The 119,505-nt window shown below is 33.0% G+C and overlaps 8 protein-coding genes, 1 long non-coding RNA gene, 3 other non-coding genes and 3 pseudogenes across 15 annotated transcripts; 8 read left to right on the top strand and 7 right to left on the bottom strand.

The window, feature by feature from the left end:
- The first annotated feature begins 1,300 nt into the window (after positions 1 to 1,300).
- On the top strand, positions 1,301 to 5,754 carry LOC124845874 (disease resistance protein Roq1-like). Its single transcript, XM_088092709.1, has 5 exons — positions 1,301 to 2,000; positions 2,662 to 3,775; positions 3,870 to 4,142; positions 4,229 to 5,026; positions 5,111 to 5,754. The coding sequence occupies exons 1-5, from the start codon at positions 1,492 to 1,494 to the stop codon at positions 5,588 to 5,590; spliced, it is 3,174 nt and encodes a 1,057-aa protein (XP_087948835.1). The 5' UTR covers positions 1,301 to 1,491; the 3' UTR covers positions 5,591 to 5,754.
- Positions 5,755 to 7,796: 2,042 nt separating this feature from the next.
- Positions 7,797 to 9,320, top strand: LOC148197059 (callose synthase 12 pseudogene; annotated as a pseudogene).
- A 4,810-nt stretch (positions 9,321 to 14,130) lies between these two features.
- Positions 14,131 to 18,217, top strand: LOC124845879 (TMV resistance protein N-like). Its single transcript, XM_088092714.1, has 4 exons — positions 14,131 to 14,694; positions 15,134 to 16,250; positions 16,347 to 16,622; positions 16,717 to 18,217. The coding sequence occupies exons 1-4, from the start codon at positions 14,186 to 14,188 to the stop codon at positions 18,040 to 18,042; spliced, it is 3,228 nt and encodes a 1,075-aa protein (XP_087948840.1). The 5' UTR covers positions 14,131 to 14,185; the 3' UTR covers positions 18,043 to 18,217.
- Positions 18,218 to 30,556: 12,339 nt separating this feature from the next.
- On the top strand, positions 30,557 to 34,711 carry LOC148197058 (TMV resistance protein N-like). Of its 3 annotated transcripts, none has more exons than XM_088092712.1 (5): positions 30,557 to 31,132; positions 31,580 to 32,696; positions 32,794 to 33,066; positions 33,161 to 33,955; positions 34,040 to 34,711. In XM_088092712.1, the coding sequence occupies exons 1-5, from the start codon at positions 30,624 to 30,626 to the stop codon at positions 34,508 to 34,510; spliced, it is 3,165 nt and encodes a 1,054-aa protein (XP_087948838.1). In that variant the 5' UTR covers positions 30,557 to 30,623; the 3' UTR covers positions 34,511 to 34,711. The 3 variants fall into 3 exon arrangements, with proteins under 3 accessions (XP_087948838.1, XP_087948839.1, XP_087948837.1); XM_088092713.1 differs by having other exon boundaries at positions 31,580 to 32,727; positions 32,813 to 33,066; XM_088092711.1 differs by having other exon boundaries at positions 33,161 to 34,711.
- Positions 34,712 to 49,236: 14,525 nt separating this feature from the next.
- LOC124844420 (mannan endo-1,4-beta-mannosidase 2) lies at positions 49,237 to 53,246 on the bottom strand. Its single transcript, XM_047321360.2, has 5 exons — positions 52,325 to 53,246; positions 51,240 to 51,437; positions 50,752 to 50,874; positions 50,075 to 50,286; positions 49,237 to 49,871 (listed from the first exon to the last, which is right to left on the bottom strand). The coding sequence occupies exons 1-5, from the start codon at positions 52,712 to 52,714 to the stop codon at positions 49,484 to 49,486; spliced, it is 1,311 nt and encodes a 436-aa protein (XP_047177316.2). The 5' UTR covers positions 52,715 to 53,246; the 3' UTR covers positions 49,237 to 49,483.
- Positions 53,247 to 61,203: 7,957 nt separating this feature from the next.
- LOC148197057 (secreted RxLR effector protein 161 pseudogene) lies at positions 61,204 to 61,707 on the bottom strand (annotated as a pseudogene).
- A 4,287-nt stretch (positions 61,708 to 65,994) lies between these two features.
- LOC148197056 (transcription factor bHLH117-like) lies at positions 65,995 to 66,611 on the top strand (annotated as a pseudogene).
- Positions 66,612 to 73,274: 6,663 nt separating this feature from the next.
- On the bottom strand, positions 73,275 to 74,348 carry LOC124822060 (uncharacterized). Its single transcript, XM_047294022.2, has one exon. It carries the CDS (start codon positions 74,079 to 74,081, stop codon positions 73,569 to 73,571), a length of 513 nt encoding a protein of 170 aa, XP_047149978.1. The 5' UTR covers positions 74,082 to 74,348; the 3' UTR covers positions 73,275 to 73,568.
- Positions 74,349 to 79,007: 4,659 nt separating this feature from the next.
- Positions 79,008 to 84,727, top strand: LOC124822057 (putative serine/threonine-protein kinase At1g54610). Its single transcript, XM_088092710.1, has 8 exons — positions 79,008 to 80,285; positions 80,543 to 80,827; positions 80,991 to 81,308; positions 81,415 to 81,642; positions 82,303 to 82,400; positions 82,806 to 82,920; positions 83,344 to 83,799; positions 84,319 to 84,727. The coding sequence occupies exons 1-8, from the start codon at positions 79,866 to 79,868 to the stop codon at positions 84,493 to 84,495; spliced, it is 2,097 nt and encodes a 698-aa protein (XP_087948836.1). The 5' UTR covers positions 79,008 to 79,865; the 3' UTR covers positions 84,496 to 84,727.
- Positions 84,728 to 87,474: 2,747 nt separating this feature from the next.
- On the bottom strand, positions 87,475 to 89,984 carry LOC124822058 (putative L-type lectin-domain containing receptor kinase VII.2). Of its 2 annotated transcripts, XM_088093464.1 has the most exons (2): positions 89,230 to 89,984; positions 87,475 to 89,163 (listed from the first exon to the last, which is right to left on the bottom strand). In XM_088093464.1, the coding sequence occupies exons 1-2, from the start codon at positions 89,798 to 89,800 to the stop codon at positions 87,785 to 87,787; spliced, it is 1,950 nt and encodes a 649-aa protein (XP_087949590.1). In that variant the 5' UTR covers positions 89,801 to 89,984; the 3' UTR covers positions 87,475 to 87,784. The 2 variants fall into 2 exon arrangements, with proteins under 2 accessions (XP_087949590.1, XP_087949589.1); XM_088093463.1 differs by having other exon boundaries at positions 87,475 to 89,983.
- Positions 89,985 to 90,146: 162 nt separating this feature from the next.
- On the top strand, positions 90,147 to 90,217 carry TRNAG-GCC (transfer RNA glycine (anticodon GCC)). The gene has a single exon. It is a non-coding gene; the product is annotated as a tRNA-Gly (tRNA).
- A 68-nt stretch (positions 90,218 to 90,285) lies between these two features.
- On the bottom strand, positions 90,286 to 90,358 carry TRNAF-GAA (transfer RNA phenylalanine (anticodon GAA)). The gene has a single exon. It is a non-coding gene; the product is annotated as a tRNA-Phe (tRNA).
- A 4-nt stretch (positions 90,359 to 90,362) lies between these two features.
- On the bottom strand, positions 90,363 to 90,433 carry TRNAG-GCC (transfer RNA glycine (anticodon GCC)). The gene has a single exon. It is a non-coding gene; the product is annotated as a tRNA-Gly (tRNA).
- A 16,859-nt stretch (positions 90,434 to 107,292) lies between these two features.
- Positions 107,293 to 108,363, top strand: LOC124845848 (uncharacterized). The gene is made up of 3 exons (XM_047323035.2): positions 107,293 to 107,493; positions 107,578 to 107,806; positions 107,915 to 108,363. Exons 1-3 carry the CDS (start codon positions 107,293 to 107,295, stop codon positions 108,340 to 108,342), a joined length of 858 nt encoding a protein of 285 aa, XP_047178991.2. The 3' UTR covers positions 108,343 to 108,363.
- Positions 108,364 to 110,181: 1,818 nt separating this feature from the next.
- Positions 110,182 to 110,802, bottom strand: LOC148197055 (uncharacterized). The gene is made up of 2 exons (XR_015780193.1): positions 110,618 to 110,802; positions 110,182 to 110,542 (listed from the first exon to the last, which is right to left on the bottom strand). It is a non-coding gene; the product is annotated as an uncharacterized LOC148197055 (long non-coding RNA).
- Positions 110,803 to 119,505: the final 8,703 nt, after the last annotated feature.

Below are 119,505 nucleotides of genomic sequence, written 5' to 3'. Positions count from 1 at the left end.
ACGTCAGATTGTGCTCACTTTTCAGTTCGCCGCTGGAAGACTTGCAAAAGATTTTTCGATGCCAAAGTCAGTTGAGAACTAAGGCGTTTTTCTTAGACAGTAATGAATGTGCAGTGAATGTAACTTATCTACAACTCACCTGGATCTGTATTTATAGTTTTTGCTATGGGCTTGGGATTAGTGAAAAGTTAATCACGGCCCAATTCAGCCCAAATAGCTTTTAAACCCTACTTACCTTAAACTAGGATGATTAGTAACACGGTCGGCCGCCCTCACGGGTCTTGTCCTTGAGATCGGCCGATCCTGACGGGTCCTCGGTCCGGGCGGGCGGCTTCGGGTGAGTTCTGAGTATAGGCGCGCGGGTGTCCGCCCTGCCATACATAACCTTTCACAATAGTGTGATCACGGGGTATGTGGGCGGCCACCCTACAGTACATAACCCTTCACATCAAGTAGAAGTGTAGTTTCCTGGGTCTCATACGTTATACGTTAATATGGGCGACCGGTCCGTTTGGTAATCCGATGACATGGATGTCCTTCCGTACAGCGTCTCTCATACATTGATGTGAGCGACCGGTCCGTTTGGCAATCTAATAACGTGGATGTCCTTCTGTACATATTTTTAACTGAAGTCGTTACTCCTAAGTATAACTAACTCACGATTGATAATATTTTTGGAATTTGGTCATTAGTAATTTTAGTATAAAAGTACATCATTTTTATATATAAAAAAGAAAATAATAGCTTCAATTGGTCTAGAACAAATATTTATCTCTGATTAATTTAATATATTTAAATTAAAAATTATAATTAATTATCTTGAATAAGAAAATGAACAGAACTCGGAAACCTATTTTATTTATTTCCTTTAAAAATTTGATTAACCATTTTTTATAAATTCATTCAAAACTACATGAGAGACGAAGTTTGTTAAGTAAATGGATGTAAGTAGTTACTATTAGAAAGTCATCCATCAAATATGTGAGAATGATGTAAAACATAGATTGTTGAATAAAAATCTGAAATGATAAATGTTGGAAGTTGAGACTTTTCAACTCTCTTTCATCGTTCCCTCAACTTTTGTTTTGGTTGTAAATTTTGTAATATTTAAAAAATAAATTCCATAACTTTTATTATCCTCAGTGGAGTAAACACGGTAACGTAAGAAATAGCGCTTTCATATTAGCTTTTATTAAAGGTAATAAAAGTGAACCCATTTTGACTGATAAAAGGCATCGAAGAATGTCACTTAATGATTATAATAAGCACAATTATCGGAAAAGCTATGTGGGAGAAGCTACAACGAAAAAAGGCAAAATCACATATAGGAGCTTTTATATGATTTATATGATCTTCATAGAAAGAGACTGAAATAGAATTGGAGTTTAGCTTTGGAATTTCTCCCTTAAACACTTGGGTGGATTTATATTTCTTCAGTGTTTGTTTTTCACTTTCACAGTAATTCTCTCTCAACAACTTTGGCTTTCAGTAATGTCTTCTAACGCCATCGTCCAATACACCGCTTCTTCATCTCATCCAATTAACAGATACGATGTATTTGTGAGCTTCCGCGGTAAAGACACACGCAACAACTTCACTGGTTTTCTCTTTGAAGCTCTCCGTAGAAAAGGCATCCATGCCTTCAAAGATGATCAAGATCTCAAAAAAGGTGAATCCATAGCACCCGAGCTCCTCCATGCCATTCAAAGCTCTCGACTTTTCATTGTTGTCTTCTCAAAGAACTATGCTTCCTCCACCTGGTGCTTGCGTGAACTGGCAGAGATACGTAACTGCGTTCAAACTTCCCCAAGACCTGTTATACCTGTCTTTTATGACGTTGATCCTTCGGTGGTGCGCAAACAGAGTGACTGTTATGAGAATGCATTTGCAGAACACGAAAAGAGATTCAGAGAAGACAAAGCGAAGATGGAGGAAGCTGAGAGATGGAGAGAAACTCTCAGACAAGTGGCCAATCTCTCTGGTTGGGATATTCGAAATAAGTGAGTTATCCTCTCCCGTTTCAAGATTGATCACACTTATATATTTATTATGCAGTGAGTTATATAACCTTTTCTATGTCCTTTTGTTTTCTGAAATATTCATTATCCCTTTCTATACTAGAGTTCGGAGATGTTAGGAATTTAGGAAAAGTAGAAAACAGTGGTTGGTGTGTGTAAGTGGTATGAGTTTGGGAGGGGGGTTTAGCAATGTAAAGATAACTTATAGAAGGTAATGTATTAATTCTTGAGAAGTTTTGGTTGATAGAAGGTATCAATGGATTTGATGACAAATCTAGCTTTATTAATATGTCAGCTGAATGAGTTAAGCCGACAATACTACAGACTCACCCTCAATTACAAAAACCTCCATACTGATTTAAGTTTATCTAACGCATTCTGCATCTTTAAAGTTGTTTTGCTTGTAAACTAATTATAATACATTTTCATGGGTTCTAAGACTTTCTCCATGGTAGTCGTGATTTATCTTGTGCCATTATATAAAAACAAAGGTTTAAGAGGAAACATGGAAACTGACTCCAAATGACGAAAATGATAGTTTGAAAGTTAAAATCTTTTACGTTATATATTACTTTGTCCTATAAATGCATATATTCTTTTTGTTCTATTGGGTGATTTTCTTTCATTTCATTTAAAATTGCAGGCCACAATGTGTAGAAATTGAAAAAATTGTTCAAACCGTAACAAATATTTTGGGTCCCAAAATTTGTAGTCTTCCAAAGGACGAACTAGTTGGGATAGAGCATAGACTTGAAAAATTAGCAAATCTTGTATGTATTGAATCAGTTAATAATGTTGGAGTTGTTGGAATCAGTGGGATGGGTGGCATAGGAAAGACTACTCTTGCTCGAGCTTTATACGAAAGAATATATCATCAATATGATTTTCATTGTTTTATTGATGATGTAAGCAAAATATATCGAGATTCAAGTTCACTAGGTCTACAAAAGCAGTTAATTTCTCAGTCTCTAAATGAGAAAAATCTAGAGATTTCAAATTCTTTTGAGGGAACATATTTGATTTGGTCTAGGCTGCGCAATGTTAGGGCACTTGTAGTTCTGGACAACGTTGATGAAGTTGAACAACTAAGGATGTTTACAGGGAAGAGAGACACTTTGTTGCGTGAATGCTTAGGTGGAGGAAGCATAATCATCGTAGTTTCTAGGGATGAACATATATTGAGGACGCATGGAGTAAATGACATTTATCAAGTCCAACCGTTGAATGATGAAAATGCCATGCAGCTGTTTTGTAGGAATGCTTTCAAAGTTAATCATATTTTGAGTGATTATGAAAAGTTGGCACGTGATGTACTATCTTATACTGATGGCCATCCCTTGGCAATTGAAGTAATTGGGTCGTCTTTGTTTGGTCGAAATGTGTCACAATGGGAAAGTGCATTGGCCAGGCTAAAAGAAAAGAAAAGTAAAAATATTATGGATGTTTTGCGTCTAAGTTTTGATCAGCTGGATGAAGATCAGAAAGAAACATTTTTGGATATTGCATGTGTCCTAGGCAATCATGATGAGGAATATGTGAAGGAAGTTCTAAACTTTCGTGGATTTCATGCTGAATATAGTCTACAAGTTCTGCTCGACAAATCACTAATAATAAGTCGTGATGGGTTTATTCATATGCATTGCTTCTTGAAGGACTTGGCAGAGTATATTGTCAAAGAAGAATCACCTAAGGAACCCCTAAAGAGGAGTAGGTTGTGGGATTACCAAGATTTCCGCAAAGCTATGTCGAACAATGAGGTAAAATTAATAAATTCAATTATAATTTTATGTTGCCATTTTTTTAGAGTATGAAAATCTTTCGAAAAATATAACCATTTTATTCTGTGTGTAGACAACTGAAATTCTTGAAGTCGTAGCTGTTCGTGCACTATTGAATTTTAAAACTGTGAGGGTAGATGGTTTATCGAAAATTAGACACCTTAAGTATCTTAGACTTGAGAACGTGAACTGTTCAGGAAGTCTCAGTCATCTTTCAAGTGAACTAGGATATCTTGATTGGAACAATTATCCTTTTGAGTGTTTGCCTCAAAGTTTTCAGCCACACAAACTAGTTCAGTTGCTATTGAGAAGAAGCAGTATTCAACGACTATGGAGTGGTACAAAGGTGATGTATATTAAATTTATATTTCTAAGAAAAAAATTAAAGAAAATGATTATTAATTGGGCTCTTGTATTTGCTAATCGTTGTAGGTGCTACCTAATTTGAAGCATTTGGATCTCTCTTACTCAGAAAAATTAGTTGAGATGCCAGATGTTGCAGAGGCCCTAAATCTTGAAGGCATAGAACTTGAAGGATGCATACAGCTCCGAAAACTCAGTCCATCGATTGGTCTTTTGAGCAAGCTTACTATTTTGAATTTGAAAAACTGTAAAAACTTAGTAAGCTTACCCAATAGCATATTGGGCCTGAATTCTCTTGAATATCTGAGTGTCTATGGTTGTTCAAATCTGTTTAATAATGAGTTATTTGATGAAGCAAGTAACACAGAGCATTTGAAGAAGCTTTGTTCAGTTGAAGGTCCTATTCATTCCCACTCAATATTCCCTTTGATAAAAAAAGCACGAAGAGAGTCGGTTAGTTTTTTGGTACCCTCCTCTCCCACTCTCCCTTGCTTGCGTAAACTCGATCTAAGATTCTGTAACTTAGCTAAAATCCCTGATGCTATTGGAAAGTTAAGTTGCTTAGAAAAGTTAAATTTGGAGGGAAACAATTTTGTTACATTGCCTAACCTCAAGGATCTTTTCAGATTGTATTATTTAAACTTACAGCATTGCAAGCGATTGAAATACTTGCCTCACCTCCCTTCACGAACTCACTTGTCCTTAAATCCTTACTTGTATTCGATGAAATATTTTCAAAGCTTCTTTTATGATGTGCCAAACGAAGATGAACGTATGGCTGGATTAATGATGTTCAACTGCCCAGAAATAGTTGAGAGGGAACGGTGCACTAGCATGAGTGTTTCATGGATGCTACAAATTGTTCAGGTGTGCATGTTTCTTCCTTACACTTTCCTTCTTTTAATCTCTTTTGGTGTTGAAAAACAACTACTAACGCATAACATAACTCAGTCGTGGTACAAGTCGAAATGTCTTACATCCCTTTCATTCCTCACACATCTTGGAAGTATTATCCCTGGAAGAGAAATACCAATGTGGTTCAACAATCAGCTTTGGAGCAATAACAATTCAATAATCATAAACGTCACTCCTTTTGTGCATTACGATAATTGGGTTGGTGTTGTGTGCTGTGCAATACTCAGTTACGAAACAAGATTTCTTGCGGATTTGAGAAGGATGAATATGGACAACTCAAATTGTATGTGGCTATTTTATTACTCTCGTCAACAGTTCTACGAAGAAAATGAAAACATTTGGGGCAAACAGTGCGACAAAGCAGTCAAACTTGGCTATAACTTGAAATTGAGATTTAAAACAAGCCACGACAATGGACTATTACCTAAGTTTAAAGTGGAAAAATACGGGTATCGGTGGGTAAACGAGCAAGATCTACAGCTATCAACTTTAGCAATGAATTTGGCAGCTCCGTAGCGCCAGTTTTAAGCAATACCTTGAGAAGACAGAAAATTGTTATTGTAAAATTCAGTTGTTTTAAAAGTAAGGTGAGAGGAAATGCTCATTGTCTTTCCTTACAAGACACGCTCCATTTCATTTCTCATGTTTCATTTTTTTAGTTTGTCTTCACTTGAACTCAAGCTACTTAATGTTCTCCAAATTTTAAATGTGCTAAGTTAGTTTTAAATAAACCGCTTACTTCTACTATCGTATATATAACAGATAAATGAAAAATAGAGGAAGAAAAAGACTTTGTTATTTTTTATGGAATCCTTGTATTTCTCTTTTCTACTTTCTAGTCTTAAAATGCATTTCAGTTTTTTTTCCAGAAAGCTATTCTCTTGTGTTACAATATGCAGAGGAGTTACTAATTTTAAAGATTTCAATATCAACCGACATGCTTACCCTTATATTTAAATGACTAGATTAAAGATAGGCTGAATTGGATTTTCTAAAATACTTTTGCAAAAATTAGAATTATATTTTAATAAAACCAGTTCATTACAGAATTTGGTTTTGATTGTTGTCGTTTCGAAAATCAAATAAATATCAATCTTCTAAAGCGTTACAAAAATATACTTGTGACATAAATGGATATTTTAGGGTTAAGATAAGTCAGCTCTTCCAATAAATACAGTTAAGAAACATAAAAATAACAAAAGTGAAAATTTAAAATAATAAATGATAAACAGAACTAAAAAATATATAAAAAAATAGGTTAATTTTCAAGTTCTTCCATAATTGAATTTTTTATTGGTTATTATATAATTATTTTCATTTATTCTATAAGTCTCACTTAACTAAATAAGTCTCCCTTAATTCATTAAAACTCTTATTCATTCCAAACGTTTTTGAGTGAAATTTTAGTTATATTTTTCTGATTCCAAATGTCTATGATTAGAATAATAATCTATTCTTGTATTTTTATGTTAAGTAAATCAGTATACAAGTTTGAATTAAATAAACATGTGTAAATTACTTATTCCAAACATATATATACAATGTGAACCTATTAACATTTGATCCAAGAATACAAATTAAATGATCTATTTACATTACACATGTTCCAAACATGAAAATTTACTTTTTCACTTACACAAAAAAAATTATTAGAATTTAACAAAACGACAAGAATTATAATTAAAGATTAAGATTTGATCTATCAACAAGCATTATTAGACAAATGTAAAAGCAAAAGTTAGAACTGAAAAATAATAAATAAAAATGGGTCATCTTTTAGATTGAATTTTTTTACTTCAATACGTTGAAGCTTATATTTTCATGTGTCATGTAACATAAAGTATATAAAACATGAATAATAAAACTTTGTGAGTCAAATAATCTAAGATATCGACCAAGTTATTTGAACCATATTGTCTAACATGGATTTCTAAATAGATTAAGATTGTTTTAGGATTTTAACTGGTCGGTTTTCTATGAACACATGAAGGAAATTTTGTTTTTGAGATTCACCACAAATTCTATAGCCAAGTTTGTTCTTGCAGACTTTACTTCCTGCATTTGCTCAAATTTTTCAAATGATCATCTGATGACTTTCAGAATATATATATATATATATATATATATATATATATATATATATATATATTTTAAAAACTTTTTGAAACAACTTTTTTAGAATTTTCGAAATGAAATTTCATGAAAATAATGTTTAGAATCAAATTTTTAAAATTTAATTTTCAAAACACGTGGAATACATTCCAAAAAAAAATTCAAAATAAAATTTATTTAATCTCACATAATTTTTTAATTTAGTTCCTCTTTCAAATCAATTAAAATTTATTCTATAAAATTTTAAATAAATTTTCCTACAAATATATTATTTTCAATTTTTATTTGTTTTTACTCATCTTTATCTATATCTATATATAAAAGGATTTTTCTGGTTGGTGTTCACTTTTGTTTTTCAATTTTACTCTTTAAATAATTTTTTTTTAATTAAAATAATGAGACTCTTGGAGTTGCTTATGAACTCAGAAGGAAAAGAAGGATCCTCAGGCTGATGAAATTTTGTACCTAATGCAAAAAAAGGAGGCTCGTCGAGTTGCTTATGTTGATGAGAAAACCACTGAAAGGGATGAGAAGGAGTATTACTCTGTTCTTGTTAAGTATGGCCAACAGTTGCAGAATGAGGTGGAAATTTACCGAGTAAAGTTGCCTGGGCCCTTGAAGCTTCGGGGAAGGAAAGCCAGAAAATCAAAATCATGCCATAATCTTCACCCGTGGTGATGCAGTCCAGACTATTGATATGAATCAGGACAACTACTTTGAGGAAGCTCTTAAAATGCGAAATCTCTTGGAAGAATACAGGCATTACTATGGTATCCGAAGACCCACTATTTTGGGAGTTAGGGAACACATTTTTACGGGTTCTGTTTCTTCTCTTGCCTGGTTCATGTCAGCTCAGGAAACAAGTTTTGTCACCTTAGGGCAGAGGGTTTTGGCAAATCCTTTGAAGGTTAGAATGCATTATGGTCACCCAGATGTATTTGACAGATTTTGGTTCTTGACTCGAGGTGGTATCAGTAAAGCTTCCAGAGTGATCAACATAAGTGAGGACATCTTTGCTGGATTTAATTGTACTCTTCGTGGAGGGAATGTCACTCACCATGAATACATTCAGGTTGGAAAAGGAAGGGATGTTGGGTTGAATCAAGTATCAATGTTTGAAGCAAAGGTTGCTAGTGGAAATGGGGAGCAAATCCTAAGTAGAGATGTGTACAGATTGGGACATAGGCTGGATTTTTTCCGGATGCTGTCATTCTTCTACACTACTGTGGGGTTCTTCTTTAACACAATGATGGTGATTCTGACTGTATATGCATTTTTATGGGGTCGGCTATATCTTGCGCTTAGTGGTGTTGAGAATGCAATGGAAAGTAACAGCAATAACAATGAAGCACTTGGTACCATCTTGAATCAACAGTTCATCATCCAACTTGGACTTTTCACTGCCCTTCCCATGATTGTAGAAAATTCCCTTGAGCATGGGTTCCTTCAAGCCATATGGGATTTCTTGACAATGCAGCTCCAGCTTTCATCAGTTTTTTACACATTCTCAATGGGCACTCGTAGTCATTTCTTTGGTCGGACTGTACTGCATGGTGGGGCGAAATATCGAGCTACTGGTCGTGGTTTTGTTGTTGAGCACAAGAGATTTGCTGAAATCTATAGACTCTTTGCTCGTAGCCATTTTGTGAAAGCAATTGAGTTGGGGCTAATACTTGTAATTTATGCATCACATAGTCCTGTAGCTACTGACACTTTTGTTTATATAGCGTTGACGATCACTAGTTGGTTCTTAGTAGTGTCATGGATTATGGCGCCATTTGTGTTCAATCCTTCTGGCTTTGATTGGTTAAAAACTGTTTATGACTTTGATGATTTTATGAACTGGATTTGGTACAGTGGAAGTGTGTTTGCTAAAGCTGAACAGAGCTGGGAAAGGTGGTGGTATGAAGAACAGGATCATCTGAAGGTGACTGGCCTTTGGGGAAAGCTTTTGGAGATAATCTTAGACCTTCGATTCTTCTTTTTCCAATATGGAATTGTGTATCAGCTTGGCATTTCTGCTGGAAGTACCAGTATTGCTGTTTACTTGCTATCCTGGATTTATGTGCTTGTTATTATTGAAACAGAGAAGTGGGATACAGAAAGAGAGGAAACAACAAAAGTGAATGAATGAATAATATTGATCATTGCACCAGTAAAAAAACAGCTTTAGAACGCGTCTGATATGCCTCGGTTTTGGCACACCTGGTGTCTATACGTGATACCGCCTCAGTCCTTTGCAGAACCGGTGTCTAAAGGGTATACGACTTCGGTCTACAAGGAAACCGAGGCATATATAATTATTTTAAATTTTTTTAAAGATGTTTAGGCATCGGTTTGTGTAGAACCGCTTTAGTAGCTCGCATACTGCTTCGGTTTTCTATGAAACCGAGTTAATATCCTTTGCTTTATTTTTCGAAGCCATTTAACGTTCTGTCTTCCACTCTCGTTTATGAGAGTTTCTCTTCCACCAGCACCAGCCCTTCTTTCTCTTCCACCAGCACCAGCCCTTCTTTCTCTCCCGCTGCCATCCAACCCCTGCTCGCGCTTCCCCGCTACTGCTCCCTCACCGCCGCGGCCTCCCCGTTGCTGCCTCACCGTCGTCGATCCACTACAGATCCGCTCCAGATCTGCTTCGTCCAGATCCACCGCCAGCTTCGTCGATCCGCTCCAGATCCGCTCCGTCGTTCCGCCTCTTCGTCGCCACCACTTCGTTGCTCCGTCGTCGTCACCTCTCCTTCAACACTGCCGCTCCGTTTTCGCTGCCCAAAGCCATGGCTGCATCCCACCCCGCAACCCCAACCCATGACGCGATCTCAGATCTCATCTCCAGCACCGGACGCGATCTCAGATCTCACTCCACCCGATCCAGCCCCCTTCCGGTCCAGCCCTCTTCTGGTGCCAGTGGTGGTCACGGCAAACCGATTTGGGGGTTAGGGATTTCAATGGGGTTTTGATTGGATTTGGGGGTTAGGGATTTGAAGGGGTTTTGACTGGATTGGGGGTTAGGGATTTGAACAGGATTCATGTATTGCTGATTCGAAAACATTCATATGTGATGAAGATCACAAGAACAATCAATTTGCTTGTTCCCTATTTCCTGATTCAATTTTTATTTCAATTTTTGGTATCTGAATCTGCTTGTTTACTTCAAATTTTTGACTGTTCAATTTTTGGGTTTCTGCGTGAGAGTTCAGGAACAGAGGCTCAGAGGCTGGTGGAAAAAATTAAAAAACAAACACGTTACTGCCTCGGTTATTCAAAAACCGAGGCATAAATTCTATTTTTTTAACCCAGTTCACAACCGAGGCATAAAATCTACCCTTTTTTACCTCGCTGGTATATACACCGGTTGTAGAACCGGTGCCTATAACCAAAAGTAACCGGTGTCATATCCTGATAGTGTACTAGTGTTGCAACAGATAAAAGCAAAGCTTTATATACAAAGTTTAGTTACTGATAAAACAGTAACTGAAAGTAACAGTAAACGAATTTGAATATTGTTTGAATTACACCACAATACTCTTCCTTAATTCAAACTTCATTGAGAGAAACAACACCAATTCTTCTTTTCAGAAAATCAAATGTTTCACCAGCCAATGCTTTAGTAAACACGTCTGCCAACTGCTCCTGCTCCTTAGTTTTGCAATGTGAGAGCTCAATTCTCTCTTTATTCACCATGTCTCTCAAGAAGTGGTACTTCACTTCTATATGTTTGCTTCTCCCATGCTTTACGGGATTATTTGCCAGATTGATAGCAGAGGTATTGTCCATCATTAATTTCACAGCATTCTCTCTCGTAACCTTCAGTTCTGACAGTAATTCTTTAAGCCAAATACCTTGGCAAGCTCCATAGCATCCTGCTATATATTCAGCCTCGCAACTGGACAGTGCAACTATCTTTGAACACCACGAGATAGGTGCCTTGTTCAGGAAGAAGATGTATCCTGAAGTGCTCTTCCTTTCTACCATATCTCCTCCATAATCCGAGTCACAAAAACCTATCAACTCCAGCTCACGTTTCTTTCTTCCATAAGGAAATAAGATTCCAGTATTCAAAGTGCCCTTTATGTACCTGATTATGCGTTTTACAGCAAGTAAATGACTTCTCCTGGACTGATTCATGAATCTGTTCGTTACACCAACACAGAATGCTAGATGAGGTCTGCTATTGCACAAAAAATCTCAGTGATCCAATCATTTGTTTATACAACGTTTCATTTATCGTTTCCTCTGCATCATCATTCATCAACTTGACATTCACCTCCAACAGACTTTTCACAGCGTTGCACTGATTCATTTTAAATCTTTCAAGCAAATCTTTCACATACTTACGCTGATGCATAATCATCCCAGCCTCGGTATGCATGAATTCCATGCCAAGAAAGTAACTGAGTTTGCCGAGATCTGTCATCTCAAACTCAGTCTGCATCTTCTTCTTAAATTCTTCAATATCTTCTTCTTAAATTCTTTCGTTTTGTTCTTTGTCTGTGAAACTTATCAATCTCTTTTTAACAGAACAGGGTCAATAATGAATTTTTATTGTAGCATGCAGAGAAAAAATTATTTTCATCATTGCTTTTTATCTTAATTTTCTTATCAAGTGTCTATTTTTCATCATTTATCTATTTATAGAAGAAAAAAAGTCATAATATTTTTCTTATTTTTGTAAGTATAAAAGTTGCTGAATGTAGGATCTCCATAGATGAGCTGACTGACAGAAACAGTAGATGCTTGATCCTCTCTCAGTACTACTTACTAGGATGGCAGAGAAGTTTATTCAAATAATCTTGCAAACTTTCAATGACGTTTAACTCAAATTTAAAATAAAATTTCTACTCACGGTCAACAATAACTGGACAAGCAGTGTTCACAACATACATTTTATAGATACTTCAGAATTATAGTTAGTAATCATTCAATCCAACTCACTATCAAAATCAACAATCACATTCCGTTCGAACATATTCTGCATCTTCATACTAACATATTACAACTTCAACATTTAAAAGCTAAGCTAAAAAAAAATATACTTACCTTCAATGGAGGGTCTAATTCAAAAGGGGTTTTGATTGGTGGAGATTGTTCCGAGAAGTTGGGGTCTTTTAGAGTGATTGCTTGATTGTAGAAGGCAACGATTGGTCATGCTTGTTCAAGATGTTGGGATCATGAGGAGTGTTCTCTGCATTTGAACTTGGGATTTTAGAGATTGAAGTAGGTTTGTGCTTGTAAGAGAATGATCGGGGAAGAAAGTTTGTGAGAGATGTGAAGGAAATGATGCTAGAAGAAGGAGTTGTGAGAGTGCGAGAAAACTGTTGTTTGGGGTCAAGGGGCTGACCCGGCCCTAACCCAATATCATTCTCTTTCATAGGGCTTTTGAGGCCAAGGGCTTTGAAAAAGCCCCCTGAAACGTGGGCCAAGAAAATGGAGCTTATTTTAAAGAAGGGCTGGTCTTGGGGTTTCAAATTAAAATGACAGCTCTATATGTGGATAGAGGAGATTAATTTTTTGGAAAATGATACTTCAACAACAACTTTTGACAACATTTTGACACGGGACACGTGTCAAAAATTGGGTGGTCCACGTGGAAAAAAAAATTTAAAAATGAAAATGACGTGGAAAGAGAATTGGGGGAAGGGTTTGAAAGTGAAGAGGTTCATTTTCTCTCTTGAGAATTTGAATATGAGGCAAGGTGAGAGAGAACCAAAGCTTAGAGAGAGAAAGCGAACCTTAGAGTGAGTCCCACTCCCTCCCACCCAGCCAACTCGCCTCTTCCCAGAAACGTGTCGGTGCAAGCGTGGTCTGCCGGAGTTCCGCGTGACAAAGGGGTGTCCGTTCCGGTGACCAGCAGCATTGAAAGCTTTGATTGGAACTGCCACCGACAAAGACACGTTTTGAGCTGCCGTCGTTTATGTCTACTCACCTACCCAGTCATTATGGTTCGTCTTCCTTAAAGCGTCACAGTTCTTTGTCCGTCGGAGTGTCGCCATCGATGTTTACCAACCCACCCATCTTGCTTCGTGCCACCTACCGAAAGACGTTAGTGTTCATTAAAGTGTGGTCGGACTGTCTTTATTCATTAAACATTAAATGTTGGTTTAATTTTTTTAAGTTTGTTAGAAAATTGATGTGTTACTGTGTTTTTTAGGTATTTTTAAAAAATATCCAAAAAAAACACAACAACACATCATGTACATAGTGTGAAAAAACCGGTGAGAAATTGTTACGACTTTTTGTGCCTGATACCTATGAATTGACGGCCGATTTTTTTTATTGAAATAAAGTAAAAATATCCATTTCTAGGTAGAAGTAAAATTACTTGTACGTGCGACTTTAGTATTTTTGAATTAAATTAACATAAACAAAGCCGTGACACTACTTTTGTATATCCAATATCCATTTCTACGTATTACTGAACTAATATGTATGGAACACCATTTTCCAACTGTTGAATATCTAAAAAACACTCCCTCGACAATCTAAGAAACATAGATTGTTGAATAAAAATCTGAAATGATAAATGTTGGAAGTTGAGACTTTTCAACCCTCCATCATTCACGCAACTTTTGTTTTGGTTGTAAATGGTTATATTTAAAAATTAAATTCCATAACTTATATTATCTTTAGTGGAGTAAACACTGTAACGTAAGAAACAGCGCTTTCATATTAGCTTTTATTAAAGGTAATAAAAGTGAACCCATTTTTACTGATAAAAGGCATCGAAGAATGTGACTTAATGACTATAATAAGCACAATTATTGGAAAAGCTATGTGAGAGAAGCTTCAACGAAAAAAAAGTAAAATCACAGATAGGCTGTAAATGAATCATACTAAATATATATATATATATATATATATATATATATATATATATATATTTAATAGAGTTGGTGTCTCCCACGAAGACTTGGGTGGATTTATATTTCTTCAGTGTTTGCTTTCCATTTCCACAGTCATTCCAATAAGACTCTTCTCTCCCAACAACTTTGGCTTTCAGTAATGTCTTCCAACGCCATCGTCCAATACACCGCTTCTTCATCTCATGCAATTAACAGATACGATGTATTTGTGAGCTTCCGTGGTGAAGACACACGCAACAACTTCACTGGTTTTCTCTTTCAAGCTCTCCGTAGAAAAGCCATCCATGCCTTCAAAGATGATCAAGATCTCAAAAAAGGTGAATCCATAGCACCCGAGCTCCTCCATGCCATTCAAACCTCTCGACTTTTCATTGTTGTCTTCTCAAAGAACTATGCTTCCTCCACCTGGTGCTTGCGTGAACTGGCAGAGATACGTAACTGCGTTCAAACTTCCCCAAGACCTGTTATACCTGTCTTTTATGACGTTGATCCTTCGGTGGTGCGCAAACAAAGTGAATGTTACGAGAAAGCATTTGAAGAATACGAAAAGAGATTCAGAGAAGACAAAGCGAAGATGGAGGAAGCTGAGAGATGGAGAGAAGCTCTCACAGAAGTGGCCAATCTCTCTGGTTGGGATCTTCGAAATAAGTGAGTAATCCTCTTCCGTTTCAAGATTGATCACAATTATATATTTATTATGCAGAGAGTTATATAACCCTTTCTATGTCCTGTTGTTTTCTTAAATATTCATTATCTCTTTCTAGACTAGAGTTCAAAGATGTTGGAAATTTAGGAAAAGTAGAAAACAGTGGTTGCTGTGTGTTAGTGGTATGAGTTTGGGAGGAGGTTTAGCAATGTAAAGATAGCTTATAGAAGGTAATGTATTAATTCTTGAGAAGTTTTGGATGATAGAAGGTATCAATTGATTTGATGACAAATCTAGTTAAAATAAAGGTTTAGTAGAAAACATGCAAATGATAGTTTGAAAGTTAAAATCTTCTGCATTATATATTATTTTGTCCTATAAATGCATATACTCTTTTTTGTTCTATTGGGTGATTTTCCTTCGTTTCATTTAAAATTTCAGGCCACAATATGTACAAATTGAAGAAATTGTTCAAAACGTAATAAATACTTTGGGTCCCAAAATTTGTAGTCTTCCAAAGGATGAACTAGTTGGGATAGAGCATAGACTAGAAGAACTAGTTGGGATAGAGGGTAGACTTCAATCAGTTAATAATGTTCGAGTTGTTGGAATCAGTGGGATGGGTGGTATAGGAAAGACTACACTTGCTCGAGCTTTATACGAAAGAATCTATCATCAATATGATTTTCATTGTTTTATTGATGATGTAAGCAAAATATATCGAGATTCAAGTTCATTAGGAGTACAAAAGCAGGTACTTTCTCAGTCTCTAAATGAGAAAAATCTAGAGATTTCAAATTCTTCTGAGGGAACATGTTTGATATGGTCTAGGCTACACAATGTTAGGGCACTTGTAGTTCTGGACAATGTTGATGAAGTTGAACAACTAAGGATGTTTACAGGGAAGAGAGACATTTTGTTGCGTGAATGTTTATGTGAAGGGAGTATAATCATCGTAGTTTCTAGGGATGAACATATATTGAGGACTCATGGAGTAGATGACATTTATCAAGTCCAGCCGTTGAATAACGAAAATGCTATGCAGCTGTTTTGTAGAAATGCTTTCAAAGTTAATCATATTTTGAGTGATTATGAAAAGTTGGCATGGGATGTACTATCTTATGCTGAGGGCCATCCCTTGGCGATTGAAGTAATTGGGTCATCTTTGTTTGGTCGAAATGTGTCACAATGGGAAAGTGCATTGGCCAGGCTAAAAGAAAAGAAAAGTAAAAATATTATGGATGTTTTGCGTATAAGTTTTGATCAGCTGGATGAAGAAGACAAAGAAATATTTTTGGATATTGCATGTGCCCTATGCCATCATGATGAGGAATATGTGACGGAAGTTCTAAAGTTTCGTGGATTTCATCCTGAATATGGTCTACAAGTTCTGCTTGACAAATCACTAATATCGAAAAGGAGTGGGATTATTGATATGCATCGCTTGTTGAAGGACTTGGGCAGGTATATTGTCAAAGAAGAATCACCTGAGGAACCCCTAAAGAGGAGTAGGTTGTGCGATTACCAAGATTTCTGCAAAGCTATGTCAAACAATCAGGTAAAATTAATAGATTCATTTATAATTTTATGTTGCCATTTTTTTAGAGCATGAAAATCCTTGGAAAAATGTAACAATTTTATTCTTTGTGCGTAGACAACTGAAATTGTTGAAGCCATCATAGCTGTTAATTCACATGGGAGTTCTAAAACTGTGAGGGTAGATGGTCTATCAAAAATTAGACACCTTAAGTTTCTTAGACTTGGGAAAATGAACTGTTCAGGATGTCTCAGTCATCTTTCAAGTGAACTAGGATATCTTACTTGGTACAATTATCCTTTTGAGTGTTTGCCTCAAAGTTTTCAGCCACACAAACTAGTTGAGTTAATATTGAGAGGAAGCAGTATTCAACGAGTATGGAGTGACACAAAGGTGATGTATATTAAATTTATATTTCTAAGAAATAAATTAAAGAAAATCTAAGTTTCATTATTAAGTGGGTTCTTGTTTTTGCCAATCATTGTAGGTGCTACCTAATTTGAAGCGTTTGGATCTCTCTTACTCCAGAAAATTAGTTGAGATGCCAGATGTTGCAGAGGCCCTAAATCTTGAAGGGATAATTCTTGAAGAATGCATAGAGCTCCGAAAACTCAGTCCATCGATTGGTTTCCTGAGCAAGCTTACTATTTTGAGTTTGAGAAACTGTAAGAACTTAGTAAGCTTACCCAATAGCATATTGGGCCTGAATTCTCTTGAATATTTGGGTGTCTATGGTTGTTCAAAACTGTTTAAAAATGAGTTATTAGATGAAGCAAGGAACACAAAGCATTTGAAGAAGCGTTGTTTAGTTGAAGGTCCTATTCATTCCCACTCAAAATCCCATTTAATAAAAAAAATGCTTTTGTGGCCTTTAGGTTTGTTGTATTCCAGAGCACAAAGAGAGTCAGTTAGTTGTTTGTTACCTTCCTCTCCCACTCTCCCATGTTTGCGTGTACTCGATCTAAGATTCTGCAACTTAGTTAAAATCCCTGATGCCATTGGAAAGTTAAGTTGTTTAGAAAAGTTAAATTTGAAGGGAAACAATTTTGTTACATTGCCTAACCTCAAGGACCTTTTTAGACTGTATTATTTAAACTTACATAATTGCAGGCGATTGAAATACTTGCCTGACCTCCCTTCACGAACTCACTTGCCCTTAAATCTTTACTCGTATCCGATACAATATTTTGCATCCTTCCGCGATCGTATAATAGAGGACTATAAAGATATGACAGGATTAATGATGTTCAACTGCCCAAAAATAGTTGAGAGGGAACGGTGCACTAGCATGACTGTTTCATGGATGCTACAAATTCTTCAGGTGTGCATGTTTCTTCCTTACACTTTCCTTCTTTTAATCTCTTTTGGATTTGGAAAAAAACTACTAACGCATAACATAACTCAGTCGTGGTACAACTCAGAATGTTTCATCCCAAGTATTGGAAGTATTATCCCTGGAAGTGAAATACCAATGTGGTTCAACAATCAGGTTGTGAGCATGGACAATTCAATAATCATAGATGTCCCTCCTTTTGTGCATGACAATAATTGGGTTGGTGTCGTGTGCTGTGTATTATTCAGTGAAAATTTTTCAAGTAATACTGTGTACAACGCAGATCATATGTGGCTATTTTATTACTCTCGTCAACAATTCCGCCGTAAACAAGGCGGCAAACTTGATATACGTAACTTGAGATTGACATTTACATTAGAGGACGTGAAAATACTTTGTATAGATAGCTACCTGGACCTTGCTAATTTTGAAGTGAAAAAATACGGCTATCGATTGGTAAATAAGCAAGATCTGCAGTGATTCATGGTTGAGATTTGGCAGCAAGTTTTAAGCAATACCTTTAGAAGACAGAAAATTGTTATTGTAAAATTCAGTTGTTTTAAAAGTAAGGTGAGAGGAAATGCTCATTGTCTTTCCTTACAAGACAGTCCATTTCATTTCTCATATTTTATTTTTTTAGTTTCTCTTCACATCAACTCAAGCTCTACAAATTTTGAATGTTATTTTTTATGGAATCCTTGTATTTCTTTTTTCTACTTTCTAGTCTTACAATGCATTTCAGTTTTTGTTCCAGAAAGCTATTCCCCTGTGCTACAATATTATGAAGGGGAATTACTAATTTTAAAGATTTCAAGATCAACTCTTAGATTTAAATGATTAGGTTAAAGGAGGCTGAATTGAAATTTCTAAATATTTTCGCAAAACTTAGAATTATATTTTAATTAAACCAGTTCACTACAGGATTTGGTTTTGATTAGGGTTGGGCATAGTTAACTAAACTATAGTTAACTATATTTTTAATAAATCAAAAAAATTAAACTACTTATAATAATATTTAACTGTACTGTTTAAGAGTTCACTTTTGAAAAACTGAACTTATATCAATTAACTACTCACTCAACTGGATTTTGTATTCAAAAGTTAAGCCTATTATTAACTACGACAGTAAATAAAATATATAATGATAAACTCTTGAACCGTGAAATCAAAGAAAATTGAGAAGATGACAGTGTTCCAGTCAATATCTATGTTTCCTTAATTTTTGTTTAGATACAAAATAAGGAATATATACAATTTATTAAAAGGTAATTTTTATTTAAAATAATAATATAAAAACTTTAAAATAAAGTATAAAACAAAGTTTACAGTTATCTTACCTGTATTAGTTGACAAAAATATTGATTAATTAAATTATACATCAAAACATAATTAAATTATCTTAATTTAACTTTTATTTTAATTATATTAATTGATACTTTTTATTTTAATCTTAAAATAAAAATAATTAAGGATCATATTTATGAGATGAGCAACTTGGGTGAGATAACATGCTGTCAACTTTGACATTTGCTAGCTATTTTACTGATAACTTTTCCCACCGACCTCCAAATGATGTGATTCTTTTTTTATGAGAAACTAGACTCAAAAATCTTTCCAATGACTACTAATTTGTAATTTTTGGACATCTGAGTTGGTACAGTTTATTCTTTCAAGTTAGCGTTTCATATATTCTTGCCAACTCTAACCTTTGCTTGTTCTTTTGCTCATAACTTTCTTCACCGAACTCCAAATGAGTTGATTCTTGTTTTGTTGGAATCTAGACTCAAAGACCTTTCAAATTATGCCTTGGAAATCAAGTTTACACCTTTTTTGACACTGTAATCGATTACAAGGACACTCTAGACGATTACACGAACAAAATCCAAGATTTGTACAGAAACTTGTACTGGAGGAGTCAGCTGTGGTAACCTAGGTGACCATAGTCAAAATTTTTAATTTTTTGGCATAAATCCATTGGTTTTCACTTGATTTTAGTGTTTAAGTGTGAGTAGAGGCTGAAAAGTCATATTTGGGCACCCCATGATTGAGGAAAGGAACAATGTTTATGAGATGAACAACTTAGATGAAGTCTTGAAACTTCTGCACCCAAAAATACACTTGTAATCGTTTACAAATTCTTGGTAAACGATTACACGAACAAAATCCAAGATTTGTACATAAACTTGTACTGGAGGAGTCACAACCTAGGTGACCATAGTCAAAATTTTTAATTTTTTGACATAAATCCGATGGTTTTCACTTGATTTTAATGTTTAAGTGTGAGTAAAATCTGGAAAGTCATGTTTGGGCACCCATGATTGAGGAAAGGAACAATTTTAATGAGATGAACAACTTAGATGAAGTCTTGAAACTTCTGCACCAAAAAATACACCTGTAATCGTTTACAGATGCTTGGTAAACGATTACACGAACAAAATCCAGGATTTGTACAGAAACTTGTACTGGAGGAGTCAGATGTGGTAACCTAGGTGACCATAGTCAAAATTTTTAATTTTTTGGCATAAATCCATTGGTTTTCACTTGATTTTAGTGTTTAAGTGTGAGTAGAGGCTGGAAAGTCATGTTTGGGCACCCCATGATTGAGGAAAGGAACAATGTTTATGAGATGAACAACTTAGATGAAGTCTTGAAACTTCTGCACCCAAAAATACACTTGTAATCATTTACAAATATTTGGTAAACGATTACACGAACAAAATTCAGGATTTGTACAGAAACTTGTACCGGAGGAGTCAGTTGTGGTAACCTAGGTGACCATAGTCAAAATTTTTAATTTTTTGGCATAAATCCCATGGTTTTCACTTGATTTTGTTGTTAAGTGTGAGTATAGGGTGAGAAGTGATGTTTTGGCACCCCATGATGGAGGAAAGAAACAATGTTTATGAGATGAGCAACTTGGGTGAGATAAGATGTTGTCAACTTTGACCTTTGCTGGCTATTTTACTGATAACTTTTCCCACCGACCTCTAAATGATGTGATTCTTTTTTTATTAGAAACTAGACTCAAAAATCTTTCCAATGACTACTAATTTGTAATTTTTGGACATCTGAGTTGGTACAGTTTATTCTTTCAAGTTAGCGTTTCATATATTCTTGCCAACTCTGACCTTTGCTTGTTCTTTTGTTCATAACTTTCTCCACCGAACTCCAAATGAGTTGATTATTGTTTTGTTGGAATCTATACTCAAAGACCTTTCAAATTATGTCATGGTAATCAAGTTTAGGCCCTTTTTGTCATTGTAATCGATTACAAGGACCCTGTAAACGATTACCATAGTGTTTTTTCTGCAGATTAGCTCTGCACTTGTCCAACTTGGTCCCCTAAGTAAGAATGGCTTCTTCTCCACTTCTTGGGGTCACCTCCCATCACTTTCCACTCTCTACCAGCACTGAAACACCAACACCAAGTAAATACAAGTGGACTTGTGCCTAAAAGTAACAATTTTTGCCAATGATCACCCATGACACCACAGTTGACTACTTCAGTTCAACTTTCTATACAAAACAGTGATTTCTCTCGTGTAATCGTTTACCAGGCCACTGTAAACGATTACAACAGTGTTTTTTTTTGTAGATTAGCCATGCACTTCTCCAACTTGGTCCCTTCAGTAAGAACGGCTTCTTCCCCACTTCTTGGGGTCACCTCCCATCACCTACCACTCTCTACCACCAGTCAAACACCAACACCAAGTAAATACAAGTGGACTTGTGCTTTAAATTAACAGTTTTTGCCAATGATCACCTAGGACACCACAACTGACTACTTTAGTTCAACTTTCTGTACAAAATAGTGATTTCTCTCGTGTAATCGTTTACGAGGCCACTGTAAACGATTACGACAATGTTTTTTCTACAGATTAGCTCTGCACTTGTCCAACTTGGTCCCCTCAGTAAGAATGACTTCTTCCCCACTTCTTGGGGTCACCAAACATAACCTCCCAACCAGTAATGACCCTTAAATTCACTTGTATGGTTTTTTGGTCAACAAATTCCACAACTTATATTCATTTCTGAAACCATTGCCTACATTTTAAATACTTATTAATATTCTGCGTTCTTTTTTCAATATAACACCTTTATTCATTATAACACACATAACGTAAAAAGAATTAAATTCATGACACCCAAAGCGCCACCAGACTTCGAATCAGAAAAAAGATACAAGAATAGGGTTAGAACGACAGAGAAGATAGAGGTTAGATCGAGAAAGAAGATAAAAGGGATGAAAGAAGTGTAGAGGTGAGAGCGAAAAAACGAAAACCGCGAAACCAAAAATGTTAAACTTGTAAACTTTTCTTCCAATTTTGCTCTTAGTCTGATAACCTCTCTCTATTTTCTTTTTATTAAATTTGACCAATGCAAAGACGCCACCTGACGTTGTCAAATTGTTGGCAAAAATTCGTTGTCGACATATCATTTTCCTTTACGGTATTCTCACATATTTGATGGATGACTTTCAAGTATGTGAGTATTTACATCCATTAATTAAGAAACTTCGTATCACATGTAGTTTTGAATGAATTCATAAAAAATGGTTAGTTAAATTTTTAAAGGAAATAAATAAAATAGGTTTTCGAGTTCTGTTTATTTTTTTGTTTAAGATAATTAAATATAATTTCTAATTTAAATATATTAAATTAATCAAAGATAAATATTTGTTCTAGACCAATTGAATTATCAGTCGTGGGTAAGTTATGCTTACGATGGGTTAAAAAAATCGTGTTCCATATATATTATGTACATATTTTTCATTCTATGTACAATAGGAACTCCCTCTGAGTGTAACAAGGAGCTCCCTGCTCGTCAACATATATAGTATAGAAAGATAAGTTTCAATTTCTATTTGCAAAGACTGAGGGTTCAATTCACCAAGTATTTTTGGTATTCAAGCGATAATGGATTATCTTTCTTGACTTAAACATGCACTATAATCTTAACTAAGTAAATAAGCTAACAAAACTGAATTATGGCCACGAATATATCAGCACACACAACCAGAAGATCACCTGCCAAACCTAATTTTAAAAAACGTCAGAGTTGACTAATTACAATAACAAACATGATCATCAAAGTAAAGCAAAAGTTAATCTCCCCTATCCACAGAACAGGAAAAAAAATATATCACAGCCACCAACTCAACCAGATGAAAATTTGTAAACCCAAAAAAGTTCATCACAGTATTTCATTCTGTTCATTATGACTTCTCTATAATAAAATGGATCTATTTCTTAAAGGCAAAGTTAGAAGTCTTCGGAATATTCAAGAAATTTAATATCCTTGTTAAGAAGCAAAGTGAAAAACAGATGAAAATACTTAGAGGTGATCGTGGCAAGGAGTACACATATTGTGAGTTTGAAAAATTCTACGAAGATGAAGGCATAGAGCGACAACTTACAGTCGAATATAGTCCACAACAAAATGAAGTGTTAGAGAGAAAGAATCACACAGTTATGGAGATGGAAAGTTCAATGCTAAAAGAGAAAAGTATGTCTAACACTTTTTGGACTGAAGTAGTCTACACTACAATTCTAAAAAGATGTCCAACTAAGGCTTATATATCTCGATTAATCACCTCATAACTGTTGGGTCTATCGAGGAGGAGGTTCACCGGGGAGACACAAACACCAAGGACATCTGAGCCCAACCATATAAGGGATTGACATCACTCTCTACCCAAAATCTTAAGGCAATGGGTTAATGGGTCTTTCACCTTTATATACGGCTCTACTTTCTCATTTCTATCCAACGTCAGATTTTGACTCACACTTGGATTCCTAACAATCTCCCCCTCAAGGGTGAGTCCCTTCCTTATAGGTACACTCTCCCTCCAACGGAAGCATTCACAAACCAACCACGAGTCGCCCTTTCCAACCGTCGTTCATCTTAACGGAACTCGCTTTACCTGAATACCCTTTGTTAGGAAGACTTTCGATATAGGGATCATTATACTCATTCGAGCCGGTCATCAAGACAAATCATCGGCTCTGATACCATTGTTAGGAAAATCTCACCATACACAACTTTAGAAAAATATGAGAGTGTGTCTATCATGATATTTTCCTAATAATAACAATCATCATTATCATCAATAAAATCATTTATAACATTCACAATAACACAGTATTGTAAAAGGAAAATCCTTTTATATATAGGTATAGATAAAGAAGAGTAAAAACAAATAAAAATTAAAAATAATATATTTGTAGGAAATTTTATTTAAAAAGTTATTTAAAATTTTATAGAATAAATTTTAATTGATTTGAAAGAGGAGCTAAATTAAAAAATTATGTGAGATTAAATAAATCTTATTTTGAAAATTCTTTTTTGGAATGTATTCCACGTGTTTTGAAAATTCAATTTCAGAAATTTGATTCTAAACATTCTCTTCCGGAAATTTCAATTCGAAAATTAAAAAAAAGTTGTTTCGAAAAGTTTTTGAAGTATATATTCTGAAAGTCATAAGGTAAAATGATCATTTTAAAAATTTGTGGAGATACAAGTAAGCAAGAACAATCTTGGCTATAGAATTTGTGATGAATCTCAAGAAAAAAAAAATTCCTTCATGTTTTCATAGAAAACCGACCAGTTAAAATCCTAAAACAATCTTAACGTCTCTTTAGAAACCCATACTAGACAAGCATGAGTCACTGTAGATCTTGCTCAGTTACCCACCCATACCCGTATTTTTTCACTTCAAACTTAGCAAATTCGTGGTCCCTAAATGGCACTCTCAAGTCAGGTGTATTAAATTTGCCCCGAAATATCCATTGTTTACGGTCGAACTGTTGACGAGAGTAATAAAATAGCCACATATAATCTGAGTGGTGCACTGATAGATCCCTTCTCAAATGAATTCTTGTTCTGTAAAAATGTGTTGTTGGATTACCTGAAATACCTTCACTGAGTATTGCACAGCACACAACACCAGCCCAATTATTGTCATGCACAAAAGGAGAGGCATCTATGATTATTGAATTGTCCATGCTCACAAGCTCATTGTTGAACCACATTGGTATTTCACTTCCAAGGATGATACTTCCAAGACTTAGGAATGAAAGGGATGTAAAACGTTTCGACTTGTACCACGACTGAGTTATGTTATGCGTTAGAAGTTGTTTTTCAATACCAAAAGAGATTAAAAGAAGGAAAGTGTAAGGAAGAAACATGCCCACCTGAAGAATTTGTAGCATCCATGAAACACTCATGCTAGTGCACCGTTCCCTCTCAACTATTTCTGGGCAGTTGAACATCCTTAATCCTGTCGTGTCATCCTCCTCTATCCCAACTAGTTCTTCAAGTCTATGCTCTATCCCAACTAGTTCATCCTTTGGAAGACTAAAAATTTTGGGACCCAAAGTATTTATTACGTTTGAACAATTTCTTCAATTTGTACATATTGTGGCCTGAAATTTTAAATGAAATGAAGGAAAATCACCCAATAGAACAAAAAAGAGTATATGCATTTATAGAACAAAATAATATATAATGCAAAAGATTTTAACTTTCAAACTATCATTTGCATGTTTTCTACTAAACCCTTTGTTTTTACATAATGGCACAAGATAAATCATGACTACCATGGAGAAAGTCCTAGAACCCATCAAAATGTACTATAATTAGTCTACAAACAAAACAACTTTAAAGATGCAGAATGTGTTAGATAAACTTAAATCAGTACGGAGGTTTTTGTAATTTAGGTTGAGTAGTATTATCGTGTTGACTCATTCAGCTGACATATCAATAAAGGTAGATTTGTCATCAAATTGATACCTTCTATCATTCAAAACTTCTCGAGAATTAACACATTACTTTCTGTAAGCTATCCCTCCCAAACTCATACCACTAACACACAACAACCACTCTTTTTTACTTTTCCTAAAGGAAAATGTTTCTTCAACAACGCAAATTTGACAACAATTTCACAACGACATGTGTCGTTCTGTCATTTGTTGTTTTAAATGATTTTTTTAGAAAGTTTAATTTTGTTTTCGAGGGTGTTTTTGAAAAAAAAATGCTGAAACCTGTTGGCGCCTTTCACAAAGTGAAATTCATCCCTACGAAACTCTCTCACCAGTTTTTCGTTCTCCATTCAAAACTCTCGCTCCACCAAAGAAATGCTCTTTGTCCACCGCTGTGAAAATCGTTCTTGGGTCCACCGTTCTATCTAGACGAAGTCGTGTGTGTCGGTCCGCCATTGAAGTGCTGGGAGGAAGTCTCGCTTGGGTCCACCGTTGGTGTCATTTGTCGAAAAGTTTCATTTTTTCGCCGTTGTCCTTCGTCGGTTGGGTGCGGTGGTCACTTTGTTAGCAGCGATTTTCGTCTTTTATCCAAAGGTATTGTTTATTCGCACACTGTATCACGCTTCGTTCCTGTGGTTTTTTGGTTTGTCAATGGTTTCTTCCTTTCTTTGTACTCTGCATCGTGCAATGAATGTGGTTACCCATTTTCCCCTTCCAACTTGCAAACTCTTTCTATGAATATTTCACTTTACATGTCTTTAAAGTTTCTTTTAGGTTCAAGATCTTCACATGCATAGGCTAGCTCATAGACTTTCTCTTCAAATAATGTGTCATTAACAGCAAAAATGTAGAGTCTAGTTGTTCCCTTGAGTAGTTCATGACTTAACTTCTCTTCCCTCACTTTAATTTCTCCAAGTTCTTAGTGCATGTGCCTTATTATACAAATGTAGGTAAAATTATGAATTTATAAATATTACATTATCGTTGTCTTCATATTGTTTCTAAATTCCAAAATGTTCATTTCATGAGGACTTGGTTGCGTTTAGGAAGAAGTATATATGTGATTGGATCCTAGATGAGGACAACGTCCGAAGATTTCAAACGCTGCAACATTTTGGATTACTATAGCATTAGAAATGTGTTCTTGGTTTAGATTCTTATTTTATAGCAAATGAATAGACATTGTACATAATTATACTATTAAATTTTTTTACAGAATTGTACAAAATTATAGCAAATGAATACAACTAAACTATTCTTGATTAATTATTCTTCATATTCATTTTCTTTGTCTGTGTTTTTGGTTGAGTAAGTTTAATCATTAACTTGTTGGGTCAAAATTGATGTGTCCTTGTACTGATGAGGAGTTGGACTGAAACAATAGGTTTACTAAATTGGTTGTTTTTTATTACCTGGAAGTTCTATTTTTGGAAGACAATTGTTCCCAGTTATGTGCGTGTGTAATCGATTACGAGTAGCCTGTAATCGCTTACCAGTGGAAAATCACGAATTTGTACCGAAAGTGTAGCGCCACTCCCCTGCTGTGGAAGAAGAGCTCCCCATTGAGGGGTTGGACCTAATTTGGTGAAATTTATTGCAAGATCTTCACTTGGTTGGTTGATTTTTATGACCAAGGATGTGCGGATGTACTTAGTAGTGGTTGAAAGGACTTAGGGTATCGACAAAATTGGTTGCTTATGATTGCATCCAAGTGGTGTTGTGAGGAAGAGGAAGATAGGCAGTTATGTGCATGTGTAATCGATTACGAGTAGCTAGTAGAAGATCGAGCATTATGCGTGTGTAATTGATTACGAGTAGCTTTCTGTGCGCCATTTCTCCAAAGCTTTGTCATGTTTTTTCCTTGGAAGAGGGAGTTCCCTCATCATTCAATTGGGTTCTTTATTCCAATTTTTCATATGGATGAGTGAGTTTCATGGTCATGGGCGGTTTTTATTGCACCAATGGACACGTTAGGCCATTGAATTGTTGAAAAAAAAGGTCGTTTATGTGCTTTCATATAAGCTAGATGAGATCCATCACATTTTTAACATATATTCAATGGCCTAATGTGTTCATTGGTGCAGGGAACACATCCATTAACAGGGAACTCAGTCACCCATTCACAAGAAATGCAAAAAGTCACAAACAAGAGCAATAATCACCATGGGGAGTAGTGTTCATCTAATTGGAGAGTACAGTTGAATTTTTTGTACAAGTGACCCTTTTTCCTCTTGTAATCAATTACAAGACCCCTGTAATTGATTACTAGAAGAAAAAGGGTCATTTGTACAGAAACTTCAACTGTACTCCCCAACTAGATGAACATTACTCCCCAGGGTTATTTTTATGTCCTTATGGGTGATTTTTTCCAGTTTTTGCATGGATGTCTCATGTTGCTAATCATTTATGGTGTCAAATGCATCAAAACACAATTTACCCCACACAATTGTGGACAAAGTAGTTCATATAGGTGTTTAAACCAAGGTAGGTGAAGTCCATATAAGTGTTTGGCTTGTGCTAGTAGAATCACATCACACCTTAATTATACTACTATTTTACCTTGAATTATGGACATTTTATAAAGAAATAAAATAAATTATAATAATATAAGAAACATGAGACAATAACTTGAAAGTAAACTCGTTTGGGAAGCTTAGAAAAACGTTGTTTTTGGGAAATTAACTACATCTACTAAAGTGGTCTAAAAATTATGATTTAGTTATCATTTGAAAGATCTTTGAGTCTACATTCCAACAAAACAAGAATCAACTCATTTGGAGTTCGGTGAAGAAAGTTGAGCAAAACAACCAGCAAAGGTCAGAGGTGGTAGAAATATATAAAATGTTAACTTTAAGGAATTAACTGCACCTACTCAGACGTCCCAAAATTATAAATTAGTAGTCATTGGAAAGAATTTTTAGTCTACTTTCTAATAAAAAAAGAATCACATCATTTGGAGGTCTGTGGAAAAAGTTATGATTAAAATAGTCAGCAAAGGTCAAAGTTGACAGCATGTTATCTTATACGTATATCTTTCCCTCTGGTTGACAGATCTATTATTTATTGAAAATGTCTTTTAAAATTTGTGCATTGTAACAACATTAGATGACATATTTCTTAATTAATAAAATGAAAAATTTTCCTGAGACTCCGAGAAGGGGTGTTACAACAATGGTCATGCACCTCACCTCAGTTGGAGAAAACCACCTAAATGGACATTTTTTTTTAAGAAACAAATGACCTAACCTCATTATTGGTGCAGGGAGCACACCCAATAACATTGAAATCACTCACCCATCTCAAAAAATGAAAAATTCAACAAAAATAGAGCATGGGGAGTAGTGTTCATCTAGCTGGGGATTACAGTTGAAGTTTCTGTACAAATGACCCTTTTTCCTCTGGTAATCGATTACAAGACTCATGTAATCGATTACCAGAGGAAAAATGGTCATTTGTACAGAAACTTCAACTGTACTCCCCACCTGGATGAATAACACTCCCCAACTCTGTTTTTCTGACCTTTGCTACTTGTTTTGTTCTTAACTTTCTCTACCGAACTCCAAATGACTTGATTCTTGTTTTGTTGGAATATAGACTCAAAGAGCTTTCGAATGACTACTAACTCATAAATTTTAGACCACTGTACTAGGTGAAATTAATTTCCCCAAAATAACGTTTTTCTAAGCTTCATAAATGAGTTTCATTTCAAGGTATTGTTTCATGTTTGTTATTTTAGATGGCTGAGAGAGTTTAATGGTCATGAGTTGTTTAGTGCACCAATGTATGATGAACTGTTATGTATGTTTTCTAATACTGTTATGTACTTTTTTAATTTCAAAACTTGTGGTTTGATGAACTATTGTTACATTTTCCTATTAATGTATGTGGTTTTTAATATTGTTATAATTTTTCACTACTCAATACCCTTCATTATTCCTTTTTTATTTGTTTAATATTGAAGTATTTCAACTTGAAGTATTCCAATAATGATCCATCCAGAAAACCTTCAAAACATAGTCAAAAGGACTCCAAAATAACCCTAGGGAGTGCTTAAGTCAGGCTTGGGTAGTTCTTGTCAACTTTCAGTACAAAAGGGAAATTTTTCCCTGGTAAGCGATTACACGGTCCCAGTAATCGATTACAAGTGCATCTGTCCTATGTTAATGGTGCAGGACCTCACCTCTCAATGAAGGATGAACAAATTGCAGAAAAAAATATATTTTTGGTTACAAATAACCAACAAAACCCACCAAAATGATCAACAAAAGCCAAAAGTAAAAGCCCAACCCCAAAATACGAATACAGAAAAGGAAAAAAGTACATACCTTGTTTGAAGATCCTATGTCAGCGGACGAACCCATTGCACAAAAAAAGCTCAGAACTTCGACACAATCGACACCAAAGGAGACACTTTGAACAAACCAACGACGGAGATCAGTGAACGTAGATAGTCGAAATCACGAACTTGACAGAGAAAGAGAGACTTCGAATGGGGTCAGCGACGACGGAGATTGCTGAGCGTCGAGAGAGATTGTTAAACGTCGAGAGAGAAATGCACAAAATGGAGAGAGAGAATTTCAAATGGAACTCATGAAAACCCTAAAATTGAGAGAAGAGAGAAAGTGTTGAACGAAGAAGGGTGCTTTCGGAATAATGAAATCTGGAACCCTAATCCCTTTTTCAAATCAGATTTCTTAAAAAAAATTTTTCAAAATGGTCCAATACAACGCTGACACGTGTCGTTGTAAAAATGTTGTCAAATTTGCGTTGTTAACCTATCGTAATCCTAATGTAAAACATAGATTGTTGAATAAAAATCTGAAATGATAAATGTTGGAAGTTGAGACTTTTCAACTCTCCCTCAATATTCATACTAGCTTTTGTTAAAGAGTCATAAATGTGAACCTGACTAATAAAAGGCTATGTGAGAGAAGCTTCAAGGAAAAAAAGCAAAATCATAGATAGGCTGGAAATGAATCATACTAAATAGGATCCTGATATTTTAACAATAAATTTTAACAATTTTTTGATAATGGGCCACATGTCATTGCTTTATTGGTTTGTTTGAATTTGTTTTCAGAAAAATATTTGAAATCAACCCATCATAAATCACCGTATTGTCAAAAAAATTGTTAAAAAAAGAGTTGTTAAAAAAGAGTTGTTAAAAAAGACGTTTCCTACTAAATATATATACAAAAATAGAGTTGGAGTCTCCCACAAAGACTGGGTGGATTTATATGTCTTCAGTGTTTGCTTTCCACTTTCACAGTAATTCTCTCTCAACAACTTTACCTTTCAGTAATGTCTTCTAAGGCCATCGTCCAATACACCGCTTCTTCATCTCATGCAATTAACAGATACGATGTATTTGTGAGCTTCCGTGGTGAAGACACACGCAAGAACTTCACTGGTTTTCTCTTTCAAGCTCTCCGTAGAAAAGCCATCCATGCCTTCAAAGATGATCAAGATCTCAAAAAAGGTGAATCCATAGCACCCGAGCTCCTCCATGCCATTCAAACCTCTCGACTTTTCATTGTTGTCTTCTCAAAGAACTATGCTTCCTCCACCTGGTGCTTGCGTGAACTGGCAGAGATACGTAACTGCGTTCAAACTTCGCCAAGACCTGTTATTCCTGTCTTTTATGACGTTGATCCTTCGGTGGTGCGCAAACAAAGTGAATGTTATGAGAAAGCATTTGCAGAACACGAAAAGAGATTCAGAGAAGACAAAGCAAAGATGGAGGAAGCTGAGAGATGGAGAGAAGCTCTCACAGAAGTGGCCAATCTCTCTGGTTGGGATATTCGAAATAAGTTAGTAATCCTCTCTCGTTTCAAGATTGATCACAATTATATATTTATTATGCAGAGAGTTATATAACCCTTTCTATGTCCTGTTGTTTTCTGAAATATTCATTATCCCTTTCTATACTAGAGTTCAGAGATGTTAGGAATTTAGGAAAAGTAGAAAACAGTGGTTGATGTGTGTTAATGGTATGAGTTTGGGAGGAGGTTTAGCAATGTAAAGATAGCTTATAGAAGGTAATGTATTAATTCTTGAAAAGTTTTGGATGATAGAAGGTATCAATTTGATGACAAATCTAGCTTTATTGATATGTCAGCTGAATGAGTCAACCCGACAATGACTCACCCTAAAATGCATATACTCTTTTTTGCATTATATATTATTTTTCTCTATAAATGCATATACTCTTTTTTGTTCTATTGGGTGATTTTCCTTGATTGCATTTAAAATTTCAGGCCACAATATGTACAAATTGAAGAAATTGTTCAAAACGTAATAAATACTTTGGGTCCCAAAATTTGTAGTCTTCCAAAGGATGAACTAGTTGGGATAGAGCATAGACTAGAAGAACTAGTTGGGATAGAGGGTAGACTTCAATCAGTTAATAATGTTCGAGTTGTTGGAATCAGTGGGATGGGTGGTATAGGAAAGACTACACTTGCTCGAGCTTTATACGAAAGAATCTATCATCAATATGATTTTCATTGTTTTATTGATGATGTAAGCAAAATATATCGAGATTCAAGTTCATTAGGAGTACAAAAGCAGGTACTTTCTCAGTCTCTAAATGAGAAAAATCTAGAGATTTCAAATTCTTCTGAGGGAACATGTTTGATATGGTCTAGGCTGCACAATGTTAGGGCACTTGTAGTTCTGGACAATGTTGATGAAGTTGAACAACTAAGGATGTTTACAGGGAAGAGAGACATTTTGTTGCGTGAATGTTTAGTTGGAGGGAGTATAATCATCGTAGTTTCTAGGGATGAACATATATTGAGGACTCATGGAGTAGATGACATTTATCAAGTCCAGCCGTTGAATAACGAAAATGCTATGCAGCTGTTTTGTAGAAATGCTTTCAAAGTTAATGATATTTTGAGTGATTATGAAAAGTTGGCATGGGATGTACTATCTTATGCTGAGGGCCATCCCTTGGCAATTGAAGTAATTGGGTCATCTTTGTTTGGTCGAAATGTGTCACAATGGGAAAGTGCATTGGCAAGGCTAAAAGAAAAGAAAAGTAAAAATATTATGGATGTTTTGCGTATAAGTTTTGATCAGCTGGATGAAGAAGACAAAGAAATATTTTTGGATATTGCATGTGCCCTATGCCATTATGATGAGGAATATGTGAAGGAAGTTCTAAACTTTCGTGGATTTCATCCTGAATATGGTCTACAAGTTCTGCATGACAAATCACTAATATTAAAAGAGGATAGGTGTATTTATATGCACAACTTGTTGATGGACTTGGGTAGGTATATTGTCAAAGAAGAATCTCCTAAGGAACCCCTAAAGAGGAGTAGGTTGTGGGATTACCAAGATTTTGCCAAAGCTATGTCAAACAATCAGGTAAAATTAATTGATTCAATTATAATTTTATGTTGCCATTTTTTTAGAGTATGAAAATCCTTCGAAAAATATAAAAATTTTATTTCTTTGTACGTAGACAACTGAAATTCTTGAAGTCGTAGCTGTTAATTCATTTGCAAGTTCTAAAACTGTGAGGGTAGATGGTCTATCGAAAATTAGACAACTTAAGTTTCTTAGACTTGGGAACATGAACTGTTCAGGAAGTCTCAGTCATCTTTCAAGTGAACTAGGATATCTTATTTGGCACAATTATCCTTTTGAGTGTTTGCCTCAAAGTTTTCAGCCACACAAACTAGTTATGTTAAAATTGAGAGGAAGCAGTATTCAACGACTATGGAGTGGCACAAAGGTGATGTATATTAAATTTATATTTCTAAAAAAAAAATTAAAGAAAACCTAAGCGTCATTATTAATTTGGCTCTTGCTTTTGCTAATCGTTGTAGGTGCTACCTAATTTGAAGCTTTTGGATCTCTCTGACTCCGAAGAATTAGTTGAGATGCCCGATGTTGCAGAGGCCCTAAATCTTAAAGAAATAGTTCTTGAAGGATGCATACGGCTCCGAAAACTTAGTCCATCGATTGGTCTTCTGAGCAAGCTTACTATTTTGAATTTGAAAAACTGTGAAAACTTAGTAAGCTTACCTAATAGCATATTGGGCCTGAATTCTCTTGAATATCTGACTGTCTATGGTTGTTCAAATCTGTTTAATGAGTTATTAGATGAAGCAAGTAACACAGAGCATTTGAAGAAGCTTTGTTCAGTTAAAGGTCCTATTCATTCCCACTCAATATTCCCTTTAATAAAAAAAGCACGAAGAGAGTCAGTTAGTTGTCTGTTACCCTCCTCTCCTACTCTCCCTTGTTTGCGTGAACTCGATCTAAGATTCTGTAACTTAGTTAAAATCCCTGATGCCATTGGAAAGTTAAGTTGCTTAGAAAAGTTAAATTTGAAGGGAAACAATTTTGTTACATTGCCTAACCTCAAGGACCTTTTCAGACTGTATTATTTAAACTTACAGCACTGCAAGCGATTGAAATACTTGCCTGACCTCCCTTCACGAACTCACTTGCCCTTAAATCTTTACTCGTATCCGATGCAATATTTTGAAGGCTTCATCTATAAGGTGCCAAACGAAGATGAATGTATGGCTGGATTAATGATGTTCAACTGCCCAGAAATAGTTGAGAGGGAACGGTGCACTAGCATGACTTTTTCATGGATGCTACAAATGGTTCAGGTGTGCATGTTTCTTCCTTACACTTTCCTTCTTTTAATCTCTTTTGGTGTTGAAAAACAACTACTAACGCATAACAAAACTCAGTCATGGTACAACTCGGAATGTCTTACATCCCTTCCATCCCTCAAAAGTCTTGGAAGTATTATCCCTGGAAGTGAAATACCAATGTGGTTCAACAATGAGCTTGTGAGCATGGACAATTCAATAATCATAGATGTCTCTCCTTTTGTGTATGACAATAATTGGGTTGGTGTTGTGTGCTGTGCAATACTCAGTGAAGATCTTTACAGAACAAGAATTCTTGAGGATTCGAGAAGGGATCTATATGTGGAGCACTCAGATCATATGTGCCTATTTTATTACTCTCGTCAACAGTTCTGCCATGAACAAGGCATATTTCGGGGCAAACTTAATACACATGACTTGAGTTTGACATTTAGATTATATGACGTGGTAGTACTTTGTGCAAACATGAAGGATAGGGACGTGGGATTTTATGATTTTGAAGTGAAAAAATACGGGTATCGGTGGGTTAAAAAGCAGGATCTACAGTGACTCATGGTTGAAATTTGGCAGCAAGTTTTACGCAATACCTTTAGAAGACACAAAATTTTATGAGTTGAAGACACATGAACTCAAACTACTTAATGTTCTACAAATTTTGAATGTGCAAAGTTAACATTAAATAAACTGCTTACTTCTACTATCGTATATATATGTTGAGAATCATTATTGATTCTTTTACTGTTATATGAACCGAAGTCCATTTCTTCTTTAAGTTTTAGTTTCTGTTCTTTTTCCCTAACTGTTTTCTGTTTACAAGAGCTCTATAAATAGAGCTCTCCTTTTACGTCTTCATATATATGAAAATACAGTGATTACAAACAATAATAAGAGAAGAAAGAAAGGATTAGTTTTACTTACTTGTTACTTCATTCTCTCCATTTTTCTCTCCTGCATCCTAGCCGTTTGACGCCACCGGACCACCGTGCTGCCATCGTCTTCTTCGGTCTCCTGGGAAGAAACCTCTGGAACCTCTGATCTCTCTCTTCCCTTCGCACAGAGTTATCTGCCACGTCCACGCTTTGCTTTTTCCTGATGGCTTTAATCACGTTGCGGGCCAAGAGCTGTTGGGCCATTCCACTATTCACAATTGATTGGGCCACGGTTTAATATGGTATCAGAGCTACTCTGCTTCCGCTACCCCCACTGATTTTCTTGAAATTTTCTGGGTTTGTTCTTTCAGTCTTTAACTTCCATGGAACTAGCAGATTTCAACAACCCTTCCAGTCCTTATTACTTACACCCGGGAGAGAACCCAGGTCTAACCCTCATCACTCAAACTTTAAGTGAAAATAACTATTCATCCTGGAGCAGAAGCATGAGAAGAGCTTTGCTGTCCAAGAACAAGATTAAATTCATTGATGGGTCAATAAAGAAACCCCAAAAGGATGACATCCTATATGATGCATGGGAAAGGTGCAACATGATGATATTGTCTTGGGTAACAAAAACTCTTTCACCACAAATAGCCGAGAGTGTCATATATGTGGAAGATGCAAAAGAATTATGGGATGAGCTAAAAGAAAGATTTTCCAAGGGTGATCATTTCAAAATTTCAGACTTACTCCAAGACATACATTCCATTAGACAGGGAGAAAGAGGAGTGAGTCAATTTTTTACTGACTTAAAGATTCTTTGGGAAGAATTGGAGTTCTTGAGACCCATACCCACCTGTACTTGCAAGATTCCTTGCAGTTGTGATCTTTCAAGAACCTTCTTGAAATACAGAGAGATGGAGCACGTGATATGCTTTCTAAAGGGATTGAATGAATCCTACAATACAGTGAGGACACAGATCCTGTTAATGGATCCCCTCCCAAACATCAATCGGGTATTTTCCCTCATTATACAGCAAGAGAGACAGGAAAAGCATGGGTCTGCCGATGCTAAAGTTTTGGCCAGCACTGCTGACAAAAACAGTCAATGGAAAGGACAAGGAAGGGGCTATGGGTCCCGTGGTCAAGGAAGAGGAAGAGGAAAAAATCCCAATTATGGCAAACAGTGTTCCTATTGCAACAAAATGAATCACACTGTGGATGAGTGCTACTCTAAACATGGGTATCCACCTTGGTACAAGAAAGGAGAAGGGAGTCAAGACAGAAAAAATGAATGGAGCTCTGCCCATGCTTGCCAGAATACCACTGAATCCGAAGGAGCTCAGAAAACACAGATTACAAATAAGGACAACATATTTGGCTCTATTACTGCAGAACAGATGCAGAAACTACTCAGAATGATAGACAAAGAAGATGAGTCCACTCACAAAGTTAATCAAATTCAGAGGAACGATATTGCAAACAAGCAAGGTAACTCTTCCTGGATAATTGATACTGGTGCCACAGACCATGTGACACATGATAAAATGAATTTTATGACATACCATGAAATTAAACCTATTTCTATAAGATTGCCTAACAATACTACTCTCATTGCTAGACATGCTGGTACTGTGAAATTCTCTGAGGACCTCATCATTTTTAATGTTTTACATATTCCTGAGTTCTATTTCAATTTGATCTCAGTTCAAAGTCTTATTAAAGACTTGAATTGTAGTCTAACTTTCTCATCTAAGACTTGCCAGATAAAGGAGAACCACACTTCGAAGATGATTGGATATGCTAATTCTTGGAGAGGGCTCTATTATCTGCAGGGTTTCCCTAAACTGGATCAGGAAAATATTTCCAGGAATGTTCTTTCTTTCAATAAAACTGATGTAAACCTATGGCACTATAGGCTAGGCCATCCAGGGGACAGGGTCATGAAACAAATATGCGAGAACTTTCCCTATGTTAGTTTAGGCTATAATACTGTTTGTGATACCTGTCACTATGCTAAACAAAGAAAACTGTCATTTCAAAAGAGTACTTCTACTACTGCTGAATGCTTTGATATTGTGCACTGTGATATATGGGGTCCTTTTAACACTATCTCTGTTCATGGGCATAAATATTTTCTCACTATTGTTGATGATTACAGTAGACACACTTGGATTTTTTTGATGAATAATAAGGGTCAAACTAGAGATTTATTGCAAAGCTTTGTCATTAAAATTAAAAACCAATTCAACAAAGGGATTAAGACCATTAGGTCTGATAATGGTCCTGAATTTAAATGTGTGGATTTCTACAAACTACATGGTATTAACCATCAAAGAAGTTGTGTTGAGACTCCTGAGCAAAACTCTGTTGTTGAAAGGAAACACCAACACATTTTAAACGTTACCCGTGGCCTGCTTTTTCAGTCTAATGTACCCAATGCATACTGGTCCTATGCGGTCAGTCATGCAGTTTATCTTGTAAATAGGCTACCTACTCCCACTCTTAATAACAAAACCCCCCATGATCTGCTTTATAATTCACCTCCTACTTATTTAAACCTCAAAATTTTTGGATGTTTGTGTTTTGCTTCCACTCTTGAACAAAACAGAGGTAAACTTGACCCAAGAGCTCGAAAGGCCATTTTCCTGGGCTACAAAACTGGTGTGAAAGGTTACCTTGTGCTTGACATAAGCACCAAGGAACTACTTATAAGCAGGAACGTTATCTTCCATGAAGATGTTTTTCCTTACAAATATGTACAGGACAACAATCCAAATGCAGATAGTGGAAGGGACAGAGTTGATTCACTCACTGATTTTTTTAAAGACCACATCTACACTGGTGATGGCATGCATAATGGAGCAGCTGACCAGGAAGCAACACAATCAATCACTGCTGATGCAGACAGCAGTGACAATGCAGGAGACAGTCAGGAAATGCAAGCGTACAGAAGGTCTAACAGGCCTAGAAAGACCCCTGACTACCTAAAGGATTACATCCACCAGGTCAATCAATCCCTATCTGTGAAAAATAGCCTTAAAACCCCTTACCCGATATCTAATCTGTTGTGCTGTGATAATCTTTCAGAACAGCATCAAAAGTACACCATGGCTGTCACTGGATGCAAGGAACCTAGGTCTTACAGTGAGGCAAAAGGAATAAATGAGTGGGTAGAGGCCATGCAACGAGAGATCAAAGCTCTGCAGGATAATAACACATGGGTTCTAACAGAGCTACCCCCAGAAAAGACTGCTATTGGATGTAAGTGGGTGTATAAGACGAAATATAAAGCGGATGGTAGCATTGAGAGATTCAAGGCTCGCTTAGTGGCAAAGGGCTACACACAACAGGAGGGAATTGATTATCTTGACACTTTTTCTCCTGTTGCAAAACTCACCACGGTTAGACTACTCATTGCTCTAGCTGCCTCAAACAATTGGTTTCTACATCAACTAGATGTGGATAATGCTTTCCTCCATGGAGATCTTAATGAGGAAGTGTACATGGAGCCGCCTCCAGGTTTGACTAACTACAATAAAGGGCAGGTTTGCAAACTAACAAAGTCTCTGTATGGCTTGAAGCAAGCCAGCAGGCAGTGGTTTGAAAAACTGTCTTCCTTTCTAATATCTGTTAACTACACTCAGTCTAAATCAGATCACTCCTTATTCACTAAAACAACCCCTACAGGTTTCACTGCTCTACTTGTGTATGTAGATGACATTGTTTTGACAGGAAATTCTATGATGGAAATCGACTCCATAAAGGAACTCCTAAACAAGAAATTCCGCATAAAGAATCTTGGAGAACTCAAGTATTTTTTAGGATTGGAAGTGGCTAGATCAAAGAAAGGCATTCATTTGTGCCAAAGGAAGTATGCTTTGGACATACTGGAAGAGACAGGAATGTTGGGATGCAAGCCCTCCTCCACTCCTTTCTTAAGTGATACAACTTCATTATACAAAATGGACAGCTACCTGGATGATCCAGGCCCCTATAAAAGATTAATAGGGAAGTTACTCTATCTCACAAATACTAGACCTGACTTATGCTTTTCTGTTAATTTGCTTAGTCAGTTCATGCAATCACCCACTGACTACCATTATCGTGCTATTCAGCACATTCTTAGGTACATTAAATCTAAGCCTTCTGAAGGGCTATTTTTTGCTGCTGACTCTCCTATGCAACTGAAAGGCTTCAGTGACTCTGACTGGGCTACTTGCCCTAATACCAGAAGATCCACTACAGGGTTCTGCATTTTCCTAGGATCCTCTCTCATTTCATGGAAATCTAAGAAGCAGAAGACTGTTTCCAGATCTTCCACAGAAGCTGAATACAGGGCACTTGCAGCCACTGTATGTGAAATACAGTGGCTTTGCTACCTCTTACAGGACCTCAAAATTGAAGTATCAGGGATCCCTGCCTTATACTGCGACAACAAATCCGCAAGACACATAGCTCACAACCAGAGCTTTCACGAACGCACCAAGCATATTGAGCTTGACTGCCATGTTGTTCGTGAGAAAATCCAGGAACGTCTTCTCACCCTTCTTCCAGTGAGATCCGATGAGCAGCTTGCTGATGTCTTCACCAAATTCCCTCACCGCGTCAAGTTCAAGTCTATTATTCCCAAACTTGGACTTGTGACCATACACCGTCCAGTTTGAGGGGAGGCTGTTGAGAATCATTATTGATTCTTTTACTGTTATATGAACCGAAGTCCATTTCTTCTTTAAGTTTTAGTTTCTGTTCTTTTTCCCTAACTGTTTTCTGTTTACAAGAGCTCTATAAATAGAGCTCTCCTTTTACGTCTTCATATATATGAAAATACAGTGATTACAAACAATAATAAGAGAAGAAAGAAAGGATTAGTTTTACTTACTTGTTACTTCATTCTCTCCATTTTTCTCTCCTGCATCCTAGCCGTTTGACGCCACCGGACCACCGTGCTGCCATCGTCTTCTTCGGTCTCCTGGGAAGAAACCTCTGGAACCTCTGATCTCTCTCTTCCCTTCGCACAGAGTTATCTGCCACGTCCACGCTTTGCTTTTTCCCTGATGGCTTTAATCACGTTGCGGGCCAAGAGCTGTTGGGCCATTCCACTATTCACAATTGATTGGGCCACGGTTTAATAATATATAACAGAGAAATGAAAAATAGAGGAAGAAAAAGTCTTTGTTATTTTTATGGAGTCCTTGTATTTCTTTTTTCTACTTTCTAGTTTTACAATGCATTTCAATTTTTGTTCCAGAAAGCTATTTCCCTGTGCTACAATATGCAGGGGAGTTACTGATTTTAAACATTTCAAGATCAACCAACATGCTACCCTTATATTTAAATGACTACGTTAAAGAGAGGCTGAATTGAAATTTCTAAATATTTTCGTAAAACATAGAATTATATTTTAATTAAACCAGTCCACTACTGGATTTGGTTTTGATTGTTCTCGTTTCGAAAATCAAATAAATATCAATCTTCTTAAGTATTACAAAAATACACTTCTGACATAAACGGATATTTTAGGATTAAGCTAGCTGAGCTTGTCTTCAAATAAATACAATTAAGAAACATAAAATAGCAAAAATGGATTTTTAAAATAATAAATGATAAAAAGAAATAAAACAAATATAAAAAATAGGTTTATTCTCAAATTCTTCTATAATTGAATTTTTTATTGATTATATATGATTATTTTCATTTATTCTATAAATAGAGACCTCAAATTAAACAAATAAGTTTCATTTAATTAATTAAGGCTCTTATTCATTCTAAACATTTTAATTAATTAAGACTCTCATGAAGTTGAAGTTATGTCGAATGTTTTCCACATTTCCAGTTTTAAAATAAATATTGACTTCAATTAAATAACCCTAAATAATAATGTGTTTAAAGAAAAGGTTAAATATCCATAAATGATATAAAGGTGTACCAATATGTTATTTATTGACACTTTTAAAAATAAACCTTTAAGATATATAAAATAAAAATAATTTATCTATCTAAAATAAATATTAAGGATTATAAATTAGGAATTGAAATTTTAGAAAAATGAAAATTAAAAAAGAAAATATATAGAGTAGAATCAAAATTCATAAACACTATACAATTATTTAATTTTTACATGAAAGACTAACAAAATAGATTATAAGGACTAAAATCAAAAGTCATTAGTTTTGCAAAGACCAAAAGTGTTACCAATGTGAATCATTGTTGCTTTGAAGTAATTTTGATGATGATACAAAGAAGACTTGAAGACTTGAAGAACCTTTTGTAAATGTTAAAAATATTCAATGTAGAAACAATTTGTATAGGAATCATTTTACTTTTGTAAGTACTCAGACTAAAACCCCACAAAAATGGTATTTTTAGAAGTGGTGATAGTCTAAAAGTAGTGAGACTCGATAATTTTAATATTAAACGGTTTTATTATAAATATTTTGATTATAAACGAGTTTCATTATTTTAAAACGTACCATCTTTCTAGAAAAGTTCTCTACCTTTTCTCTAAGGCCGTGTTCGCATGAACATATTTTACTGTTAATGTGGATTTGCGAGCAATGAATCTAAACCACAGAGTTGTTCATTTTTGTGGATTTGCGACGAGGAGATTTGCTGGATACCTCCTTTTTGTATCACGCTGTGATGAGAAGATCTGCGATGAATTGAAGGCAAGTGGCTTTTTTACCCTTAACACATGATAATACCAGCTGAGAACATGCAACCAATTCGATTTTGTAACTGGATAATCGATTCCAGGAATGGTTAATAAATATTAATACAGAAGCTATTTGCGTGAAGCAGGAAAAGGCGTTGAAGATGGAGAAGCAAAGCGTGAAGGGTTGCGTATTCGGTTCCAGAAGTTGAGATGTGGAAGGTGTATTCGGTCATGGGGTGTGCGTATTCGGATACGTTGCAGAGTAAGAAGAAAGCTGGGTGTTGTATTCGATTCCGCTTGCTTGTATTCGGTTCCAAGCGTTGGTTCAGCGGGTGTATTCGGTTCCAGGCGCTGCTTTATTCGGTTCCAACACGCTTCGAAGCAGGGTGGGTGGTGGCTTCTGATGGTGGAATGATTTCAACTCTGCCATTCTGTACTTCACTGTGGAAGAGCTGCTCCGGGATTTTATCGGAGGAGAGTTCATCTAAGTGGTGCAGGTTAAGGGAGAGAGCATCATTCGGGTTGGGTTCTGCAAGGGCTTCGGCTTCGGGCCATGAGAGGATGGGTGGGTGGGGGAGAGAGTGGAGAGTAAGGTTTGGGTTTGGAGTTAGAATGGGAGGGTTGCGGCGGCTGAGAGAGAGGGCGAGGGTGAGAGACAGGAAGAGAAGGCCATTTGTGGTTTTCTTTTTACTTTTTAAAATTTATTTTAATATATAATTACAGTACATATACAATTTTTTTACTTTTTATTTTAATAATTACAGTACATATATTATTTTTTTACTTTTTAAAAATTTATTTTAATAATTAATTTTTTTTTCCTTTTATAAATATTTTTACAATTAAATATAACATCAACAATTATCATTTTATATTGCAACGATACTTCACTGAAGCAAGGTCATCATGAACTATTACAAATATATTTGTATGTTATTATGTTGGCACTTTTTTTAGGTCATGTAATATTATAATTTCGTTTAATTATATGTTTGTTTAAAATTAATCAATCTCACTTCCGTAACAAATAAATTGATACTACTTGGTAGTAAATTATATTACAAACAAATACTACATTTAAAAATAAATTCATTTTACCACATTATAATTTTTATAATTTTTAAAAATTAATTTTAAAAATTATTTATAATTTTGGTCTCTTTATAAACATTTTTACAATTAAATATAACATTAATAAATAACATTTTATATTACTTTAATAACTAGGGATATTTTGGTAATCTTCAATTTCTACCAATTAAACTAATTTTTTAAATCAGTCACATCAATCAAATCCTACACTAATTCTCACAAATTTTAATTCCAAATCCACTCTCAATTACTCACCAATCCACTCAAAAAAACAACAAAAAAATTACCCTCAAATCCACTCAAATTCATTCAAATCATCTCCCCCAAATCACTACAAAAGAACAAAGCCTAAGAGTTCTAACTCCTAAGTCATTTATTTGACGATCAGGAGGTACCTAATCGACCACGATAACGAGGTCTACGTTTCTACCTGATTAGTTTCTTCAATAGAGCAAGTAAGTTTCGACTCATTTTTCTCCCTTTCGTTCATAAATCTGTTTTAGAGTAATATTGTTCTGTTGCATGTGTAATCATGCATCTCCTACATGTTCTTGATTCATCTAGAGTTCTAAGAACTCTGTCCGTTTCCAATTTGGTGTTTCGTAGGTTCGTCTAGGTATTTCTTGCGGTTCAAGTAATTGGCAGAGCGTTTTTAGAGTTTGACAATTGGTTTAGAGGTAAGTGAAGCTAGATAATTACTTTTAATTTAAGTATGTGGTGTAAGTTTGATAGTATATGAGCATCAAACTATTTGAATGAAAATCTTGATTGATGTTAGTGATAATTGAGTTAATTGGATAATATTGATGTTTTGTATAATGATGGGTGTTGTATAACATGTTGAATTTGTGATATGCATGTTGGTGATGTTGAATTTGATGTTGATAAAGTGAATTATGTTGATTGAATTGTTGGAAGAGAAAGGGTTAGTCTTGGTTGTAAGTTAATTGGGCTAAAATGGAGGTTTAAGGTGTTGTAATAATGTTAGATTATTGCAAAATAAAACGTTGGACTGCAACGGTCAAATTATTTATGGCTTTTATTGTCTTTTATTAATTTTATTCTTCCCTAGCTCTATAAATAGAGAGCTCTTCCCTCATTCCAAAACACATCCCAAGTCAGTCTTCTCTCCTTCTCCTTTCTTATTTTCCTCTTCTAAAATTATTCTGGGTTTATTTTATACTCTTTTTTAGAGATCCTTGCTAGTTCTGAGATCCTCAGAGATATTCTGGGAAGTTCCTGTAGTATCCTGGGGGACTTGCACAATACACCGCGGATAATTCCTTAAAGACAGTGAATCTACACGCCTCAGGAAATACTGCTCGTGATTTTGTCAGCTTTTATACAACAATCTTAAGGACTTATGGCTGACATCAACAACTCAATCCCAGAGGATCAAAACTTTGTTTTCAGAACTCAGACAATGTTTGCGAAATCCATAACTTCCAGAGGCTGCCAAGGTGCTTGCAGCAACGATGGCTTCTGATCGCATTTGTAAGAACCGCGGATGAGGACAAAGAAGATGAGGTACTTGAGTAAATTTTCGTATACTTTACCTACAAAGGGAAAAGCACAACCAGGTATTTTCTCGTTTACCAATTTTAAAAAATATTTTTAAAATTGTGGGGGTGTAGGTAATTTTACTTAATTACTCGAAAAAATAAATTTTGGCTTTTCACTTAATGATATTGATAGTATTCTAAATTTGAAAATGGTGATTGTGTCATTATATGTTTGTATGTGGATGACATGCTAAATTTTGGTACACACAATGAGATTGTCGCTAGAACTAAATTGTTTCTAGGATCAAACTTTGACATGAAAGACATGGGTGAAGCCAATGTGTTTTTAGGTATTAGAATCATAAGGAAGGAAGATAGTATATTACTATCCCAAGAACAATATATTGAGAAACTTCTTAAGAAGTTTAAGTTTTATGACCTAAAACCAGTGAGTACCCCTTATTATGCTAATTTTAGATTAATGACAAAGAGAGGAGAATCATTATCTCAATCTCAGTATGCCTAGATAATTGGGAGCTTAGTACACTTGATGAGTTTTTCTAGACCTGATATTGCTTATGCAGTAGGTAGATTGAGTATGTACACTCAATGTCCAAATTAAAAACATTGGGATGCACTTTCCAGGCTTATGAGATACTTAAGAGGTTCAATGGATTATGCCATTGAATATAGTGGTTTTCCCGCTGTACTAGAAGGGTGTAGTGATGCTAACTGGATATCTGATTCAGATGAGACAAAATCTACTAGTGGTTATATATTCACACTTGGGGACGGTGCGATTACATGGAGATCAGCCAGACAAAAAATTATTGCAAGATCGACAATGGAATTTGAGTTTGTCGCTCTTGAGATGACTGATAGTGAGGCTGAGTGGTTGAAAAACTTCTTGGCAAACATTCCACTAGGAATGAAACCAACCCATCGGTGTCAATACACTGTGATTGCCAATCAGCAATAACTATAGCTAAAAACAAAAATTACAATGGAAAGAATGGACATATTCAATTGAGACACAATTTTGTGAAGCAGCTGCTAAAGAGTGAAACTATTTCCAGTGATTATGTGAAGTCAGAACAGAATCTAGCAGATCCTCTGACAAAACTCATGGAAAGACAAATGATATTAGAAACATCGAGGGGAATGAGACTTAAGCCACTTGCAAACAAACAAGTGATGGTAACCCAACCTTTGTGATTGGAGATCCCATGAATAAGTTTCATATGGGTAAAAACAAGTCACTTGTTAGTTCTGATAGCTCTAAATTGATTTTAATCAATTATGTCCATTCCTATGATGTGTGTGAAAGTGCTAGAGACTGCATTATTGAGAGGCTAAACTTTGTTATTAAAATTCTACGTGGTGAAAGAATTTTAGCTTAAACAAAGTTTCTAATGATTTTCATATCCCTTATGGGTGGTGTATGATTTGCAGCATACACCTTATGAAATCACCTATATGAGTGTCGAGTGTGGCCGCTTGCATGAGATCTTGGCATGATCTCTAGAGCACTCATGAATATCGGACACGCGCATGACCTATTAAGCGCAACACAACGATAACAGCAAGGATTGTGGGGGTGTATTGTGATTGAGAAACCTCTAACACACGTCAAGTGTCTTTGGTTCGTATAGCTTGCTATACCAACTACACTGTGTGTTAAGTATCTCAATCTAAGACTGGTTCATATAGCTTGTTATACCAGCTCTGATGCATTACATCCTATGAGACCCAGAATAAAAGTTTCTTATCTTTTCTTTCAACTTCTTTTGCAATAAGTGGGGAATTGTTGTAATAAGGCTATATTATTGCAAAAGAATATCTTGCAACGTTAGTAAAACATTGATGGCAACGTTCCTTTTTAGAACGTTGGTATTTTATTAATTGGCAAAGCAAAAAAGTTAACCAACGTTCATATATTTAAGTGCTGCAACGGTCAAATTATTTATGGCTTTTATTGTCTTTTATTAATTTTACTCTTTCCTAACTCTATAAATAGAGAGCTCTTCCCCCATTCCAAAACACATCCCAAGTCAATCTTCTCTCTTTCTCCTTTCTTCTTTTCCTCTTCTAAAATTATTCTAGGTTTATTTTATACTCTTTTTTAGAGATCCTTGCCAGTTCTGAGATCCTCAGAGATATTCTGAGAAGTTCTTGTTGTATCCTAGGGGACTTGCACAATACACCGCGGATAAGTCCTTAAGGACAGTGAATCTACACGCCTCAGGAAATACTGCTCGTGATTTTGTCAGCCTTTATACAACATAAGGTAGTGAAATGATGAGGAATGGTTGGTGAATTGATTTGATGAAGTTTGGGTTGCTTATGGATTGGTTTGAGTCATGTTCAACACTTTGTTTGGTAGAAATTTCAGTTAGGAGTGAGTGGTGATGATTGTGTAGAGTTCAACTTGATTGAGAACTCAAACTAAGGAAGTGAACTAGTGAAAACTTGAGTTAGAGGTTATGGGCTCAAATGGTCAGTTTGGAGAGTTTTGGTAAGTCATTTGGGATTTGTTAGAGCCCCTAAGTTACTTGAAATTGTACCACAAGTGGTAGAATTCAATTTGAGTCTCTAAGTTGAGCTTTTGTGAGTTTTTTATTGAGATATTGTAGCTACTTGTTTAGATTGATGTTAGAAGGGTTTAAACACACTTAGTTAAGTTTAATTTAGTATATAAAACAATCTAGGAGAGTTAGAAGTTGGGAAAAATAGTTGGAGTTGGTAAGTTTGGTATAGGTTGCGTAATTCTGCATAATTGGTGCTACAAATTATGCAGACTCGCTGAGCGAGTGGATTCGCTCAGCGAGTGGTTTTAGAATGGGTTTTCTATCTGAGGACTTTCGCTCAGCGAGTGGTTGTAGAATGGGTTTTCTGTCTGAGGACTTTCGCTAAGCGAGTGGATTCGCTCAACGAGTGGTTGTGGAATGAGTTTTCTATCTGAGGACTATCGCTCAACGAGTGGATTCGCTCAACGAGTGGTTGTAGAATGGGTTTTCTGTCTAAGGACTTTCGCTCAGCGAGTGGATTCGCTCAACGAGTGGATTCGCTCAACGAGTGGATTCGCTCAGTAAGTGGATTCGCTCAGCGACTGGTCCAGGTATTTAGTTAGTCTTTATTTCTTTTGTTCATGATTGGTTTCTACTACTTGTTGTGGAGTATGAATTGAATCGTAATATGAATTGAAATACATAATGTTTGATTCTTGAGGTTATGTATGTATTGAAAGTATGGTTTATGGACGTAATTCCATGATCCTCACGGAGAGGTTACATGGTGGTGCCCTGTGTTGTGATTTAAAGTGAAAGTATGTGGTTTCAAAGTAAGCTCCAAAGTGAATGCTCTTGGTAAGGTTCAAGTACGTTTAGAATGAATGCAGGAGCTCAGTCTTGGGGGTTATCCTGAAACTCGAATGGTCTTTCATTCTCACGTAAAGAGGATTGATCCATGTCGTGAGGAGTAGCAGGATGTCTTAGTCTTGGAGGCTTTCAGTATGCTCCAAGGCCCAGAACAGACTAACCTCGTGAGTGTAGTAGAGTGAAACCTATTGGCAATGGTTTTGCAAAGCAGTAGAAGCCAGCACGAGTGCACAACCCGCCACAGCTCGACAATCATTCTAAGTTCGGACAGTCCATTCATAATAAGTGTCCTATATAAAGTGTTTGATGATTGTGTAGTGATATGTTTGTTGTATGTAACATGTTTTAAATGAGTGTGTGTGTATATATCGTTCCTCAATTGTAAACTAGTTTACCCTTGCTTTTCTGTTGTCTGTCTTTGTATGTTGTTTCTCTTTTGCGATGATCACCTAATGGTGTGAGCTTAGGGATTCACCTTTTCAGTTGTTCTAGCTAGAGGTGACGGAGTAGTAGATGAGTTGTTAGATAGATCTACAAAAGTATATCTCTTCTTTGAAGAAGGTTTGTTTTACCTAGTTGTTCTTTTAGCATCCATGTAACGTTTTATTTTGGTAGTTTTATACTATTAAAAGTGGATGTTACACTTAGAAGGTTTCTTAATTTAGTGATTTATTTTGGGAATAATCGATTATCATAGGGGATAATCGATTATCGTAAGCTAAAATAAAAAAGGGTTGTTTGCGCAAATAATCGATTATTACAAGGGATAATTGATTATCATTGCTTGGTTTAATATTGTCCATGGCGCGCAAATAATCAATTATCACTCAGAATAATCGATTATCACTTTTTCGAAAACCCCATAACGGTCACAAATAATCGATTATCACTTATGATAATCGATTATCACTTTTTAGTTTCTGACCCTACACGAACCTGAGCTTATAAATAGAGTTCTCCACAACTCTTAGAGAGTAACTTTTTATTTGAGAATATTAGAGTTGTGTGCCTAAGGAAAACTCTGTGAGTGAAAAGATAACTAAACCATTTAAGAATACATAAAAAGTTTGAGGAAGTTCTCAAGTGTTAGTGTGCTCAAATCAAGTCTTTTGAATAGGAGAATCTTGCGCTTAGTAGATCTAAGGTCGAAACGGTTCTCTTCAAGTTGATTGAGCATGTTCTTTTGCTCGCGTGTCGAAGGAAGGTGTCTCTGTCTTTTATCATTTGTATTAATCTGTTTGTAATACTGAAACGAAATTTTAGTGAAAAAGGTTAATCACTGTTTATAGTGATTAACTACTAGACGTAGAATCTTTTAATTCGAACGAAGATAAAATCATTTGTATTTATTTTCTTTAACTCTGTAACTTTAACATTTAAACTGTTCAATTAAAGTTCCTTAAAAAAATCATAATTTATAAAAGAACCAATTCACCCCTTCCTTCTTGATTTTTGACCGTTACACGTTCTTCCAAACCTTTCCGCTGTGCCATACCAATCACAACAAAAACAATTCTGAATAAAATAATACTCATATCCTCTTTGATTTTTAAATGAAAATTAATTTATTTTATGTTTTTTTTTTTTAAATGAAAGTCACTTATGTTATGTTTTCAATAACTTATACTCACTTTTTTTATTTAAAAATATCTTCACTAAAAATTAAATAAAAATATGGAAATTTAAATTTTCCACAAAAATTAGACAATTTTTCAAAGAAAAAAAAATCTTAAATAAAATAAGAAAAAAGAGGATTTGATGATAGAACTCAAAAGTTAAAAAAAAATTGCCTCACATCCTAAAACACTTGATGGTTGATTTTGTTGATGATGTTACAAGCTTTGAAAAAAGTGTTTATAGAGTAATATCTAATCTATGTGTTACCACACTATATATACGCTACTAACCAACTACACCATTGGTGATGAAAACAGAACCATATTCTACAGAACTAGTTTTAAACCACAAAACAACCCATATTTCTCCCCTTTTCAAATCAAGGGCTTTTATTTCCACACTTTTTGCTAACAAAATTGTTTGAAACTCTTGTCCTTATGTGCCCACTCCTTCACCTTCGCCAATCTGCATGATTGTTCAATGAACAATGAAGGAATTGGTGTCTTTTCCCAAGGGATGATTCCAAAATCATCACTAAACTCCTGCATTCCTCCAACCAAGAATTGCCAAACCAGACATCCACCTCCAGACCTGTTTTTCTTTGCAGATTTGTACGATATGTCTAAAATTGTTTTGTACATTGTTTTCCTCTCCGACATTGTAAAATTTATGTCTGACAATCCAAATTCAGAGAACACAACGGGCTTGTTCAGTACCTTATCACCATCTTCAATGTGAGAAAGCATCCACTTGGACACAAATTTCATGTAGTCTTCAAATACCTGTTCATGAAACCTATCCATAGGTTTTTTGAAAAGTTAATACTAAACATTAAGCTAATCAAAATCATCATAAGATGTCTTGGGATTCAAGTTTCAAACAAATTATTGCTGAGATAGTTGAGTTCTTTGATTCTTTAAGAGTTCAGTTCCTTCATTAACAGGCAAAGAAAATACAAAATCATTGACATAGGCATGTAGTAGTTACACAATGCTTACCAGTGATCAGGATAGATATGAACAGAGGTGAAATCAATGTTTGAGATTAAAGAGTTCCTTATAAAATCAGATCCAAGTCGAGATGCCCAGTCCTCAGGGTTCACCGTCAATCTTTTTGGATCATTAGGACCGTAAAAACCTTCGAGTCCAACCGTCACGAGATGGCGCTTGTCGATGAGTTTGACAAAAGCTGACATTTCCTCTATCCAATCCTGCAGTTCTATGACAAGTAAGTAAATTGTATACAACTAACTATTCTCAGATATACCTACATAACAACTGGTGAAATGAACCTCTATTGTTTTCTTTCCCCTCTAAACTCAGCAGAAAGAATGGTATTTATCTATCCTGAACTTAAATGCCACAAGAAAAGTAAAATCTTAGTTACAATTACATGCTTAAATTGAAATGTTTCAACTCCTAAGCTCCTTTCTTGCATGTATTATACAAAAGGGGTTCAAAAAGAACGAATATCAGAAAGAACATAACAAATAATGGCTGAAATTCAGAGTGCACCGTAAAACATAGATCATCAGAGATCATAATATTTTATAAACAGAGATTTCAAGGAAAGAATAGATAAATTTGAATCAGTCAAACTTAAACTTTAAAGGTGTTAATATTTCAGCAATGCTATTCACATAAACACTTAATAAAAGCACTGGTGTAGTACTTACTTGGAGAGTGTCACCAGAAGGATCAGTCATGCACCGAGGTTCATTAATCAATTCCCAACCAAAAATGGCAGGGTCATTTCTATATTCAATTCCAGTTATAGTATTCTTCCTTGTCAGAATTGTCTGCAGAAATATTGAAAAGAAACAATTAATTTGTCTGAGGCCAGTCTCAGGCTGCAAACCTGCAGCTTAATTTAGATGCCCAGCAGCAAAAGGAAAAGAAATGTACAGGCTAAGACCAAGTTTGACCAGCAAAGACTAATATGCCGTCTACTTTTCTACCCTCTTCAATCCTTCAAGTGCAAATCATAACAATTTTGGGCTAATAATACAATTATTCATGCACAAGACTCAAAAGTTTGGGGTGCTAACTTCATGCACCATAGATATGTATCAGTATGAAATATTGATGCTAAAGCAGTGCCACTCCAAACACGAAGAAACTGGGGGAGGTGGGGCAGAACAATAAAAGGATAGAAATATCATACCTTGATATAATTCTTGAAATAACTGCGAATTGATGGATCAAAGAAGAAGGAATCGTTAGATGAGCTTAGCCCTACTCCTTCTTGCCATGCCCATTTAACATATTGAGTCTTCCCACCATATGCATGCAAGTTATTTACTAAGCTAAGGAGCAGCCTAATTCCATGTTTCCTTGCTTCTGCTATAACATAGTCCAAGGCCTGTTACCCAACCAGAGTTCAAAATGGTATTCATTCATCATATAAACAACTTGCTTGGTTCATGGACCAAAAGTATCAGAAAAAACACAGAATACAGCACTTTTTTTTTTCACTTCTATCAGACATGACTTATAAATGACTATATTAAAAAGCATGTATAAAAAGTTCTCGAAATGTAAGTTTATATAAAACTTTAAATTCTGATATGTTAATCATAAACTGGTTTCAGCCAAAACCACGCCATTTTTGGAGATTTTCCACACGTGACAGATTGATCAAGGATAGTGTAAGGAGGAAGTGAAATAACAAGCATCTGGCACACTTCACTTTCTCATGGGCCAAATCATAGAAGCATACAATCGAGCAACACAAACACAATTTGCATCCTACCGCATATGAGATTGTCACTTTCCAGGAACAATGTTAACCATTGTCACAATCACAGTATTCAGCTATGCTCCAACAACGATGTCACAGATCATGTCACAATTCAAAAGTCCCTTCAATAAATTCAGCGTTTGGTCCCGGTCCTAAATGAAGCTCAGCAATTACACGGACAAATCATGAGCACCGATCATTGTACACACAGTTAGAAAGCTAGTTTTGGAAGACCCCAACCACAAGTGCTCAATTTTAGGGAGAAAAAAGAAAGTGAGCGAGAAGACAATACATAAAACAAAAAGAAAAATCAAAGCAAAAGAAAACCAAAATATTCAAAGCGTCACCGTTAGACCCTCATCGAAATCTACTTATGTCAGCATACATAGACAAGCACAGAAAACAAAACATAAAGAACCGACGCCAAGACATAAAAAACTGGGTGGAACAATAGACTATGAATAATAACACAAACAAAAGCACAAAATCCACAATCTACAAAACACTACCTTGAAAGTTTGCTCATTGAACACACCAGGAGAACTCTGAAGAGCATTGTAGTCACCATCATTGAAGGCCCAAGTTCTACACACAGTAAGCCCCATCTTGGCCCCAGCCTTCAGCATTTCACGCACCCTTGGCCTGGAATACTCATCTACAGATTGCACCATTAACCAGTAAGAGTTCCATCCGTTAATGTAGAAAGCCTTCCCATCTACCATAAACTGAGTTCCATTTCTCTCCACAAAAGCCAATTCCACTTCCTCCTCAAAGCCAAACTTCACGTCCCCAAAAGACATGTATATGAACAACACGATCGATGCAAACCCCACAACAGGGTAAAACAAACCATTTCCACCCACCATGATTCTGTATCTCTTGCACACCTTCTGCAACATAGAACCAGAGAAATTCAACAAATTTGGGAGATCCTCGGATACCCCTTGGGATTCTTATTCAAAGGGACACTTTGTTTGCGACACAAGATGAAGGTTGCAGAATTCACAACTTCAGACCCAGATGTGAATGTGAATGTTTGACACCCGAAATGATCAGAATGAACAGATCTCTATCTTTCTCTCCGAGGTCTGTGAGTGAACCCGAAAGGCCTTAACTTTAAGAAATTAAGTGCTAGAAGACTCCAACTTTCACAAGGTTGCAGGTTGCTGAAAGAAGGGGTTTTATTTTATAGCTATGCGTGAAATGGAGATGCTTGTGCTTCACCCATGGGGAAGGAAGTAAAAGAACATACTGAAAATGACTCACATGTCTGTGTTCTTCAGTCAGAACAGTCAAAAAAATATGAGAAGGTGATTAATTAGGTTGAAGGAGGAAAATTGATGAAGAAGGTGATTGTGTGGTGAAATGTTTGTATCAGTGTATTCAGTTGTTTGGATTTAGATCTGAGGATTGTGAACCTTCCTTCAGTTCTAATACTTTAAGCAGAGTATCTTTCAATTTTTCAAGAACTGTGGGCCACTTTGTTGTATTTGAGTTTCACATGGTCAGCAATACAAAACAAGAACAAAATAAAAATTATTTTATTCCATCTTTTCAATCTTTATTTTTTAATTTTTTAATTTTTACTTTCAAAAGAAAATGTGAATTAATTACTATACTTATAAAAATACATAACAGTGATTCTCTTATTTGTATACTTGCATTGTTTTTATTTTATTTTTAATAGTATTTTAAAGTTATAAATTATATAAAATTTAATTTTATATAATCAAACCTTGTTATTACCGTATATGTAACTTTAATACCAAGTACAAAAGATAATATATTTATTTTTTGTTTTTATATAATAAATAAAATATAAAATAAATATACATACTTTATTAAACAAAGTTATAAAACCATATAATAAAAAACATGGAAATTTATTTTTATAAGAAAATTTTATTGATTAGTTTTGAACCTATAACTTTTTTATTATTTATTCTGAATGTTCAAATTATTTTTATATTTTTTAAATATTGGTAAAAAACAAATCATCCCATAATTTCTCTCATTTTTTTACAAGTTTTATTATTAAGTTAATCTTACATCTATCCAAAAGTCATCTTACTTCCTTCGTATTAGAATCAAAAGTAAAAGATGAAGATATGAAGATAAGATATTAATACACAATTCTTTTCAACAAATGTATTGTACCAGTGTGTTGTTAAAAATATTTACAGCAAATGTAAATACTCTATTAACCAATTATAGATTATTAATTACAATAAATTTAAAATATATAGTGTTTGTAATTCTACCAGTGAGTAAAATATTGTATACTGCCATCATATAATTTATTTTATTTTATAATTATGTGTTTTTAAAACAATTCAAGAATATATATTATATAATTTATCAACACAAAAAGATAACAATATTTTAAAAACCCAACATTACGAATATATAATTTTATACGTTATCAATACTTTGAAGATTAATAATGTTATATTTTTTTTATTTTATTGCAAATGCAATCATTTATAATCTTTAAAATAATATTATTATATTAAAGTATTAAAAATAATCAAATATTTAATTTGTTTGAGATGGTAAATATTATAAAAAGAAAAAATCACCTCATATTTCCAAAATAAAACTAAAGAAGTGATTATTTAATAAAAATAATACTTAAATATTATTATTTTTAAGACTAACCTTAAACAAAAAATATCCACCTTAATTTAACATAATACATAATATTATTATTAGTAGTAGTATTGTATAATAAAAACCATTAGGACCACTCACATATACCACTGTACTTATTCTAATTTACACACCATTGCACTTGTAAGAAAATATGTTCATTATAATTTCTACCTAAACGTACCGAAAATAGACATGTTGACATGACAACATTGTAGAATTACATTATTCTTTTATTGAATGTGAAAAACTAAGTTACTAAATAAATAATCTATGACCAAAAGAACAAAAGACAGTTTACAAATAGAAAAGAATATTAGAAGAGAGAAAAATAGAAGAAAACTTAAAAGTAAAAAAAGCAATATAGCAAAGAAAAGCACAATCACAGACAGTATTCTTTAATGTTGCACGGTACAGAGATTCTTTGTGAAGTCATGTTTATTCGCGAGACCTAGTTTCCATGCATGTTTTGTTTGCAGATGTCGGCAAATTCCACGTGTAAGCATTTCGTGCATGGAAAATTTTGACAGCTACCACTTTCTTTATTTTATTATGCTACCTCACTTAATACCATAACAGGTATGCAAAATTTCATTTTTATCATAAACAATTATTACCCCACAAAGATAATTAGTATTTAATTCATGGGATGTTTGTGGTTAGATACTTTTATACATAAACTATGTGCATTATTATATCTTCTGGTATGCTATGATTGAGTGATTGTCCTTACACCTTAAAATCATAGCTATCTTTTTGTGTTTCAAATTTTCTCCAATGATGAACACCCTTTTTAATTTTTTTCTTTTGATGATCAACATCAATGGTTCTATTTTAGAAGTGGTTAGGCTTAGCTGGTGCATGGTTTGTGATATCTAATCATGGTTTTGCTGGTAGGAAAATTGTAGCCAATTTGTATTAGTTTTTTAGATGTATTTGTGGTTGAAACTACTTTCATTTGGTAGAAACATTAATAAAAGATTATAGAATTAATTAACTTAAAACAATTATTATAAAATGTTTACTATTTTAATTTATGTATTATTAGATGTCAAATCTTTGGAATAGAATACATTTTAGGGTTCCATTTAAAAAACTTTGAACTTATGAAAATATATAATCAATATTACTTTTACTTTCTAATGAATAGCCTATAATTCTCAATCAACACTTTGGAAGAAAGTTAATTGATTAATCTACTAAAATCCAACCAAACCAATTGCAAAAATCAGGTATGGTCCCCCCTTCATTTTCTTTATTCATTTGGAATTCATTTCTTACAAACTACAAACTACCATGTAACAAGAGAGGATAAATCTAATAACTTCATGAATTGTCTTTAAAAAGAAAAACCTCAAATTTACTCATCTAGATTCTAGTACTGACAAAAATATAATTTAGTGTAATAAAAAAATTATATAAAATATGAGACTATTTTTTTTATTATCATTCTTTTCTTTTCTTTTTCTTAATAATTAATTAGTATTTATATTTGTGTTAATATATAGAGTTAAATATATTTTTGATTTCTTAACTTTTAGTGAAAATTAGAATTAGTTCGTTTTTGAAACTTTGAATTAATTTAATCTTTTATCCTTAGAATGATGTGAATTTAGTTTTTTTAATCAAATTTTATTAGGTTTATTTGAGGTTTCAAATGTGTTTCTCAATAAGATTGAATATAAGATGTGACAAATAAATTAAACAAATCAAATACTATCATGAAATGCATTTGAAACGTCAAATGAATTTAACAAAATTTGGTTAAAATGACTAAATTCTCATATTTCTAAAGTTGACCGGACTAAATTAAGGGAAAGTTTCAAAGAAGAATTAAGGGAAAAAAAACATATATTTAACCTTAATATATATAATTATGATTCAACTATTATAATAACCAAATCAAGTTGATGTAATAATTTTTCTTTTTGTTATTATTATTACTTTATTCTTTTAATTAATAGAACAACAAATTTATAAAACAATAAATATGTGAATGGACTTTAACTCATCATTTTAATATCAATTTAAAGAGTATAACTCAACCTCACAAAATCAATTTTATAAGATTAAGTTAGACTCACTTCTTAATCATTTCTCTCACTTCTTCTCCTCAAGATTTAGAGAAAAAAACCTAAATTTTTCGCAACCACCTTTAGTAAATTATTGGATTTTTCAAGGTAGTCAAGAGATTTTTGTACATTATTCATCTTTAGAAACTTTCACTAGATTAAGTCATTTTCTTTTTCTTTTTTTTTTTCAATTTTCATTTTCTTTTTCAATAAACACATGACTTAAAAATGTAGGAAAAAGAATAAGGAATTTATGATTAGAACTTGATTTTGTAAGGTTGATTATTTGGATTTGAAGTTTTGAGTTGATTAAAGAGTGCTTGAAAGTGTTTTGCTTCGTGTTATTCTTTCCTTTTAACACAAGAAAAATACAATAAAAGGGAATCTAGCCTTGTCATAAATAAGGTTATACTAAATAACGTTATAATTTTCTCTAATTTTAAAATAAACACTCACTTTTTTTGTATTTTTAATATAACAATTACATAGTTAAAAAAAAATTCTTAAAGATAAATATAATTTACTTAAAACATAAGATAAATCTATTCAAAGATGAAAACAAAATACTAGTATCATTTTATTAAAAGTACAAAGGAAGTTTATGTTTACTTTAAAATTAAAAGGTGTTCTTTAGCATAACGTTAAAGGAAAGTAACAATTTTCTCTATTTTCAAACATTTTTTTTCTCTTATTATCAAGTCCATTAAAAATAAAGTAAAGATGAGATCGTGTATGATAATAAAAGTAAAACATCAAAAAAGAGGACTAAAACTAAAAGGAAATATAACTATTGAAAAGAAAAAAAATTGGAATAATTCTATTAAAAGTGGTCCAACAGGTTTCTATAGAGATTAATTATCAATAAAGTTGATAAATAATAGATATAAATACTAAAGTATATGTTAACAATTTTGTAATCATAAGTCCAACATAAGCTAAGATGCAGGCATGGCAGAAAGTTAGACGATAATGTCAGAATCAGAACTCAGAAGTGTCTTATATGGGAAGCCACCATTGTTGTTCTCACTTCTCAACATCTCTCACTAATTTACTTCATTTTCTTCAAAGTTGGGGACCAACCATGTGTCAAAACTTATATATGATTATTCATTACCAGCATAGTACTTATCAAGTCTTTTTCAACCACAGAATCAGACCTCATCGTACTTACCTTATGCACAATTAATGATTTATCTTTTCCAACAATATACTCAAAAAAACAACCATCATTAATCTTATCTGCTATGTATATTAAGCTAATCATATTCCTTATATGCAATGCTACATAATTACACTTTCAAATAAAGCTTTATATGATGCTGAGCTTTAATCACCATCTGCATAATTATAACTGTTTTTTATTACTGTCTCGTGTGAGAATTTAAGTTATGTCTTTTGTTAGACTTTGATTCATGCATCATTTTCCTTAGTCATGGCTATTATACTTTAATTTCCTTTTTTTATTATAAAAGTTAACATTTTAAATTTAGTTAAAATATACATTATAACTTAGGTTTAAAATATGCTTTTCATTCTTAAACTATTATGAAATACAGGGATTAAATACTTTATAAGTCAGTTTATGAATAAAACACAGCTTTTTTATAATAATTTAAAGATAAAAACGTATTTAATCATTATAATTTATAAATTTACTGAAATATCCGTCTCTCATTTTTTATCTTAATTTATTTTTGGTTCTATCTAATCTTTTGAAACATACACACTTCCTTCTCCTTAAAGCAGTGTCAACTCCTTTTTCTTTTTACTATTAACTATATTTTCTTACTCTGTTTTCTTAATCTTTTTATATAAGTAAACACCTTAATATCTATAATTATAAATAAGATAATATCCATATAAGCATAAACAAACTTTATATCTGTCCTGACCCGTAAAAGGAAAAATAAGTTTTAAAGTTTAAAAACTTTTATTATTTAATAAGAAATTACGTATAAATAGAAATGTAAACGTCAAATACGCCTAGAAATTATTATAATTCGTATATTGGGGAAATAACATAGTTAGAATGAACAAGGAAATTCTTATAATTGAGGGATATAAGAATTACAATAAATAAATGTTAGCATATTCTGCTAACTAACTCTAATTTGTTGGTAAGATTATTGTTTTAAGCTACCCAACAATAGTTTTGTACTTAACTAACATATACTATATAGTACGTGAATATTACATTGATCCTAATAAATTGTATATTCTAATTTTTTTTTTACATCAGTGATTAATTGTTTTATTTTTTTATCTACTTTCAAAGTGATATATATATTTTTCGTTTATAATTGTTAATACCATTATAACGAGTTAAGCTCTATGAGATAGTCTATGTAATTTAATGATTTTAAGATTTTATAATTTTATAATTTTATGATTTTATGATTTTATGATTTTATGATTTTATGATTTTATGATTTTATGATTTTATGATTTTATGATTTTATGATTTTATGATTTTATGATTTTATGATTTTATGATTTTATGATTTTATGATTTTATGATTTTATGATTTTATGATTTTATGATTTTATGATTTTATGATTTTATGATTTTATAATTTTATAATATTATAATTTTATAAATTTTATAATTTTATAATTTAATATGTTTATAATTTTATAATTTTATAAGTTTATAATTTTATAATTTTATAATTTTGTAATTTTATAATTTTATAATTACATGCAGTTAACAGAAAAATTTATGATTTTCAATGGAAATTTTTTTTTGAAGCAAGTGAATGTTTGAAGGCCAAAACTGAGAAATCCATATTAGGATGTGTCACAACCGAGATGTTAGTGCTTAATGCCTTGTGACTTTCAACAGAGTTGAGGACGTTGACCGTGACTGTATGGATAGACACCGTTCGAGATACGCTAAACAAGGGTTGAGGTGCCCAGTCGAGGCTCAAATGAGAGGCAAGCAATTGGAGCCTGACAAAGTTGAACATATGCGGTCCAATTGACCGATTTGGAGAGAAATCAAGGTTTGCTCGGACTATACCCAGTAGGTATTGGGTAGTCGTGTTAACAGTTTGATCCACAACTGACTTTTCGAAAAACATTTCATGAATTTTCTCCTCTTGGGTGTTATATTGTTTCTATAGCCAAATGATCCAACGAATTTGGTTAGAGCAGCATTAGCTCCAATACTTCTTAAGGCAACCATATTTCTTGCAATGACATCCTTTATTGTGCTTTTCTATAACCTGAGCTTCACTTTCCTTGGAATTTCGTTGTTCTTGCAGACTTTTAACAATTTTTGGTCTGAAAGAATTTGTGTTTCTTTCCAATGTTATTCCAACTGCCTCTTATCTAGCAGCCTCATTATCCATATTATTATTATGACAATTTATACACTTGCAACCATCACAATAGATCCCAGCTGCAAAGCACATAATTTTTGCAGTTACATTGTTTCTATTTCTTTGATGTTGTGTCCTTTAATTCCACATTAAAGCGAGGTTGTGATATAGGAGACTCAGACTTCACCATTGGCAACACCTTAACTGGCAGTTTCTGTAAGCAATTCTTTAATTTTCAATTGAATGAAAAACACAGGATCTTGAATTTTCATGATACTCACTATTCTCTCATACATAGTAGAAAAGAACTTACCTGGATCCATTGTATAGTTCCTTCATGTCAAATGTTCTCCCTTCTCTTACTCCTCTTTAATGCTTTCTTGATGATATATAAATTGTCAAGGATGTTTTTCTCTGTCAAAGTCACTGTTTCTTTTCTTTTCAGAGAACGTAACTTGTTTTTCTCTCTTTTCAGAAACTGAACCTGTCAACAGTTGTAAAACATTTTTCCTCTTTTATGATATTTAATCAACTTTAATAAAATACCAAAATTCCCTTTATTGAAGTGAGCAGAGAGGGATTAATTTTAATAACTCTAAAATAATCCCTATAACTTTAATACTTTATATTCTAATAATCATCACATTAGAATCTGTACATCAAAGTTATACTTTAAATTACATGAACCAATCTTAAATTAATATAATTTAACATTCACCCAATTGGTTCATGTGATGACTTGAAGATCTAAATCTAAACTTTAAGTGCGCACCATTCATTAGAATTATCAAGTCATCATTCTTATATAAATTGAAATGATCGGATCATGGCGGGCAAAAGTCATAAACGACAAGATTCCTTCCATGTATCACATAATCAAAACAACTCAACATAACTTTAATCAATCTTATAACTTTCATGTCTCTAAAAGAGATATAACATGTTACCACAATCAATAATACATGTATATAACTTAATGTGGATAACAATAGAATAAAGAGAAACATAACTTTAATTGAATTCACAAGTGTCATGACAGTACAAGCATATAACTATACATATCCATATAGATAGATAACATCATCATGTTAATATTGACTTATCCATAATGCTCATACTTTCAACATGGCCAATAAAAGTTTTGGGCGGTAGTCCTTTAGTTGACGGATCTGCTATCATCAAATTCGTACCAATATGCTCAATTAACACTCTATGTTTTTGCACTTCTTCTTTGACCGACAAGTATTTCAAATTCATGTGTTTAGCACCCTTTGAGTACTTGTCATTTTTAAGAAGAAGACGGTTGCAGAATTATCACAATAAATCCTTATCGGCCTAGCAATACTGTCAATAATACCAAGTCTCGATACAAAGTTCCGCAACCACAAAGCATGCCACAAATTCAGCCTCCATGGTGGAAGTAGCAATGACTGATTGTTTTTCATTTTTCCAAGAAATTGCTCCTCCAGCTAATAGATAAACATACCCAAATGTGGATTTTCTTGAATCCACACATCCAACATAGTCTGAATCCAAGTAGCCAATCACTTCAAGATGATCTGACTTTCTATTGGTGAGCATGTATTCTTTGGTACCTTGTAAGTACCTAAGAACTTTCTTTGCAGCTTTCCAGTGATCCATTCCGGGATTACTTTGATATCGACCTAACATTTCAACAGCAAAACTGATATTTGGCCGAGTACAAGTTTGAGCATGCATCAAACTCCCAACCACTAACGCATAAGGAATGGACTCCATGGCCTTTCGTTCCAAATCATTCTTGGGACATTGCATTTGACTAAACTTATCCCCTTTTAGAATTGGAACTACTCCAAGAGAGCATTTTTCCATTTTGAATCTCTCTAACACTTTGTTAATATAGCCTTTTTTAGACAAACTTAACAATCCTTGTGATCTATCACGGAATATTTATATTCCTATACATAAGATGCCTCATTCATATCTTTCATTTCAAAGTTGCTAGAGAGAAACTTCTTTACATCATGTAACATACCAACATCATTAGCAGCAAGAAGAATGTCGTCAACATACAGAACCAATATAACAAACTTACTCCCACTGATCTTTATATATATACACCGGTCAACGGTGTTCTCTACAAAACCATATGAAATTATGGTATCATTAAATTTTAGATACCATTGTCGGGAAGCTTGTTTCAGTCCATATATTGATTTCTTTAATTTACACACCAAATTTTCTTTTCCTGTTATTGTGAAACCTTCTGGTTGGTCCATATAAACTTCCTCTTCTAAGTCACCATTCAGAAAAGCGGTGTTTACATCCATTTGGTGAAGTTCTAAATCATAACGAGCCACCAAAGCCAAAACAATTCTCAAAGAGTCCTTCTTAGAAATAGGAGAGAAGGTCTCTTTGTAGTCAATGCCATCTTTTTGAGTGAAACCTTTGGCAACTAATCTAGCTTTATACCTTTCAATATTGTCTTTTGAGTCATGTTTAGTCTTAAAGACCCATTTACAACCGACTCTTTTTGAACCCTTAGGCAATTGAACTAGATCCCATACTTTATTGTCATCCATTGATTTCAATTCTTCTTTCATAGCATTCAACCAATTCTCTGAATTATTACTTTCCATGGCTTGTTTGAAAGAGACTGGATCCTCATCAATGCTTAAGTCACATTCATGTTCAATAGAGTAAACCACATAATCATTCGAAATAGCAGGTCTTTTCTGCCTTACAAACCTTCTTAATGCTGCTTCTTGTGGTTCCTCTATCAATTGCTCATTTATGACTTGCTCATTGTCAATTGGCTCAATATTTATATGTTCATTTTGTGGGATTGGAACATTAATTTGTTGTCTCTGCTTGTTGTGTGACTGTGATACAACAAGAGGGATAACAACAAGAGGGATAACAACTTCAGAAGAGATATTAGATGTAGAAACATTATCAATATGCTCTTGAATGTCCACTATTCATGATTCCTCACTCCCACTAAATTGACCATTTTCAATTAACCGAGCATTTCCATACTCAACTATTCTTGTACTATGGTTAAGACAATAAAATCTATATCCCTTTGATTTTTCAGGATAACCGATGAAGTAACCACTAATGGTTCTTGCATCAAGCTTCTTTTCATGTTGATTGTATAACCTTATATCTACCGGACAACCCCAAACATGAAGATGTCTTAAACTGGGTTTCCTTCTAGTCCATAGTTCATAAGGAGTTTTAGAAACTGCTTTGCTAGGAACCCTGTTAAGCAGATATACAACAGTCTTTAATGAATACATCCACAAAGATAAAGGAATATTATTATGACTTAACATACTCCTAACCATATCCATAAGAGTACGATTCCGCCTTTCTGCTACACCATTTTGTTGTGGTGTATCGGGCATTGTGTATTGTGCACATATACCCCGACTTTCAAGAAACTTTGCAAATGGACCTGGACATTGTCCACTCTCATAAGTTTTACCATAATATTCACCACCTCTATCATATTTCACCACTTTTACTTTTCTATCTAATTGCCTTTCCACCTCATTTATGAACACCTCAAGGACATTCACTGATTGAGATTTTTCATGCAATAGATATATATATAACAATAACGTGAGAAGTCATCAATAAAGGAGATAAAATATTTTTCACCACTCCAAGATCTAATGTCAAAAGGACCACAAATATCAGTGTGTATTAACTCAAGAAGTTGACTGCTTCTTGTGGCAGGATATTTTGATATGTGTTTTGTTTGTTTACCCTTAATACAATCAATACATACATCTCAGTCATCAAAATCCAATGAGGTAAAATTTCATTTTTCACTAACCTCAACATCCTTTCTTTGGATATGTGACCCAATCTTTTATGCCATAAGAAAGTAGAACATTCTTTTCTTGCACCACAATTTCTATCAACAACATGTTCAACATTAAATAGGGATTCAGAAAAATTAACATCAAGATTTAAATGATATAAATCATCCAATAATGTACCAGAACCATAATAGTACGAAAGTTTATACAAATGAAAAATACCATTTTCAATCTTAAAGTTAAAACCTAAATAATCCAACTTTGCAACAAAAGTTAAATTCCTAGCACAACCAGGAACATAGAGACACTTTTCAAGATTCAGACAATAACCAGTGTCTAGAATCAATCTGTACGTCTCAATTCCTTCTATTCGTGCCTTCATTCTATTCTCCATATATAAATACTTTTCAGTTCCTTTTATGGGCTGGATTGAAAGGAATCCCTACATAATATTAGAAACATGAGTGGTAGCTCCAGAATCCAACCACCAGGTATTATTAGGCACTTCAATAATATTTGTTTCAAAACTTACAGAAACATAAAAAGTACCTTTCTTTTTGAACCAAGATTTTCTTTTCGGACAATCTTTCTTGAAGTGACCTACTTTCTTACAAAAGAAACATTTCTGGTCCTTCTGGATATTACCCTTATTCACTTTCATTGGGGCTTTGTCCTTCTTGTTCTTTTTTCCTGATTTGACTTTACTGAAGCTAGCACCTTCATGAGTTGTGAGATGGATAGAATGATCTTTCATTTTCTTCAATCTCCCTTCCTCTTATACCAACATGGCTTCGATTTCTTGAAAGTTCCATTTATCCTTAAGAGTGTTATAGTTCACTTGGAACTGGCCAAATTTAGGAGGAAGAGAGTTCATGGTAAACTGTACTAGAAAAGACTCATTCACCTCCATTCCCATTGACTTCAATCTTGCTGCTATATTAGCCATTCCAGTTACATGTTCATGTATGGGTTGTAACCAGTCAAACTTTTTGGTAGTCAGCTCACTCATAAGAGTTCCCACAATAGACTTGTCAGTTATGTCTGATTGTGAGTACTCCTTGATCATTTTCATGAATTCCTTTGCGTTTTCCGTTTTAGGCATAGAAGGCTTTACATTTTCTGCCATAGACATGCGCATCAAGTTTAGTGACAGCCTGTTAGACCTATGCCAAGCCTCATAAAGAGACTTTTCATCACTTGTACTGGTCTCTATAATGGCTGCGGGCATTTCATCCATCATAATTGCCATATCCAAGTCTAACACACCCAGTTGGAACTGAATTTGTTCTGACCAATCATCATAATTGAGCCCATTAAACTTGACCACATTGTTGCTCAAACCTGATAAATTCATGTAAGCTGGAAATAATACACAAGCTCATACGTTAATCCTTTGATAAAATTAATGGATTCAAACAAATTACTACACTAATCATACATTCAAGTTCACCTTTGGGTGACACTTAAATTGATAGGTAATCATTTAAGTCATTCATTTAAGTTCACCTTTGAGTGATTCTTAAACTGACAAATTTCATATATACTTTAATAAACAATCAATCATACTTAAGTCTATATGTATGTTATCTTTGGATATACAAACATATTTACTAAGTACATGAAATGTCACACTTTAATGTCATCAATTCTAAACAATGGTAATCCATAATATCCTTATATCAATGAATAATTACTATATATATATATATATATATATATATATATATATATATATATTCATAATTTAATATCCTTTATATTATGAATAATTTTCACAATAACATGAACAATTTAAAAGAACAGCAGAATTGCTAAAACTTTTAATTTTGATTAAAATTATAACTGACCCGAAATTCAACTTAATTCAATTTTCTTCATCCAAGATTAATAAACAATTACATATAATTCATAAAACAAAAATTATACCATGGATGTTACTTTTCAAATTAAAAGCATTTGAAACCTTCAAACTTTTAATTCACATTTAATTTCCATTCAATGCACAACAATGTTAAAAATTAACATAAGCACAACAGTAAAATACTTATTGTGAGAACAGTGCCGCAACAATAAAGTTGCTTCCTAAATGGAATTCCACTGCAACAATAAAGTTGCTTCCAAAATGGAATTACGCGGCTGAAGATGTGCAACAATAAAGTTGCTTTAATGCAACAATGAATAAAAAAAAGGTTTAATGTCTCAGGAGATCCCTATTTTCGTCCCGAATTTGAAATAGGACCCTTTCTTTTTTGGCGTTTCAATTGGGTCCTTATTTTTGTAAAATTGAATTAAATAGAACCTTTCCGTTAAATTGATGAAACGGCGTTAAATGTTGTATCATCTGGTATGCTGACTGTCATTTTTAACACCCATGTCATTAGCAACGTGGTGGAATTATATTATTTTAAATTTTGAATTAAAAAATTAAATTAAATTAGGGAAAATTCAATTAGGCCAAAAATGGCAGCTCCGCTTTCTCCGCCTTTCTCCGCCTCCCGCAGCTCCGCTCCCCGGAGCAGCCCCAGCAGAAACGACAGGGTTTGGAGTCCCCGGTGATCCTGCACAGCAACGTGGACGCAGACAGGAGATGAGTGAGAAAACCCAGTGCCTGCAGAAACTGATGTCGTGGGACAAGAAAATGAACCAAGGCACGCTCCTGGAGGAAGGTTTCTTCGGGCGCAGTTCCGCTTACTACAATCGATGCCCTCCCATTCATCTTCTTCCTCGCCTTCCTTCCGCCAAAACTCAGCAGTATTTGTAGATCTGGAGAAACTGAATCGCTCCCAGCTACTGCAGGTCCTGGTTAACTCACCCGTGGCACATACCATGCTATATTCTCAAGGTTTTTGTATCTTCTCTTTCAACAATTTTCTCTCCTCAAAAGAATTATCAGATGGGAGGCACCACCACCATAACCACGTTTCCCCCAAATCTATTTTCAATTAAGCTTAGATTCTGCCTTCATTTCTGCACGTTTCCCCCAAATCTATTGCCAACTTTGCCCTAATTGAAGTTTTTAACTTAACTTTTTAATTTAAAATTTAAAATAATATAATTCCACCACGTTGCTAATGACACGTGTGTTAAAAATAACACAGTCAGCATACCAGATAATACAACATTTAACGCCGTTTCATCAATTTAACGGAAAGGTCCTATTTAATTCAATTTTACAAAAATAAGGACCCAATTGAAACGCCAAAAAAGAAAGGGTCCTATTTCAAATTCGGGACGAAAATAGGGATCTCCTGAGACATTAAACCTAAAAAAAAATTGCGGCTTGGAAATTTACGTTACAGTGAATTGAAACAATCATGCAACAGTAAAAAAAATTTTGCTTTACTATGGCGTGCGCAACAATCAAAATTTAAAACTTTCGGCTTTGAGATTCACATTACAGTGAATCTAATTTTCTTTCATGCCAATTAAAATAATTAAACATCTGAAAATTAAAATTCCTAATTTTTACAATTCAAAAAATTAGGGTTTCACAAAAATTGAAAAAATTACCATTAATGGAGAATCATAAAATTCAGAACCACTTGTAAGCAATTCTTTAATTTTCAATTGAATTAAAAACACAGGATCTTGAATTTTCATGATACTCACTATTCTCTCATACACACTAGAAAAGAACTTACCTGGATCCATTGTATAGTTCCTTCCTGTCAAATCTTCTCCCTTCTCTTACTCCTCTTTAATGCTTTCTTGATGATATAGAAATTGTCAAGGATGTTTTTCTCTATCAAAGTCACAGTTTCTTTTCTTTTTAGAGAACGTAACTTGTCTTTCTCTCTTTTCAGAAACTTAACCTGTCAACAGTCGTAAAACATTTTTCATCTTTTATGATATTTAATCAACTTTAATAAAATACCAAAATGCCCTTTATTGAAGTGAGAAGAGAGGGATTAATTTTAATAACTCTAAAATAATCCCTATAACTTTAGTACTTTATTGAGGATGCGATGAGAGCGACATAAGTGAATGTGACGGTAGTGACGAAGGAGGCAGTTTCAGGTGCGGATGATCTCTGTAAACGACGGTGAAATCCAATTGCTTGGCCAATTTTTGAAAAACTGAATCCGACGACGTTTCGCTCGGTTCCATCTTTTTCTGAATAGTGATCAACAACTGATCTCGCCAAACAGCGCTGTAGTTGACCATGTTCAAAATTCGACATTAAATTAACGTCGTATATTGACGAAATTCGACGACGTCGAATTTTTTTAATTCGACGTCAATTTAACATCTCCCGATATGACGTCGTTCTCGAATTTGACGTGAAAGGCCAAAAATATTCGACGATGTACGTTGTTTTTGTACTAGTGCATGCAACTAGGTGATTATATTCCACTGTATCGCTCATCTGGTTTGTTATGCCTATAGGGTGATACCGCTTGGCCCATGGTGGGTGCCAAAATGTTTCAGTTTTGCAGGGTTGAGGATGTGTCTCCTTGTCCACCTGTCTTGTACTCCTATGCTTTGATCACCAGAATAGTCTGCAAAAGCCTTTGAGTTGTTCGGTCCGTCAAGGAGTTACTTTGAAGAAACATTTTGACGCTCAAATCAGTGATTTTCCTTAATGATTCTGTAACAAAGTTGGGTTGTCAGAAGTAATTATCTGACCTCTTTTCTCAAACATATATTTATAAATCTTATAATGGGCTTACAATTAGACTGACCCATTAATTACCAATAAATTACTTTCATTATTCTTATTAATTTCTAATTAATGACTATTTTTCTTATTAATTACCTATTAATAATAGTTATTATTTAGATTAATTATCAATTAATTATTATTCCTGACTAGTCGATCATTTTGTTTAGCGTCGTCAAAATGGGTTGAAACCCGTGAGCCAGCCCTGCTCACCACGGTTTTGAGCCGGGTTGGGTTGGAAAAAAATGTAAAAATTTTAATGCGAGCCAATTTTGACCCGGCTCACACGTGTTGAACCCGTGGTGGGTTGGGTTGGCTCACCAACCCACCTATTTTTTTAATTAAATCAAATTAATTAAATTAATTATTCAAATCCTATTTTTTTAATTGAAATCAAATTAATTATTCAAAATGCACAACCTTTACTTAGCAATAGAGCCTTTCGCGTTGCTGTCTTTCCAAAAGTTTCCCTCTGCAAATAAAACCCTAAGATTATAGATTGGATATTCAAATCCTATTTTTTTAATTGAAATCAAATTAATTATTCAAAATGCACAACCTTTACTTAGCAATAGAGCCTTTCGCGTTGCTGTCTTTCCAAAAGTTTCCCTCTGCAAATAAAACCCTAAGATTATAGATTGGATAATATGATAGATGGAGATAAAGAAGAAAATGCTTCAACAGAAAATATTACTGTGGATTTATCCATTCAGGACTCCAATTTAATAAATGGATAATATTATAGATTGGATAATTAAGAAATATATCATTTGTTTTATCTTATTTTTAGACCTATCTACAAGCATGACAGTTTTATCTTGTGCTATATATTTTTGTTAACGACTATATGTAGTTTCTTGGTTAAACAGTTGTGTGTGTCTTATTAAACTAAATTGGCAAAATTTTATGCTTGATAGCTTAGAATATATATAACAATATATTTCTTTTGTTTCATTTTCTTTTATATCAATTGGTCCAATCATTACTGTTTCAATTTGATCAATCAAAATAACATGTTATAAGAATCTCAGAAGAAGAGAGTGAAAAAAAAGTTAATTAAGTGAGTCAATGAGCCAACCCATTTAACCCACAAACCCGTGGTGGGTCGAGTCGGGTTCGAATTTTTTCGGCTCGCTAATAAATGAGTCGGGTTGGGTTGGCTCACTAAGTGACCAACCCGTGGTGGATCGGGTCAGGTCGGATTACCCGTTTTGACAACTCCAATGTTGTTGGATGATCGACCGTCTGGTCCTTGACTGACCAGATAGTCATACAGTAAAATAGAATTTTTTAAAACTGCCATGCGTATATAATGACATTTAAAAACATCGCAATATAAAAAAAAAATAGTCGCCACAACTTACACAATTTTTTCTAGTAATTAAAGAACTTAGAAAATCTATTTTTGGTAGAACTTGTGAGAAGATTCACAAGTTGGAACTTCAATAAGACATACAGGTGAAAAAGGAGAAAGCTTTCATCCTAAATTAACCATGACATAAAAGGCATACTCCCTCCAAAACCATTAAAAAGAAGAATGTTTAGACAGATCTTTAGATGAAGAAGATAAACTATTGTTCATATAAAAAATATATATATCATATTGAGAAAAAAACAAAGATTAATAAGGAAGAAGACACAACAACACCAACCTAAGGACTTAAAAGAAAAGAAAGAAAAATTAAATAATTTGTTGTCAAGATAAAAAAAAACATGATCAATTTACGCCAGAGTATAATAAGATCAAATCGAAAAAAGATGAAGGAAGACTTTCAAGAAGCACATGAAGAAAATTGTCATGACTATATGGAAAGACCTTGACTCATCTAAATAAAAAGAAGAAGCTCCACTCGACTATCCAATATTTGAACTATCATTAGTCATATCAAATAAGAATATAAATTTCAAGTAATTATAGTAAGTGATGAAAACATATAATGAACTTCTGTCAAACTGTTTTATCAAAATCTTATAAAGTTTCGGAAATGAATTTAAAAGTTATTACTTAAGAAATTTATTATTTGAAAAACAAAAATCTACATTCTTAAAAAAATTGAAAATCATGAGTTGAGAACCAATAAAGGAAAAACTAAACAAAGAATCTGACAGTTTGAAATACAACTTCAATATTCTCAATACATATATTGAAACACAAATTCATAATTTAGACTTTTTTTTTTCTTCTTAATCATCTTATCACCCCTTTTCTTTATTGGCTAACATAATGAGCTCAAGGCTCAACTTCTTGGCACATGACTTGTATTGAGCATAGAGTGCACTAGGGTTTGAGCCAAGGCTGCAACCCTTTATGACCTTCTCTTTGACTTCACTTGTTATGGTGCCATTGCTTCAAAATATTTGTTTTTATTTAACTCACATCATGTGACAAAAAAAGTGTAGCCATTGCTCTTTGGGTAGCTATCACTTCTATCTCTCCAATTTGGTTTGGTTTAGACTGACATATGTTGACTTTTGATCATTGATTGCGGGTCTTTAGGGCAATGTAAAACAACTTCTAAGAAACCCTAGTCCAACCCCATAGAAAATTCATGAATTAGAGAAATCACTATTGCACACCTATGGATCCCAAGCCACCAAAAGCTACAAGTCTGCCATATTAAATACAAAATTTTACAACTTGTATTGTTTATTGGTTATTAGGTTGACTTATTAGTATACTTTCATTTTCAACCTTACATTAGGCTTATTTTTCAAACTCTAGCCATATTTGTATATAATATGTTTAAATCTAAATAAGTTTCTCCACAAATATTTATTGAAAAAAAATTAAAAATAGATTTAATTTATCTCGTAAACTAAATCAACTTATATACTTCTTTTTTTTTTTAAACTCTTTTATTTAATTTCTCCTCCCAAAGCAAGTTTAATAACTTTTATGTGGATGTCTTTTTCTTTAATACGTAAATATTGAAAAGTTTATTCATATAGAATTTATTATCAATGAATCAGAAATACAAACGTGATTTCTAACTAATGCGTTACGCATACAATGCTATTTACACATTAATTTTACATGGGTTTTGAATTTTTCCTAAAAGAATGTTATAACATAACAATTGTATGCAAAAAAAAAAGTAAATTTTATCGATCTAACTGTCAATTATAATTTCATATCATCATGATTATTCATATTAAATATTAAATATTTATAAAATGATCAAATTATTTATATTTTAAAAAAAGTATACATTTTATTTTGATTTATACAAGTGAAGCATTATAAAATTTTAGATTAATATGAAATTATATATATAATATTTATTTAGTGTTTCAATATCCTATGATTTATACATTTGACATGCTTTGATGTTAAGTTTCGTAATTAATGGAGCCAAAAAAAAAAACATAGACAAGGGAGTGTCGGTAAGGGTGAAATACATGCTTAATTTTAGGTGCTAATGTATATTGTAATGATAACAGTGATTGGGCCATGAAGCAAGAAACAAGTAGCATGAAGCAAGGAATACACTTGCTACTGCTTATTTTTATATCATTCATTCTGCACAAATAAAGGAGACAAGTTCCACTCTTTAAACAAAACCTAATATATTTTTTCTTTCCACAGGATACTTGTCTCCTTTTTACATTATTTTATTTATTTATAATTAATCAACATGTAATATAACACTTCTTATAAAAAAAATAATTACTTTCTTTATGTCTCTAAAAGGATTTTCAGAAAACAGTTAGTATCTTTTATAATTAGGTTACTGTCAAACACGCAGGTCAACCTTTAAAAAAAAAACACAAACACATACAATGAATCCGGTGTTGTTAGAACTGTAGCAAGGTACACTTTCATAGGATTATCAATTTTTAAATTGAAAAAGAAAATTTGGAGTCCAATTGGAGCAAATGATTCTTTCTTGCTTGCAAAACAAGTAGCAAGAAAAGATAATCTGCAGAAAAAGTGTTGTTGGTAGGTTACACATTTGCAAGAAAACACCAAATTCCAAATTCCAAATTCCAAATTCCAAATTCCAAATTCCAAATTCCAAATTCCAAATTCCAAATTTCAAATTCAAATATTCTTGTTTTACTTTCACATGAACTCTAAAACGTCCCCTTTTAAGCTAGCTTCTCCTTCTCCATGATGTTTGCCACCATTTGGAGAAAAGAATCTGGTGGGAGATATCTTACAAAACAACTTCACTGACCCTAAGCTAAGATCACTCAAATAAACTCTGTCAACAATTTAGAATGATAAATTTTCAGAATTTAGATGCCAAATATGTTGTTTACACAGACATCTCATCACAGGTTCAACAACGATTCCATCCACAAAATCTTCTCCGTAAAAAATATTTCTTTTCATATGTTGATTGATACTGGCTTTGACTAGTTGGTAACATGTTTGGTGAAATCATAGAAAGAAGTGAGGTAAGATGGGTGGCTGTTTGTTATCACCAGATAATTTGACAAGGGTTCAATGATTAACTTTTCTATTCTAAGTAAAGATGTTTCAACCAAAACGTGACTTCCAACAGAAGTTGTTTCTGATTAATTCGTAGTTTACTAGACACAACATGGTTTTTTGTTGGGCAAGCATGAAAACTAAGGAACACCCTTGTCTTTTCAATAGGTGTTGTGCTAACTTAAAAGCACCAAAACACTCTAATCAAATTCTCAACAAAGTCTTATTCACTCCACTCCCTAATTTGACTTCAACAAACATATCAAACAAACACTTCAGATACATTCATCCCTCTCCCATTTGGGTTCTAAGTTTCAAACTTTATTCTAAAGTTGGTTGAGAACTCAAGAAACCCCAATGATCTCTATTATGAGTCACCTAATATAAAGGGTGACTTCTATTTATTGAGTATGCTCTCGAGAATACAACTATCTTCAATCAGATTGTCTATGATCCCTCAAACACGAAAGGCTTGGATGCTTGCTCAAACAGATTTATCAAAATCAGAAGAAAGTGAACAAAATGAGCTAAATTGAGTTTGAGCATAACAACTTCATTGTAACAATTACATATCTATAGATTCAGCAAAAACAGATCAGCTTGTAAGTGGTAGCAAAAATTAATGAATTAGCTAGAACATACACTGGGATTTACCCTGACATCATCGGAAGCTAAGCATCTACACATCCTAATAAGTAACATTTTCACTGTTTCACCTTTCACCTTCCTACTCTCAACCCACAAAAAAAAAACAGATTAAGACACTTTACCAAAAAAACCAACCACTTCACCACCAAATTCCAACCATTCACGATTCACCAACAACCCCCTCTTGAGTCCCATTCCTTCTAACAAGAGCAAAGTACCCCAAAACAGCACAAACCGCCGCCACAAAATTCCCTTCCTTCAACAAAATCCTCACCACAACCCCGAAAATCTCCCCCGTGATCTTCCTTCCCTCCACCACCAGGGTCCTTCTAGGCTTCCCAAAGAAGGCCAACAGCACCACCACCGTGATCCACGTCACCAGCACAGCGGGAACCATAACCATCAGAGCCGCCACCATGGAGAGGAGCCCAAAGACGGTGCCGAGAAGCACGGAGGCGTAGAGCGCCGGCCAGGCGGAGGTGGAGGACTGAACTTGAAGATTGTACCAAGAAAGCGTGGATTGGAGGAAGTTCCATGAAGAAGCCAAAAGGGTTCCATAGACAAAGAGAAAAAGACATGCCCAGGTTCTCCTTTTGCTCATGATGTTGAGAAGGAAGGTGTACGAGGAAGATGGGTGCATAGGTGAAGATGTGGGTTCCTCTTCTTGCGCCATTCACCGCCTACAAATCAAACAACCTCAATTTTGACCTTTCTACTCTAAGCACTCACCGTGTCCCACCTCGCTCTCTGCCCTCGGATTTCACTATTCCTTAAAATTATGTTTCTTCCTTCGCTCTTATATTATCCTATTTCTTTCTCCCACATCGTTAATAATTTACTCTCCTCTATGAATATAATTGAAATTTTCGAACTAATTTTGCAAACAATAATCACGATAATAAATAATGATACTGATAAAGAAAATATCTACAACTGTTCTGGGCTTGGCTTATCACAAATTTGTAATGGGGTGATAGATACTTCAGAAATTAACAGAGAATCTCTGAATGATTTACATTCTCTCTCATTCAAAACACAAGATCAAGACCACATTTTCAAAGGGATTACTCAAAACCTTCCATTAAATCCATTATCATATAAAAAGAATGAGATTTATTTATTATTAATTATATTTATTTTTTAATAAATTGTTGTAGTAAAATGTTAGGCAATATTATATTGTTTAAGGGATAATATTCCATCAAAAGTTTGTGGTATTAAAAATATTCTAATAGTATGATCATGATATAAAAGGTAACACATTAAATTGTCCTTCAAAATATATCAAAGAGTTTGCGAAATATGAAAGGAAAATTTATTTTTGACAGGTGGATTTCTTATAAACTTAACTGCCAACTTTTAATTCAAATATAAAATTTATTAAAAATATGTTAAATAATTCACAGTTTGTTTATTTAATTAATGATCATGTAACCTTGAAACAATTCATTAAACATAGTTGTTTGTGGTTTTTAAAGATATTTATGAGTTATGTTGAATTGGGTTGGGTAAGATTTAGACAAGTCAATACCTTAATTTATTAAAGAAATTACTAAGTTTGGTATATACTTATACTTTGATTTGGATTACTATTTATGTCTGATACATATTTGTGTCAAATATTTTAAAATTCTTTATCAATACTTATCAGCGAAGTATTTAATTTATAAAGCAATAAAATTTTCATAATGATAATAATTTATAATTTTTTATATTGACAACTTGATATATATGATTTTAATTTGGATTCACACAATAATAATCATATATTTATCAATATGCATATATCATGTATCGTATTTTATTATTTAAAAAAAAGTATCGATGTATGGGATACATATAGTATCCATGCATCATATTTTGCATTTGTTATTTTAAATCCAATTTTATTTAATTTGTTCTTGAGCGAATTAGATTTAATTGAGTTAATTAGCTTAGTATTTTATCTTATTGATATAGTATAATTTTCAATTTTCAACCAATTAAACTAATTCAAGACATGAAAAAATAAAATCATGACACAAATATAAAAATGACTCTCGGGTTAGTTCTCAAATCACTCATATTAAATTTGTCATTTAATCCGTAAAAAATTTAGTTAGTTTGGATTGAGTTAGGTTGTAACTGATTCAATCATAAACGAAACAAAATCTCAATATAATTGAATTGAGTTGAATTGAATTGAATTAGGTTAGATTGGATTATTAAGTAATCTAAACCAATATATTCATGTGTAACATCAAAGACTTTGTATAAATTCCATGAAACCTATAAATATATACTACATTCTAGTTTCCTTTATAATTACTTCGTGTTTTAATCTTAATTGAGATGAGATATTTATATTTGAATTCTTATAAAAAAATTGTTAGATCTATTTAATATGATAAAATTGGTTGTATTTTTATGTTGAAGAATAATTGAGCATTAAAACTTGGATGACAAGGATTTGGTTGTTTGGAATTGGTTTTTATGGATGATAATGTATGTATGCATGTTTTTGTTGTGAAATGTGATGTTAGTTTCAATGATTTAAATAAAGTTTATTTTGCTATATACAGGAAAACATTCATAATAATATTTTAATTCATAAAAAATAAAGTTGAGAAATGATGTGGTGCTTCTATTTTTAGATTCATTCTGTGGTTCGGTATTAGAGACTATAATCTTTCTTGCCATGAATACAAAATCATTTTTAAATATGATACTAAGGTTGCTAAGATGGAAGGTTCACCATTTGGTGTGTTTTCATTTGTTATACTAAATTGAATCTTGAATGATTATATTGATTTTGAAGTTTTTATCAATGTATTACATTAGTGTAGAAGTAATTTTACATTGATGATTAGTTTGAACAATTATTAGTACATGTTGTACATATGATTTTTATATATGAAGTAACATGTGTTGATAATAAGTATTTTTTTTCTTCAAATGACAAGCAAATTCATTCTTTTGAGTTTTTCTTTCTTTTTTTGTTTTCTCTTTATCTCAATTTCTATTGTGATGTTCATTAAGAGTGACAAATCAAAATTCTTTCTCCTCCACTTTTTATAATTCTTCATTTCATCATATATTTAAAAAGTTAAATGATTCACATATTTTACCATGGAAACAATTTCTTATGATGCATAAAATTTTGTGCTTTATTGCAAATCTTTTTATTTTTGTGTGATTTCTCATGGAAGATCATAAAACATAAAGTGAAAATCCAACTTATTGTAGTTGGAAACAAGTTCAAATCCTAATGTCATGACTTAAATTAATTCTTTTTTCATGAATTTGTCCCCACTAATTAGTTGTATTAATTCAAATTAAATTTGAGAGAAACTTCATGAGTAATTTTAGCATTAGATGTGTGCAAAATTATGACAATTATGAACATAATTACATACCATGATGCTTGAACAAAAAATAATGTGTGAATTTCTCATCCAATTTACCTATTTATAAGGCAATTTTTCAAGTAATCATTACATGTGTACATTAAATGTAATATTATTCCTTCTTATCTCCTTATCTTCAATAATAACATTTAGATCCTAACAATATTCTCTTTACATATGAGTTAATTTTATATTGGGACTTTCTTATAATGAATAGTATTATTTTATCACAACATGACACACTTATATGAACCTCCTTAGTGAAACTAAGGGGAATGCCAAAAAGATTCAACACCAATGAATCATAAACACTTCATATAAGAAATTTAAAACACTATTTTCAACCCAAAACTTTAAAATAATAAATATATGTGTTTTTTTTATATACTACTCTTTAAACTCATTTATTTTGAATATAGGACCAAACTAATACTTGTAATGGTAAACTTAAAGTATACTATATCGCTGTATTATAAATTAACATGTTGATGTTCTCAGTCTTTTTCATCTATTTAAATTTCCTTTTAAAAGTCCAAACTCAATGCATTTGTATCTCTTTCTAATTTTTAACAATATTAAATTTACGAGGAATATTAGTGTATAACTCATTTTGCTTTGATAATTAATTTAAGAAATTTGTTAGTACAACTTTCAATTTTATTAAAGTTAATTTTATTAAAATAAAGGAGTTTTACATAAGAATCAACATGTAATGATATAAAAACTTAAAACAAATTTAAAGATGGAGTATTTGATGTTTTTGATCGCATAATTGATTGTAAATAAAATAAAATTTAGGGTCTTAATTATTTTATTTTATCTTGTTTTTTTAGTTATATTTTGATCTTATAGTGCATTGCAGGTAATCATTAATCCATTATTTGAATTCGTCTAAATTAATGTTTAAAAGGTCTTTTAATATGTAGAGATGTTTTTTTTTTCTCTTTTAGGTTTGGAAGAAAAAAACATTTTAATCAATTAAAAATATTTTGATCAATTATTATTTTTTATTAATTAAAAACATATTATACAATTAAAATACTTTAAAACTAAATTCATGTAATTACCTGGGTTTTAATGATTAAAAATAAAAATTTAATTACTTAAACTTTACAATGAAGTTGTTTTAATAAATTAAAATAATTTTTAATTGATTAAAATTATTTAAAATTCAAACTTCATTCGATTTTAACATATTAAAATCTTGTTTTAATATACTAAAATTCTAAAGTATTGGCTTGTAACTTTGTTTTAGTGAATTAAAATAATTTTAGTTTATTAAAACCATAAATATAAAAAACACGCATATATCTATGAATAATTAATAAAATATAACTACTTCAAATTTGGTCAATGACCACTTAAATGAAAAGTGATTACTCCAAACCTCCATGGCTTAACAATTTGACTCATATTAACAGTCACATTCACTATAAATTCAATATCTACATAAAATTTCAACTTCAACTGAAATAAAATGATTTATCAGTGTCACTTCCAAGTTATAAGAATTCTAGTGTAGAAAAAGTCTGAAATTACATAAAAGTCTCAAATACTTAGAAAACCTTCAAAATACTAAAATATCATAAAAATCAAAGATTAATCTTGTTGTAACATCATTTCCTCATTTCATAAAACTTGTGAGAATTTAAAGTATACATAATTCTATAAAATACTGGGAAATGGTTTGTGAAAGAGAATTGAACTTGCTCTATCAAAGATTTTTGATGGATGAAAAATGACAACAGATTTATTATTTTTTTACTCATGTTAGGTGATAAAAATAATAATAACTAGTTCCAAAAAGTTAGAGAAACATTAAAAAGTGTTTAAATAAAAATATTTTTACAGAATATATAATTAAATAGCTAAAGTGATAATTTATATTTTAAAAAATCTAGAATTTTAACATTTATTCACCTTTTTCTTAAAATTATATTAAACTAAAACCTGTTATTCAATTAATCTTTTTTTATCTTAATTTGTAAGGTATTTTTAGGAACTATTTGTAACGTTTGTTTACTGTAGGAAGTTCTTAAATCGATTCTTAAACTCTTGACTAAGAAATACCAAATTGATACTGATGAAGGAGGAATGCCTTTAATTTTAAAAAATCCAAGGACACTATTACCCTGCACTATGAAAAAAAGGGGGAAAGTAATAAAAAATTGGAGAGAATTAAAAACGCGTTTAATGCAGAGCATTGATATTCCAAACAGAACTCAACGACCAAAACAGAGGTTTTGAACACAAAACTAACACCAATGGTATTTTTGACAGAAGAAACGTGGTGGAGGGAGAGAAAGTCACAACACTGTATGGAATCATGCATCACTAGAGAATATAGATAGATAGGGAGAGAGAGAGAGAGAGAGAGAGAGAGAGAGAGAGAGAGAGAGAGAGGGAAAGGGAAAGTGTGTGTGTGTGTGTGAGAAAGAGAGAAAGTGGAGTCTTTTGACTGAGCCTAGCCGGCAAAAGCCGTCTAAGGTTGTTGTCTGGTTGATGATAATGTTCTTTTTAATGTCTGAATACGCGTTGAACTTTCAGACATACCCCCCACCACACTTTTTTCTTGTTAAGCCTCTGATCCATTTTTACCCTTAATCCCAATCCAAAGGTCCACCTTGTCTTTTTCCTTCATTAATTGATTCCATTGTTTGTAAATCATAATACTCTGAGTGTTATAACCTTCATTCATCTCAGACTTTTTTTTATTGCTTAGATTTCTTCTTTTATTATTGAACAATGATTACTTTATGACAGTTAGTGATTGTTGTTGGAGGGTTATGAATTGTGGGTTTGATTCAAGCTCAGAGCTTTTGAATTGGGTGGGGGTGGAATATTTCAGTGGTGTATTTTTGGTATCTGATTTTGAATTGGGTTTGCGTCGATGAAGGAAAGTTTTCGTCTTTACTTTTGAATAGCGAGAAAAGAAGGTACTGTGTAGTGGGTGACTTAATTTTTATGAGTTTTGGTGGAGTTGTTGGAAGAAGTGGTGCTGGTGGATGGCGATCCTACTTTTTGAAGGATAATAATTTTGTGAAGTTGATGTGATATCGTTGTGCTTCAACATGGGTTGCTTATGCTCTAAGAGTGCAGCTGTAGAGGACAGCAAGGTAGGAGTCACTAAGAAATTGCAATCGTATAGCACAAGGCCTTCAGAGTTGAATGTTTTGCGGTTGAATTCGACTAGGAGGGTTGATGAAGGTGGGGCTAAAGATGTGATAACAGACAGTGGTCATGTAAAAGGTTCATTGATTGACAAGAAGGCCAATGGTTCAGGGCAGTTGTATGTTGATCATGATGGGAAGAAGAAAACAGAGAAGCCTGAAGTGACTGTTGTGGATCATATTGGCCCTGGAAGAATTCCAAAGGCTATAGAAGGAGAGCAAGTTGCAGCTGGATGGCCAGCATGGCTTTCTTCTGTTGCTGGTGAAGCTATTAAGGGATGGATACCTCGGAGAGCGAATAATTTTGAGAAGTTGGACAAAGTAAGTGGTCTTGTCTGTTGTCTGTGTTTACATTATGATTAAACTGTTCTGTAATTCTTACTGTCTTCTGTCTTAAGATGCTGCATCAATCTGTTTGTTAATGGTTTGGAGTTCAAGATGGGGTTAATTTCATATTTTTTGTTGTAATGAAAAAAGAATGACTGGTAGACTGGTTTGATTTTGTTGTTGTTTGTTCTTGAGTATAAACTTCTTATATTGGTGAAGGAATAATATGATGATGGGATTCTATTATGCAGATTGGACAAGGAACTTATAGTACTGTTTATAAGGCAAGGGATGTGATTAACCGCAAGTTTGTTGCATTGAAAAAAGTACGCTTTGACAATCTTGATCCTGAGAGTGTGAAGTTTATGGCAAGGGAAATCCATGTTCTGCGTAGGCTTGACCATCCAAACATTATAAAATTGGAGGGCTTGGTAACGTCTCATATGTCTCGCAGCTTGTACCTTGTTTTTGAGTATATGGAGCACGATCTTACAGGACTTGCATCAAATCCTGAAATCAAGTTCTCTGAAGCACAGGTAATAATCGTTTGTTTTCATTTACTCAACGTATTTTTAAAAAGTTCAGATTTTTTTGCATGTACATGTCTGGTATAAGACTACAAGTATAGAAAAGTAGCTATGTATGTAACATGTTTTTTGTTTAAAAACTCCTAAAACAACAATATTCTTTATATGTCAGCTAAAATGCTACATGCAGCAACTTCTTAGTGGATTGGATCATTGTCATAGTCATGGTGTGCTCCACCGTGACATAAAGGGCTCAAATCTTCTCATTGACAATAATGGAATCTTAAAAATAGCTGATTTTGGTTTGGCAAGTTTTTTTGACCCCCACCACAGTGTTCCATTGACAAGCCGAGTAGTAACTCTATGGTATAGACCACCAGAACTTTTACTTGGAGCAAATCATTATGGGGTTGCAGTGGATTTGTGGAGCACTGGTTGCATACTGGGTGAACTATATACTGGAAGGCCCATTTTGCCAGGAAAAACAGAGGTATGAGTATATATATATATATATATATATATATATATATATATAAGTGCAGTTTCCATCATTTTTCTTGTATTGTTGTTATTCTAGGATCTTTATTTCTTTGTAGGTTGAGCAATTGCATCGAATTTTTAAACTTTGCGGCTCACCATCTGATGAGTATTGGCTTAAATTGCGGCTGTCACATTCAACAGTATTCCGGCCACCACACCATTATAGACGATGTGTTGCTGAGACATTTAAGGACTACCCATCTACTGCTGTAAAGCTTATAGAGACCCTGCTTTCAGTAGAGCCGGCACAACGAGGAACTGCAGCAGCTGCTCTGAAAAGTGAGGTAAGCTGGTTTTTATCTCCAGCAAGCAGTTATAGCATTCAAGGAAAATTTGTATCGTTGTTTAATGAAGCTCTTCGTGTTGCTTGCTTCTATGACATCACTTAGATGCACACAAAAGTGTGATTAATGCTTCTCATTCGGACTTACAGATCAAAGTTTATCTAATCGCATATCTCGTAAATCTCTCTTGTGATTCATTCTCATTTAGATTCTGATATATATGTGGAAGAATATGTGATCAGACAAATAGGAATTTCCTGACATTGGAAATATCCAAATTGCAAACGTTTGATATATCAGTGATGTGTCAACGCTCAATACTAGTTCTTAGTTTTAAATATTTTTGTCCATTATCACCTGCTAAAATGAGTTAAATTTAATGTTGTACTTCTTTTACTCTTTAACATTCATGCTACTGTAGATTTGTTCCTTTTCTTTTTCCTTTTCCTTTATGTGCCTTGAAGAGAATCTTCTCACCATTCAATACAGGGGAATCAGGAAGTCAGATTCAAATAGACAAATCAAGATATATTTTTGTTACTGTACTGCTATGTTATGAAGTTGTAAAAATAATCCAAATTCTTGCACAACTCTGTCCAACATATTTTATGAACCTTTTCTTTTTCTTTCTAACCTGCTTGATTCTCCATTTTTTGGCAGTTCTTTACATCAGAGCCTGTGCCTTGTGATCCATCAAGTTTACCAAAATATGCTCCCAGCAAGGAAATTGATGCTAAGTTACGAGATGAAGCCAGAAGGTACTGTATAGGTTAACTGTGTTTATTTTGAGGCCAAAACAATTATATGTAATTTTAGTAATTAACATTGTGATGGAGGCTTCAGTCTCTGGTATGGAAATTTTTGCTTGGAATGTAAATTATATATGGCTTAATCTGAATAATTTCAGTGTGAATCAAATTGGTCTCTTTTGAATGTTGACATCTCTGCCATGAAAATAATCAATAATGGGGGTTTCTTGTGTACTTCCAGGAAAATAATTTTTCATATTATTGGTGATTGAAGCCTTGAACACATAGTTACGTTTACCTTTATTTGTTTCATCACAACTGTTAGCCGTGCTTTCTGCATGACTTGATTCATACATTTGCACTATTGCTTATAAATGATAAGTAATATGTATTCATTTTTGTTTACTGTCTTAGGCAAGGAGCTGGTGGAGGTAGGGACCAAAAAGTTGCCTTGGGAGTTAGACAAGAAAAAGGGCATAGGACTAGTGTCACAGTAAAAGACAATGCCGACCCAGCTGTATCAGTACAGGTACTCTGAAAAGTTTTAAATTTTATTGTATGACTTGCCTCTATGATATTATGAGAATGTGTCAGGACACCAAAACCTTTTTTGGGTTTTTGCAAGTTTGCAACTTGCACTGACATTTTAGTCTTACTGTAACCTCTGTTTATTTATGAGGCTAAGATGAGAATACTTGGGTTTGAATCAGGCTGGGGTATAAGTGAATTTCTAGTTCTAAAACTAAAAGAAAAGATTTGTGAGCTTGGTGCCTATTGGTTATTTCATAAATAACTTTTTATTGAACAGTATAAAAGCCTTAATATACTGAAACCAAATCTTATATACTAAATTTCTAAGTATTCTTGTGCTCTTCTCACATGTTACCTCCACTGTCCTATTCTCTTTTTAACTTTTCTTCCACTAGGCTTATCTTACTGTTGTCTGATGCAGCAAGGACGTTATTCCAGTTCAAAGAACCGAAGTGAATTATACAACCCTCATAGGGGAGCAGTGTCTGGGATTCTTGTTTTCCCTCACAAACAGTCAGAAGATGTTAAAGCAATGGAAAATAGTTTCTCTGGGCATATATATAAGAAGCCATCACATTCAGGCCCATTGGTTCCTGGTTCTGTTTGGGCCAAAGGTGCAAAGGAAGTTGATGATGTACCTCCTACTTCAATCAGAGGGAATCTATCAAAACTATCTGGGCTAGTGGCATCTAGGACATTGCTGCCAGAAGATCAGCAGGACAAACCAGTTCACTTGCACCACAGAAAACCAAGTGAAGTAAGAAAATCAATGGAGTCAACTACTGGATCAGAGTCCAGAAGAAGACAGGAACAAAAACGGATTGTTGATCACAATCAAATCGAAAGCAGAAGGGTCCCCACCGAAAAATCAACCCCGGTTAGTTATTATTGTTATATATTTTTTTCACTTTGGTAATTATTAAATATTTGGTAGTGGAAATCTTCACTTGATTTGGATTCTCTCATGTTACATGATCATTCTATTGGAGGTAGATAAACACAAGTTTCATTACATAAGGACTATAGTGTTCCTCTTGATGTGTTATAAAGTGTAATCGTTATATTCAAATCAGCATTCAGTAAACTGTTTGATAATAACCTTAGGAGAATCACACCACAAAAACTAGCTGTATTAGCTGCAGAGCTTAAGACTGAAGTTCCATACTTTTCAAACGGATTCTAACATTGTCACACTATTATTCTATAAAATTTTGGTCTTCTTTTTATGAAATGCTCCAGTTGCCATGTTCCCTAGTAGTTGAATGTAACACTCACAGATGATAGGCCACTAATTATAGTAAATGGAGTCCAAGTACTGTGGCAACAATGAATGAATATTTGACCACTATTGCAACAGTGTTTTTAGTTGAAAATTGATGTGGGGACACTGTTTCAGGGTGGGAGGGAGTCGATGGGAAACAACAAGATATACCTCTCAGGACCATTAATGGTGTCATCAAGCAACATGGATCAGATGCTGAAAGAGCATGATCGAAAGATCCAAGAGTTTTCAAGACGAGCAAGAATTGATAAGTCAAGAGGTGAGAAAGTTCGTGCACAGCGGAAGTGGTGACATTACTTTAGTATTTCTGTTTGTTCAACCAACCACTTACATATTTTTATGACAACATTTATTTATCACAAGTCTGAGGAGAGGAAGAAAGTGCATTCAATTTACTGTAGTATATATATAATTAAATATAATATCATGTAAATTGCAGGCTTCATAAGAAGAGATTAGCCTTTCTTCAACTCTTCATGCTTCACCCTTAGATAATATTTATATAAGCAATTCATTTTATTCAGTTCTTTCCAACCTTTGTGCCACATTTCTTTTCTTAACTATTAAGAAAATCCCATGAAATTGAGAGGAATAATGATTACAGATTGAATTAAATTTAATTGTTAAGATGTGAACTTTAAGTTTAATTCAATCTTATAAAATCAACTTGTAAGATTGCATCCATCAAACATCTTGTATAAGAAATGTTGGGAATGTACTCTTTAACTACATTCTTTCATGCCATAAAGAAACATATGTTTTTTATTGATTGAAATTTCCTAGAATAGAAAAGTGAGATTCACTTTTTATTGAATAGTTATTTTCATTGATTTTGTAGCTTTCAATAAATTTCTCCATGAAAAAAGTATAAAAAAGAGTGTGTTGGAAAGAGTGTCTCTATCTTTTTTTCAAAAATAATTTAGCAAGTCACAGTCGGATAACATTACTATGGTTGAAGCTTCCACATGAGAAACACTGTCTTAAGTTCCTGAAAGTCAATGGGGTGTGAAATTTGGTTGAGCCATGAAAGCTCATCAAGGTCACTGTCCTTCAGCAACTTCAAGAATCTCTACCTAAGAGATATGTTTATGAGCTTTTGAAAAGTAAACATGATTGATGGTTGTCAGATTCAATCTAGTTGTGGAGGTATATATGCCCTTCAATCCCCTTTATTCCAGTTGGGTGAAGCAACTATCCCATGTGATGCAGCCTAGCTTCAACAAACTCCCCAATATTGCATTATTGCATTATTTTATATATTTTTTTATTTTGTGCTTAATTTTTTAATTAAGAAAATATTTAAGTTTTAAAAAAACAATAAAAAAAACAGTTAAACTTAAATAAACGATCAATTAAAAGATAATATTGATAAAATAATTATCTTAATTTAAAATATTATTTAAAAATAAAAAAAAAAATGTGGGAAGAATCCATAACATATAAGTGATATACATTTGTCATTAATTTTGTAGACCACAAGATTAGCTGGTTAATAATAATGTACAACTCTAAAGAGAAACAATGGAACAATTTGTTGAACTTTGATATTCTAGGACGTTTAAGATTCAGTTTATTTTTATCTTTTTTAAAAATTTAATTATTGTTAAATTAATATATATCCATTACTATATTTTCATTTTTTATTTCTTTTTAATTTTTAATACAAATTAGTGGTTGATTAATGTCTTTGTATTTTATATCTTTTGAAAAATTTGAAGTTACAATTTAAATTATTCGATAATTATTTTTATTTTCTATATACATTGATATTTGATATTTAAAAATTTAATTTATTTATTTTTCCAAAAGAAAATCAGTCTGAATTAGTTTATAGTTTTTATTATATTCTTTATTTTTTATCTTTCTATAAAGAATTAGTCGTTATTTAAATGTTTTGTTTATTTTATCTCTTAGGAAAGAAAACAATTTTGTTTGAATTTGTTGGTGAAGATATTGAATCAATAAAATCAAAAGAAAGAAAGAAAATTACATGGAGTCGGTGTGAGAGTGTTTTCAGCCAGTAGACTTTTAGTAAGTATTATCTATATATGTTATAGTGGTGTTGCAAGGATGAAACATCGTATTCACGAAATAAAGGAAGATTTCATTGCTTGTACATCTGTTTCAGATTATATTAAATTAAACAGATGCTTTTGAAGTTGTTAGAAAATAAAGAAAAAAAAATCAAAGAAGCAAATAGTCAAAACTGTTTATAAGAATGATTATCAAGATAGAAAAAAAATTAAAAGAAACATTGGACTTGTTTGCTAATAAGAAAAAAAATTAAGAGAAATATTGGACTTGTTTGCTAATAAGAAGGGAAAACAAGGAGTTATAAGAAAAAACTACGAATCAAATGTTTAAATATAAATAGTTATTGATTTTTCACATTGGCAAATGTATATGATAAGTTTTACCATTTAATTTGATAAAGAGCTCCTTGTTCATTTAAAAATTTAAATATTTAATTACTCGTTTTATATGGTTGTAAAATTTTAAATTAATTCTTATTTAATTTTTGATTCAATTAAATTTTAATTTTTAAAAAATTATTAATTATGTTATTTTTAAATTGTTTTTAATAAAATTAACATATTATGTGTCAATTTGTAATTTTTATAATTATTATTTTTTTTTTATTTTTCGTGTCAAGTCTTCACATATGACATTATTATCAATGTCACATGACAATATAAATGTGAGTATGTTATACTTAATTTCATCTATATATATATTTATGCTTGATTTAATATTGTATTTTTATTTTATAACATAAACAATGTTGTTTTACTTTTAATTGAAACTAAATTTATTATTTTATAACATGAAGTTAGAGTATCTTATTTTAAAATGGTTGAGAATATTATGCTAGTTTTGATAAATCCAAGATTGAGATTGTATGTGTGGTGTTTGGATAGATGACTAAAGGGAGATCGGTTGCCAACATTTTGGTGAATAGTTAAAGTGGAACAATGTTATTAAAATCTATTGATAATAGTAATGTGATCAAGTGAAACAAATGTTTGAACTAATAACTGACTTTAAGTATGAGATGATGTGGAAGTTAATAGATTTACTATGAACAAAATTAAGCATGATCAAATTCATGTATTTTTAACTTCATTTATTTAATAACAAAGGGCAAGATGTATAAAATGTTATGGTTCAGTTTTGCACACATAATTGGATACCTCAATGTTTTTCTTCTATTGATTCTTAAGGCATTTGGGTTGGATGATAGATTTTGCACAAGGAATCCGCAAGGCTATCTTTTTGCATCAGAAGAAAAACTCTGAGCTACATTATACTTTCTGATACGATCTCTTTGTAAATGAAAAAGATTTTACAACCCAAAATATTAAAAAAAAATCACATTGGAATCTATTATTATATAGTAAACAAGTACTTTGAATAGAACAAAATTTTAAAGCATATACAGAATGCCATTTTCATATACAAACAATTCAACCGGTGTGTAACAATAGCCAAGACTGTCATTGGGGACACACTTAGCAAATTTGCAATGATGCATTTTGCAGTTGTTTCAATGAACCAATACTGAAATGATTTTCTAGGCTATTTATCTGCCCTCAGTGTCACACACAGTTGAGTAAGAGAAGTGGGAGGCAAAAATATCCTGAATTGTGGGGTGAATGCTGTTACCAAAGCTCCCAACATATTCAGCTGCTGAATTTATTTTCTCAACCAAGCTTCCATCTAAATCCTCTCCCTCAAGCACTTTCACAACCTGTCTCATACTTGGCCTAACATGAGGATCAGGATGAGTGCACAACAAACCAAGATGAATAACCCTCTTAACCTCATCAATCTTACATTCACATTCACTTCTCCCTTTTAATCTTTCATCAAGACCACAACACTCTTCTCCTCTCTCCATTAGCCCCATCAACCAAACAACCAAGGTTGGCTTGTTTTCCTCATTTGGCCTTCTCCCACACACCACCTCTAAAACCAACACTCCAAAGCTGAACACATCACTCTGAGTTGAGGCTCTCCCTGTATGAACAAGTTCTGGTGCCATGAAACCAACAGTTCCAATCACTTGTGATGTGTGACCTATCTGCTCATGATGATGCATTGTGGCAAGTCCAAAATCCCCCAATCTTCCATTCATATCCTTATCAAGCAACACATTGCTTGACTTGATGTCTCTGTGCAACACCTTAACCTCCCAACCATCATGCAAATACAATATACCATGAGCTACATCCTTCAGCACCTTCACTCTCTCCTCCCAACCAAAAACTGTGTTCTCATCACCATCAAATATTCTTTTATCTAAACTTCCATTTTCCATATAGTCATAGATTAAAATCAAGCTCCCTTTCTCCTTCTTACACCAACCTCTCAATGGAACCACATTCCTATGCTTCAACCTGCCTAAACTTGAAATCTCAGACAAAAACTCTCTCATTCCATGCTTACTGTCATAAGGAATTCTTTTGACTGCAACTTGCACTCCTTGGAGAAGCCCTTTATACACTTTTCCATTCCCTCCAAACCCAATTACATTTTGGTCTGAAAATCCTTTAGTTGCAGCATAAATGTCCTCATATCTTACACGGTGTGGCCAATACTCTAGTTCCCAGTCTTCAATGTCTTCTTCCTCCTCCTTTCTTTTGCTCCTTTTTCTTCTGAGAAAAAACACAAACATTACAACTGCACTACCGATGACAAACAAAACACCTATAGTGATCCCCACAACAAAACCTTTTGACCTAAGAATAGATTCTCTGGGAAGCACAAATGAAGGCAGATTTGTAGTAACTAAAGCATCACCGATAGAAACATTTGAGTTACTGAAGCTCCAAGCCAAAATCTTATGACTCTCTACTAGCTGCCCTGTTGCCCCACAAAATCCAACATACATTTCATCCAAAAGCACTTCAGAGAGATCCACAAGTTCACTAATCAAAGGCTTCTTGGGTCTCTTTTGGCCTGCAAGAGCCATCGTAACATTAACTCTGGAATCTAAATAGTCAATCCACACTTGATAGTTCTCACCATTATTAAGCTTCAAATCCTCAAACCTGTCACCATCGTTCCCACCCCAAAATCCAGCAGCATGGGAAGCAAAAGAAACAAGAGAGTTTACGTCCACCCCCACATGATTTTCATCGATGTCATCGAACTCTTGGTTGTCAAACACATCAAACTCAATGCCAAAGACATGGTTGTTGGGATCACCATTGTTGGTTAAGTTGAAGAGGCCCAGATGCTGAGCAGAACTCACCCCAATGGTGCCCGCAGAAGGTGTGAATATGAAGACAAAGCCATGGCCAGGGAGAAGGCCTTTGAACGGAGCAATGGAGAAAATGAAGGAGGTTGAGAAAGGTAAAGGGGTTGAAGAATTGGAAGATTTGGTGGGGATCTTAAAAGGGTAGAAAGCACGGCCCACAGAGAAGGTGGAGCTATTGGTAAGGGTGAGAATGGAAGATTGAATAGTGGCGTTGCCATAGATAAGAGTGTTGGTGGAGTTGAAGTTGGTGTTGTAGATGAACTCTGTGGATGAAACTGAGGTTAGAAAGATAAGGTTTGTGGTGAGAAGAAGGGAAGAGATGAGAAGGTTTGACATGGAAGATGGTAGAGATCTTTTGACAAGATTTTGTTTCTAAGAACAAATATGAAAGTGATCAAAGGAAGGGTAACCTTAACATATTAAAAAATGTTTTTTACTTATCCATTTGATTCTTTGGTGTTTCTTCACCTCCAAAGAAGAATGTTTCAGTTTGCAGACATGTGTTCCTTCCAAGAAATTATCAAAATGGTCCAAAAAATCTGCTGCCATTTACGACGAAGGTCAAAGTTGACAAATTTTTTGATAATTTGATCAATTTAGCTGCACTGCACAAGATATTTTAGCCGATTGAAAATTATAGGTAAGATTATGTAAAACAATTCGGAAATAATGTCTTAAAGAAGCACCAGTGGTCTAGTGGTAGAATAGTACCCTGCCACGGTACAGACCCGGGTTCGATTCCCGGCTGGTGCAAGCTTTTTTTGACAGAGAATTGATGGATTTGCAGTAAAATTAGGAAAAGGTTGTGAGAAAAAGAGTTTTGCGGTGAACGTGGATCGAACACGTGACCTTCAGATCTTCAGTCTGACGCTCTCCCAACTGAGCTATCCCCGCAACTTGCACCAGCCGGGAATCGAACCCGGGTCTGTACCGTGGCAGGGTACTATTCTACCACTAGACCACTGGTGCTGTTGGATGTTCAATTTGATTTTGGCTCAATGTTATAATACAAACTATCAAAGTGGAAAAAGCACATTCCGAAATAATCATGTAACCAAGACAGCTTTTTTTACCTTGCCCCTCCAAACAGGGTATATAAAAACGGAAAATTGACCATTTTTTGTTCAGCGATGGTATACCAAACACAAGGGTTAGAAATCGTTCATATTTCTAGGAGTATCTTTTAAGAAATATGTTTTACACCATCAACATATTATAATAATAATAATATATTTTTTCTTTTAATTAACTTCTAATATCTAAAAAGGGGAACAAAACTTATTTTAATCTTACATAGTATGCTTTTTACGAAAATGAAGAAAGAAAAGAGGAGGAAAAACAAGAAAAGAAAAATACTGAACTTGCTTTCTTGGATGTTGCTACTGGTAATACGCTAAAACCAGATCATGCATCACCACATGGATGAGTCGTCATTGTGATTTATGAGACTTAAAAAGTTTATCCTCAAACTGATTAGTTTATTAAAGGCTTTAATACATGTTAGATGAATATTGTGTGGGAAACAGCACAGACAGGTTGGACTATGGAGTTCTTCCAACTCCAACAAATACAATAACGTAATACAAAGTATAATTATTAATTAATAATAATACTTAACATTAGATATGACGGGTTAGACAAATCGATGAAAAGCGTAGAGTAGAATGAGATTTTGAATTCGCTGATTCACGTAAGTTTGTTTTCTATCATTTGTAGCTTGTGTGGATCTGAAACGGGACGAAGTGGATTGATCCACATTATTTGTCTTTCATCTATTTATTTTATGATCATTTCAAAAAATTGCTGTGATGACTTAGCCCATTTTAATTGGCTTGTCCATGCTAAACTAAGCACTCTAAAGAAGAATAGTGAAACTTGGAAGCTTGTGTCATTATTGTATGAGAAATCTATTATTGGTTGTATGTAAGCTTTTGCTATCAAATTTGGTCATGATGGTATTATGGATAGTCTAAAAAATCGTCTTGCGACCAAAGGTTACACGAATTTTTGGGTTGGATTAAGGTAATACTTTTTCTCCAATTAAAAATGTTAGAAATGAAGTGTCTTGTTTCTCAACACCAAGAGAGAGTGAATTGGTGAATAATAAAAACAAATGTTTTTTCAATCTTTTCGCAAACCTAGAATGATCTTTAACCTTTCTTGTAATCTAAGTAAGACGTGTATGTAGTGAAAGTAAAAGAGATAAGGAGAAAAATACAAACAAAAGATTTATATTAGTTTGACCTCAATGCCTACATCCAATTTCCCTTCCAATCAACCTTAGATTGAAGGATTTTTCACTATAATGATTTGAGTTTTACACCAAAGCTTTTATAGAGAGTCTCTCAAATGTAAAAACCTCTCTCACTCAACAATCAAATATAGAAATATAACATCTGCACAAAGAACCACACGTCTTCGCTGCAGAACCCTTTGAGAACACCTATCAAAGTACCAAAAGCAAAAGCTCCTCACTCTTCTTCCTGGCCGCACAGAAAACAAAGTCTAATTAGGCAAGAATACACCTCACTCGTGCAATATTTGATCAGCAATGTAAATCCAAATTTGTTCTTCAAGAAACCTTCAAGATGTATCAAACTCTATGAATCTTGTTTCTTGGAGCGTTTCAACACCTTTAACACTTTTCTCAAATCAAAGATATCATATATGAAAGTTTTGAATGATCAATCTGTTACAAAGTTATGTGTAATGCATCAATTTATAGTTTTCCTCATGACAGATGTAAAACAATCGATTACGTTAATAATGTAATCGGTTACATTAGTAGCAGATATAACAGTATTACAACTAACACATTTCCAATTGAATGCACAATTAATGTAATCGATTTGCAATAAATGCTAATCAAACATATTTAAAAATATGACCGTTATTGTATATATGACTAAGCTTGAAAACAATTTTCAAATTATAACAGACTTAATTGATTACATAACCAGTGTAATCGATTAAGCTTTTCACTTAAACAGATTTTGAAAACTTTTTTTCTTCAAAAACTCATCACAGCACATTTCAACAATATGTTTGCAAAGATACGAGTTTTAATCGATTTTACACTTAATGTAATCGATTTAAAACTTGTTTTTTTGCCACAGTTTAAAAACATAAACTATCTTATGAACTTAATTGATTACAACATCACTATAATCGATTATTTCATACAAAGTTGCTTTGTGCTTGTGGTTTTAACACACAAAAATAGTATGCATATAGAGATATAAGTACAATTATGATCATAGAAGTATGCAAACTAATCAACATATGTATTCATCAAGAAACATTTTCATAGCAACATGTGTATCACCATCATTCTGGTCTATGTTGATGATATACTTTTATCTGGAAATAACTTGTCTGAAATTACTATTGTCAAAAATCACCTGCATCGCAAATTTCACATCAAAAACCTTGGTGATCTTAAATACTTTTTGGGATTCGAAATGGCTAGATCTCAAGCAAGTTTGTGTATAAATCAGAGAAAGTATTGTCTTGAATTGATTTCTGAAGCTGGAATGTTAGGATGCAAACCTGCTCCCACACCAGCCGATCCCTCCGTTAAGCTTCACGCTGATGAAGGACTCCCTCTCAAAGATCCTTCTTCTTACCGTCGCCTCATTGGAAGACTACTCTATCTCACTCACACACGGCCTGACATTGCTTTTGCCGTTCAACAACTTAGTCAGTTTGTTTCTACTCCTCGTCAACCTCATATGCAACAAGCCATGAGGATTATTAGATATTTAAAGAATGCTCCTGGTTCTGGTCTTTTATATGTTGCTGATAATCCCTTCCGCATTCATGCATACTCTGATTCTGATTGGGCCACTTGTGCAACCACTCGCAGATCCGTCTCTGGTTTTTGTGTTTTTCTTGGTACTGCTCTTATTTCCTGGAAATCAAAGAAACAAACCACCGTTTCTAGATTTTCTTCTGAAGCCGAATACAGGTCCTTAGCCTCTTTAACTTGTGAATTGCAATGGCTACAATATCTTTTAGCAGATCTGCATATATCGTGTCCAACTCCTTACTCTGTTTACTATGACAATACTTCTGCCATCCACATTGCTAAGAATCCCACTTTTCATGAAAGAACAAAACACATAGACATAGACTGCCACGTTACCATACAAAAACTCCAAGACGATCTTATCAAGCTTCTTCACGTTTCTTCTAACAATCAACTTGCAGATATTTTCACCAAGTCTCTTTACTCTTCTACCTTTAATACTATTACTTCCAAGCTAAACCTGCATAATATCCATGTTCAGCTTGAGGGAGGGTGATAGAGATCTTCTTCTGATTGTTAATCGAACGGTGTTCTACGTTTTTCTACCGTTCGGTCTCTGTAACATATATAGTTTTCTTTACTGTTTCATTTTTAATTATTATTCTATTTTTCCCTTTTTGTATAAAGCTTCCGCTGTACTCATTACAATTCTATCAATAACATTCATTCACTGTCTCTGTTCCTTTTCTCTGGATCTTTCGTTTTCTTTCTTCTCGAATATACTTACAGTTTTTTCAATCTTTTTGCAAACCTAGAATGATCTTTAACTTTTTTTGTAATCTAAGTAAGACGTGTATGTAGTGAAAGTAAAAGAGATAAGGAGAAAAATACAAACAGAGCCTTTATTTCTTTCATTATAAATAAAGTACTTTATACGTATTTTATACACAAGGAAGATTAATCTCATATATAATTTTTTACTAATTCAATAATAACTAAGATTGATGTAACATGTGTCTTACAAAGCAATTTTGAACTAATAACAAGACATATACATCGATTCTCTAAGACAACAAATGTAATATATTCAAAATTGATCTAAGGGGTATATCAATTTCGATCATAACTATTAAAATATTTCTCAAATTGATTTAATAACAAATGTAAAAATTATTTCACTTATTAGATGATGACATTTATATATCTAGTGTGAAATTGATGTAAGTACTAATAAATGGATTGTGTTAAATGTCATTTTGGTAGAAGTGAAATCATGTTTAAATAAGAATCTATCTTTATTTACCTCAGCGTGCTCTTTAGGAAACAATCCAAAAGTTAGGAAAACTAGAGAAGTTTTAACATATTCTCATATATTTAATTGACAAATAAAATATATCACCACAAACTTATATTATTAGAGATTAATTTATTCAACTAAAACCTTTTTTAGTGAGAACAAACCTCCTATATGCAAACCATAAAAAAAAGGAAAAACTTGAAATATAATAAAAAAACCTTATTAAAAAAATTGATTAAGTTCAATTATTATAAAATTTATTGTCTTCCAAACTAGGCCCTCTAAAGAAATAAAAGAAAGAGAAATAATCTCAAAATTTTAAAGAAAATAACAGAAAATTAAAAAAAGAAAGAAATTAAAATTCTAATTTATATAGTAAAAGTAATTTCTACTTTTATTTTTGTAAAGTCTTTTATTTTTTACAACAGTAACAAATATAATTAAAGAGATATAATAAGGTTATTCCAACCCTAATACATGAATATAAGAAAAGAGAGAAAAAAAAAAAGAAAAAAACCCATGGATCAACTTCCTCATGCACCTTCCCCTACAACATCAAACAAAACCTAAAACCTAAAGAGATGTTGTTAACCTACAACTCCTTAAACAAATATAAAACATAAATTAAGATAATATCAAAATGTTAGTGAAAACCAAAAAAGTTAATAGATAGAGCACCATATTATGTTTTGTTTGTTTTAAATAGACAATATGTATGAAATAAGACATAAATACCAGTTTGAATAAAAAAAAAATTGTTACTGAATACGTATTTGTAATGAAGAATCATGCTCTAATATGAATTAACATAAAAATCTCATCTGCATCAATTATTACATTTCTAAAAATAACATTATTTCTAAACCTAACATTATTTCTATAAGTTCAAATACTCAGACATCAACAGACATAGTCAAACTTGATTACAAGAACATTTTTTTCAATATATTCTAGTAAAAAGGATTTTTTTCAATATATTCATAGTATTATATAGATTTAAAGTGTTCTCACTTAATCAAATCTCGACTATAATAGAAAAGCATAAGGAGTTTTCTCACTTAATCAAATCTCGACTATAATAAAGATAATGGAACAAAATTGCTTCTATTTGTTTTTTCTTTTTCGAATCTCAAACTTATTCTATACTCTCAAATTTTGAATTTTTTATTTATAGAAGATAAGAAGTGAGTTATAGACAAATGTTTCATTTTCCTATAATGATTTAATTTACACTTTACGTCTTCTTACGAGCAACTTCTTCAAGTTCTGAATTTTTAATTTGTAAAAGATAACGAATTATAGACAAATGTTTCACTTTCCTATGATGGTTTTAATTTACATTTTGCATCTTTTAACCAACCACTAATTTTAACAAAAAGTTCCATAACATTTGATGAATTCTAACTTTGGGACAACCTAATCTAACTAATTACTTTTGTTCATTTATATATATATATATATTTTAAAAAATATTAGACTTGAGAATAGAATATAAAAATTAAAATAAGTTATAAATTTAAATATAGAAATCAAATTTATATTTAAATTTAAATTTTATTTACCTTTTATTAAAGATAAATTTGTATTTTACTGAAGCACAGTAAAATTTAAATATAATATGGGTTGCTTTCTCTCCCATGATAGCTTTGTAGTTATCTTGTTTTAATTGGTGAAGTATTAGCCAAGTTGGCTGAGGGTGTTATGGTATGGTATAAAGTAATTTAGTTTGAGACTACTTTTTCACTTTATTAGTTCTTTGATCTTTACTTTATAATAAAATAAACATATGATCTTATCTCTTTAATTCTTACATCTACCTAACATGGAACCTTCTTCAAGATATGCTGTGATTTGCAGCACACAGGACACACCTGTTCAAAATTATATATGATGTTAGCAATTTATTTTACAATTCATAAAAAAATTGATGATTTTCTTTTATTTTCATAAATTCTTGATGACCCCCAAATAGAAAATAAAGAAGAAGCAGAGTTTGATATGTTTGTTTTCTTTCATCATTTATAAATAATAGCTTGTATGCAGGACAAATTATATTTATCTAGTAAATTTATTCTTTATTTTCTTGTTATATGTGTTTTTTTCTTCTAAAAGTGTTATTTAATTAAATAAGGTTTAATTAGTTTTTTTTTCAGTTTTGGTTGAAAATTTTTAAGTAAGTTAATTTTTTATTTTTCTTTTCAATTAAATTCTAATTTTTGAAAATTTAATTAATTTAACACTGAATCATCATTATTAAAGATACATCACATGTGTGAGTTTCTGGTTTCTTTAATTTTTCTAGTTAGAAATAAAAATCATTACCAATATTTAATTCAGTTTTTATATTTATTGTTTTAATTTTTTATTTTCATATGAAATAATATTATTCTCTCGAAATTAAAACTAATTTTCTATACATACATAAATATTATTATGATATTTTAATTTTTTAGTTATATATATATATATATATTAAAATGATACCAATATTTTATTCATATCAATATTTTATTTTTTAAGTCTTTAATAAATTAACTAATTTCTTTAATTAATTAAATTAAAATGATTACATATTAAATTAATTTATTGCTATAATAATAATAATAAGAAAGTTAGACAAATATATATTTATTTTATGTTTTATTTTATTTCAAGGCAATACTTTGTTATCTATCATATATAGAACTATTATATTATTAATTTATATTTTTTATAAAATTAAAATTAATTAATTTAAATAAAATCCTGTTAGAGTTACTTTAAAAATAATTTTATAAATATTTAATAAAAAAAGTTTATTTTAATAAAAATATCAATATAATATTTATATAAATAATGTATAATAATAGTGTATATTGTATGATATTGTTTATGAAAATTAATTATGACGCTTAAAACTGTGTCTTTGAAAAACTAAAGTTAGGGTGAATTGTGATTTTCATTTCTAATGTTTTTTGTAATATATAAAATTTTAATATATTCACTTTGATTTTATTTCTAATTACGATTTGTTTTTATTTTAAAATAAGACATCTTATAATTGTTTACTTTATGTAACAAACTTGTATACATAGATGTAAACAACTGTATGAAATTTTAAATAGTTATAACATAAGTACATGTTAACAATAGCAACTTGCTGGAAAATTTGAAGTTGCTCTTTTTCTTCTATTCTAAATGGACCTAGTCAGATCTGACATCATTTCATGACCATAAGTTATATTATTTTGTAGGTCTATATCAAGATTTCCTATCAAAGCTTGGAAAACGGATTATTAAGGTGAATTTGTTTCAATAATGTTTGAGTTTGAATTTCTAACGACAATAATCTTTGACTAAATTATATTTAATTTTTGAGAAAAATAGAAGTAGTTTCATATTCATTTTTAAGATATGGATGGACCAAGTATATGAACAATAAAAGAGAAAAAAAAAAAGCAATTATACTTATAAATATGTCTTGTTCCAATTAGAACGATACAAAGAGAAGGATGGATGATTATAAGAAATATTATAATTTTATTTGATTCAAGAAAAATTACAAATACTCTTGTAATATGTTTATATAATTATAAAAATAAAGAAGGGATGACGAAAGCAATTTTACATATGTAATATTTTATATATTTAACTCTTGTTTCTTTGTGCGTCTTTTCCATTACTTTGTTGCACTTTTTCCATTCATTTTCGGAGTTTTGTAACAGAGTATGTCACTCAAGTATCAACGCAGTTAAAAATTATTATCATAATCATTGAGAAAAAAATTTCTCTAACTTGTATGAGATAACCGTAGGAGAGAATGAACTTTTAAGGTTTTTTTTTCTAATTATTAATTGATAAATGTCTCTTTACAACTCAGTTGCTCCAATTTTACCTAGTCACCACCATAAAAATAATATTAAAAACAAAATAATAGAAAATTCCTTTTGCCGAGCATACACCAACTACACAAAATAGTTTTGGATAATCATTCCATCGCAAATCACACTCTGCAAAACTTTTAAAATTAGGTTTAATCCTTTACTACATCCCTATTTATGTACGAATTTCTCAATTGGGTCCTCGTTTTTTAAAGTGTATCAAAATGGTCCCTAATTTTGAAAATTGATATCAATTGAGTCCTTTCCGTTAAGTTGGCTGGACGGCGTTAAAAAAATTGATGAGTGGGATGTTGAGATGACGAACGAGCGCTCGTCCACCAGCGAACGAACGCTCGTCCATCAGCGAACGAACGCTCGTCGACCACCGAACGAACGGTCGTCCAGTGTGGAACGAACGGTTGTCCAGCAGTAAGAGGTCGACGAGCGTTCGTTCTCTGGTGGACGAGCGTTCGTTCGCTGCTGGACGAGCGTTCGTTCGCTGGTGGACGAGCGCTCGTTTGTCATCTCAGCATCCACTCATCAATTTTTTTAACGCCGTCCAGCCAACTTAACGGAAAGGACTCAATTGATATCAATTTTCAAAATTAGGGACCATTTTGATACACTTTAAAAAACGAGGATCCAATTGAGAAATTCGTACATAAGGGATGTAGTAAAGGATTAAACCTTAAAATTATTATCGTAAAGAAGTAATAAATTTATTAAAAGTAATGTTTGTTCTTATACTATACAATATATACATTTAGAAGTAAAGTACACAAATTATTATACACGAAAACTTATTTTTGTATAATATCAGGGACACTCAAATTTCTAAACTATATATTAAATCTATGAACGAAGTAAATCATACTCTTTGCTCTATTTGAAAAACTTATAACCACCTGGATTACTTGCTTTTGATTAACCATAGTAATAGCTTTAGCACAACATAAAATTGAGTGAACTAATCTAAGCTTCATGATTAACTCTAATATATTTTTAAATAAACCTCTTATTCATTGATCCATTGAATAAGCTCAAAAAGTTTCTGTCTCCAAAACTGCCTTTTAAAATTATTATAGGGTCAGACAGACAAAGTAGATTTGCTCCCACGGCAATAATTTAATTAATGTTTACATATTTTCATAATAATAAGATTCTTTAAAATATTTTAAGTTATAAATTGATTTTCAAACATCTTAAATTAATTATAAATTGAATTTTACTATTTGCAACTTAACTCAAAAGTTAACCATCTTAAAGTTCAACTAAACTTAACTTTGCATCCAAACTTGATTGATCCTCTATCTCAACTTGAATCAGTATGAAATTATTTAAAACTTGGATTGATTTCGACTTGACATCAGTCTAACTTAACTCGGTCAAACACCAATCTAACTTAACTCAATCAACGTGTGCTTGACTTGACTCAATCAAAGGATGATTCAACTTAACTCAACCAAAGGTGGGTTGCCTCAAGACTCAATCTTACGCAGGCCCAACTAGACTCAACCAACATCGACCTAAGCGACTTGATCTTATGTGGTCTAACTCTACTCAATGTAACATGGCCATAACAATATTCAACCTTACGTGAGTTTGACTTGACTAGGCTCGAGGTTCGCTTGACTCGACTTAATTTGAGGTGGGCACAACATGACATGAATAAGGTGGACCAATTTGACTTAGCATGAGGTAAATCTGACTCAATTCGGTCGAGGTAGACTCGACTTGACCCCAAGGTGGACTTGAATTAATTGGACTTAGTCTAAGGTGGAATAAACTTGAATCAGCCTAAAGTGGGCTTGACCCAAGGTGAGCTCGTTAGACTCAGTCTGAGGTAGGCTCGACTATACTCAGTCAAAGGTGACTTTGACCAAACTTGTTTGTGGTGTGCTCAACTTAGTTCAACCAAAAGTGGGCTTGAGTCGACTCAACCATAGGTAGGCCTAACTATATACAACTTAATGTGGATTTGCTATGGCTTGGTCAGACATAAGTCTAACTTGATTTGACTTGACTCAATTTGACATAGATGATACATTAATTTTTACCTTTTAGTTGTGGTAAATTTTGTTAATAAAATCAAGCCCTCTATAACTTTTATCATATTTTAATCATCAAGTTTATCTTCTTTTTGTTTTTTATTATGTTTGAGTTCTTTTATGCTTTTTTAAACTCAAATATCCATTTAAGTGTGTGAAATAAGTGAATATGAAACAATTCTAGTGGAGGAAAACAAACTAGACTCCAAGAAAGCATGAATGAAAGGGAAAGAATGAATTTGAGGAAAATACCTATGTCAGGTGTCACAAGAATCACACACATTACTGCAACTTTAGAGAACAAACCTAACTATTGGGTTGTAGGACAACGGATGCCATTAGGGGTGGCAAAATTGGTTGGTCGGACTGGCCATCTCGTCAGCCTATGGAGAAAAAGGTGGGTTAGGCCAAGTTTTCTACTTGTCAGCCCATATTAATTCGAATCATTTGGCCTATCGGTCCATTGGGTTGCAGTCATAGGCTGGCTCGTAGCCCATTAACATAAGTAAAACAAGTTGTCCCGTGGCTCGTATCAATATTTTATTTTTTTGCCTAAACTTTATTATTAGTTAACATGAATAATGAAAGTAACAGTAGATAGAAAGAATAATAGAATTTTATGTCTTAGCTCTATTGAGATGCATATAATGCGTCCCTAATGTGGGTTTTTAAATTTGATTAATAGCCAGTTCTTTAAAATTTAGGTTATGTCCTTTAAACTTAAGCATTAATTTGTGTTGAAGTGATTGAAAGCATGGTAGCTCTTGAAACCAAAATTCTTAAGAGTTCATTTTCACCCATGAATATGTGATTTCTATCTCCATATATTATTATAGTGTAGTCTTCTTTAAATCAAGTTAAGAAAAAAAAACACAATTTTTTGTTAAAGAAAAAAGGCGAACTAGATGGTCTGGCCCATTACCTTGTCCGCTTGTCATAGGATGAAACAAGTTATTTCTTGCTCGTGCAATGTAAACAAACTTGCTTGCCTTGGACCATTTTCAACATGTAAAAAATGGGTTAAGCCAAAACGGATCAGCCTGACCTATTTTGTCACTCCTAGATGCCATTGTGTCATCGAACAATAACATGATTTTCTAGACAACACATGTTGATTTAAAGGGAGTAGTGAGAGGTGACTCAAGGTGATAACATATGTCTTAGCCATGACCCAAACACATTCAAGAAGAACTAGTGTTATCTATGCAAAGAGAAATAAAGTTCTTTCTCTAGGGCCATCATGAAGTGATTCTAGACCTTGTATTAAGGGTCAAGTAGTATAGGATTTCTTTTTAGGCCTTGTACTAAGGGCCATGTAGTGATTGGTCTGTAAACCTAGCTTGATGGAGGATGTCCCAATGTGGGGCATGATGGCCACATGAAAAACTCTTAGTGAAGAATTTTCTTACAAAGGTAATGATCATGTATCATTTTTCTAATGGAGAAACTTTTGCTAAAGTGGCTTGCCACATGCTACTCTAACAATGAAGAGTTTTAGGGTTTCTTATCTACTTTGGAGACACCTTCCTCTATAAATAGAGGTGTCTCCTCCCTTGTAAAATGACTTGGAGATCTCACAATGTTATGCTACCAAAATATTTGAACAACCATATCTTATCCTAAGTCAAGGCTAGAGCATCCCATGAGGTCCCTCTAGTCACCATTCTCTAGAGTTGGTCCAACCTCTCTAACACCACCATAAACCACCTTCTTCCACCATAAACACTCACCAAAACCGTGAGGTTCACCATCATATTCATAGCTTTCGCGTCACTTCCATCTCCATAGCTTCATCTTCTTGCTTTGACCCAACCTAGCTTGAGGAGTTTGCTATCATTTGGTATCAAGAACTTTGGTTCTACAAGATCTAAGTTTCTTAGTCCTTTACCTATCTTCGTGTTTTTGTTGTTGTTTATATTATGTTCCTTATTGTCTTCCATTTTTCATATCCATATACGTTGTTTTTATGGTTCTACTTTGTTCTTCATCGTAACCATTTGATTTTTACCACTAGTTTTCCATATACATGTGTTGTTGTGTGCTTTTATATTTTGTTGAATCTTTCTTCACATATATGGTTATGTTTTGATGTTGTTTTTGGCCATTTTTATTTTTAAATCCATCCATGTTGTCTAGAGTCATGTGTAATCATTTTTGTGTCAATTTTTCCTAGTTTGAGCATTGCAAAAGTCACAAAAAAATATATTCAACTTGAATTTTGAAATCTCTCTATGTACATCCATTTGAGTGCTTTTATTTTGCATATTTGAGTTCATGCTTGTCATTAGACCATTGACAAGTTCTTTGTGTTCATTTGAGTTTCATGCTATGTTTTGATTATAGTAGGTTTTTCTTCATTTTGTGACTATTGAATTTTTTAGTTTTCGAAAGAGGTTATTAGATCTAATTTGTTATGCTTATGTGTGGTTAAAAGTGAAAAGTAAAAATGAAAACGGAAAAGTAAAAGTAAAAGTAAAAAGTAAAAGTAAAAATATAAGCAAAAGTCAAAAGTAAAAGTGAAAAGTAAAAGTAAAAAGAAAAAGTTGCTTTGAGATGACATATTACCTCTGACCACATTGCATCATTATCTCGCATGAAGACAGGAAATAATCATTTCTCTACTTTAGTTTTTTTTTTTTGTTTTTATGATATATTATAGTGTCTTTCTTTAGGTAATTCTTTTGTGTGCCTAACATTTATTCTTGAGCTTTATTTTCTTATTTGTCTTGTTCAATACTCTTTGTTTTATCTCACCATAACTCCTTTTGAAGAGCTTTTGTTCATTTTGGTAAGTGTTTATGGTGGAATGAAGGTGTTGGTGGAGTTCTCTCGAGAGGTTGGGTCAACTCTAAAGAATGGTGGCTAGATGAACCTTGTGGGATGCTCTAACTTTGTCTTGGGACAAGATATGGTTGCTTATATTTTGACAGCATAACATTCTAAATTCTTCAAGTGTTTTTACAAGGGAGGAGACACCTCTATTTATAGACGAAGGTGTCTCCAAAGTATACCAAAGCCTTAAAAACTCTCCACTCTTAGAGTGTCATGTAACAATCTACTTTAGTAAAAGTTTTTCCACTTAGAAAATGACACATGATCACTACCTTTGTAAGAAAACTCTTCACTAAGAGCTTGTCATGTGACCATATGCTCCACGGTGGGATACCACCCATCAAGCTAGGTTTATAAATTATACACTACATAGCCCTTAATACAAGGCCTAAAAAGAAATCCTATATTACTTGACCTTAATACAAGGTCTAGAATGATTTCATGATGGTCCTAGAGAAGAAGCTTTGCTTCTCTTTGCATAAATGACTCTAGCTCTTCTTGAATCTTCTTGGCTAAAGCATATGTCGTCATACCCTCCCTCTTCAAAAGACTTTGTCCTTAAATCCTCAAGTTGTCATACGAACATTCTTCCTCCTTTTGAAGATGTTTGGCTTTCTTCCCCCGAGCTCAAATAGTCTTCTTGCATGGATGAATCTAGCTCATCTTGAATGTGTTTGGGTCATGGGTAGGACATATGTCATCAAATATTTCAAGATGAACCTAGCTCATCTTGAAAATGATTTATCCTTAAATCTTCATGTTTCTTCATGACAATACATTTTTCTTATTATTGGTCAACTTGTGTATTATTCCTCCAGGATCAAAGATCCATATGTAGTAGTTATCAAACAAAAATTCAAGAAATTTTTGTATCATAAACAAAATATATCTAAATGAAAAATTAGAAGAAAGCCTTGTGTTAATTTTGAAAGAATTTGTTTTAGAACTTTCAAGACCCACTTCATAAAAGTTTTTCTGTCTATTTTGAGTTAATTATACCCTAAAAGGTAACATCAACTCAAAGTGTGGTTGTGAAAAATCTAATGAGGAGTATAAAATAATGAAATAAAGAAGTGAATTTGAAAATTTCTCCTTAATATAAGTTGGATGTAAGAAAGATGAATTAATGGTAAATTGAAAAAAGTTCAAAGATTTGAAAACTCTCTTTGTCCTATAAGTTTTAATTAATATTGCATGGATAAAAGGTGGTTGTAGTAACATTTCCTCCTTGAACAAGATTTCTTTTTCCTCTCTTTCTTTTATCTCAATATCTTATTTTTCTCTATTATCTTTCTCTTTCCTTTCTCTTTTCTTTCTCTCTTCATTATTTCTTCTTTCCTCTTCCTTGTTCTCTTTTCTTTCTTGGTCCTCTTTCTCTCTTTGTTCATTCTCATTGTCTTTCTTTCTCTTTCTTTTATATTCCTCTCTCTTAGCTTCTACCTCTTTTTATTTCTTTTCTAACTCTCTTAATTGTTCATCCCTTCTTCTTTTAATCTCTCTTTTCCTCTTGCACTCAAGAGCTTCTTCACTTCTTCTTCAAACCCATCTTCTCTACAATATAACTCATTTACATTGTTAATAAATGTTTTTCTTCTTGTAATGAGTTCTCTCATCTCACATATTAACTCTTGGTTTCTATCAAATGAGGGATGAACAAATTTTGTTCTCATGCAGGCTCTCATTTTTTTCAAAAGAATTTTGGAAAACAAATTTCACAAAGAATCTATCATTCTTAACATTTTTTAAATTATGTAGTGGACACACAAAACTTGTATTTCAAAAGGAAATTGCTTAAGAAACTTAAGGAGACAAAAGGATCTCAAGTCCACTTACAGGAAAGGGAGATTAATAACAAATGATTACTTAACAACCAAGCTTTTCCTAGCTTAGTTTTACCTCAAGTCTTCTCGCAACAAACTTCTCAAATGGAATTAGGTTTGATACATAAGTGGACATGCTAAATTATAAGTAGTTAAAGAAAACACTTAAACTAGACTATGCGACCTAATGGTAAAGTTAGAAGACACTTTGGAACCTTCAAACCTCTACCAACTAGAAATCTTTTCAAATACAGTTTATAAGTTCTTTTTAAGAGATGAGGTTGAGCATCAAAGACTACCCCAAGACACCTAATAAGGCCATGAGTTACAAGTCCAAAAACAATACAATTTTAGAACTAAAAAATGTATAATACAAACAAATGGCTTGTTCCTTTCCAAAACCAAATCCTAGAGATAGAAATCCAAGGAAAGGACAAATAAAGGCCAAAATGAACAAAAGTTCTTCAAAAAGAGTTATGGTGAGGCAAAACATAGAGTATTGAATAAGACAATCAATAAAATAAAGCTCAAGAACAAAGGTTAGGACACAAAAAAGTTACCTAAAGAAAGACACTAGAATAGATCACAAAAATGAAAATAACTAAAGTAGAAAAATGGTTGCTTCCTGTCTTCACTAGTAGAGAGTTAATGATGCACTATGATGAAAGGTAATGTCTTCACTAGTAGAGAGTTAATGATGCACTGTGGTGAAAGGTAATATGTCATGTCAAAGCAAAACAACTTTTGCTTTTTACTTTTATTTTTTCTTTTGACTTTTGCTTTTGCTTTTGACTTTTGCTTTAACTTTTACTTTTCCTTTTTTACTTTTACTTTTCACTTTTTACCACACACAAAGATCACAAATCATATTTGACAATCCCTTTTGGAAACTCAAAAATTCACAAGTCAAAAAATGGGAGAAAAATCTACTGAGTATGAAACTTAAACAACACAAGAGAGACTTAACTCTAAAATATTTGAGTAACCATATCTTGTCTCAAGTCAAGGCCAGAACATTTCATGAGGTTTCTCTAGTCACACTTCTTTAGAGTTGGCCTAACATATCAAGAAATTCATCAAACACCTCCATTCCATAGTAAACATTCAACAAAATCGTGAGTATAATTCTCAAAACTATGAGACAATTTCATCTCCATAACTTCATCTTTTTGTTTTGAGTCAACATAACTTTGAAGATGACGTTAGCACAAGAATAATGTCAGATAATGATTTTAGTACTATGGATATAATACTCTATATCATTTTAAATTAAAGTTCATTAATTGCATAAATAAGTCGTCAAAATTTTTTTGCTAATGTTTTAAAAATAATAATACATTTGAAACGTACTTGACGGACAGTTTTCCAACTTTACATTTTGGAAAGTATTTTAAAAACATATTATAAAGTATATAAAATAAAGATATATTAGTTGTAGATAACAATAACCTAGACCCGTAAGCTGAAATCCCACTATTCATAACGGACAAATAAAGAACAAATAATCAATCACACTAAATGCTATTTAATCTGAGAGAATGTAAAGGCAAAAAACAAATTGAGAAAAGTAAATATAATAAATATAAAAATGATTCATGTACATGAAAAATGTTAATCAGCACTTTATATATACTTACCGGTGACAAGTTTACAGAATAGATTATATGATGAGAAGAAAGGGATAAGAAGAAAACAAGATGTAATCATGTATCTATATCATTGTTCTAATAAATAATACAATATATAATAGAAAAATAAATAAAATATTATTTTATAAGGTTCACATACACCAAAAACATGACTGAAAAATGATACAAGTATCATCCAAATGACACCAACAAAATATAAAGTTATTAATACACATTGATCATATGCCTTTTTCAGTTCACGTTTTGACAGATAAGATAAAGTAATTAATGAACACACAGATGATCAAAAGTGAATTATATTTGCAAGACCAGAATGTTCCATGTTTTCAGTTAAGTCAGTCACTCCGATGGTTGGAAGAACATGAATTAAGGATGGAATAATATGCTGCATCAATTTCCAACATTCACAATGGATAAGACCATGTACAACTTTGTACCGTACCATATACTGAATAATTAAGTAATTAATGAATAGATTAATTAATTAATCAAGAGTTAATTATTATTAAAGTGCTCACACACTGTCCCATCTCATTGTATATAACAAAGATAACTTCACTTCAAATGCATACTCATGGCCAAAGAATTCTTCACTGGTTCGGCAACTGGCCGGAGCTCCGACGAAGTGAGTTTAGCTGACATAGTTTTTGAGAGTTGGGATTCATTCGATTCCAATAAAGACGGAGATGTTGATGAAAACAACAACAACGAAAACGATGATTCTTCGTCAGAAAAGTGTAAAGCCTTTTGGGAGGAAAAAGATCAGCTTCTTAAGGTACATACAGTTTTCTTGTTAACGATGAATCCTTCATGTATACTTTAACATAATATTAATGATGAAACTTTCTTTGCAAAAAAGGGAATTTTGTGCAGGACTAGTTCATGTGAGAAAAAGGTTAGGGAAGCGACGAAGGAGATCATGAGAGAAATGGATAATTCTGAGATGGTGTGTAGTTGTCGGCGGCAAGTGGTGGCTAAGAATTGCAGGAACTGCATGCTGAAAGAGCTATGTCATCGATTGTTGAACCTTGGCTACAACTGCGCCATTTGCAAGTCTAAATGGAGGAGTTCATCGGAAATCATATCAGGTATATAAATATTGTAAAATTTGCATCTATATATAAAATGTTCTTATATCCATTTGATGTGAAACTTTTAATATTATGTAACTGAGGAAGTGGTGTTGATTTTGGAAGGGGAGCACTCATATTTGGAAGTGAGAGAGGATTTATCAAAGAGCAAAAGAGAAGTAAAAGTGGTGATAGAAATGAGCTTTAGAGGTGAATTCGAGATGGCATGCGCGAGTGAAGAATACAAGGAATTGATTAAGCGATTGCCAGAAGTGTTTGTAGGGAAAGCAGAGAGGTTAAGAGCATTGGTGAAGATCATGTGCTCAGCTGCTAAAAGGTGCATGAAGGAGAAGAAAATGCACATTGGGCCATGGAGGAAACACAAGTACATGGAAGCTAAGTGGTTTGGCACGTGCGAAAGCTCCACAATGGAACCACTGCTCGTAATGAACTCTGCTACTCGCCAACCAAAACCTAAGGCTTCAATGCTCACTTTTGATTTACTATTGGATAATATTCAAGGGTTGCACTGTACTACAGTTGAAGTAGTATGAATTTTATTATGGTTTTATTTATTTTGGAATTTATAATTCTTAATCTTGAAAGAGGTATTTAAGAAACTCACTTATGTAACGCTAATATCTGCTACCACCATAAAAAATCATCACCGATCACCACCAACAACCACAAACTCTCATCACCACCGCCGTTAACCACCACAAATATATTACTAAGAAACAATAAACACTCACGCTCCTTATAACTATTATCACACCAATCACCAACACAAATACACCATGACAAATTACAATAACAACGCTCAAACACTTCCGCTCCATATAACTATTACCATAGGGATAATTTTGGTATTTTAACACATATAGAAAATATGGGGTGTAAGAAGTAATTGTTGAGTTGAAAGAGTCACCAACAAAAAAAATTTAGAAAATGGATGAACACAGTAATAAAAATAAAACTCAAGTAATCATGAAAGTGTCATTTCTTTCCACATTCCATAATTTTCATATACACCCTGTAGGGAAGGTTTAAAGACCAAATTGTCTCTCTTATCATCATTATCACTCTTGTATGTGATGTATCATGAATGTATTTAAAGGAAGGAAATGTTTTATATTGTACTATTCAAAAAAAGGAAAAAAAAATTACAAAAAAAAAAAATATTTTTAAATTGTGTAATTTAAAATTTATTTTTTAAAAATAAAATGAGAATTTTTATAGTTATGGAATGCCAAAAAATGAGGATAAAAAAGAAATCCCCTCCTAAAAAATATCAAATGTTGTGCCCAAATCACTACAAAAATATATAATTTTTCTAGGGATTATATTTAGTTGTCGGCGGTTTTAACCCCTGGAAAATTCGTTTCCCGCGGTTTCATTAAGCTCTGGTAAAAGCAGCGCCACTAAACATTACCGGCGGTTTTCTACGAAACCGCCGCAATTTCCAGAGGTTTTTGAAAAATCGCCGAAAATAACTGGGGTTTTGTAGAAACCGCCGAGAATAGCCACGGTTTCTTATAACCGCCCCTATTTCTAAGGATTTCCTCTAAAATCGCAGGAAATGTAATGATAGCTCAAAATTTTATTTTTATTTACAAATATATATTTTTTTCCAAATCTTTGCATCAAAGCAGTCACCCTTATAATCTAACAAAGTTTGAAATAAATACAAAAATAAAAATCGTTTTATAATCTAACAAAGTTTAAAACAAATACAAAAATAAAACATTTAGGAGATCTGGGACACCTTTTTAGATTGTCTTTCCACTTTCCACTAAGATGCAAAGTACAAAAACAACCCCTCTGCTTTATAATACAATTTCTTCCCCAAACCATCTCATAATTTTGTGTTCAAGTACATTTCATGTTTGGTTTTGAAAGACTCTCTTGCTAGTATGAGAGATTCATCAAATAAATGATATGTTAATATTAGTTAATGGGATTCACGTAGTTGATAGAACCCACCGAAATTACTATAAATTTTCAGGCCATATACATATTTATGAAAGTACCATACCCAGTAACCATTGCTACCAACAGTTTATATGTAATGTTTAAATAAACTTTAGTTACACTAAGAACTGAAAGACTGATTTTAAATACTTCTGATTAAAAACTTGCAGCTGGAGAAGTAAGAAAAAGACAAGAATGAGAATGGAGACTCATTACTACATGTGTTTGATAACCAACTTAACACATCACTGCATTCATTACCAGGGTCACTCTATCCTGATATTTTCTCCACTCCTACTGCTGCTAATCTTCTGATTCTGATACAGACTGATTCAACTTCATTCAAACATATTAGAAGAGGTGAGTTAATTCCTCAAGTATAAATATAAATAAAACAGATATAAAATGTTAAAAATATAAAATATCCAAAAATAGATGAAACTCATTCATTAGAAACAACCATATTAATATTTAGAAATAGCCATAATAAAACCAGGACTATATTTAAGAGAGACTAACAAGGAAAGTGATTCAAAAGATGAAATATACATGGAGACTAGCCCAGGGACTGATGAGGATGATCCTTCCCTTGTTTGGCAGCTTTATGAAAGCACAAAAGATACTAGCATATCAATACATACACAACTAAAAGGATGGCAGGTGATATTTGCATCCTCAAAACTTCATACCATATCAAGCCAAACATAACTAATTGTTCATACATGTCTAATTTTCTTCATCTTCATTATATTCATCGTTTGGCACACTTCCTTGATCAGATACCTACAATATTACATAATAGTTAGTTGGTTATATATTTAAAAATAAAATCATACGAATAAATTTAGTAATTATTACCGATGGTTGAAATCCAGCAAACTTTGAAGGCAGTTGACCTTGATAATTTTGCAACATAAATGCTATCATTTCTTTCATTTCATTGACTTGTGATGTCAATGAAGATACCTATAACAGATGAAATTATTTAAAAAGGAAAATGATACCTAACAAGTTAATCATAAAAGGAACAAACCAAGTAATTGATAAAATATTCATTAACCTGAGTTTGTAATTCATCATTAGAAGGGACAGCTGAAGATGATCCACCATGAGAACGAGCTTTGACTCCAAAGACTTTAGATGGGCAAGGACCCAAACCTAGACAAATTCCAAACATCATTTTTTTAAGTGTTTGGTAGCCATCTTGCATTGGTCATCTTGCAAAGGTTTAATAATTAGGTGCTCTTTTACTTCTTCACGACTTTGTCATTTCTTAAAATTACATTTTGGACATGGACATATTATCTTTCCCCTAACTCCACTATTAGTGAGTGCAAAGTCCAAGAAGGTATTCAATCCTCTGATATATTGACTTGTATTTCGAGGCATGTCTATCCATGATTTGTCCATTAAAATGATCTCTGTTCGTGCCAAGAGGATTGAAAGGTTAAAATAAGTGATGATATTCAACGAAACACTACATAAGATGAATTTACTAAACTTTGAGAACTAATCCACTTAGATCAAGGGATTTATTTCAGGAGCTAATTTCACAATTAGCTACTTTATTAGGATTGTTTCTGTTTCACTTTTTATCTACATAAATCATATTGTGTACATAAATCATATTATAGGAAGTTGGAATGAGATAGCCTCTTCATAGAATAATGAGTTAGTTTGCTTAATAAATTTAAATATAAATGAATAAAAAATTATTATTATTATACAATGCAAATATAAAAACCAGGACATCCTAGAAGGCACAAAATGCCACTGTGAACGATCAAGCACATAAAAGTCAAGACAATAAGCAAATATAAGAGGCATAAAATCATATTTCCCCATTAAAAATGTATCATAGTATCCAAACACTATTTAATCTAATAACCAACGTTTCTGTAATGGGGTGGAGATAACTTAAAATAAGTTTGAGGCAACCAAAAAGCCAAGAATCAATAATTCAAAAATTACAAGACATATCATAAGAACAAAATAAGGGAAGTTAAAAATTTAAAAACACAACGTGAGAGGTTTGAAACTGAAAAAACATATTCACACCAGTTCTCATGTTCTTGATTCTTAACATGAAAATACAGATTCCTGAATGTATTGAAAAGCCTTTCTAGGATAAAATGAAGTTATGGTATTAACTGGACACAATATGAATGGAAACAACTCTGAACATTGGGTGCACTAAGAAAGGCTTGTTCTGGATTTTGTTTCTAAGGAGTTGTGTTAAATATAAGCTAATACTATTTTCCCTTTTCCTTAAACAGGTATGCTTCTTTCTAGTTTACCTTTAGAGAAGAAATGACCTTGGAAGTTTTCTTAATGATTCTCTCTGTCTTTGTTTTATATGTTTTGCACAATGATTTCTTAGGTTAGTATCAAATTTAAGTTTAATATAAAATTTTAGAGAACAAGCTCAAATGTGATAATTGTTTTCATGAAGAGTACTTAAGCTATCGTTTCCACACTCACATGTGTATTTATTCTGTGTTGTTTCACATGTGGTCCTAAAATGTGAACAAGAACTTGGTGGATTATGTTAAATTCTGGAGAAATTGAATTTTATATAATCAACCAAGCTGTGCAACCCTTGCTTATGCATCCTAGTCTATCTCTACAGTGAATTGGATGTGCTAAGAAAACAAAAAGTTTTGGGTTTATTCTATTTCTACTCTTATAGGGTACATTCTCTTGCTTCTAGATTGGTAATGGGGTATAATATCATTTATTGACGATTCATTTGTTCCAGAGATGGTTTAATTTTATTTCTCACTTTTCTCAAATTATATTATAAAGTCCATGCATATGTATAGTCATAACTTACTACCTAAAAATTTGATTCCACAAAAGAAACAATCATACCTTGGAATCAGAACAGCAGAAGCAACCATTCACAATCAATCAGATTAAAGAAAACCAGGTAGCTATCCTGATCTGTGAAATTGACAATTCATTCCCCAGCGAACACTTGCAATAAAGGAAAGAGAATAGAAAAAAGTGAACTACAAAGTCTCATTAAATACATTACATTGTAATAAAGTAATACTAATTAAGGAAACAATTTCCCTCTAATTTATAAAATCGAAAACTTACGTTGCAAATGTACTTATCAGACTGTTGAAAAAGTTCTCCCAGTATCTATATCTTCTGCCAAATTAAGTAACAGATGATGAAAGAAAATGGCACACCGTAGCAGAGCAGAGCAGCTTTATACGTTCTCCCTTGATTTGTGCTGGAAAACACCTTTCCTATCCTACTACTCTTCCATTTCCTCCTAATAAAAAAACCATACTTTTTTTCTACCACTGGTAAGGTGGCTATTTTTTAAATACTTAGGGTCACAGTGTATTATTGCAAGCTACTAAAAATGGTTATAGATTACATTGATTACTGATTAGAATCATTGTATTATTGCAAGCTACTAATTTTCTTCAATTAAATACATTTTATAACTTAATACTTAACCAATTATTTGATTTATGCTTGGATAAAGATATGCATATCTATCATCTTTCTTTTGAAACCTCTGTGTGGTGTCCATACCAAAATATAGAAAAACAAATTAGTGTACTAAATTAGCAGACATAAAATGTTCAGGCAAAAACTCAATCAACTCATCTTTCATACATTCATGGACTAAACTTATTCGGATGACCAAGAGTCTAACTTAAATTAATTTGATTAAAGATAAGAAACTTAAATTTAATTTAACCATTTTATTACTCATAAGACTAAATCATGAATCTCAAAGATACTAAACTAGATATGAATTTAAATCAGGGATAAGATGAACATACCAGGAAGGATTTGAGTTTGAGGGGTTGGAGACACAATGTTTTGTACTGTAGTGATAGAAATCACCCCAGTAGATTCCTAGTACCTTCAACAAGTTTCATTAACTTTTACGTAAGTGCCAAAACTAGAAAGCCAAAACCAGAGACAAAATGTTGAGTTATAACACAAAGATCGAAAACTAGAAAGCCAAAACCAGAGACAAAATGTTTTGAGTTATAACACAAAGATCGAACATCAGTAGATCGAACAAAGAACGAGAGAGCCAAAACCAGATCAAACACATTCTTAACTCAACCTCGACCTATGACTGGTCAGTGCAGAAGCGCACCAGAGCACCTCGACCTCGCTCAACCCACAAATGCCTCGACGCCTCAACCCCTCCACCTTGACGCTCAACCAGATGAACACGAAGCCAAACAGGAGAAGATGAACATGAAGCCAAGGAGAAGATTGTAGTGCGGGAAAGGGTTTGAGAGAAAATTTGATGAGGAAGGTTAGGGTTTAGATTTCAGAGAATTAGAGATGAGATGAATAAACGACTGAAGGCGCGGGGAGGGAATAATATGGGTTGGGTAAGTATTCTAAAAATAAAAAAGTTTAAAAAATAATATAAAATAGTAACCTGCGGTTTTTAGAGATAAACCCCCAAAAAATTATTGGGGTTTCCAAAACCGTCTCCAAAAAACCCCTCCTAAAATCAATCATTTTTGTAGTGAATGGAGCACCCGTTTTTCAAGTTCGGTCCATTTTTCTTTTAAATTATGCTAAATTATTGTATTCTTAGAAATAATTTCTTTGTTAGGAAGATAGAAAAATAAAGTAAATTGTAACATTCCAAAATATAGTAATAAACCATATAATAGTAGTCACATAAATAACAAAATAGAACAATTAAAGACTAGGAAATAAAGTATAAGCTTTTACAGTCATGCAAAATAACCGTAGAATTTAAAACTTTATTTACAGGAGTCTATTCTACAACTATACACCAAAATAAAAAGCTAACTAAACTGAGCTAAACAGCAACATCATCTTCCTCCAAAGCCTGCTCCAGAGGCACATCATCTCCCTCTACTCACATCCATAGGTTGATATTGCAAAAGAAAAGCACCACACATACAAAATACAAACACAAGCAGAAGGGTAAGCTAGATACACAAGAAAACACCTAATTTAATAGCATATAACATCCACAAGATAACTCAAGCACAATAACTGAATCAAACATCCTAGCATGTTATATTGTAGACTTGACTCATTCGGACTTGGAATGATTGTCGAGCTATGGCGGGTCTTGCACTCGTGGTGGCCTCTACTGCTTTGCAAAGCCATTGTCAATGAGTTTCACCCTACCACACTCACGAGGTTAGTCTGTTTTGGGCCTTGAGGCATACTGGAAGCCCCCAAGACTAAGACCTCCTGCTACTCCTCATGACATGGTTCAATCCTCTCTACTTGAGAATGAAAGATCATTGGAGTTTCAGGATAATCCCCAAGACTGAGCTCCTGCATTTATTCTAAACAACCTGGAATCTTACCAAGAGATTCTACACTGAAACTTACATTCACTCCTTTGAATCACATACTTTTATTTGTAATTTCACATATAATAATACTCACTTATATATTGTCATACACCTTCAGACATACTTCACAATACATGCCACAATTAACAAAGCAAAACCAGGAGTGTCTCGCACAGCGACTTATCTCGCTGTGCGAATTAACTCATAGAGGTACCAAAGCTCAACCCCTCACATAGCGCCCCAGGTCGTTATGTGGAAGCCTAGACAGAGACCAACCATCCCAATTCACTCGTTGTGCGCCCCTTTTCGCTATTCGAATAAAATGGCAGTACTCCCAGACCCCAACCAATCGCATAACGTCCCGATTCGCCATGCGGATCGTCAAACAGAGAGCAACCCTCTCAAACCATTCGCACAGCGCGTCTATTCGTTGTGCGAATACCCTGACAGAGAGCATCTTGCCAGGGTGACTCGCTATGCGAATCTATTCGCACAACGAGTCTGCATAATCTGCAGAATGAAAATCTACAAAACGAAAATTTGTAGAATTATGCAAATCAAACCCCAATTACCAATTCTATATATTCTCCCCAACTTCAAACACCCCTATATTGTTTTATATACCTAATTAGACTTGACTAAGTGATTCTAAACCTTCCTAACATCAATCTATAGGATTTATGGATCAATTTCTACTACAAAACATCAAATTTATCAACTTAGAGACTCAAAACCCATTCTACCACTTTTGGCACTATTTTCAGTCACTTAAGGACTCAAGCAAGTCCTAATTGGCCTATATAACCTATTCCAACTTACCAATACAGCCTACAACTCCTAATTCAAGATTTCACTACCTCACTTCCTCAAAACTTACTTAAAACCAGTATATTTCACTCAACTTTCTCATTTGTCAATCACATCCAAATTTTAACATTTCATCTAGTCTATAACATCAGAATCATTATTCAAACCAGTTCATATTCATAGTTTCTTCATACACACTTACAACAGCCATAGTAAGCACATTCATTATAACATCAAAGCCAACAATTCAGCTTATTATATATATGACTAACATACTCTTCACACATGCATAATATAATTAGCTAAACAGAGAAACAAATCCAGCTTCCTTTACCTTAGAGAAGTACTACCCAGCTCTAGAAACCCCAAATTGAAGCTTGTGTCGTAAGGAAACTCTACAAAAACCTACAATTCATCGATTGGTGATAGAGAACAGCTCTTAGAACCTAAATTGAGCTGAGAATTGAAGAAAGAAACTACTAGATACATGCAAACAGAAACAATTGCATGATCAAGGTTCAAGAACGTACGAGAAGAAGGGAAAAACGACTTACCGACTCAGACTAAGAAATTGATCGGTCTAGATTGTTGCTCTCGACACCAGGATCATCTAAGCGCTTCCTGATTGTTGAACAGATAACTCTATAGTAAGAAAAAGGTAGAGATAATTCAGAGAACTCAAGGAGAATAGAGTTCTAGAGAGATAGAGGTGATTTAGATAATGAACCGAGCTTTATAAATTTCTATTTATATTATAAGATTATTTTAAAATAAAAATGTTCGTCTCATTATTTTAATACACCTATCTACTCTAATACTCTATTTTCTAAGTCCTTACATAAATAAAATTAATTAAAAACAAAAGTATATATTTTTGAAAGAGAAGAAACAAATGAAAAATGTAATGACATATAAATGTGGCTAAGTAGGAAAAAAAGAAACCTTTTCTAACCTTATGAGAGATGATAAAAAAATGTTCATTATTACTAAAATAGAAAAATGTCCACAACTACTACCAAGAGTTCTAGCTCTTCAATAAATAGAGTAAAAATAACTAACTAACTCTACTATTTTTTCTCTTCTTATTTTTACTAAACACATTTATTTTGATGTGTGGTCTTTCTTCTTAATTTTATTTTTTGTGTTTTTAATATGGGTGATAAAATGGACCAACAAGTCTGTTTAAGCCCGGTTCGATATTGTCCGCCAAAACATGTTTAAGTTCGGACTGGTCTTTCAATTGATAATGGGTTGAACTTACAACCTAGTTCGCAAGTTGTCGGACTTTTGGACTAGCTCCTCTCTTTTTTTTATCGAAAATCTAATATCACATGAAAATAGACTAAATTTTTTTATTTTTTACATGAAAACAAGTTGGAAAGGACTGAATAGGACTACCATGCTAGCTGTTTTAGATCTTGATCGAGCTATATATCAAACCTTGACTGAGTCATATATGACCTTTGCCGAGATTGTTGAGTTGTGTTAATAAAGACGAGTTATGTTATTATTAAGTGTCACGGTACAAGTTCATATTTTTTAATAAAGTTGAACTACTAGACTTTAGTCTGACTTAACCTTGAACTGGTTTGTTAAACTAAACAAGTTTGACGAACCAGGTTATTAAGACTTTTAAGTTGAAAACTTTTAAGACTTTTAAGTTTGACGAACCAGGTTATTAAGACTTTTAAGTTCTGATCCCTTTTTTGAGCTAGTTAGCCTACCGGATCTTTTTTGACATCTCTTAGCACAATTTTACATTTGCTTTAAATTTATGTTTGGATATCGAAGGTGATTGGTTTTAGCTAATACAAAGCGTTTTGTTTAGCTTGCGTTTACTTTTTGGGTCATGAGCCTCGTGATCATGGACTTGCTATTTGGCAACCCTCTTATGATATAATTGGTTTTATTGTTTGGAAAGTTCAATGAAAATTTGTTCTTACTATTATGCACTTGATTCACATACACTTAAATGTTTTACATTAACTTAAAAAATTTGATTGATTTTGATATATTAAAAACTAAATAAGTTATAATAATATCCAAAGAGGTTATGCATATTGCATGCCATTGTTTCTTGGAAAATCACTTCCTCCACTCCCAATAGCGTTTCATGAAAATAGAGACCTTATTCATAGGGAACCTTTTTATTTGGTTTTCTTAATCGCTTCTTCCAAAATCTCCACTAAGTGTCATCATTAATGAACGAAGTAAAAAAGCAGTCAGGATAAGATCGAAGTAGTTATTTTTTTAGTAATATTTTTGCATGATGATATTTGATGGTGTATTGTTAATTTCTATATAATGATACACATGTCCAACCACTAAACTTGCATGTCGTAATCAAGCAAAAGGAGAAATTATTATTCTAAGAATACGTTTTAGAACTACCACACTACATTGACTTGCATATACACTATACTTAATTACAAATCTAAATAATTGGATTGAAACTAAATCTAGATTTACATTTAAAATTAAAATTAATTTATAAATTTATATGTATATCTTTTAAAGAAACTTACTTTTCAAGTTTATAAATTAATTTGATATCAATTTTAAATTACTATTTAATTTAAATAATTTAAATTAATATTTATTTTTTATAAATATGTTTTAGGATGAAAATATATTATAATCCTTTAATGTGTAAGAAATTAACAATATTAAAAATCAATCTTATATTTAATACATTTATTAAAGAAAATAGGTACAATGCATAATTAAAATATTTTTAGATGTGTTGACTCAACAGCTTTTATTTTCTTCTAAAAAAAGTGATACATTTGTTAAAATACCAATGGATTTCGTTTTTCACCCAATGGCACAAACCTAAGAAGCATGAAAAAAGTAAACTAAGATTGGTTAGATTGGGTTGAGTGGAGAGTATATAAGGATCTTAAATCTTAACTTCTTTGTGAAAAGTGAGAATATATCTTCTTCCTTAAAACAAAATCAAAACTAGGTAGTTTTCCACTGTCATATAAAACCGTAGTACCTTACGCGTACGTAGGTTTGATTGGTCTGTGGTTGGTCAATATCAACTTCCAATGGATAATATAATCATTTACCACAACCATAACTCGAAAAATAAATGCAGCTAGCAAGAGGTAGTTAGAGTTAGGTATGCTCGTATAAACTTGACCTATAATTTATGGGTTAGTTTTAATTCATCATCTAAAAAGTTTTTCTTTAAGAGATTTTCTTAAGTGGAGATAAAAAAAATTTAGTCTCAAATGTTCCATCTCAAATACAGTAAGGATAGGGTTAGAGTAGATTTGATCTTCTTATAAATTTTTAATTAATTTTTATAAGTTTTTAATTAATTCTTAGAAACAATATTATTTATAACATATATAAAATTATATATTTTAGTAGATAGTTTAATATGATGTAATTTTATTATATTTAAATTAATATTTTTATATCATATTTATTATTATGTTATTAAATAAAATATATAATATGTAGTTTAATACAGTTAGTAATTATAATCTATTTATTAATTTTATCAATTTTTTAAAAAAAATAACCTATAATATTCAATAAAGCAATACATAGTATATTGTGATAAAATTTCAAACAAGACAGAAGAAACATAAAATCTAA

The sequence above is a fragment of the Vigna umbellata genome, chromosome 6, assembly GCF_029865625.1.
Source record: "Vigna umbellata cultivar VRB3 chromosome 6, Vumbellata_1.0, whole genome shotgun sequence".
NCBI classification, from domain to species: domain Eukaryota; kingdom Viridiplantae; phylum Streptophyta; class Magnoliopsida; order Fabales; family Fabaceae; genus Vigna; species Vigna umbellata.
Note: the sequence above shows the minus strand (reverse complement) of the source record. Positions and strands in the feature narration are given on the sequence as shown.

Coding starts and splice junctions, on each gene's coding strand:
- LOC124845848 (XM_047323035.2), top strand. CDS start 107,293: ATGGCCAAAGAATTCTTCACTGGTTCGGCAACTGGCCGGAGCTCCGAC. Junction 107,494..107,577: donor AAAAAGATCAGCTTCTTAAG/GTACATACAGTT, acceptor TTTGCAAAAAAG/GGAATTTTGTGCAGGACTAG. Junction 107,807..107,914: donor TTCATCGGAAATCATATCAG/GTATATAAATAT, acceptor TGATTTTGGAAG/GGGAGCACTCATATTTGGAA.
- LOC124845879 (XM_088092714.1), top strand. CDS start 14,186: ATGTCTTCCAACGCCATCGTCCAATACACCGCTTCTTCATCTCATGCA. Junction 16,251..16,346: donor AAGCTATGTCAAACAATCAG/GTAAAATTAATA, acceptor CTTTGTGCGTAG/ACAACTGAAATTGTTGAAGC. Junction 16,623..16,716: donor GAGTATGGAGTGACACAAAG/GTGATGTATATT, acceptor CAATCATTGTAG/GTGCTACCTAATTTGAAGCG.
- LOC124822060 (XM_047294022.2), bottom strand. CDS start 74,081: ATGGCGCAAGAAGAGGAACCCACATCTTCACCTATGCACCCATCTTCC.
- LOC124822057 (XM_088092710.1), top strand. CDS start 79,866: ATGGGTTGCTTATGCTCTAAGAGTGCAGCTGTAGAGGACAGCAAGGTA. Junction 81,643..82,302: donor CAGCTGCTCTGAAAAGTGAG/GTAAGCTGGTTT, acceptor ATTTTTTGGCAG/TTCTTTACATCAGAGCCTGT. Junction 83,800..84,318: donor CCACCGAAAAATCAACCCCG/GTTAGTTATTAT, acceptor ACACTGTTTCAG/GGTGGGAGGGAGTCGATGGG.
- LOC124844420 (XM_047321360.2), bottom strand. CDS start 52,714: ATGTTGCAGAAGGTGTGCAAGAGATACAGAATCATGGTGGGTGGAAAT. Junction 51,438..52,324: donor TCAATGAGCAAACTTTCAAG/GTAGTGTTTTGT, acceptor GTTGGGTAACAG/GCCTTGGACTATGTTATAGC. Junction 49,872..50,074: donor CATATCTATCCTGATCACTG/GTAAGCATTGTG, acceptor ACCTATGGATAG/GTTTCATGAACAGGTATTTG.
- LOC124845874 (XM_088092709.1), top strand. CDS start 1,492: ATGTCTTCTAACGCCATCGTCCAATACACCGCTTCTTCATCTCATCCA. Junction 2,001..2,661: donor GGTTGGGATATTCGAAATAA/GTGAGTTATCCT, acceptor TTAAAATTGCAG/GCCACAATGTGTAGAAATTG. Junction 4,143..4,228: donor GACTATGGAGTGGTACAAAG/GTGATGTATATT, acceptor TAATCGTTGTAG/GTGCTACCTAATTTGAAGCA.
- LOC124822058 (XM_088093463.1), bottom strand. CDS start 89,800: ATGTCAAACCTTCTCATCTCTTCCCTTCTTCTCACCACAAACCTTATC.
- LOC148197058 (XM_088092711.1), top strand. CDS start 30,624: ATGTCTTCTAAGGCCATCGTCCAATACACCGCTTCTTCATCTCATGCA. Junction 31,133..31,579: donor GGTTGGGATATTCGAAATAA/GTTAGTAATCCT, acceptor TTAAAATTTCAG/GCCACAATATGTACAAATTG. Junction 33,067..33,160: donor GACTATGGAGTGGCACAAAG/GTGATGTATATT, acceptor TAATCGTTGTAG/GTGCTACCTAATTTGAAGCT.